The following is a 140,872-nucleotide window of genomic DNA, read 5'->3' as shown; positions in this document are numbered from 1 at the left end:
TTTGAACCTCCACCCGCTTTGCTTGCGCCAGAGACGCCCTCAGCTGGCGTTGAGCCTCATCAAGTCCCACATCGTGGGAACTTGATTTCGCCTTCGCCTTTTTAGTCCTACCAATTACAGATTCCGAAGAATCGTCGGATTCTTGCCTCAGGTAGGCCCGCTTTAGGTACCGACTGGTACTGGCGACCGCCTCGGTCACGGACTCGCAGTCCGACGAGTCGTCCGCCCGACAAAACAAACTAGCCGCAGATGGTGCGCGGCTAGTTTCCGACACAGAAATGTCGTCAGGTTGGCCCTGAAAAGGGCCGTTGGGTTGGCCCTGAGAAGGGCCGTTGGGTTCGCCCTGAGAAGGGCGTTTTGATTGGAAGCGCCCGGAGGCGTCCCGCAAAGGCTTCGATGGCATCGAAGAAAAGTCTTGTTCGTACTCAACCGCAATGAAGGAAAGTGTACGAAAGCACAGCGCTCGTTAGCCGCCGGTCTGCCACTCCGTTACGGTGGTCAGACACGGCGTTGCCCGGGGATCACTACGTGGAAGTCAGCACTGTGGGGGGATCCCCAACCTAACCTAACCTTTTTTTTTTTTTTTTTTTTTTTTTTTTTTTTTGACCCTGGGAAAAATACTTTATGTATCGTCCTCCCGTCGGGGGACGGGAGGGATATGTGGGACTCTCCGGTAGAAGCCGGCATACCCACTAAAAAACCCAGGAGCACACCCGCATCGCCAGTTAGGGGGTCTGGGAGACCGGCTGAACCTTTACTACCAGAACCCCCTCGGCGGAGCCCACCTGTGGTGGCAGGCCATTACAAGCCCCTCCCTAGCATGGGAAAGGGGCATCGGGAACGGTCGTGTGCCAACCGCTCCCGTCCCGCGAGAGGTGAGTAGTGCAATGCAGGTGTAGGCGCCCCCGCGCCTAGCACCCGCTACTCACCCCGGGAGGGAGAAGACGGTTGTATTATCGTCTTCTCCTGCCGACTCTTCTTCGTCGGAGCGCTGGAGCGAGGGCGTCTTCCTCTCGCTCACGCTCCGCCACCTCCTTCTGCGATATTACGCACTCGCAGAAAGAGGCGACCGCCGCCCATGCCTCCTCACTCCCCAGCATAGCGCGAACAATGGAAGGGAGCGAGAGGTCTGCTCCGACCGCCGCAACCAAATTCTGCCGCGGCTCGGACCACGATGGGCACTCTTCCAGAGTATGCCGCACCGTGTCCGCTATTGCACCACAGTGGTGGCACGACGGGCTCTCCTCCCGCCCGATGCGGTGCAGGTATGAGCCAAAGCAGCCATGGCCTGTCATCACCTGCACCAGGCGGAAGGAGAGGAAACCAAACGGCCGCTCGAGCCAAGCCTGGAGGACTGGCCCGATGGCGTCCAGCGTTCGTCTGCCAAAGGCAGCAGCGGCAAGGTCGTCCGCCCAATGGACGACGATGGCCTCCTTGGCCTCCTGCCGCACGGCCTCCCTCACCTCATGAGCCGGGTGCTCTCCGCGCGCCCTCCGCTCTGCCGTCCAATCATAGACTCTGGCGAGCACCCACGCCTCCAGCTCCCACGGAGGTGTGCCCGCCAGTGCGCATGCCGCCGCGAAGCCCACTGTGCGGTAGGCCCGCGCCACCCGCTGAGCGATAGCCCTTTGGGGCACACGAAGGGCGGTGGCATTCTCCCTTCTGTGTAGGGAGTCCGCCCAAATCGGAGCCCCATAAAGGGCCATGCTCCTGAGAATGCCGGCGTACAAACGCCGGCATCGCGCGCTGGGCCCCCCAGATTTGGCATAAGCCACGAGAGGGCATTCGCTGTTCTTAGAAGGCGCTTGGACAGCTCGGCGAAGTGCGGGCCGAAACGCCACCTGCTATCTAGAATGAGGCCCAGATATTTTATCTGGCCCTCTACGGCGACCCTGGTGCCGTCCACATAGATGTGGGCGTCGGGAGGGGGGCGCTGCCTCGGGCCGTGGAAGAACACGGCCTCGGTTTTGTGCAGCGCCACCGTCAGCCCCAGGCGGTGGATCCTGTTGGCAACCAGGGAGCCGCCCGCTGATGCCAGGTTGGCCGCCGTCGTGAAGCCCCCGCGGGCAGTGAGGAGAGTGTCATCCGCGTAACATATGACACTCGTCCCGCGGAGGAGCGTTCCCCGCAGGAGCCAGTCGAAACCAACGTTCCATAGGAGGGGTCCTAACACTGACCCCTGCGGAACGCCGGACTCCACGACGTAGCGCCGAACCTCTCCGTCTCTGTCGACAAGGACGACAGCCCTGTCTGCCAAGTAATCGGCCAGTAGGCTCCGAAGGTATTGAGGCACCCCGTGGAATCGGAGCGCCTCAATGATGGTTGAATGGGGGATGGAGTTGAACGCGTTGGCTATATCAAACGACACAGCCAACAGTCCATCCCCTTCTTCCACGGCCTCCTTGACCTGGCCCTTGAGACGGGTCAGGGCATCTATTGTCGACCGCTGGGCTCGAAAACCGAACTGAGCGTCGGAGAGATCCGGTCCAACGTTGGCAAGATGGCGGTTGAGGCGGGCAGCTATGATCCCCTCGAACATTTTTCCGACCTCATCGAGCAGAACGATGGGCCGGTATGCCGAGGGGAGTCCGCCGGGCGTCCGTCTTTGCGCAGCAGGCACAATTGCCCTTCCTTCCAGGGTTTCGGGAACCTCCCCGTTGCGAGACACGCGCTGAAGAGGTCCCGAAACCGCTCCTCCATTTGGGAGGCGGCAATGGCCACTACCCTAGCGGGGATACCGTCTGGGCCGGGGGCAGTTTTCTTTCCCCGGAGGCGGACTAACGCCGTGTGAAACTCGCCTTCCGCGACAGGAGGGACCTGTACCTCCGCCTCCATATCCCGAGGGGGGTTCATTGCTGGAGGGGTGAAATCGGCGTTCCGGCGCGGGAACAGGGACAGCACCACCTCATCCAGCAATGAAGGCTCAAGGGTCTCGGTCACCGGGGGACCTGAGGGGCGCAGTTTGTTACGCGCCGCCCTGTATGGTCTCCCGAATGGATCGCCGTCTAGTGTCTCCAGCAGCTCGGCTCTCGCTGCGTCTTTGGCGGCGCCGATAGCTGACTTGAGGGCCGCCTTTGCCGCCTTGTACGCTTCGTACAGACGGTCCTCGTTTGCTTCGTCTCGGTGCCGCCGGCGACGACTCCGCGTGAACTGGCGCTTTGCGGCCATGCACGCTGCCCGCAGCTGCGCCAGCTCCTCCGACCACCAATACACGGCACGGTTTGGAGGCGGACGACGAGTCCGAGGCATGCTGGAGTTACACACTTCGGTCAGAGACCCTCTGAGTAGTGACGCCGCGGCGTCAACGTCCAGGTCAAGGACGGCAGGGGGCGAAAGCCAGTCCTGCAGGAACGCGGCCTCTTTGCAGCCTCCCGGTCCAAGCGAGTGAGAGCCCAACGCGGAAACGGGGATCGGCCCGACGATGTGGAGTTCCCCCGTCGGCTCTGGGTGGAGATTTCGAATCGAATATATCTGTGGTCCGACAGAGTCTCCACCATGTCCACCCGCCAGTTCTCCACACGTGCGGCCAGCACTGGGGAGGCAAAGGTAACGTCCACTATGGACCCACCCTGCCGCCGCACGCATGTTTGAACACTCCCCCTGTTCAAGAGGGAGAGACCAGAGGAGGCTGCCCACGCCTCAAGCGCCCGCCCACGAGCGTCGGTGGCAGAGTTGCCCCACGTCTCTGACTTGGCGTTCAAGTCCCCCAGAACGGAAACCTGTCGAGGCGCCATCCTGCCGACTACGGCCGCAAGTCCCTCGAGGAAATCCTCGAAGGCCTGGAGAGGGCGATTTGGGGAGAAGTAGACCCCCACAAGGGCCAGGTCCCCCCACACGGCGGCCACGTATCCCGATCCTCTCTCTAGAAGCGAGAGGGGAGGGGAGTCTGTGGAAGACCGTGCCGCAATCGCGACTAGGCCATCCCTGTCGCCCAGCCAACGGTCGGGAATCCGGTAGGGCTCGGCAACTACCGCTACGTCCACCAACCAATCTGCCATGGTCTGCACCAGCAGGTCCTGGGCCGCTCTGCAGTGGTTGGTGTTGGCCTGTAGGATGAGATGATTGCGCCCCATTATTCAATCATCTCATCTCCCGCGTCAGCGACCGTGACCGGGGTAGCGGTGGCGGTAGCATTGGCAGCGGCAGGACGTTTTGGCGCCTGCATTTTGCCCTTCTTGGTGGGAGGAGTACACTTCCTCCCAGCCATGAAATGGTTCGCTGGGCGACCACTGGCCGCGCACACAGCACAGTGCGGCGTGGTGGCGTCACAGGACGCCGCCAAGTGCCCCGACTTGCCGCAACGGTAGCAGGTGTCTGCCCTCTCCGCGCTGGACGGACACATGTATCGGGTGTGGCCAGTGCCGAAGCACTTGAAGCAGCGCAGAGGTTGCTCCTCAAGTGCTCGGACCACAGCTGAGCTGAACCCGATCAGCAGCCGTCCTTTGGTTCTGTTCAGGACGGCCTTGGCTGCGGTGACTGGGCAGTCCACACGGGTCATGCCCAGGCCGCGGCGGCCAGTCCAGATGGTCCGACCATGCACCGCCTCGACGGAGCAGCCTCCTGCTGCTGCAATGGCCGCAACCACTTCGTTCATGGAAACTGAATCATCGAGATCCACAACCTCCAGTGTCGCGGACTTGACTGGTCTGGCGACCTTTGCCACGTCCGCGATGCCCTCTCGCAGCTTAGCCGCGAAGAGATCCGCGTTTTGCGAACCCGCGGCCCCGGGGAACTCGAATAATCGAGCGCCGGTTTGGGTACGGCGACACTTGATGGGGCCGATGCCCAATTGGATGGGGTCAGCGAACCCACGAGCCCGCGTCAGCACCGACTCGTATGTTTCACCCCTTTCAGCGGCCTCTGGAGTGATGGTCACCGTCACCGCCGCCGACCTGGGAGCCGCTAGTTTCACACCCTTGTTTAAGGGAGCGGCAGGAGCCCTGTTGGCTGCAGGAGCAGCCGGGGTGATTTTCGGGACCGTCTTCTTCTTTTTCCCTCTTTTCACTACCTCCGTCCACGTCTCGGTGGGAGGGGTGGCGGAAGGTTCCCCCGCGTCGTCCTGCTGGCTAAGAGGAGGAGCTGCTTGGACGGTTCCAAGCTCGACTTGTGCATCTGCACATGTGCTGGGCGCAAGTGGAGCTGCCGCCTGGGACTTTTTTCCCTTCCCTTTGCCCTTAGAGGGCTTTGGGGCCTGGGGTTGCCCGCTGGTGGATGGGACCGTTGCCGGTGCCGGCATCGCAACTGGCGCTCTGTCCGCCGCGAGTGGAGGACGGATGCGCTTTTCCGGCAACAGCCGATCCTCTATACCTGCAAAGCAGGCTCTGGTGAAGGCTCTCTCCTCCTGAGTGACCTTGCGGATGATGTCCTCAAGGTCGGAGGAGGAGCCTGTTGCTGCTGAGGTTTTGGGGGCAGGAGCCGTGGCTTCAGCCAGCTTTTTGTGCAGCTGGCTTACCTCAGCCTGCAGGCGATCCACCCGCGCCTGCAGCTGCCGCGACTCGTCCGTGGCCGTGCGCTGCACCAGCTCCGCAATAATGCCGTGCAAGCTGGCTGCACGGCATTTAAGGGCCTTTTGAAAGGTTCCCTTGAGGTTGGAGGACTTGGAGGCCACCTCCAAAATCTCCTCCTTGTCCTCCAGCGCCATTTGCGCTAGCTCGGCCACTGAGTGGTCTGCGTACAGGACGTTGGAGGCCCCGTAGCCGGCCCTGGACCGTGCAGCACCGGTTGCGCGCTCCTTGGCGGCGACCTTTTCTTCTAGGTCCTTTTGAACCTCCACCCGCTTTGCTTGCGCCAGAGACGCCCTCAGTTGGCGTTGAGCCTCATCAAGTCCCACATCGTGGGAACTTGATTTCGCCTTCACCTTTTTATTCCTACCAAGGACTGATTCCGAAGAATCGTCGGATTCTTGCCTCAGGTAGGCCCGCTTTAGGTACCGACTGGTACTGGCGACCGCCTCGGTCACGGACTCGCAGTCCGACGAGTCGTCCGCCCGACAAAACAAACTAGCCGCAGATGGTGCGCGGCTAGTTTCCGACACTGAAAAGTCGTCAGGTTGGCCCTGGAAAGGGCCGTTGGGTTGGCCCTGAGAAGGGCCGTTGGGTTCGCCCTGAGAAGGGCGTTTTGATTGGAAGCGCCCGGAGGCGTCCCGCAAAGGCTTCGATGGCATCGAAGAAAAGTCTTGTTCGTACTCAACCGCAATGAAGGAAAGTGTACGAAAGCACAGCGCTCGTTAGCCGCCGGTCTGCCACTCCGTTACGGTGGTCAGACACGGCGTTGCCCGGGATCACTACGTGGAAGTCAGCACTGTGGGGGATCCCCTCCCCAAACCTAACCTAACCTAACCTAACCTAACCTAACCTAACCTAACCTAACCTTTTTTTTTTTTTTTTTTTTTTTTTTTTTTTTTTGACCCTGGGAAAAATACTTTATGTATCGTCCTCCCGTCGGGGGACGGGAGGGATATGTGGGACTCTCCGGTCGAAGCCGGCATACCCACTAAAAAACCCAGGAGCACACCCGCATCGCCAGTTAGGGGGTCTGGGAGACCGGCTGAACCTTTACTACCAGAACCCCTCGGCGGAGCCCACCTGTGGTGGCAGGCCATTACAAGCCCCTCCCCAGCATGGGAAAGGGGCATCGGGAACGGTCGTGTGCCAACCGCTCCCGTCCCGCGAGAGGTGAGTAGTGCAATGCAGGTGTAGGCGCCCCCGCGCCTAGCACCCGCTACTCACCCCCGGGAGGGAGAAGACGGTTGTATTATCGTCTTCTCCTGCCGACTCTTCTTCGTCGGAGCGCTGGAGCGAGAGCGTCTTCCTCTCGCTCACGTTCCGCCGCCTCCTTCTGCGATATTACGCACTCGCAGAAAGAGGCGACCGCCGCCCATGCCTCCTCACTCCCCAGCATAGCGCGAACAATGGAAGGGAGCGAGAGGTCTGCTCCGACCGCCGCAACCAAATTCTGCCGCGGCTCGGACCACGATGGGCACTCCTCCAGAGTATGCCGCACCGTGTCCGCTGTTGCGCCACAGTGGTGGCACGACGGGCTCTCCTCCCGCCCGATGCGGTGCAGGTATGAGCCAAAGCAGCCATGGCCTGTCATCACCTGCACCAGGCGGAAGGAGAGGAAACCAAACGGCCGCTCGAGCCAAGCCTGGAGGACTGGCCCGATGGCGTCCAGCGTTCGTCTGCCAAAGGCAGCAGCGGCAAGGTCGTCCGCCCAATGGACGACTATGGCCTCCTTGGCCTCCTGCCGCACGGCCTCCCTCACCTCATGAGCCGGGTGCTCTCCGCGCGCCCTCCGCTCTGCCGTCCAATCATAGACTCTGGCGAGCACCCACGCCTCCAGCTCCCACGGAGGTGTGCCCGCCAGTGCGCATGCCGCCGCGAAGCCCACTGTGCGGTAGGCCCGCGCCACCCGCTGAGCGATAGCCCTTTGAGGCACACGAAGGGCGGTGGCATTCTCCCTTCTGTGTAGGGAGTCCGCCCAAATCGGAGCCCCATAAAGGGCCATGCTCCTGAGAATGCCGGCGTACAAACGCCGGCATCGCGCGCTGGGCCCCCCCAGATTTGGCATAAGCCACGAGAGGGCATTCGCTGTTCTTAGAAGGCGCTTGGACAGCTCGGCAAAGTGCGGGCCGAAACGCCACCTGCTATCTAGAATGAGGCCCAGATATTTTATCTGGCCCTCTACGGCGACCCTGGTGCCGTCCACATAGATGTGGGCGTCGGGAGGGGGGCGCTGCCTCGGGCCGTGGAAGAACACGGCCTCGGTTTTGTGCAGCGCCACCGTCAGCCCCAGGCGGTGGATCCTGTTGGCAACCAGGGAGCCGCCCGCTGATGCCAGGTTGGCCGCCGTCGTGAAGCCCCCGCGGGCAGTGAGGAGAGTGTCATCCGCGTAACATATGACACTCGTCCCGCGGAGGAGCGTTCCCCGCAGGAGCCAGTCGAAACCAACGTTCCATAGGAGGGGTCCTAACACTGACCCCTGCGGAACGCCGGACTCCACGACGTAGCGCCGAACCTCTCCGTCTCTGTCGACAAGGACGACAGCCCTGTCTGCCAAGTAATCGGCCAGTAGGCTCCGAAGGTATTGAGGCACCCCGTGGAATCGGAGCGCCTCTATGATGGTTGAATGGGGGATGGAGTTGAACGCGTTGGCTATATCAAACGACACAGCCAACAGTCCATCCCCTTCTTCCACGGCCTCCTTGACCTGGCCCTTGAGACGGGTCAGGGCATCTATTGTCGACCGCTGGGCTCGAAAACCGAACTGAGCGTCGGAGAGATCCGGTCCAACGTTGGCAAGATGGCGGTTGAGGCGGGCAGCTATGATCCCCTCGAACATTTTTCCGACCTCATCGAGCAGAACGATGGGCCGGTATGCCGAGGGGAGTCCGCCGGGCGTCCGTCTTTGCGCAGCAGGCACAATTGCCCTTCCTTCCAGGGTTTCGGGAACCTCCCCGTTGCGAGACACGCGCTGAAGAGGTCCCGAAACCGCTCCTCCATTTGGGAGGCGGCAATGGCCACTACCCTAGCGGGGATACCGTCTGGGCCGGGGGCAGTTTTCTTTCCCCGGAGGCGGACTAACGCTGTGTGAAACTCGCCTTCCGCGACAGGAGGGACCTGTGCCTCCGCCTCCATATCCCGAGGGGGTTCATTGCTGGAGGGGTGAAATCGGCGTTCCGGCGCGGGAACAGGGACAGCACCACCTCATCCAGCAATGAAGGCTCAAGGGTCTCGGTCACCGGGGGACCTGAGGGGCGCAGTTTGTTACGCGCCGCCCTGTATGGTCTCCCGAATGGATCGCCGTCTAGTGTCTCCAGCAGCTCGGCTCTCGCTGCGTCTTTGGCGGCGCCGATAGCTGACTTGAGGGCCGCCTTTGCCGCCTTGTACGCTTCGTACAGACGGTCCTCGTTGGCTTCGTCTCGGTGCCGCCGGCGACGACTCCGCGTGAACTGGCGCTTTGCGGCCATGCACGCTGCCCGCAGCTGCGCCAGCTCCTCCGACCACCAATACACGGCACGGTTTGGAGGCGGACGACGAGTCCGAGGCATGCTGGAGTTACACACTTCGGTCAGAGACCCTCTGAGTAGTGACGCCGCGGCGTCAACGTCCAGGTCAAGGACGGCAGGGGGCGAAAGCCAGTCCTGCAGGAACGCGGCCTCCTTTGCAGCCTCCCGGTCCAAGCGAGTGAGAGCCCAACGCGGAAACGGGGATCGGCCCGACGATGTGGAGTTCCCCCGTCGGCTCTGGGTGGAGATTTCGAATCGAATATATCTGTGGTCCGACAGAGTCTCCACCATGTCCACCCGCCAGTTCTCCACACGTGCGGCCAGCACTGGGGAGGCAAAGGTAACGTCCACTATGGACCCACCCTGCCGCCGCACGCATGTTTGAACACTCCCCCTGTTCAAGAGGGAGAGACCAGAGGAGGCTGCCCACGCCTCAAGCGCCCGCCCACGAGCGTCGGTGGCAGAGTTGCCCCACGTCTCTGACTTGGCGTTCAAGTCCCCCAGAACGGAAACCTGTCGAGGCGCCATCCTGCCGACTACGGCCGCAAGTCCCTCGAGGAAATCTTCGAAGGCCTGGAGAGGGCGATTTGGGGAGAAGTAGACCCCCACAAGGGCCAGGTCCCCCCACACGGCGGCCACGTATCCCGATCCTCTCTCTAGAAGCGAGAGGGGAGGGGAGTCTGTGGAAGACCGTGCCGCAATCGCGACTAGGCCATCCCTGTCGCCCAGCCAACGGTCGGGAATCCGGTAGGGCTCGGCAACTACCGCTACGTCCACCAACCAATCTGCCATGGTCTGCACCAGCAGGTCCTGGGCCGCTCTGCAGTGGTTGGTGTTGGCCTGTAGGATGAGATGATTGCGCCCCATTATTCAATCATCTCATCTCCCGCGTTAGCGACCGTGACCGGGGTAGCGGTGGCGGTAGCGTTGGCAGCGGCAGGACGCTTTGGCGCCTGCATTTTGCCCTTCTTTGTGGGAGGAGTACACTTCCTCCCAGCCATGAAATGGTTCGCTGGGCGACCACTGGCAGCGCACACAGCACAGTGCGGCGTGGTGGCGTCACAGGACGCCGCCAAGTGCCCCGACTTGCCGCAACGGTAGCAGGTGTCTGCCCTCTCCGCGCTGGACGGACACATGTATCGGGTGTGGCCAGTGCCGAAGCACTTGAAGCAGCGCAGAGGTTGCTCCTCAAGTACTTGGACCACAGCTGAGCTGAATCCTATCAGCAGCCGTCCTTTGCTTCGATTCAGGACGGCCTTGGCTGCGGTGACTGGGCAGTCCACACGGGTTGTGCCCAGGCCCCGGCGGCCAGTCCTGATGGGCCGACCATGCACCGCCTCGACGGAGCAGCTACCTGCTGCTGCAATGGCCGCAACCACTTCTTTCGCGGAAACGGAATCGTCGAGATCCACAACCTCCAATGTCGCGGACTTGACTGGTCTGGCGACCTTTGCCACGTCCGCGATGCCCTCTCGCAGCTTAGCCGCGAAGAGGTCCGCATTTTGCGAACCCGCGGCCCCGGGGAACTCGAATAATCGAGCGCCGGTTTGGGTACGGCGACACTTGATGGGGCCGATGCCCAATTGAATGGGGTCAGCGAAGCTACGAGCCCGCGTCAGCACCGACTCGTATGTTTCACCCCTTTCGGCGGCCTCTGGAGTGATGGTCACCGTCACCGCCGCCGACCTGGGAGCCGCTAGTTTCACACCCTTGTTTAAGGGAGCGGCAGGAGCCCTATTGGCTGCAGGAGCAGCCGGGGTGATTTTCGGGACCGTCTTCTTCTTTTTCCCTCTCTTCACCACCTCCGTCCACGTCTCGGTGGGAGGGGTGGCGGAAGGTTCCCCCGCGTCGTCCGGCTGGCTCAGAGGAGCTGCTTGGACGGTTCCAAGCTCGACTTGTGCATCTGCACATGTGCTGGGCGCAAGTGGAGCTGCCGCCTGGGACTTTTTTCCCTTCCCTTTGCCCTTAGAGGGCTTTGGGGCCTGGGGTTGCCCGCTGGTGGAAGGGACCGTTGCCGGTGCCGGCATCGCGACTGGCGCTCTGTCCGCCGCGAGTGGAGGACGGACGCGCTTTTCCGGCAACAGCCGATCCTCTATACCTGCAAGGCAGGCTCTGGTGAAGGCTCTCTCCTCCTGAGTGACCTTGCGGATGATGTCCTCAAGGTCGGAGGAGGAGCCTGTTGCTGCTGAGGTTTTGGGGGCAGGAGCCGTGGCTTCAGCCAGCTTCTTATGCAGCTGGCTTACCTCAGCCTGCAGGCGATCCACCCGCGCCTGCAGCTGCCGCGATTCATCCGTGGCCGTGCGCTGCACCAGTTCCGCAATAATGCCGTGCAAGCTGGCTGCACGGCATTTAAGGGCCTTTTGGAAGGTTCCCTTCAGATTGGAGGACTTGGAGGCCACCTCCAAAATCTCCTCCTTGTCCTCCAGCGCCATTTGCGCTAGCTCGGCCACTGAGTGGTCTGCGTACAGGACGTTGGAGGCCCCGTAGCCGGCCCTGGACCGTGCAGCACCGGTTGCGCGCTCCTTGGCGGCGACCTTTTCTTCTAGGTCCTTTTGAACCTCCACCCGCTTTGCTTGCGCCAGAGACGCCCTCAGCTGGCGTTGAGCCTCATCAAGTCCCACATCGTGGGAACTTGATTTCGCCTTCGCCTTTTTAGTCCTACCAATTACAGATTCCGAAGAATCGTCGGATTCTTGCCTCAGGTAGGCCCGCTTTAGGTACCGACTGGTACTGGCGACCGCCTCGGTCACGGACTCGCAGTCCGACGAGTCGTCCGCCCGACAAAACAAACTAGCCGCAGATGGTGCGCGGCTAGTATCCGACACAGATATGTCGTCAGGTTGGCCCTGAAAAGGGCCGTTGGGTTGGCCCTGAGAAGGGCCGTTGGGTTCGCCCTGAGAAGGGCGTTTTGATTGGAAGCGCCCGGAGGCGTCCCGCAAAGGCTTCGATGGCATCGAAGAAAAGTCTTAATCGTACTCAACCGCAATGAAGGAAAGTGTACGAATGCACAGCGCTCGTTAGCCGCCGGTCTGCCACTCCGTTACGGTGGTCAGACACGGCGTTGCCCGGGGATCACTACGTGGAAGTCAGCACTGTGGGGGATCCCCAAACCTAACCTAACCTAACCTAACCTAACCTAACCTAACCTAACCTAACCGTTTGACAGTTGTCATTATTGACAGATGTCATTGATGACAGAAGTTCTTGGTGACAGATGTTACTTTTGACTGATGTTATTGATGACAGAAGTTCTTGGTGACAGATGTCATTGATGACAGAAGTTCTTGGTGACAGATGTCATTATTGACAGATGTCATTGATGACAGAAGTTCTTGTTGACAGTTGTCATTATTGACAGATGTCATTGATGACAGAAGTTCTTGTTGACAGTTGTCATTGACGACAGTTGTCATTTTTGACAGATGTCATTGACGACAGTTGTCATTGACGACAGTTGTCATTTTTGACAGATGTCATTGATGACAGAAGTTCTTGGTGACAGTTGTCATTGTGGACAGGTGTCACTTTTGACAGATGTCATTGATGACAGAAGTTCTTGTTGACAGTTGTCATTGACGACAGTTGTCATTATTGACAGATGTCATTGATGACAGAAGTTCTTGTTGACAGTTGTCACTTTTGACAGATGTCATTGATGACAGGAGTTCTTGGTGACAGATGTCATTATTGACAGAGGTCGTTGACGACCGTTGTCATTATTGGCAGTTGTCATTGACGACAGTTGTCATTATTGACAGATGTCATTGATGACAGAAGTTCTTGGTGACAGGTGTCACTTTTGACAGATGTCACTGATGACAGAAGTCCTTGTTGACAGTTGTCATTGACGACAGCTGTCATTTTTGACAGATGTCATTGATGACAGAAGTTCTTGGTGACAGATGTCATTATTGACAGATGTCATTGATGACAGAAGTTCTTGTTGACAGATGTCACTGTTGACAGTTATCCCTTAATTTGGCAAGACTAAAAAAATAATTTTAGAAAGTTCGCGTTAATATATTATGTTCATATGCTTTCAAAAGACACGGGAAAAATGAAATAAAAAATCTTACCTGAACAGTTTCCTGAAAACACAACGTTAAGTATACTCAACAAAATGCGGTCATTAACGAATTATAGTCACGTAGATCTGTTGAGTATACTTAACAAATACGACTCATCGGTAAGTTTAAATAAAACATAATTAAGGCATACTAAAATGAATTACTTATTAAAAAAAATATTGACACATATTAATGATGATAAATTAAAGTGACAATTTCTGCCCTTAACAAAACATAGTCTAACCTTACATTTTAGACAAAAAACGGTAGTAAAACCTTTTTTACAGTAAGCGCATCGACCATATTCTGTACCGTGCTCAGGAAAATGGTCGATATTGTCATATTTGAAAAAAAAGTTGTCAAAATATACGATGCACGGCTTCTTCTGTATAGTTTTACATAGTTTCAAAACTGCTTTTGCTCCCCAACCCATACCTTCTTCCTCTGTTGTAAAATTAGACTCTTCAAATGTATCATTACCAGCATATAAAAAAGTCGTATATTATCCCGGACGCTCCAGCCCGAACCAAGTTTTTGAAACCCCATTTCCGTGGCTTGCGGGGATTATACTGACGCTTCTTGCCTGCTATGGTGCCCTTGTACGGAATAACCATTTCATCAATGCTGAATCGGGACTCTTCTTCAATTTTTAGGCAGTTTTGACGAATTTTTTCCATAACTGGCCTTATTTTAAAGTATGGGTCACTATTTGCCTCACTATTATCCACGAAGTGTAGATATCTTCGGATAACTTGATACCGCTTCAGTGGCATTATATCTGCGACTAATGGATAGCGCGTATTGGTACACCAATAATCTAAGTAAGATGGCATAGATACTACACCCATTAAAATTTGTATAGCTAAGAAGCTTCGTAACTCTTCAACAGTTAAATTTATTGACCGGCCTGTCGTCTGCAGTGAATACATATTTGAACTTTGGCATATTGTATCAAAAAGATCTTCGGAAAAGAAATCAGTAAAATAATTCAATGGATTTTTAATATCTGGAAGGGGCTTTCAAATGTATCAGGATCCAAATCGGCACGATGAAGGAAACGTCCAGAAGACCAATTGAACTTGAGTTAAATTTTTTTCTTAGTTACACGACGGGTTTGAGAAGGTACGGTCAAATTGGCTGTGGTATTTCTGCGACGTCGTGCTCTTGTAGTTCGTGTTGGTTGCGGTGTAGAAGCTGAGATTTGTGGAGACTGTTGTGGAGAACCACTTACCTGATTAATGATGAATGACGGAGTAATAGACGGTATGTTTGACATAGGAGACAATGTTGGCAACGAACTAATAGATGGTACGTCATTGAAAGGTTGTTGCTGTTCAGCGTGATTTGTTTCTTCAGGATTAAAATCCACAAGAAGTGAGACAGATTCGTTAGGAATTTGCTCATCATTAGAGGAATCCAAAAGGTTAAGTTCCGCCAGAGAAGATGTAATTGAAGGAGCTTCAGACGACTCTGAGTCGTGACGTTCGTAGTGACTAATCAATTCTGCTTCTTTTTCATTTTCAGAACTCGATTCCCCGCTTATTTCAGAAGGAGCGTTCTCTTCCGGTACTAGGGCCAGAATATGCCTTGATCTTGAATTCTGAAAATAATTTAGATATTTGCAGGCACCCAAGCAACGAAATAACAAAACTAATACCAAAATACATGCAAAAACGTTAGTAGGTAGGTTTTTTTTTAGATAAATTAGTAATAGGTATGCGAATGGCATGAATGATAAAAAATAAAGATATTGCTATTAAAACCAAAAAAAATATGTATATAATTATGTATAAAACCAGCGTTAGGCATATTTACATGAAGCTTATTTCAAAATAACCAAAACCAACTGGATATAACAATATAAATATTTAGGTTTTAAGCAAAACTGAATTTTAGTGTAAAGCAATAAAGTTGATTTTTTAATGTAAAAATAGTGCAATGAAAAGATTGGAGATTGATAAAAAGTTTAATTTTACAAAATACACGCCATCCGTTCTAGCCAAAGCGAAACTTGAATATAATTCCCAAAAACATTCACAGAGAAAGCAAACATAAAACCCTCGTACCATTATAGCAATAAATCTCACCATGCAGATTTGTTGAATATACTCCACATACCCTGATCACACAAAATTACTTACTACCGAACTTTGTTGAGTATACTTAACACTCGTGTTCTCCGACTCGTCGCGATCTTGTTCAGGTGAGAAACATTTAGCAAATAATTTTATCACGTTCATTATACATTATATAAATAGAAATAAGTAACGAACGTATCAATAACAGATCGAAAACCAACAAAAATAAATATTTACCTGTAAAGCTCGCAGAACGCGTTGTCTTGTCGCCATGTTTTCTCGCTAATGTCACAAAAAATTTTGCCAGACAGGCAAACTATTTTTTTCTACCAAATAGAATAATAACTAAGTGTTATTAGAATAAAAAATACAGAAGTACAGAAGAAAATAAGTCTTTCAGATTTTTGTATTTGTTATGTTAACTATACTCAACAAAACCAAATTAAGGGTTATCATTGATGACAGAAGTGTTGGAAAGATTGTTTTTCTGATTTGTAAACACAACCTATATTTATCATAAAGTATAACTGGTCACTATGAAGAAAAAGTTAACTGTCGTCTTTGACAGCCGGTTCTCTTCCTTTGTTTTGCTCTCGTGTCTCTTGTATGAAATTTTCTATGATCGGTTGAAGTATAATTAAATCTGCTGAAATATCCACAGTATTTTTCATTTACCACATTAATTTCTTGTTGACAGTTGTCATTGACGACAGTTGTCATTTTTGACTGATGTCATTGATGACAGAAGTTCTTGTTGACAGTTGTCATTGACGACAGTTGTCATTTTTGACAGATGTCATTGATGACAGATGTCATTGACGACAGATGTCATTGATGACAGATGTCATTGATGACAGATGTCATTGATGACAGATGTCATTGGTGACAGATGTTCTTGTTGACAGATGTCATTGATGACAGATGTCATTGATGACAGATGTCATTGATGACAGATGTCATTGATGACAGATGTCATTGTTGACAGTTGTCATTGATGACAGATGTCATTGATGACAGAAGTTCTTGGTGGCAGATGTCACTGTTGACAGTTGTCATTGATGACAGAAGTTCTTGTTGACAGTTGTCACTTTTAACAGATGTCATAGTGACAGAAGTTCTTGTTGGCAGTTGTCATTGACGACAGTTGTCATTTTTGACAGATGTCATTGATGACAGAAGTCATTATTGACAGATGTCATTATTGACAGATGTCGTTGACGACAGTTGTCATTATTGGCAGTTGTCATTGATGACAGATGTCGTTTTTGACAGATGTCATTGATGACAGAAGTTCTTGGTGACAGATGTCATTGATGACAGAAGTTCTTGGTGACAGATGTCACTGTTGACAGATGTCATTGATGACAGAAGTTCTTGTTGACAGTTGTCATTGACGACAGTTGTCATTTTTGACAGATGTCATTGATGACAGAAGTTCTTGTTGACAGTTGTCATTAATGACAGATGTCATTGATGACAGAAGTTCTTGGTGACAGTTGTCACTTTTGACAGATGTCATTGATGACAGAAGTTCTTGGTGGCAGTTGTCACTTTTGACAGATATCATTGATGACAGTTGTCATTATTGGCAGTTGTCATTGACAACAGTTGTCATTTTTGACAGATGTCATTGACGACAGTTGTCATTAATGACAGATGTCATTGATGACAGAAGTTCTTGGTGACAGGTGTCACTTTTGACAGATGTCACTGATGACAGAAGTTCTTGTTGACAGTTGTCATTGACGACAGTTGTCACTTTTGACGGATGTCATTGATGACAGAAGTTCTTGTTGACAGATATCACTGTTGACAGATGTCATTGATGACAGAATTGTTGGAAAGATTGTTTTTCCGATTTGTAAACACAACCTATATTTATCATAAAGTATAACTGGTCACTATGAAGAAAAAGTTAACTGTCGTCTTTGACAGCTGGCTCTCTTCCTTTGTTTGCTCTCGTGTCTCTCGTATAAAATTTTCTATGATCGGTTGATGTATAATTATATCTGCTGAAATATCTACAGTATTTTTCATTTACCACATTAATTTCTTGTTGACAGTTGTCATTGACGACAGTTGTCATTTTTGACTGATGTCATTGATGACAGAAGTTCTTGGTGACAGATATCACTGTAGACAGTTGTCATTATTGACAGATGTCATTGATGACAGATGTCATTGATGACAGATGTCATTGACGACAGATGTCATTGATGACAGATGTCATTGATGACAGATGTCATTGATGACAGATGTCATTGATGACAGATGTCATTGATGACAGATGTCATTGATGACAGATGTCATTGATGACAGATGTCATTGATGACAGATGTCATTGATGACAGATGTCATTGATGACAGATGTCATTGATGACAGATGTCATTGTTGACAGATGTCATTGATGACAGATGTCATTGTTGACAGTTGTCATTGATGACAGATGTCGTTCTTGACAGATGTCGTTTTTGACAGATGTCATTTTTGACAGATGTCATTGATGACAGATGTCATTGATGACAGATGTCATTGATGACAGATGTCATTGATGACAGAAGGTCTTGTTGACAGAAGTTATTGATGACAGTTTTCATGACGATAGATGTCATTTTTGACAGATGTCATTGATGACAGAAGGTCTTGTTGACAGTTGTCACTTTTAACAGATGTCATTGATGACAGAAGTTCTTGTTGGCAGTTGTCATTGACATTGATGTCATTGATGACAGAAGTTCTTGGTGACAGATGTCATTATTGACAGAAGTTCTTGATGACATATGTCATTATTGACAGATGTCATTGATGACAGTTGTCATAGACGACAGTTGTCATTATTGACAGATGTCATTGATGGCAGATGTCATTGGTGACAGATGTCATTGATAACAGATGTCATTGATGACAGATGTCATTGATGACAGACAAACTCAAAAGAAAATATATTCAGTTATAAAACCAACAAAAGGAACTTAAATTACAGTTAGCATCTGGCTTACAAACTTGTTATGTTTCTCTTTACAAAGTGCTTTGGTTAGTACATCCGCTAACATAACTATAGTTGACAAGTATTTAATTTCAACAATACCTTTAGTTACAATCTCCTTAATAAAATGATGACGTATGTCAATGTGCTTTGTTCTAGAATGAAACATAAAGTTTTTACACAGTTTTATAGCCGACTGATTATCATTATATATCGTGATTTTAGGCTTGGTACCAAATATTTCGAATATGAACTGTCTAATGAAAAGAGCTTCCTTACATGTGTCAGACAACGCCATGTACTCTGCCTCGGTACTAGATAGAGCAACAGTGCGTTGCTTACGACTCTCCCAAGCGACGACAGACTCACCAACAGTAAAAACAAAGCCTGTGTAGGACTTACGGTCTATGTTGTCTGACGCCCAGTCCGCATCAGCATAAGCTGAAATGTTCATGCCTGTTTTAGAAAAAACAAGATTAAAGTTAATTGTACCTTTCAAATATCGTAGGATTCTTTTGGCAGCCTTCCAGTGACTTTCGCCGAAGCAATCGTTGAATTGGCTGAGATAGCCGACTGCATGACTTATATCAGGCCTTGTGCAAACTGCCACATACATTAGCGAACCTATCAAACCTCTGTAGTCGTAGGTTCCTTCTTGTTTAGGTTCCTTGGCAAGTTTCAATCCTGTCTCCATGGGTGTCGCAATAGCATTACAATCCTCCATTCGAAACTTCTTCAATATCTTCTGTATGTAGTTTGATTGATTGAGGTAAATTTTATCATCTTTCCTCATCAATTTCATTCCAATTATAAGCTTAGCTGGCCCAAGATCAGTGATGTCAAACTCATCCTGCAATTCTTTCTTTATATTATCTTTCCCTGGGAAATTCGGGGAGGAAAATATAATCAGATCGTCTACATACAATGCTATGATCATCATCAATCCATTTTCACTCTTAGAGTAAACACAGGGCTCAGAAGTCAAGCGTTTAAACTTCAACTTGTTACATAGAACCTTGGTAATCTTGTCATACCATGATTTGGATGCCTGTTTAAGGCCATAAACAGCCTTATTCAGCTTATATACCATTTCTTCACTCCCTTTGACCTTGAAACATTCTGGCTGCTCCATGTATACTGTTTCTTCCAGGTCTCCATTTAGGAAAGCTGTTTTTACATCCAGGTGTTCAATGTCTAAGTTATACTCTGCCGCCATTGCAAGCAGCATCCTAATTGTTGAGTATCGCACAACCGGTGAAAAGGTATCTTGGTAATCTATCCCATATTTTTGTGTATACCCTTTTGCAACCAAACGAGCTTTAAATTTCAATAGCTCACCATCAGCACCATACTTCTTTTTAAAAATCCATTTGCATTGAACGGGCTTATGGCTTGGGTCACGTTTGGTCAGAGTCCAACATTTATTTTTAATAAATGAGTCATACTCATCAGTCATTGCCCTGCGCCAGCTGTCTGAATCTGGTCCATTCAGCGCCTCGGTTGCAGTCTGAGGTTCATCAGGGTTACTGTCGACCGGTCCCACAAAATTGGCCTTCAGTGGAGACTCAGCTATTGAGTCTTCACCTGGAATATAAGTTTCATCCGAACAATTCTCTGTTTCATCACTTAGATCTTCGCTCTCAGAGTCATTTATTGTGTATGTGCTGACTCTTTGCTCATTCTGTGATAATCTCATGTCATCAGAAACATCAGAACTCACACTGGATGACTCTGATTGCTGAATTTCATCTGAATTCAGATTGTTGAAGTCAACAATTGTATACTGAATTAATTATTATGTTATCGGCTTACTCACGTACTATTTTGACGAGGAACTCGACTAGTTTAGCAGTTAGTAGCAGCGCGACAATCGCCGCGTCGTGTGTCGCGGAATGCTGCTCATGAATATGAGCCTCTAGCATGGCTTGAAACTAGTCGAGTTCCTCGTCAAAATAGTACGTGAGTAAGCCGATAACATAATAATTAATTTAGTATGTCTCACGAAAGTTACAATAAAATCATAATTGTATACTGATCAACATTCTCATCATGTGACATGTTTTTGTTACAGAATTTATTTTCTAAAAATACGACATTACGAGAATTGACACATTTTGTGGGATTATCAGGATCAATTAGTCGGTATCCCTTGGACTCTTCATTGTAACCCACAAATATGTATGGTTTACTTTTAGAATCAAGTTTTCTTCTATTCTTCACAATAGAATATGCAACACAACCAAAAATTCTTAAATGGTTTAGATTTACCTTTTTACTAGTCCATTTCTCTTCAGGGGTTACTCCAGCAACAGCTTTCGTAGGACTTCTGTTCTTTAGGTAAACTGCCGTGTTGACCGCCTCAGCCCAGAATTTCATTCTGAGTCCAGCATCAGCACAATCATCAATGAAACTGAGAAAATATTTAGCACCACCTAGAGATGACTGTTGCATAGGACCACAAAGGTCTGTATGAACCAAACCAAGTACCTCTGTAGCTCTACTACACGACCTTTTGGGAAAAGGAAGTTTACTCTGCTTCCCTTCTACACATGCAACACACTGCTGAAAATTAGAAGTGTTAAAAGAAATGCCATTTGCCATACCTTTTTGAAGTAGTTGCATACTTCTGGAATTCAGGTGGCCGAGACGTCTGTGCCACAACTCCTGGGATGATAAGTCCACTGCTGCTGATGCCATCATAGTACAGCCGCTGTCTGACACAGTATCAAGCTGATACATACCATTGACTTGAGTACCAGTAGCTAAAATTTCATCATTGTCGTAAATAGTAAATGAACTACTATTAAAAGTGACAACATATCCCTTTTTGGTCATAGCACTGACAGACAACAGGTTAGTACTTAAATTAGGTACATAATAAGTATCACTTATTGTCCTTACGCAGTCTTTCAATTTAATCTGCACTTCCCCTAAGCCCGCGGTTGTTAACCTTTCACCGTTTGCTATGCTTACATCTACGGATTTATTACGCTTGCACTACATCACTTTTTCACTATTACACATATGATTTGTCGCTCCAGAGTCTATGTACCACACATCACTATTCACTTTCACCGAGAGAGCCGTCAGAAGGGTCTTTTTGTTCCTCGCTGACTTCTTCACTGGATTTCTCTGGGTCGGTCGGTCATTCTCTTGGTTTTGTACTTTGGCTGGTCCTTTTTTCTTCGGACAGTTCCTTATCATATGTCCCTTGGCACCGCAACCGAAACACTGCTTCTGTGTGATGAGTGCTGTTTCTTCAGTTTTTTCTTCCCGTCTTTGGGTTTCCTGAAGTAATTTTTGTGAGATGATTTCCATAGATAGTTTGGAAGTTGAATGCTCAATCGCCATGATCAGTGGGTCGTAGTCATCTGTGAGCCCACTCAGCATGATGACTGCAACGAATTCGTCGTCCAGTGGCGATTCAATCTCATTGAGTTGATGTGAAATTTCTTTTATTTTGTTCAAGTAGACTTCCATTGAACTATTCTCCGACAGCTTAGTACTGAAGAGGCTACGCAGTAAACCTAGCCTTCTGCTCAGGCCACGTCCCTCGTAGGCTTTTTGCAGTATTTTCCACGCTTCATGTGCACTCTTCGCTGTATGAATATACGGAATAACAGCCGGTGTTACGGAAAGCGCAATGCGCACCAACGCTTTGTCAACTTTTTTCTTGTCGCCATCTTCGCTGGGTTCTGCTTCCACGCAATTCCATAATTCCTCGTGGATAAGCAACATGCGCATTGTAAACTTCCACGTGGAATAGTTTTCTGCACCTTTCAGTTTCTCAATGCCGGTTTGCCCGAACGCAATCGCCGTTGAAGCCATCTTTTCTTGAATGCCGGGACACGTTGCGTTGTGCCGGTAATTATTCCAAGTATGATGAATCTTATCAAAATATGAGTATTTTTCACTTTTCCCAACCACGCTCTGCTACCATGTTGGAAATTAACGTGGTAAATGAAAAATACTGTGGATATTTCAGCAGATATAATTATACTTCAACCGATCATAGAAAATTTCACACTACAGACACGAGAGCAAACAAAGGAAGAGAGCCGGCTGTCAAAGACGACAGTTAACTTTTTCTTCATAGTGACCAGTTATACTTTATAATAAATATAGGTTGTGTTTACAAACCCGAAAAACAATCTTTCCAACAGACAGTTGTCATTGATGACAGAAGTTCTTGGTGACAGGTGTCACTTTTGACAGATGTCACTGATGACAGAAGTCCTTGTTGACAGTTGTCATTGACGACGGTTGTCATTATTGACAGATGTCATTGATGACAGAAGTTCTTGGTAACAGATGTTTTTTTTGACTGATATTATTGATGACAGAAGTTCTTGGTGACAGATGTCACTTTTGACAGATTTCATTGATGACAGAAGTCATTACTGACAGATGTCATTGATGACATATGTCATTATTGACAGATGTCATTGATGACAGAAGTTCTTGGTGACAGTTGTCACTTTTGACAGTTGTTATTGACGACAGTTGTCATTATTGACAGATGTCATTGATGACAGAAGTTCTTGATGACAGATGTCATTGATGACAGAAGTTCTTGGTGACAGATGTCATTGATGACAGAAGTTCTTGTTGACAGTTGTCATTGACGACAGTTGTCATTGTTGACAGATGTCATTGATGACAGATGTCATTGATGACAGATGTCATTGATGACAGATGTCATTGGTGACAGATGTCATTGATGACAGATGTCATTAATGACAGAAGTTCGTGTTGACAGATGTATTTATTGACAGAAGTTTTTGGTGACAGGTGTCACTTTTGACAGATGTCACTGATGACAGAAGTCATTATTGACAGTTGTCATTGATGACAGATGTCATTGATGACAGAAGTTCTTGGTGACAGTTGTCATTATTGACAGTTGTCATTGATGACAGAAGTTCTTGTTGACAGTTGTCACTTTTGACAGATGTCACTGATGACAGAAGTCATTATTGACAGTTGTCATTGACGACAGTTGTCATTATTGACAGATGTCATTGATGACAGAAGTTCTTGGTGACAGATGTCACTTTTAACAGATGTCTTCCTAGTAGTGTTTGTCTGCTTCTCTTAAATTTCTCAAAACCCTAAGTAATTTTGGTAATTAAATGTTAATTGCATAAACTTTTGTAATTAATTACCTTAACTTCTATTATCTTACACTATAGTTATAAAATGTTTAATTGTTTTGAATCAAAATAACTTAGTGCGTTTCACCTGACTTCACCTGTTTATTATTTTATGTTTTGCTTTTTGTGTTTGTGTTCTTTAAATAGATTGTAACAGAGCGGATTTTGCTTGGTTTATGTGTGTAAACGATTGTGCATAGCCTACCCAGTATTTTTAATCTTTAAATTTTTTTCTATTTTTTTATTTTTTTATCAATATGGCAATCCCAATTAAATATTTACTACTTCAGAAATCTGAGCTCATGTATGAAGTTGCTATCCGTGGAGAACTTCCCTCTGATAGCGTTGCTGGATTAAGACGTCAAGTCAATAAATTAACACAGTTATATTCGTCCGATGATATAGTCGATTCGGTTTTTCAGTTTTTAGAGGATATTAAAGGCTCTCAAGAGACGTTGGAGAAGGTCAAGGCTAATCTTGATGCCTTGAAGCTTAACTATGAGGAACCTCTTTTTAATAGAACTAAGGCTATGCTACACCATTTATATTATAGGCTTCAACGAATTGAAAAACCGCAGGTGGCTGATGATTTAGCTAAATTAGGTAAAATAAAGAAGAGTTATGAGGGGTATTATGAAATACTTTTGAGCCTTGATGAGTCAAAGGTCAAAGACCAGAAACAAGCCGCGTCTTCAGTTACTTCTGAGGAAGACTTGACTGATAAATCTAATTTAGCCGGGATGAATATTGCAGTTTCATGTGATCGCGGGCTAATAGGAGAACTTAATAAATTAAAATATGACGGCAAATCTTGTGTCAGATCGTTTATACAAAAGATTGAAGAATTCCGTACTTCTAAGAATATATCCGAAAATAAAATACTAAGTTCTGCTACCGATATTTTCATTGGTGATGCGCTTCACTGGTACCGTAACATCAGGGGCAGTGTCGGTGGTTGGAACGAAGTACTAATTGCGTTGAAGGATGATTTTGATGTTCCCGACTACGATTATCGCATGGCCTCAGAAATACGTCAGCGTACACAGGGCGAGGAAGAGAACATCACAATTTACCTGTCTATAATGCAAGGCATGTTTTCTAGGCTAAGTAAACCTTTAAAGGAAGACCACCACCGCATAGAACCACTAAAATGACCAAAGCAAGTACGAAAGACCTTAAACCACGTTTTTGGGCGCCATTTTTGAAATTTAGGGGCCAACTTTTTACTAAAATGAGCATCTTTATCGCTCTGGAAGTAGCAACGCTTCCAAACGATATCGCCCACATTGAACTCTGCATGCTTTCGACGCAAGTTATAATGCTGTGTGTTCTTTACATGAGCTTCCCACAAAGCAACCTGAACTTTGTCGAATATTGGCGATAATTGGCCCAAGTTTGCAGCATAAGCATCACGTGGTAAAAATATTAGGTCTGTTGGATCTGGATATTCGAGGTAATGAGAACCACAAACGACTAACTCTCTTCCGTGTACCAAGAAGGATGGAGTATACCCAGTGCTTTCATTAACAGAATTATTAATGGCGAATTGGATTTGAGGAAGGTTTGCGTCCCAAGATCTATGATCCCCATCTACGAAACTTGAAACAGCAGTTATTATCGTTTTGTTGTATCTTTCCACTGTATTAATTTGTGGAGTGTACTTCGGAGTAAAATGTATGTTGGGAATTTTGTATTTTTTGAAAAGTTTATCTAAATCTCGGCTAATAAACTGACTTCCATTATCAAGAATAATAGTTTGAGGAATTCCGTGAACGAGAAAGACATCGTCCTCAAGATGTTTAACAATCAAATTCGAGGTAGCTCGACGAAGTGGAAAAAGAAGGCAATATTTAGAAAAGCAGCAAGTCACAACGAAAATAAACTGATTTTGTTTCCGGGAAGAAGGTAACGGACCAACCAAGTCAATTGATAGAACTTGGAAAGGACGAGAAACGTCTTTAGGCCTACCCATTTTTCCAGAGACACCATGGGTAGAATGTTTATGAGCTAGACATGTTTCACAATTTGAAACGAATTGAACTACGCTAGAATACATACCGGGCCAATAAAAACGAAGTGCTAAGCGCTTATATGTCTTAAACACGCCGAAATGACCGGAAATAGGTTCAGAGTGGCACTCAATTAAGATATCTCTTTGTTGTTCTTTAGGAATAACCTTCTTCCAAGCAAACTCAACCGTAAGGTCAACCTTAGTCTTCATGTACCTGTATAATACATTATCCTCTACCTTGTAGTTTGGGAAATTTATTGGATTAGCCTGGCAACCTTGGAAGATCTTCAGGTACCAAGAATCCTGCGTATTGGAAACATCAGCATTTGAAATTGCCTCAACTGGAACACTTCTAGATAGGGCATCCGGAACAACATTATCCTTACCACGGCGGTGTTTTATTTCAAAATTGAAAGAAGAAAGGCGAACTCCCCACCTTGCGAGCCGACCGGTTGGATTAGTGAGAGACATAAACCACTTAAGAATGGTCAGTGTAGACTAAAAAGGTTTTGTCGGTCTCAAGGTAACAGCGCCAGTATTCCAGAGCAGTAAGAACTGCAAGTGCCTCCCGTTCTGTTGTGCTGTAGTTTCTCTCGGGTTTACTTAAAGAACGGCTCATGTACGCAATTGGGTGTTCCACACCATCAATTGTTTGAGCCAACATCGCACCAATACCGAAATTACTGGCATCAGTGTGCACTTCGAAGGGAAGGTTAAAGTCAGGGCAAGCAAGGACAGGTGCTTGAACTAATTTAGTCTTTAATTCTAGGAAAGCCTTGTCAGCCTCAGGGGTCCACTGAAACGCAGGGGCGTTCTTTTTATTAGAAGTTAGCTTATTTAAGGGACCCGCTACGGTACTGAATTGTGGGATAAAACGCCTATACCACGACGCCGTACCCAAAAAACGCTTAACTTCCTTTCTATTGACAGGAGTGGGAAAGTCTAATATGGCTTTGACCTTATCTGGGTCAGTCCTTAAGCCATGAGCATCCACTATGTAGCCAAGATACCGTAGCTGACTTCGGAAAAAGTGACATTTGTCTAGATTGACAGTGAGATTAGCCGATTGTAGTTTTTGGAAAACTTTCTGAAGCAGTTCTACATGTTCCTCAAAAGTTTTGCTTATGATAATTACATCATCTAAGTATGCAAAGACTTTGAGTTCGAATTCAGGCCCGAATAAAAGATCGACAAGTCTCTGTTGCGTAGCAGGAGCATTGGTAAGTCCAAAAGCTGTTACCTTAAACATAAAAGTTCCTCGACCAGGAACATAAAAGGCCGTCTTCTCTCTGTCCTTTTCGTCGATTAATATCTGCCAAAATGCCTTGGACAAATCTATGCTGGAAAGATAACGCGCATCCTTCAGATTATCTAAAATTTCGGACACATATGGAAGCTTATATGCGTCTTTCTTTGTTACGGCGTTCAATTTACGGCTGTCTAAGCAGAAGCGGGGCTTTCCATCCTTCTTGCCCACGACTAATACTGGAGAAGACCATGGACTCTCACAAGGTTCAATAACATCTAGCGCCAACATCTCATCAACCTGTTCAGCAACAATACGTTGCTTTTCTGGTGACATGCGGTAATATCGCTGACGGATAGGTTCAGCATTACCAGTATCTATACGATGTTTAATGACGTTAGTACGACCTAAACCTCTCTCTGTGTACGAAATGTCCTTGAAAAGATCTACCACGCTGTCAGCTAACAGTTTTTGAGAAGGGTTCAAAACGTCATAGCCACATAGGTGCTGAGAAGATGGCGAAGAAATTTCCGAAAGCCCAGGGTCGGTTAAGAATAAGTTTTCTTCCTCTGATAAATACTTAGGGCACAGGTTAAAAGTGTTCCAAAAATCGATTCCTAAAATTAAAACGGTTTCGATCGCTGGAATAACATGTGCCTTAATAATAGAAAACTTGTTTTCGAAGGTCAAGAGTAGAAGAAAATAACCAAGGGATGTTATCCTCTGACCTCCTGCAGCAGTTACAGTTATCCTCTCATCGTTGCATAAAATCAAACCTAGTTTTATCAAAAGTTCATGAGAGTTATTGCCTAGGACCGTGACGGCGGAACCAGAGTCCAACAAACCATATAAAAATGAATCTTTATTGATTCCCACCTTCGCATAAGGCCTAGGATCATTACTCGGCTTGACATTGAAAATTTAAGGGACTTTAGATATAGCCGAAGTTTCGGCTTCAGGAGCCTGAATTTCAGAGACCTTGTGCGACCCCTGCTGGTGAGCACCGTCATACTTATTACGAGCGTAAAAATTACCTTGGCTACTAGTCGTCGACTTACGCTTTGAAGACTGGTAGCTAAATTCTGGAGCCAAAGTATGAGTCGAAACCGAAGGTGGTTCCTTAAAGAATTCTGAACGAACCTTAATGCGCTCATAATTTTTACAAATTACTTTTAAATCTTCGAGTGATTTAATATTAGGACTAGCAGCTATAATATTAGAGTAGGAAGGACGAATATTATGTAGGATAATTTCTAGTTTTTTTGATAATTTCACTTTTGACAAATGTCATTGATGACAGAAGTTCCTGGTGACAGATGTCATTATTGACAGATGTCGTTGACGACAGTTGTCATTATTGGCAGTTTTAATTGACGACAGTTGTCATTTTTGACAGATGTCATTGATGACAGAAGTTCTTGATGACAGATGTCATTGATGACAGATATTCTTTCTGACAGATGTCATTGTTGACAGTTGTCATTGATGACAGAAGTTCTTGTTGACAGATGTCATTGATGACAGAAGTTCTTGGTGACAGATGTCACTGTTGACAGATGTCATTGATGACAGAAGTTCTTGGTGACAGATGTCATTGTTGACAGATGTCGTTGACAGACATTTGTCCTTGTTGACAGTTGTCATAGACGACGGTTGTCATTATTGACAGATGTCATTGATGACAGAAGTTCTTGGTGACAGATGTCACTTTTGACAGATGTCATTGATGACAGAATTTCTTGTTGACAGTTGTCATTGACGACAGTTGTCATTTTTGACAAATGTCATTGATGACAGAAGTTCTTGGTGACAGTTGTCATTGTGGACAGGTGTCACTTTTGACAGATGTCATTGATGACAGAAGTCACTTTTGACAGATGTCACTGATGACAGAAATTCTTGTTAGCAGTTGTCATTTTTGACAGATGTCATTGATGACAGAAGTTCTTGGTGACAGATGTCACTGTTGACAGATGTCATTGATGACAGAAGTTCTTGTGGACAGTTGTCAATGATGACAGATGTCATTGATGACAGAAGTTCTTGTTGACAGATGTCACTGTTGACAGATGTCATTAATGACAGAAGTTGAAAGATGTAATTTTTGACAGATGTCATTGATGACAGAAGTTTTTGGTGACAGATGTCATTGATGACAGATGTCATTAATGACAGAAGTTCTTGTTGACAGTTGTCACTTTTGACATGTCATTGATGACAGAAGTTCTTGTTGGCAGTTGTCATTGACGACAGTTGTCACTTTTGACAGATGTCATTGATGACAGAAGTTCGTGTTGACAGATGTCACTTTTGACAGATGTCATTGATGACAGAAGTTCTTGTTGACAGTTTCATTAATGACAGATGTCATTGATGACAGAAGTTCTTGGTGAAAGTTTTCATTGTAGACAGTTGTCATTATTGACAGATGTCATTGATGACAGAAGTTCTTGTTGACAGTTGTCATTGACGACAGTTGTCATTATTGACAGATGTCATTGATGACAGAAGTTCTTGTTGACAGTTGTCATTGACGACAGTTGTCACTTTTGACAGATGTCATTGATGACAGAAGTTCTTGGTGACAGATGTCACTTTTGACAGATGTCATTGATGACAGAAGTTCTTGTTGACAGTTGTCATTGACGACAGATGTCATTGATGACAGAAGTTCTTGTTGACAGTTTCATTAATGACAGATGTCATTGATGACAGAAGTTCTTGGTGACAGGTGTCACTTTTGACAGATGTCACTGATGACAGAAGTCCTTGTTGACAGTTGTCATTGACGACGGTTGTCATTATTGACAGATGTCATTGATGACAGAAGTTCTTGGTGACAGATGTCACTTTTGACAGATGTCATTGATGACAGAAGTTCTTGGTGACAGATGTCACTTTTGACAGATGTCATTGATGACAGAAGTTCTTGTTGACAGTTGTCACTTTTGACAGATGTCATTGATGACAGAAGTTCTTGATGACAGATGTCACTTTTGGCAGATGTCATTGATGACAGAAGTTCTTGGTGACAGATGTCACTTTTGACAGATGTCATTGACAGAAGTTCTTGTTGACAGTTGTCATTGACGACAGTTGTCATTATTGACAGATGTCATTGATGACAGAAGTTCTTGGTGACAGTTGTCACTTTTGACAGATGTCATTGATGACAGAAGTTTTGGTTGACAGTTGTCACTTTTGACAGATGTCATTGATGACAGAAGTTTTTGTTGACAGTTGTCATTATTGACAGATGTCATTGATGACAGAAGTTCTTGGTGACAGATGTCACTTTTGACAGATGTCATTGATGACAGAAGTTCTTGGTGACAGTTGTCATTGTGGACAGATGTCACTTTTGACAGATGTCATTGATGACAGAAGTCATTATTGACAGTTGTCATTGACGACAGTTGTCATTATTCACAGTTGTTCATTGACGACGGTTGTCATTATTGACAGATGTCATTGATGACAGAAGTTCTTGTTGACAGATGTCACTGTTGACAGATGTCATTGATGACAGAAGTTCTTGGTGACAGATGTCACTTTTGACAGATGTCATTGATGACAGAAGTTCTTGTTGACAGTTGTCAATGACGACAGATGTCATTGATGACAGAAGTTCTTGTTGACAGTTGTCATTGACGACAGTTGTCATTATTGACAGATGTCATTGATGACAGAAGTTCTTGTTGACAGATGTCACTGTTGACAGATGTCATTGATGACAGAAGTTCTTGGTGACAGATGTCATTGTTGACAGATGTCATTGATGACAGAAGTTCTTGTTGACAGATGTCATTGATGACAGAAGTTCTTGGTGACAGATGTCACTGTTGACAGATGTCATTGATGACAGAAGTTCTTGTTGACAGATGTCATTGTTGACAGATGTCATTGATGACAGAAGTTCTTGTTGACAGTTGTCACTTTTGACAGATGTCATTGATGACAGAAGTTCTTGTTGACAGTTGTCATTATTGACAGATGTCATTGATGACAGAAGTTCTTGGTGACAGATGTCACTTTTGACAGATGTCATTGATGACAGAAGTTCTTGTTGACAGTTGTCATTATTGACAGATGTCATTGATGACAGAAGTTCTTGTTGACAGTTGTCACTTTTGACAGATGTCATTGATGACAGAAGTTCTTGTTGACAGTTGTCATTGATGACAGTTGTCATTATTGACAGATGTCATTGATGACAGATGTCATTGACAGAAGTTTTTGGTGACAGGTGTCACTTTTGACAGATGTCACTGATGACAGAAGTCATTATTGACAGTTGTCATTGACGACAGTTGTCATTATTCACAGATGTCATTGATGACAGAAGTTCTTGGTGACAGATATCACTTTTGACAGATGTCATTGATGACAGAAGTTCGTGTTGACAGATGTCACTGTTGACAGATGTCATTGATGACAGAAGTTCTTTTTGACAGTTGTCATTATAGACAGATGTCACTGTTGACAGATGTCATGGATGACAGAAATTCTTGGTGACAGATGTCATTGTTGACAGATGTCATTGATGACAGATGGTCATTGATGACAGAAGTCATTGATGACAGATTGTCAGATTATTGACAGTTGTCATTGACGACAGTTGTCATTATTGGCAGTTGTCATTGACGACAGATTGTCATTATTGACAGATGTCATTGATGACAGAAGTTTTTGGTGACAGATGTCACTTTTGACAGATGTCATTGATGACAGAATTTCTTGGTGACAGTTGTCACTTTTGACAGATGTCATTGATGACAGAAGTTCTTGTTGACAGTTGTCACTTTTGACAGATGTCATTAATGACAGAAGTTCTTGTTTACAGTTGTCATTGACGACAGTTGTCATTATTGACAGATGTCATTGATGACAGAAGTTCTTGATGACAGTTGTCACTTTTGACAGATGTCATTGATGACAGAAGTTCTTGTTGACAGTTGTCATTATTGACAGATGTCATTGATGACAGAAGTTCTTGATGACAGTTGTCACATTTGACAGATGATCATTATTGACAGTTGTCATTGACGACAGTTGTCATTATTCACAGAAGTCATTGACAGATGTCATTGACACAGATGTCACTGATGACAGAAGTTCTTGTTGACAGAAGTTCTTGACGACAGTTGTCATTTTTGACAGATGTCATTGATGACAGAAGTTCTTGGTGACAGTTGTCATTGTTGACAGATGTCATTGATGACAGAAGTTCTTGTTGACAGATGTCATTGATGACAGAAGTTCTTGTTGACAGTTGTCATTGATGACAGATGTCATTGATGACAGATGTCATTGTTGACAGTTGTCATTGATGACAGTTGTCATTATTGTCAGATGTCATTGATGATAGTTGTCATTATTGACAGATGTCATTGATGACAGAAGTTCTTGGTGACAGTTGTCACTTTTGACAGATGTCATTGATGACAGTTGTCATTGATGACAGATGTCATTGATGACAGAAGTCATTGACGACAGTTGTCATTGACGACAGTTGTCATTATTGGCAGTTGTCATTGACGACAGATGTCATTGATGACAGGAGTTCTTGGTCACAGTTATCACATTTGACAGATGTCATTGATGACAGAAGTTCTTGTTGACAATTGATGACAGTTGTCATTGACACCAGTTGTCACTTTTGACAGATGTCATTGATGACAGAAGTTCTTGATGACAGTTGTCACTTTTGACAGATGTCATTGATGACAGAAGTTCTTGTTGACAGTTGTCACTTTTGACAGATGTCATTGATGACAGAAGTTCTTGTTGACAGTTGTCATTGTTGACAGATGTCATTGATGACAGAAGTTCTTGTTGACAGTTTCATTAATGACAGATGTCATTGATGACAGAAGTTCTTGTTGACAGTTTCATTAATGACAGATGTCATTGATGACAGAAGTTCTTGGTGAAAGTTTTCATTGTAGACAGTTGTCATTATTGACAGTTGTCATTGATGACAGTTGTCATTATTGACAGATGTCATTGTTGACAGAAGTTGTCAGATGTCATTATTCACAGATGTCATTGATGACAGAAGTTCTTGGTGACAGATATCACTTTTGACAGATGTCATTGATGACAGAAGTTCGTGTTGACAGATGTATTTATTGACAGAAGTTTTTGGTGACAGATGTCATTGATGACAGATGTCATTAATGACAGAAGTTCTTGTTGACAGTTGTCACTTTTGACATGTCATTGATGACAGAAGTTCTTGTTGGCAGTTGTCACTTTTGACAGATGTCATTGATGACAGCAGTTCTTGTTGACAGTTTTCAATAATGACAGATGTCATTGATGACAGAAGTTCTTGTTGACAGTTGTCATTGACGAAAGTTGTCATTTTTGACAAATGTCATTGATGACAGAAGTTCTTGTTGACAGTTGTCATTATTGACAGATGTCATTGATGACAGAAGTTCTTGTTGACAGTTGTCATTGACGACAGATGTCATTGATTGACAGTTGTCATTGACGACAGTTGTCATTATTGACAGTTGTCATTGACGACAGAAGTGTCATTGTTGACAGATGTCATTAATGACAGAAGTTCTTGTTTACAGTTGTCATTATTGACAGATGTCATTGACGACAGAAGTTCTTGATGACAGTTGTCACTTTTGACAGATGTCATTGATGACAGAAGTTCTTGTTGACAGTTGTCATTGACGACAGTTGTCATTGACGACAGTTGTCATTGACGACAGTTGTCATTGACGACAGTTGTCATTGACGACAGTTGTCATTAACAACAGTTGTCACTTTTGACAGATGTCATTGATGACAGAAGTTCTTGTTGACAGTTGTCATTGACGACAGATGTCACTTTTGACAGATGTCATTGATGACAGAAGTTCTTGGTGACAGATGTCACTTTTGACAGATGTCATTGATGACAGAAGTTCTTGTTGACAGTTGTCATTGACGACAGATGTCATTATTGACAGATGTCATTGATGACAGAAGTTCTTGTTGACAGATGTCATTGTTGACAGATGTCATTGATGTCAGAAGTTCTTGGTGACAAATGTCACTGTTGACAGATGTCAATGATGACAGAAGTTCTTGTTGACAGTTGTCACTGTAGACAGATTTCATTATTGACAGATGTCATTGATGACAGAAGTTCTTGGTGACAGATGTAATTATTGACAGATGTCATTGATGAGAGAAGTCATGTTGACAGATGTTGTCAGATGTCATTGTTGACAGATGTCATTGATGACAGAAGTTCTTGGTGACAGATGTCACTGTTGACAGATGTCATTGATGACAGAAGTTCTCGGTAACAGATGTCATTGATGACAGAAGTTCTTTTTGACAGTTGTCATTGTAGACAGATGTCATTATTGACAGATGTCATTGATGACAGAAGTTCTTGTTGACAGATGTCACTGTTGACAGATGTCATTAATGACAGAAGTTCTTGGTGACAGATGTCATTTTTGACAGATGTCATTGATGACAGAAGTTCTTGTTGACAGATGTCATTGTTGACAGATGTCATTTATTGACAGTTGTCATTGACGACAGTTGTCATTATTGGCAGTTGTCATTGACGACAGTTGTCATTTTTGACAAATGTCATTGATGACAGAAGTTCTTGTTGACAGTTGTCATTGACGACAGCTGTCATTTTTGACAGATGTCATTGATGACAGAAGTTCTTGGTGACAGATGTCATTATTGACAGATGTCATTGATGACAGAAGTTCTTGTTGACAGTTGTCATTGATGACAGAAGTCCTTGTTGACAGTTGCCATTATTGACAGATGTCATTGATGACAGAAGTTCTTGTTGACAGATGTCATTGATGACAGTTGTCATTGATGACAGAAGTTCTTGGTGACAGATGTCACTTTTGACAGATGTCATTGATGACAGAAGTTCTTGGTGACAGATGTCAATGATGACAGAAGTTCTTGTTGACAGTTGTCATTGACGACAGTTGTCAGTTGTCATTGACAGAAGTTCTTGTTGACAGTTTCATTAATGACAGATGTCATTGATGACAGAAGTTCTTGGTGACAGAAGTTCTTGTTGACAGTTGTCACTTTTGACAGATGTCATTGATGACAGAAGTTCTTGGTGACAGTTGTCACTTTTGACAGATGTCATTGATGACAGAAGTTCTTGTTGACAGTTGTCATTGACGACAGTTGTCATTATTGACAGATGTCATTGATGACAGAAGTTCTTGGTGACAGATGTCACTTTTGACAGATGTCATTGATGACAGAAGTTCTTGGTGACAGATGTCATTGTTGACAGATGTCATTGATGACAGAAGTTCTTGTTGACAGTTGTCAATGTTGACAGATGTCATTGATGACAGAAGTTCTTGTTGACAGATGTCATTGTTGACAGTTGTCATTGATGACAGAAGTTCTTGTTGACAGTTGTCACTTTTGACAGTTGTCATTGATGACAGAAGTTCTTGATGACAGTTGTCACTTTTGACAGATGTCATTGATGACAGAAGTTCTTGTTGACAGTTGTCATTTTTGACAGATGTCATTGACGACAGTTGTCATTGACGACAGTTGTCATTATTGACAGATGTCATTGATGACAGAAGTTCTTGTTGACAGTTGTCACTTTTGACAGATGTCATTGATGACAGAAGTTCTTGTTGACAGTTGTCATTATTGACAGATGTCATTGATGACAGAAGTTCTTGTTGACAGTTGTCATTGACGACAGTTGTCATCGTAGACAGTTGTCATTGACGACAGTTGTCATTGACGACAGTTGTCATTGACGACAGTTGTCATTATTGACAGATGTCATTGATGACAGAAGTTCTTGTTGACAGTTGTCATTGACGACAGTTGTCATTTTTGACAGATGTCATTGATGACAGAAGTTCTTGTTGACAGATGTCATTGATGACAGAAGTTCTTGTTGACAGATGTCACTGTTGACAGATGTCATTGATGACAGAAGTTCTTGGTGACAGATGTCATTGTTGACAGATGTCATTGATGACAGAAGTTCTTGGTGACAGATGTCATTTTTGACAGATGTCATTGATGACAGAAGTTCTTGTTGACAGATGTCACTGTTGACAGATGTCATTAATGACAGAAGTTCTTGGTGACAGATGTCATTGGTGACAGATGTCATTAATGACAGAAGTTCTTGGTGACAGTTGTCAATGACGACAGATGTCATTGATGACAGAAGTCCTTGTTGACAGTTGTCATTGACGACGGTTGTCATTATTGACAGATGTCATTGATGACAGAAGTTCTTGGTGACAGATGTTACTTTTGACTGATGTTATTGATGACAGAAGTTCTTGGTGACAGATGTCATTGATGACAGAAGTTCTTGGTGACAGATGTCATTGATGACAGAAGTTCTTGGTGACAGATGTCATTGTTGACAGATGTCACTTTTGACAGATGTCATTGATGACAGTTGTCATTGATGACAGATGTCATTGATGACGACAGTTGTCACTTTTGACACATGTCGTTGATGACAGTTCTTGGTGACAGAAGTTCTTGGTGACAGATGTCATTTTTGACAGATGTCATTGATGACAGAAGTTCTTGGTGACAGGTGTCACTTTTGACAGATGTCACTGATGACAGAAGTCCTTGTTGACAGTTGTCATTGACGACGGTTGTCATTATTGACAGATGTCATTGATGACAGAAGTTCTTGGTGACAGATGTTACTTTTGACTGATGTTATTGATGACAGATGTCACTTTTGACAGATGTCATTGATGACAGAATTTCTTGTTGACAGATGTCATTGATGACAGAAGTTCTTGTTGACAGTTTCATTAATGACAGATGTCATTGATGACAGAAGTTCTTGGTGACAGGTGTCACTTTTGACAGATGTCACTGATGACAGAAGTTCTTGTTGACAGTTGTCATTGATGACAGAAGTTCTTGGTGACAGATGTCATTGATGACAGAAGTCCATGTAAATTTTATTCCAGTGCCGTCGACTCGCCCAGCGAGTTCAATGTTCCAAAATGCATGGTGTATTTTCTGCCTAAAATAATACTGAAGACTAAAGATACCCTAATCTAAAGAATTGCATAGAGGGTGCGACTCTACGGTTCTGGAATTAAATTTACGTGGACCCTCTGGGCGTGTTGGTGGCACTGAATGTGTTAAGTGTCCATGGACGGCGGCTCGTTTACGGCGACGCTACAACTTAAGAGTAAAAAAATATTTATTTTTCTTCACATACGCATATCAAGTTCGAGTTCATCTAGAGGATTTCAAAATGGTATATCATAATAATATCTATAATTTATATATATATGTCGGAGAACAGTTCGTGAACACACTTAAGACGACCGCTGCCAGCCCCTTTTCCATGAATCACTTCAAAATCAATTGGTTTAGTTTTAAGTTCTCACCAAATTGTAAAGATAGTGTGATCGACACATGTTAAGTACGTAAGACAAAAAACAGTTAAGGGCTGCGACCCTGCAAAGAGTGTGGTTTTTTTAGGGACGCTATAGGACCCAGCCGATACGAGGAAGGGTCAGACACACATTCCTTCATTGGACGCGGTTGCGCGATCACGCTCATCTCTTAGGACAATCCTAATTGTAAACTAGTGTAGTATTAACAACTTTTGTAAAAGCTTACTTTACGTTATTGACTGTTATCATTGCGAATACAATATTGTAATAAACATGGACAAACATTGTAGTTCTCATTACTACCGATTATTACCGCGACACCCCGACTCCGTCATCAGAATTGGGATTACCTCGTTCGAGTGGACGCTGTGATCATGGACGCGAGAAAGTGCGAATGTTGTTGGAGCTGCAAAATTCCCCGACGCTAGTACGCGCTTTCAATAGACTTTGGTGAGCTTTCGTGTAACCAAGAAATCGTTGAGCGGTACGAAGATATTTGGTGTGGACCACGAGGGGACGCTGCCGATCGTGACGCCTGTGCTTCGCGCGCATCATGCGCAGCGTTAGCAGCGCCGGTGACGGCGGGTCCTGCGAGCTGTGGAGCCCGTGTTGCGGGTGTGCGCGGCGTGGGACGCTGTAAGAGCCGATGCGGGCCTCGGATGACAGCAAGCCTGGCTTGCTGGTGAAAGACGTGTGGACGTCAGTACCGCCACAGTCCTTGCCGGAGTTCTACAGCATATTGGTCAGTTCCTTTCATTCTGTTATAGCTCTGGAGCCGACTTTATCCTCAAGAGTTCATTGCAAAAGCGTAAATACTAGAGTAAAATTAGTGACATGGCTTTTGTAATTCTTTCACGAGCTCGTCTGGCGCCGGACTCTACAACTAGATGCGTACGGCGCTTGAGCGGAGGAGCCCGAGCGAGTGGTACCCCGGTGGCCCCGGCTGTGTGCGAGCTGCTGCGGCCCCGGCTGCGTGCGAGCTGCTGCGGCCCCGGCTGCGTACGAGCTGCTGCGGCCCCGGCTGCGTACGAGCTGCTGCGGCCCCGGCTGCGTGCGAGCTGCTGCGGCCCCGGCTGCGTACGAGCTGCTGCGGCCCCGGCTGTGTGCGAGCTGCTGCGGCCCCGGCTGTGTGCGAGCTGCTGCGGCACCGGCTGTGTGCGAGCTGCTGCGGCCCCGGCTGTGTGCGAGCTGCTGCGGCCCCGGCTGTGTGCGAGCTGCTGCGGCCCCGGCTGTGTGCGAGCTGCTGCGGCCCCGGCTGTGTACGAGCTGCTGCGGCCCCGGCTGTGTGCGAGCTGCTGCGGCCCCGGCTGTGTGCGAGCTGCTGCGGCCCCGGCTGTGTGCGAGCTGCTGCGGCCCCGGCTGTGTACGAGCTGTCGATGCGGGCCTCAGACGACAGCAAACCTGATGAGCGCCTGCTGGCAGAGGTGGTGGGCGACGACGTGTGGACGTCGGTACCGTCGCAGTTCTCGCTGGAGTTCTACAACACTTTGGTGCGTTCTTTTCTTTGGTGATTCATGCCCCAAGAGTAAATAATACAGTCAAAATGCAAAGCATTGGTGACAAAAGTTTATAGTACCTACTGTACAAATATCAGCTTTGGTTGAAATTGACGATATTGCTTTTAAAATTCTATTTCATGTTCTTCTTGACAAATACTTACGACGTGGTATTCTGATGGGTTACGACATTATATCTCATGCTCAGGTTATCAACATCTTAATTTCGTTTGACAAGCTGTCTTTTAACAAATCATTGTCAGTAAACGCTATATCGTCTCTACCCTTGTTGCAATAGATTTTAACGAATAGGCTGAAGCAAGAAATATCAACCGGTCGTACAAATACGCGAACGATCTGTTACATCTCTCATTTACTATATCGCTGAGTTGCAATACGAGATTGCTTTGAAGATGAAAAATGCATTCATTTACCTCAATCACCTAATTTTATATCAGCAGTAATTGACTATAAATGCTCTCATACTTTTCTTAAATCAAGTGCAGTTTGTCAGAGTTTAGGCTCAGGGTGCTGATATCCGGGGCGAAACTCCACTGCCGCGCCAGATCAGTGCGTGGCGGGACGAGCTCCGGCGCGATCTCATGGCGGAATGGCAGCAACGACTGTCGCAACCGAGGGCTGGGCTCGCTGTCATTGCAGCGATAAGTCCCCTCTTTGAGGAGTGGCTTGAGAGACGCCACGGCGTCCTCACCTACCGCCTGACGCAGGTGCTTACCGGACATGGAAGTTTCGGTAGGTTCCTGTTTCTGATTGGGCGGGAGGAAACGCCCGGGTGTCATCACTGCGAGGACCGTCCGGAGGACACAGTGGAACATACGGTGGCGCTGTGCCCTGCATGGGCTGAGCACCGCCGTGTCCTCAGGGATGTGGTCGGCGACGGCGACCTCTCGCGTCCGGCATTGGTACAAGCCATGGTGCGGAGCGAGGGGGACTGGGATGCCGTCTCCTCCTTCTGCGAAGCAGTCATGCTAGCTAAGGAGGAGGCGGGGCGCGTGAGAGAACGAACCTCCTCACGCCCCAGCCGTCGCGAGAGACACTCCGGGCGTCGGGGATCGCGCGACGATCTCCGGCCACCGTAAGTGCGGGCCTGCGGACGGCGAGCAAGGGTAGTTCGCCGCCCGACCAGAACCAGACCCGTGCGTGCGGCGCGTTACGTTCCGCGCGCGCCTCAAAGAGCCATCAGACCACCACAGATGGGGCCATTAAGTAGTGACTGGCTGTAATGCATGTGTCAGTATGTAGTCGTAGCTCCGGTTTAGCCGAAGAGTGCGCGATGCGCATCCAACAATGTAGTTACTCAATGATTAAGTAGTGACTGGCTGTAATGCATGTGTCAGTATGTAGTCGTAGCTCCGGTTTACGCCGACGATACGCTAGTGTTAGCGCACGGGAGGTCGCACCAGGCGGCGGCCAACTTAATGGCGAGAGCGGTTGCGACAGTTGTTGACAGGATCCGGCAATTGGGACTCGAGGTGGCGCTCCACAAGTCCGAGGCCATGTGCTTTCATGGCCGCGGGAAAGCGCCACCTCCGGGTGGGTCCCAAATAACGGCAGGAGGAGTTTCCATCGGCATCGAGACGACGATGAAGTATCTAGGACTCGTCCTCGACAGTCGATGGAACTTCGTGGAACACTTCCGACGTTTGGCTCCTAAGTTGGAACGGACGGGGACTGCGCTTAAGCAGCTCCTGCCCAACTTCGGGGGTCCAAATACCTCCTGTCGAAGGATATTCGTGTGGTCCATGGCCCTCCACTGCGCCCTTGTGTGGGCACTGAACCTGATGCGGCGGCCAGCTCGGGCGCTGCTCACGTCTCAGAGGGTCATGGCCATCCGGGTGATTCGTGGATATCGCACGATCTCCGGGGAGGCGGCGAACCTCCTTGCCGGATTACCGCCGTGGGATTTGGAGGCGAAGGTGCTCGCGCGCGTCTTCAGTCTGCGCGCCGACGCGTGTCGCCGGGGCGAAACTCCACTGCCGCGCCAGATCAGTGCGTGGCGGGACGAGCTCCGGCGCGATCTCATGGCGGAATGGCAGCAACGACTGTCGCAACCGAGGGCTGGGCTCGCTGTAATCGCAGCGGTAAGTCCCCTCTTTGAGGAGTGGCTTGAGAGGCGCCACGGCGTCCTCACCTACCGCCTAACGCAGGTGCTTACCGGACATGGGAGTTTTGGTAGGTTCCTGTTCCTTATTGGGCGGGAGGAAACGCCCGGGTGTCATCACTGTGAGGACCGCCCGGAGGACACGGTAGAACATACGGTGGCGGTGTGCCCTGCGTGGGCTGAGCACCGCCAAGTCCTCAGGGATGTGGTCGGCGACGGCGACCTCTCGCGCCCGGCACTGGTTCAGGCCATGGTGCGGAGCGAGAGGGACTGGGATGCCGTCTCCTCCTTCTGCGAAGCAGTCATGCTAGCTAAGGAGGAGGCGGGGCGCGTGAGAGAACAAACCTCCTCACGCCCCAGCCGTCGCGAAAGACACTCCGGGCGTAGGGGATCCCGAGACGATCTCCGGCCACCGTAAGTGCGGGCCTGCGGACGGCGAGCAAGGGTAGCTCACCGCCCGAACAGAACCAGACCCGTGCGTGCGGCGCGTCGCGTTCCGCGCGCGCCTCAAAGAGCCATCAGACCACCACAGATGGGGCCCAGCAGGGCTGATGCCTGATCCGGAGCTGCGGACTACCTAGCGGGTTTACCGGGGCTCCGGCTCGAAAAGCAGGAGAAGGAACGGGGTGGTTTTTAGTCAGTAAGAGTCTGACACTCCCTCTCGCCTCGCCCAAGGCGAGAAAAGTCATTGGATGATTTTCCCCCCCAAAAAAAAAAAAAAAAAGCTCCGGTTTAGCCGAAGAGTGCGCGATGCGCATCTAACAATGTAGTTACTCGATAGTTAAGTTGTGACTGGCTGTAATGCATGTGTCAGTATGTAGTCGTAGCTCCGGTTTAGCCGAAGAGTGCGCGATGCGCATCCAACAATGTAGTTACTCGATGATTAAGTAGTGACTGGCTGTAATGCATGTGTCAGTATGTAGTCGTAGCTCCGGTTTAGCCGAAGAGTGCGCGATGCGCATCCAACAATGTAGTTACTCGATGATTAAGTAGTGACTGGCTGTAATGCATGTGTCAGTATGTAGTCGTAGCTCCGGTTTAGCCGAAGAGTGCGCGATGCGCATCCAACAATGTAGTTACTCGATGATTAAGTAGTGACTGGCTGTAATGCATGTGTCAGTATGTAGTCGTAGCTCCGGTTTAGCCGAAGAGTGCGCGATGCGCATCCAACAATGTAGTTACTCGATGATTAAGTAGTGACTGGCTGTAATGCATGTGTCAGTATGTAGTCGTAGCTCCGGTTTAGCCGAAGAGTGCGCGATGCGCATCCAACAATGTAGTTACTCGATGGTTAAGTGAAAAATCGGTGATGCATGTGTTGGTTTGTAGTCGTAGCTCCGGTTTAGCCGAAGAGTGCGCGATGCGCATCCAACAATGTAGTTACTCGATGATTAAGTAGTGACTGGCTGTAATGCATGTGTCAGTATGTAGTCGTAGCTCCGGTTTAGCCGAAGAGTGCGCGATGCGCATCCAACAATGTAGTTACTCGATGATTAAGTAGTGACTGGCTGTAATGCATGTGTCAGTATGTAGTCGTAGCTCCGGTTTAGCCGAAGAGTGCGCGATGCGCATCCAACAATGTAGTTACTCGATGATTAAGTAGTGACTGGCTGTAATGCATGTGTCAGTATGTAGTCGTAGCTCCGGTTTAGCCGAAGAGTGCGCGATGCGCATTTGACAATGTAGTTACAGCTGGTTAAGTGATATCAACATACGGTCGGCCCACTGGTCATGTGGTGCGACACAATTGAGGTTCTCAAACCAGGTCTCATTATCTTTTGTTATATCTTACAGTAAAATTGTTGAGAATAAAATAAAATCCAAATTAGAGCAGTTTCTGCTTAACAAAATAATAATGTCAAGTTTGAATTCAAAATCTTGCTGTTTCAGTCAGGTATGACCGAGACAAATATCTACTGTGGTGAATGTTTCCACTTGCAGATTGAACACCACGCGAGGACGCGTGATAACGTCAGGATGGCCGTGTCGGAGAACAGTTCGTGAACACACTTAAGACGACCGCTGCCAGCCCCTTTTCCATGAATCACTTCAAAATCAATTGGTTTAGTTTTAAGTTCTCACCAAATTGTAAAGATAGTGTGATCGACACATGTTAAGTACGTAAGACAAAAAACAGTTAAGGGCTGCGACCCTGCAAAGAGTGTGGTTTTTTTAGGGACGCTATAGGACCCAGCCGATACGAGGAAGGGTCAGACACACATTCCTTCATTGGACGCGGTTGCGCGATCACGCTCATCTCTTAGGACAATCCTAATTGTAAACTAGTGTAGTATTAACAACTTTTGTAAAAGCTTACTTTACGTTATTGACTGTTATCATTGCGAATACAATATTGTAATAAACATGGACAAACATTGTAGTTCTCATTACTACCGATTATTACCGCGACGACACTCCGACTCCGTCATATATATTATTAAGGATGGGACCGTTGACATATGTCGGGCATGTCATAGTCCTGGTGAATCCATAAGACATATAATTTCTGGTTGTGGTCGTTTGGCTAATGGTGAATATTTGCATAGACATAATCAGGTGGCCAAGATTATCCACCAGCAACTTGCTTTGCACTACCAACTTGTTGAGTTTGAGGTTCCATACTACAAGTATGCGCCCGACCCAGTTCTCGAAAACGGCCATATCACGTTGTACTGGGATCGATCTATCATCACTGACAGGACTATTGTAGCCAACAAACCTGATATAGTGGTGATAGACCGACAAGCGCGCCGCACGATGATAATCGATATCACCATCCCTCATGACGAGAACCTCGTGAAAGCTGAAAAAGATAAACAAATAAAATATCTTGACTTGGCTCACGAGGTTGTCGACACGTGGAATGTGGATTCGGCTATCGTTGTGCCGATAGTCGTGTCGGCCAACGGTTTAATACCCAACAGCCTCGACAACCACCTTAGAAGGCTGGGGTTGGGCGGATGGATCAAGGGCCTGATGCAGAAGGCAGTACTCCTCGAAACGGCACGTATTGTGAGGAGGTTTCTGTCTTTGGAGCCCTAACCACCGGTAGTTTGGACCATGCTCCCGCTACTGGTCGGCTCCTATTTTTATATTTTTAAATGTTATTTTGTTTTTTATTTTTATAAGTAATGTTTAAAAATATAATTTTAGAGTGTTTTAAATAAATATATGGAAATTAAATCTATAATTTAAAAAATAACTAAGAAATATAAGTACTTCTTTATTATCTCTGTGAACGAAACACACGAGACAGATTACGAGATCATTGATATTGATAATTTTGTATGTATGCACTAAAAAGTGATAACAAGTCTAATTAATTCAAACTAAAAATATGAAAATAAAATTAAGAACCTGACTACAAAATTTAAAAATAACAAGTTTATTATTATATTTTACAATATTACTTTTTAAAGTACAAAATATTTATAATATTTAGATTGGTTCTTTAAGCAATTAAACAAATATGTGATTCATCTAAAACATAAAAGAGCTTTATTTGTAAAATATAATAATTATTTTCCAGCAAAACATAACTAAAGAAATGGTTTCTTACCTAAAACATAAAAGAGAATCAACAATATAATGTTCATGCTTCCCTTGCCCTGAATCAACTTAAATTATTTAATTCTTTCTTAAAATATAAAAAACGGAGATAATGTTTGCTGTCATTGTCAAAGTCCGTATCAAAGAGTATAATAAGTATAGGTCAGTATAGATGACAATCTATGATTTCATATTTATTGGAACAATAAGCACATTTACAAAAAATATGTTCGTTGACAGCCGCATTAGTATTGTAATGAACTCTTTGATGGTGACAAAACCATAGAAATATTTAGGTTAACCATGGAAGGGTTAGGACAGTATCCGGAGCCGGGGGTGGCAGGAGTCAGTACAAAATAAAACGATTGAGTTAGTTGTTTCAGTTAGTCTTTATTGGTCGTGTCAAAATTTACACAACGATTGAATAATTTATTTTTATTTTATAAACATTTCTTTATAAAAAAAAGATACAGATGGCCAGCAGCGAGCGGGCGCCAGCGGGCGCCAGCTGCAGCCGCGGGCGCCCGCCGCCGGGCACGGCGCCCGTCACAGACAGTAGCGCCGCGTCTCTCTTTGTACATATAAAAATAGATCCCTTACTTAACACTAGTCTAGGAGGAGAACGCATCAGCTACTCATTTTAAATGCACAGTTTTAAAGTATGATATGAAACTACGATTGGAGCACCATTTCATTAATATATTCCCGCGACCGGGCGCCACGTGTCGCCACAGCCTCGCCGTCCACACTCGCACGTCCTCACGTACCAATATGTGTCCCTATCTAACGCGCCGATACAATTTGTATAAAATGAAGAGCCGGTGGTAGATCCGGTAGTAACCAAACAGTAGCAGGTTCGCTACAGTACAGTACATAGTCGGGCCGCACTGATCGCGTCAGTCGCGGTCTGTGGAACTGTCGAGTATTGGAGAGTCGCCGGCAGCGCGCGGCGTAGTATCTCGGCTCAAACATCGCGGAAAAGGAAGAGAAATATGTATACTTCTTACTATTATAAACATAATATTTACAATATCACCTATCTAGTTCGTATTTATATGCTAATACCTGTGCTAATACTATATACAAGTCTTATACCTCCTTTGTCCACACCTCTTGAGGAAAAAAACAACACACGAATCAGACTATAAATATATACAATTTACATTCATCATATTCACAGACATTCTTTCATATATCGGTTCAACGGACGACTTATTATGGATAAGTTATTATTTCTGGAATGATTACTGAATGATTACATTAATAAATGCAAAATACAAAAAATCTGAACATGAAACTAAAGTGTCCTGTGTAGCAATCGCAAAATCCAACGAGATTGGTTGTAAAACAGTTTCACACGAGTAGGTTAAAAATCACAACCAACTTTTACCCATGAGTGATGTCATTCAACACGAGTCGCATCGAATCTATTCTCGAGCATCCATACTTCGGCAAAAGTGTCACTTACAAGTATCAACTTTAATATTTTACAATAGTCGTAAGTCGGCATTCACACAGCTACAGTCGACAGAAGCGTTCATATCGCAGGCGAGCGTCGCGGAGGCGGGCTAGAGCCCGCGCGCGGGGCCCAGCGCCGGGGCCCAGGACCGCGCGGGGCCCAGGGCCAGGTCCCGGGGCCCCGCAGGAGGCGGCTCGTGGGCCGCGCGCCGCCGTCACACGTCCGTGTGTCGCGGCGCGCCCAGCGCGGGCTCCGTCTCCGCGTCGGACTCTTCGATCTCGCACAGGTTCGCCGACAGCTCGCTGCCCGAGCCGTCGTCGTCGCCGCCCAGCAGGGAGTTCCGCTCCTCTGTAACACAGCCAGCGTGAGCGGGGCGAGGAGGGGGGGAGGGCGCGGAGGCGGGGGCGCTCGTCTATACACTACATACCTAGCATAGTGATAAGGCTAGCCGCATCGGGCTCGCGCAGCGTGCGCGCGCGCAGCTGTTCGGAGTCACTGGCGGCGCGCGCGCAGTAATCGTCGGTGTGTAGTAGATAGGAAGAAGCTGCAAGAACAGAACTTCGTTTTATTTAAACAGGACGACCAGTGTCCACTTCGCCGAGCGAATTATTTAGAGATACATGCATATAATAGGCCTGCAAGAATCGAACTTCCAATACGCTATGCAAGATGAAGTAAATGGGCAGTACCGTCGGTGAGGCGCGGCGCGTCCATGTCGTCGGGCGCCGAGTCGGTGTCGGGGCGCGGGCGGCGCGCGCGGCGGCGGGGCGCGGGGGACGCGGCGGGCGAGGCGGGGGACGCGGCCGACGACGAGTCGGGGCGCTCGGAGCCCGCCACCTCGCTGATGCCGGGCAGCGCGCCCCCGCCGCCGCACCAGTCCGAGCAGTCCCAGTGGTAGCCGCCCAGCAGGTGCGGCTCGGGCGCGGCGCCTACCGCGCCCCCGCCCCCGCCCCCGCCCCCGCCGGCGCCCACGACGCGCCGCACGCAGCCCGGGGATCGCGCGCGTATCCTGCTCTTGCATCCTTTGAGATCTGAAAATTAGTAAAGTCTAAATAACTGATTGATCGGATTCGGTGTTCGGAGCAGTAACGGAATCATAGCGCGATCAAAATTTATAATAAAAATAATATTATTATTTAAAGTTGACAGGGCGCTCGATAGATGGCGGTAAAATCGAGATAGATCGCGCTATGATTCCGTTACCTCAAATTAGTTAGGTTCGGCGGCAATTTGACGTCTGTCGAGTACAAACAAAACTCTTAGCGGGAAAATGTGAAACAATAAAGTGAATGCAGTAATAGTAGTGTTTGTAGTTGTGATATTATATCCCTCCGAAGCCGACCTTCTAAGTTCTGTTCGTACGGTAAACCCTAGTGCCAGTGACAGACATTTCAAAAGTACCTATTTATGGATTAAAGGAAAGAAATGCTCTGACTTTGATTTCAGGGCCTACAAACCTCACTAATATATTATTATTATGCAGATGGATGGAGGCAGTGTATAAACTTGAAGTTTAAAATAAAGTGTGGGAGCCAGTTTCATTGTAACCACTGTAACCATGTTTTGGTCGTTACCAGTGTTGAGGTTGACATAGTGCGAGTGTGCGGATTACCGTTATATATCTTGTTGTCGACGAAGGTGTGGAGGTGCATCTGTTCGGACCAGGGCTTGCGGTCGCCGACGTCGATGTTGAGGTTGCGGCGGTAGTCGGGCGGGATGCCCTCCAGCTCGTCGCCGGCCGAGCCGTAGCTGCGCAGCGTGTCCACGTTGTTGAGCGGGGGCGGCTCCGCGCACGACGCGGGCCGCTCGCGCCGCACCGCCTCCAGGTTGGACAGCTTGGAGCGCGGCGCCAGCTTGTCGCCCCCGCACGCCAGCGGCGCCGCCGGCCGCGCGCGCCGCCGCAGCAGCAGCGGCAGCGCCGCCAGCGCCGCCAGCAGCAGCAGCAGCGCGGCGCCGGCGCCCAGCGGCCAGCGCGCCTGCAGCGCCCAGCGCCACGCGGCGCCCAGCGCGTGCGCCGGGCCCGTGCCCGCGCCGCCCGCCACCACGGCGTCCGAGTACAGCGGGTTGCCGCAGTTCATGCCTGCACACGCCGGGCGTCATTCGAACCATACGCATCGTGCGCGTCATTTGTATTTACGTGCATCTACGTAATTCGAGTCGACAGCCGAGCGCCGGTCTGCCGCGATACGTACCGGTTTTATCGGGAGGACAGAGGCAGCGGAAGGAGCCGGGCTCGTTGACGCAGGTGGCGCCGTTGAGGCAGGGCTCGCCCGCGCACTCGTCCACGTCGTACTGGCAGCGCGGGCCGTAGTACCCGCGGCAGCGACACGACGGGCCCCAGTCGCCCTCCTCGCAGGCCCCGCCGTGCGCGCATACCCCGGCGGCGCACCAGCGGCCCCGCTCGCAGCGCGCGCCGCCCAGCCCGGCCGCGCACAGGCAGCGGTAGCCGCCGCCGGGCTCGGCCGCGCACGAGCCGCCGTGCAGGCACGGCTGCGAGGCGCACGGGTCGCCGTCCAGCTCGCAGCGGCGGCCCGAGAAGCGCGCGTGGCACGTGCAGGCGTAGCCCTCGTCGGGCTCGGCGGCCTCCAGCAGGTCGGCCAGGTCCCGGCAGGTGCCGCCGTTGAGGCAGGGGTAGGAGGCGCACGGCGTGGGCGGCGCTAGCGCGGGGCAGACGGCGCCGACGCGCACGCGCACGCGGCGCACGAGCTGCGCGCGCCCGTCGCTGGAGCTCTCGCCCTCCTCCAGCGGCAGCAGCGCGCCGCCCAGCTTCACGTCCGATATACAGCCGTGGAACCCGTACGTCACCTGGCGTACACATACTTCGAATTATTCAAATACACAAGTCGAAATGGGTACCAATCACGGATAGGTTAGCTGAAATTTTTTTTAATGGGTTCCATGGATGTAGTGCGCCCCTTTAACATTTAAATTTATTTATTCAAAATTCGAATAGCGATTACCGAAATACATCAACCTACAAAGTTTCAACTATGTAAGCCTAACAGTTTCGGAAATAAATGGCTATGACATACGGACGGACAGACAGACAGACAGCCATGACGAATCTATAAGGGTTCCGTGTTTTGCCATTTGGCTACGAAACCCTAAAAATTAAGATATTAATAGGGCGCTTACTCTTGAAATCAATGGCAATTTAAATTCAATGAAAACTCAAAAATTATTTGGAATAGGGGCAACCATTTCTTAAATAGAATTGCATCGGTTGGAGCTTCGTCAGGTTTTAGTGGCGGAATGGCGGGAGAGGCTTCAACGCCCTACCGCTGGCTTCAACGTCATCGAGGCAGTCCGGCCAGTACTCGATGACTGGCTCGGGAGGAGGCACGGTTCCCTGTCGTTTCATGCGACGCAGGTGCTCTCGGGGCATGGATGTTTTGGGAAGTTTCTGTGTCGCATAGGCAGGGAGCCGGACGCTCGGTGCCATCACTGCGTCCATTGTGAGGAGGATACGGCGCAGCATACACTCGTGGAGTGTGTGGCTTGGGACGGGCCGCGTCGTGTCCTCAAATCGGAGGTCCAAAAAATGGTCGGCAGTGCAGAGTCGTGGGATGCAGTGGTGTCCTTCTGCGAAGATGTCATGTCGCAGAAGGAGGCTGCGGAGAGGGAAAGGGAAGTCACAACTTCTGTACCTTCCCGCAGTAGGCGCACCGGGCGTCGAAGGAGAGCAGAAATTGCTCTCTTTCGACCCCCATAAATGGGTCCGGGGACGGTGGACTTGGGGAAGTCCCCGTTATCCCGTTCTAAAGGACCCGAGATGGTGGCGCGTGTTGTGTCCACGCGCGCCTCCGAGATGTAGCACAGAGGAGGTCAACACCTCACTCTTCTGTGCATCTTGAGGTGGGGCCTGGCAAGGCAGGCCGCCACGAGTTCGGGGGCCGAGGAAGAATTTCGTTTCCCGCACCCTCGTACCCACGTGTGAGACGGGACACCGGGGTGGGTTTTAGTCAGTAAGAGTCTGACAGTCCCTTTCGTCCTCCCCTGGCGAGAGGGCTCCATGAGGATTTCCCACCTTGGGGTCAAAAAAAAAAAAAAAAAAAAAGGGGGGCAACCATTTCTTCATTTCTCAGGTGGCGTAAATGTAGAAAGAGGTTTTGTCTAATCACTGCAACTGTCAAATATTGAACGTCCGATGGTATTACACTAGCTAATTCCCTGTTGGACGAAGAACGAGAGCGTCCAGTAAGTGCAACACTGACTTGTTCCGCTGCGAAAGCGTGGGCGTGTCTGGTGAGCTCGGCGCCCAGCAAGAGGCGGTCGGGGCGCACGTCCAGCACGGCGGCCGGCGCCGGCGTCTCGGCCAGCGCGCTGCGCCGGTCCACCGTCAGCCGCATGCTGGCGCCGCGCCGCTCCAGGCGCGCCTCGTGCCACAGCCCGTCCGCCACCGGCACGGCCGCGCGCACCGCCGCCGGCCCCGCGCCCAGCTCCATGCGGAACTGCAGGTAGCCCTCCGCCACCTCCAGCGCCGCGTAGTCCACGCGCCCCGCCGCGTACAGTAGCGTGCCGCGCTCGCGCCGCGTGCGGAACCGCAGCGACAGCGCCAGCTCGTCGTCCGGCAGCCGCGCGCCCTGCAGCGCGCCGCGCTCCAGCCGGTACTGCAGGTAGCCGTCGCCCTGCAGCGCCGCCACGCCGCGGCAGTCCCCGCAGGCGGGCGGCGCGCGGTCGCAGCGCTCGCCGCCGTAGCCGGGCGCGCAGGCGCAGCGCGCCACGAGGCGGTGCGGCGGCGCCACGAGCGCGAACACCTCGGCGGCGGTGGCGCGCGGCGCGGCGCGCAGCTCCACGCGCTCGGCGCAGGCGCCGTGCACGCAGCCCCCGCAGGCGGCGCGCAGCAGCTCCTCCACGACGAGGCGCGCGCTCCTCCAGGCGCTCCAGGTGCGCGTGCAGGCGGCGGCGCAGCGCGTCGGCCGGCAGGAAGGCGGCGGCGGCGCGCACGGCGAAGGCCACGTCGAGGTCCTGCGCCACCTGGCGGCGCGCGCGCCCGGCGTCGTCCGCCGCGTCGCCGGACGGCTGCACGCTCACTATGACGACGTCGCCGGGCTCGCAGTCGGTCGCCTCGGCGACCGCCCGGATGAAGCCTTTGCGATGGCTCAGAATGAAGTCTCGATCGGTCACTTCGCGGAAACGAACGACGATCGCCTGCGCGAGCATCTCGTCCGAAATCAATATGACGGTAACTTTGACGATAGCGTAACCGAGGAATTTCCCATCGTCGACGGTAACGTTGAGTCTATATTCTCCCACGTCGAGCCGGGGCGCCGCCTTCAATGTGCCGTCCGACGGATCGATTTCGAACAGATCTGTCGGAGGATAAGGTGCGCCGTCGACTGGAGCGATTGCGTATGTGAGAGTATCGTAAACGTCTCGATCTGAAGCGTATACTCTTCCAATAATACCACCTGGGAACTCGTCCAAGTAAGAGTTGACGACGACCTCGAGCGGCGTCACCACAGGCGGGTACTGCGATTCTTCTATGACCCTGATGTACACCCACGCGTCAGAATAAAGAGGTGGCGTGCCGTTGTCAAACACGCGGATTTGTAACACATATCTGTCTTTAATGCGGTGATTGAAGCGTGTCGCTGATCGCAAGTATCCATCTTGTTCAAGACGGAAAGCTCCCATTTCGTTGCCGGATTGAAAATCAAAAGTATAAGGAGCCGCATTCGGGGGTGCATCGGCGTCTTCTACGACGAATTTTAAGATCGTGTGTCCCAGCGGCCGGTCTTCCTGCACCACGGCACTGTAGTTGGATTGTGCGAACAGGGGCGGGTTGTCGTTCGCATCGACCACTTCGATGTTGACCAGCGCCGTGGCCTCGAGCGCGGGCAGGCCGTGGTCCCGCGCGTGGACCTCCAGCACGTACGCGGGCGCCGTCTCGCGGTCCAGCGGCGCCGCCAGCGACACGTAGCCCGTGTCGGCGTCGATGGAGAACCGCGCGTCGCGGTCGCCGCGCGCGATGGAGTACGACACGCGCGCGTTGGCGCCCGCGTCGGCGTCGTCGGCCACCACCTGCAGCACGCGCGCGCCCACGGCGGCGTCCTCGCGCACGCGCGCGCCGTACTGCGCCTGCGAGAACTGCGGCGCGTTGTCGTTGCCGTCCGCCACCGTGATGTTGAGCGTGGCCAGGTCGCTGAGCGGGGGCGTGCCGCCGTCCACGGCCTGCACCGTGAGCAGGTAGTGCTGGCGGCGCTCGTAGTCCAGCGGCCGCGCCACGCTGAGCACGCCGGACGCGCGGTCCACGGCGAAGTCGTCGCGGTCGTCGCCGCCCACGAGCGAGTAGTACACGTCCGCGTTGACGCCGGCGTCGCGCGACGTGGCGCGCACGCGCAGCACCTCGGTGCCGGGCGCGTCCAGCTCGGGCACGGTGGCGCGGTACTGGTGGAACTCGAACTCGGGCGGGTTGTCGTTGACGTCGGCCACGGTGAGGCGCAGCGTGGCCGTGGCGGAGCGCGGCGGGCGGCCGGCGTCCTGCGCGCGCACCAGTACGCGGTGCTCGGCCTGCGTCTCGCGGTCCAGCGCCGCGCGCAGCGTCACGATGCCGCTGTCGGCCGCCAGCTCGAATACCTCGCTCGTTTCTTCCACGAAAGAATAGCGCACTAGACGATTTTCACCGAGGTCAGCGTCGGTCGCGTGCACCTGCAATATTATAAAAAATAGCTCAAACGGCGTTCGGATCACCAGCTAGAACGTCACACGTAAGAAAGGTGAGATATAACCTTGGCCACGAGAGTCCCGATGTCGGCGTCCTCCGGCAGCGTGACGCTGTAGGTGGGCGTGGAGAAGCGCGGCGCGTTGTCGTTGACGTCGTCGAGCGCCACGCGCAGCTCGGAGCTGCACTCCCAGTCGGGCCGCTCGCGGTCCTGCGCATGCGCGCGCAGCTGGTACTCGGCGCGCTGCTCGCGGTCCAGGCGCGCCGCCACGCGCACCTCGCCCGACTCCTGCAACACGCGCGGGTCAGGGCCGGCTCGGGCCGACGGGCCGGGTCCGGCTCCGGTCGTATTACTCACCTTGTCGATGAGGAAGTGGTGGGCCGCTTCCCCTGTGAGGTAGTAGCGTAGCCGGGCGTCACTCGGTTCGTCGGCGTCGCCGGTCTCCAAAGTCATCACTCGAGTGCCGTTCGCTGCGTCTTCAGGTAAGCGAGCGTAGTACCGATGACGTAGACAGTACGGTGGATTGTCTGATGGTATACATTGTCAGAATGAGTTTTGAGAAGTTCAATTCGCGCGATGTCAATGATGCAGTACCGGCGCGGAGACTGACCGTTAACGTCGATGACGTCGATGTGCACGCGCGTGTGCGCCGTGAACTTGCCGTCGGTGGCGGCCACGCGCAGGTCGTAGCGCGGCTCCAGCTCGCGGTCCAGGCCGCGCGCCACGTACAGCTCGCCCGACGCGCGCAGCTGGAAGCGGGCGCGCGGGTCGCCGCCGGCCACGAAGAAGGCCAGCGGCGCGCCGGCCGCGTCCGCGTCGTCCACGGCCAGGCGCAGCACCACGGTGCCGGGCGCCGCGTCCTCGCGCACGGCGGCGGCGTGGGCGGGCGCGGCGAAGGCGGGCGGGCAGTCGTTGTAGTCCAGCAGGCGCAGCACCAGCGTGCCGCGCGCCACGCGGCGCGGGGAGCCGGCGTCGGCCGCCAGCAGCGCCAGGCGGTGCTCGGGCCGCGCCTCGCGGTCCAGCGGCGCCAGCGTGCTCACCCAGCCGGTGTACGGGTCCACGGCGAACAGCGCGCCGTCGGCGACGTCGCCGTCCTCGCCCTCGTTGGCGAGCGAGTAACGAACCTCGCCGTTCGTCCCGGCGTCCGGATCGTCCGCCATCACTACAAGGTAAGTACACTTTAGTCGACTCTTGTCTCGACTCGTGTGGATAGCTCGATATGAGTGTGCTTACGTTGCACGATACTGGTGTGTGGAGGAGTGTTCTCTGCGATATGGACGACGTAGGGCTGCGAATGGAACGACGGCGCGTGTTCATTGACGTCGAGCACGTGCAGGCGTGTCTGCACCATGACGGCGGGCGCTGGACTGCCGGACCCCTCCGCGATGATACCTAGACAGATTAAATATAATACCTAAGTTAGTTTAATTTCTTTGTGATATGTGTGTAGTATGTACACAAAGCAACATAGTTTGGTATACAGACGACACATTGACAGAACTATCGTTATACAATATACATGTGTGGGTAATCTATACTAATATTATAAAGCTGAAGAGTTTGTTTGTTTGTTTGAACGCGCTAATCTCCGGAACTACTGGTCTGATCTATGTATACTAACATTATAATGTATACTAATATTATAAAGCTGAAGAGTTTGTTTGTTTGAACGCGCTAATCTCCGGAACTACTGGTCTGATTCGAATAATTCTTTTTGTGTTGGATAGTGCATTTATCGAGGAAGGCTATAGGCTATAAAACATCACGCTATGACCAATAGGAGCCAAGCAGAGCGGCTGAAACCGCGCGGAAGTAGCTAGTTTTATAATAATGTGCATAAAACTAGTTTCATCACGCATACACTTATACTAAATATCATTTATAGGGCGAGTCATAGGATTTTTACGACCTTACTATTTTTTACTAATTCATGTTATATTTCTCTCAGTAGTAGTCACTCAGTTAAGTTTTGCAAAAATACTCTCAGGTGTAAGGTGTGTAAACGCCGCCATCATTCTTTGATACACCCTTTGGGTGTTTTAAAGAAATTGATGTTGGGAAGAGCAGAACGGCTGCTCTAGAGGGAACCTCATCGGTCAATGAGGTAGGCGGGTCCGTACCAGCCGATAATAAACCACTGGGCTCATGTCTTTTGACAGGTGATAAGCAAACGGTGCTTTTAACCACAGCCTTGTTAAAGGCTGAGTCGAGACATGGGAAATACCAGGCGGTTCGGGCGTTACTAAACCAGGGATCACAGGGATCCTTTATATCGGAATTTTTCATTCCATTAAAAAATGTAGTATACGGTTTGGGTGGGGATAAAGGTGCTACGTCGACAGATAAAGTATACGTAGTTGTCAGGATCGATCCAAATATAAATCCAAATTTAAAACTTAGAGTAACTGGCTATGTTTTAAAATCAGTTACTGCGCTTATCCCGGCGGTTAGAGTCACCAGGGTTCAGGGGTTAGACGTGCGCGACAGCGAGTTGGCTGATCCCGAATATTTTAGGCCGAATAACATCGACATGTTATTGGGAGCAGAAGTGTATAGTCAGGTTATTCGGCACGGGTTGAAGAAAAATGTAAGCAGGACACTTTTGGCGCAGAACACTGCTCTGGGATGGATTTTGTCTGGGACGGTTGACGTAGGTACTAATCCTGTATCTAATATTACAGTTATGCATTGTAGGGTCCAAAACCATATATTCAGAAAGTCCTATTTGCCAGGAATGTTGTAACATGCAATAGGTATCTATATATTATGTGTTTTAAGGTAATTTAGAAGCATTTTATCATATTTTGTTATTGGTTTTTACCCGACTGCGCCAGAAGGAGGGTTATGTTTTTCGAGATCAAGATCAAGCGATCTGAGAATATCCAATTTGAGAACAAATTTCCGTGTCTGACGACAGTTATTTTGCAAATGATGATGTAATTTTTCAGTTAGCAGACGTGGAGTATTATGCCCGGTTTACATTATTCCAGTCCAGCGATCCAGTCCAGTACTGGATTGCTTACTGGACTGGATCTGTTACGTCTACATTATTCCAGTTATTTAGAAGCCGTTGAAGTGTGAACACTACAGTGACAATTATTTTAAAGAAGAGATCAGTTTCGAAAATGTTTTAAACGTGCTCAATCACTCTTGCTACAAGAAGTTATTAATGAGGTTGATAAGGAACTAAAAAAAGGGAGGGATTTGGGTGAGAAATTGGATCAGCGAAAGAGATCAAAAAGGAGGGTCAGTAATGCTTTTGCAACAACTGAAGGTAGAAGATCCCAATGAATATAGTCTGGCACTGAGAATGACAGCAGAAAACTTTGAAGAACTGTTATCATTAGTTTCTATTAATATCCAACGTAAGAATACGTTGTTCAGAGATGCTATACCCGCAAAAATAAAATTAGAAGTCACTCTTTCTTTTTTATCTACTAGAGATAGTTACATAAGCCTCAGTCGTATGTTTCGATTGCCAAAACCAACTATTTCAAAAATTATACCAGAAGTCTGTCAAGAAATGAAAAGGTCATTAAAAGACCAAGAAATCTCTGTATATAGAGACAAACTTTATAGTTTCGTCTTCAGATAACTTCTTCACCATTGTTAAATCCTTTTTCTTCGCAAAAAAGTCCGCAAAAACAACCAACACGTGTGTACTTCGTCAGCACTGGAATGGCACTGGATTGGCCGTCTACATTATTCCAGTTGTACTGGATTGATCGCACTGGACCGAAAAGTAGACCGCGAATCCAGTTACTGGACTGGAATGCTTACTGGATTCAGTTCCTTCCAGTGCCGGTTTACATTTTTCCAGTAAGCAATCCAGTACTGGACTGGATCGCTGGACTGGAATAATGTAAACCGGGCATTAATCATGTAAAAAACTTCTGTATAATAAACAATCACGAAGCGTGGTTTCTTCTTTGATAGCTGTCTTACCCCCAGACGCTCTCGACAAAATTGTTTGTTGCAATAGATGTGCTACCAAATTGTTAAAAAATCAGTGCCCATCGAATTCATTTTGGAATAACATGACTGTTTCTCCTGTGCCGCCAGAACTGGACTGTCTCTCTGAGATGGAGGTACGACTCATATCTCGGTAAAGTCATTCATAAAAAAACCGGCCAAGTGCGAGTTGGACTCGCCCATGAAGGGTTCCGTAACAGCAAGTAGATGACATAAATATAAAAATTGTAAAATAACTTGGTTTTACAGCATATATTTTATTCAGTTTTCTCACTCTCTTATTTTAAAAGTTAGAGGGGGGGGGGGACCCTCATTTTTCCACTTTGGAAGCGTCTAACTTTCAAACGATTGATTTTGACAAAAAATGGTTTTAGGAACCTTAATGTCTTTTTTAAAGACCTATCTATAGACACCCATCACGGATATGTTAGCTGAAAAATTTTTTTTTTTTTTAATCAGTTCCATGTGTCGAGTGCCCCCCTTTAATTTTTTAATTTATTGTTTTTTTTTTTATTAAAATTCGAATAGCGGTTACCGAAATACATCATCCTACAAAGTTTCAACTATGTAGGCCCAACAGTGTCGGAAATAAATGGCTGTGACATACGGACGGACAGACAGACAGACATGACGAATCTATAAGGGTTCCGATTTTTGCCATTTGGCTACGGAACCCTAAAAACTGTCCGCTTAAGCGGCCGTTACGGGCAACAAGGTCTTAAAGGACAGACAATCCACTTTGCTCAGCAAGTAGAGGAAGTAATAGCAGATTCCGATAAATGCTGCTTGCAAATTATCAAGCAGTAATTTTTTTGATTTGAAAAAATAAATTAAAGATTATTTTTTATTTGTATAGAAGCGTTATTTCAAAATTGTAAGTGTACATATGTGGGCACTATGTTTGAAACAACCCGCTATTTTATTTTCTTTTCTTTACAAATTGGTTTTATTGTCCCATAGTTTTGATGTCGTATTGTCGTTACATTGTACCTACATATATATACAATAGGTAACTGATCAAATAATGTATCAGAGATATTGTAAAAAAATTTTTTTAAAAAGAGTAACGGTGGAGTTTCTTGCTCGTTCTTCTCCATTCGAAGCAACACTTTGGAACGAGCGCCTAGCTTCACTGACAGACAGACTGACGGACAATTCAATTTGACGTTTCAAAAGTGCCTTATTTAGGATTAATTGAAATAAATGCTTTGACTTTGACTTTGAGCATTGTAACAGAAAATCTTAATCTTAACAGTAGAAGGTTTTCAGTAGATATTGAGAAAATTAAGAGGGCTTTACATTGGCTTATGCGTAATAATAATTTGTATTCTAATGTGCAGATTAATTCAAATATAACAAATGAACAACTGCAGTCAAGAATCAAGGAAGTTATAGTTACTTTACAAAATAAAGCTCGTGTAAGAATCGAGCGACAAATTCATTTAAAACCATTGGGAAATGCAAAATACATCTTCCATGGGTGTTTTCATCAGGGCAGCGAACAATTTGATGAAAGTTCTCGTAATCGTCAATGTACTGCGCCTTCAATAGCCTATTCCTGTATACAAGCGTTGGAAACGTGGGCTTCTTCAGATGTGGATCGCGTTTAATAAAACGGCCAATAGGCCGGAAATACATACTTTAATCAGTGTATGTCACGAATAGTAGTAAAGACTCCATTTTTAAATACAGATGAACTTTTACCATCACTTTCAATAGCTCGTGCAGAATTTACTCTTAATATTTAAGCTGATATTGTTATTAGAGTGGTTAATTCCAGTGTACCATCTAATGTACTCGAAGGATACTTTTCTACTTTATCATCAGGGGTTGAATTCTTTTTTACATGTCACGAAAAAGGAATTATAACATGTCAAACAAATATTGCTGTAGCAATAATGAAATTGGATGATGCGTATTATTTATTTGATTCGCATGGAAGAGGGCCCAGAGGACACGTTGCACGTAGCAGAGGCACTGGGATATTAATGATATTCCCAGACCAAGCACGTTATTTCAACATCTTGTAGTAGTACTCGGTCAAGTAAAGGGACACCGAGAGATGCAGTTTAATATTTCAGCTGTAAATGCATGTTTAAATGAACAACCAGTATACTCAGAAATATCATTGCGAAATGAGCAGGACAATTAGAAAATCTCAATTGCAGAGAACAAGATATCAGTAATATGATGGACGAAGGAAATAATTTCGTTACTACAACTCTTATACCTATTGACATTAATAACCAGACTTGACAGAAGATGTTTCCAATATTAACGCGGAAGAAAGATATATTTCTATATACGAGTTGAAACAGAAAACTGCACCACCTATAAATATTTTCAGAGAACAGAGAGCAGAAGAACTGGCATGGGTAAAGTTGTTCCCAAATGGTCACAATGGACTTCGAGAAGAAAGACCACTTCCTATAACACCACTTGATTACTATCAAACGCGTGTTATGAGCAGCGACAAAAGATTCCAAAATAATGAGTACTTATTTTATGCTCTGTCTGTTGTTGAGTTATGCAAAGCGCAACAAAATGTATCAGTATGCGCGCTTACGCTAAGACGGAACAACAGATATCATACAAAATGTTCATCTGGTAATGCGTAATATTCGCTGTACGTCTGCTTATTGGCACAAATCATACACAGATCTTCTCGCAATGGTGAAAAATTTGGGCAAAATCATTGATTTTTGTGGCGGGTAGAATTTCAGCTAAGAGGAAGTCCACATATTCATATGGTTATATGGTGCGCTGACATGCCGCCGTTTGATACTACAGAAGGAAGCGGTTACTGGAGCAGGTAGTAACCTGCGAGGTACCAGACACAGACGACGATCCTGAACTGCACGATTTAGTTGTCCAATTACAATCACATAGACATACACAAAGTTGCTACAAAAATAACCAAAGTATTTGCAGATTCGACTTTCCCGATATCAGATAAAACTGAAGTCCTAGATGACGACCAAGCAACCAGAAATGGCAAATTGGTTCTTTAACCTTTTGAACGCCAATGGCATGAATAGATGTCATGCGCAAGCGTGCCCTGTGCGCCACCGACATCTATAGATGCCAAGAAACAGATCACAGAAAAAAACAAAATAAACACATTCGATAACATTTTGGAATCCCTAATATTTTCAGGGTTATTTCGTTGAATTTTTATTTTAATTTTAATTTTAATTTTCGTTTCTTGGCGTGGAGGGCACAGCGAAGCGTTTATGCTCTGGCGGTCAAAAGGTTAAGCAAATAACAACAAAACAAAAAGAGAATCACCAATTAAATGTTCATGCTTCCTTGGCTGTACTTTGACCTGAATTAACTTAAATTATTTAATTATTTCTTCATAATATAAAAAACGGAGACAATCTGGGAAGTCAGTCATACTTCGAACACGTTACTTTACATTAGCCACAGATCCAGAGGCGCAATACTATTCCTTGATATTAACTCATATTCCAGAAGAAGAATTGTTAGATGGATTCGACGCAGCTAGAGCGCCTTTTTGGGCTAAAAAAATCAACTGCGTCCACTACAAGTAGATGCGGAAACTATGATGAGATTTGAGTGCTGTTATATCGCTAAATTTGAACCAGGGACAGTTGTTCCAAAAAATATCCGCAAAGTTATTAAACGTAACAATTTCTGACCAATTACTGATTTTTGTTACCGGAGGGGCTGGCACTGGTAAAACATTTACTTTAAAAGTCATGACCGAACAGATTAGAAGGTTAAGTCACACTGAAATCGGAAAAACTGTAACTGTCACTGTTCCAACAGGTGTGTACTGCTCTGTACTGTGAAACTACTTTTGTGGACATACTAAACAATTTACGCGTAGGAGAACTGACAATGGACCAACTTGAAATCCTAGACGGTTGTAGGATCATTGGATGAGATTTTTTTTTGAGGGGGCATACCCCCTCAAAAAAAAAAACGGTTGTAGGATTCCACTTACAGGGTTATTTGCTGATGGAGAAGCCTTGAGAATTTCTCCTACTACAAGACAAGTTGATTCATATAACTTGGCAATGTCTGCTGAGTTAGATAAAAAATCAAAACTGTATGAAGTACATGCTGTGGACATCTCTTTAGAAGCAAAAGCATATGGGCAATGCCCACGCAAAGAATTTGTATCTGGTGATCCAAACAAGACAGACGGGATTCTCAAAACAAGAAAGTGATCGTAAAATTGAAGCAGTCGGGACCCATTCTAAATATGAAGACTTTGTGAGGGCACATACGGTGGGCTTTCTATATATGTTCATAATACATATTATGTATTATAAAGAAACGCAATCGGGTTTTTTAATTAAAATGTATGTTGGTTGTTTATATTTATATGGGTTGTTGGATTTTGTTACTATATACATATCGATACCGCCAAGGACGTATTACGTTGTCATCGGGGATAAAGCACATATGGCATGGTGGGCGGTACAATGTTTTAAGGACATTTAGTAAATATGTCCTTGGTGGGCGGTATGTTCGGAGCAGTAACGGAATCATAGCGCGATCAAAATTTATATAAAAAAATATATTATTATTTAAAGATGTCAGGGCGCTCGTTAGATGGAGTTTAGATCGAGATAGATTGCGCTTTACGCTATGGTTTCGTTACCTCAAATTGGTTAGGTTCGGCGTCAATCTGATGTCCGTTGAATACAAGCAACGCAGGAAAATGTGATAACAATATAAAGTGAGTGAAAGTATCTAGTGGGGTTAAGTTTGTAGTTTTCCAAATTCTTTAGAATTTTATTTATTAAATTAAAATTCAAGATTTTCTTGTTCACAGTGCTCGTTAACAATAAATACTATAAGAAATAAACCTTATCGCGACAAAGGAGTAGAATTGTTAGTGATCAGTGTACCTATGATATGTTCGGGCGCAGTCTCCCGGTCCAGCTGGCCGGCCAGCACCAGGCGCCCCGACTCGTCGATGGCGAACAGGTCCCGCGGCCACAGCGCGGGCGCCAACCGGTAGCGCGGCGCCGGGGCGCCAGGCTCGGGCGCCCGCAGCTCCGCCACCAGCGTGCCGGGCGCCGCGTCCTCGCGCAGGAACAGGTCGGCCGGGGGCGCCAGCACGCGCGGCGCCTCGTCGTTGGGGCCCAGCACGAACACCGACACCGGCGCCTCGCCCGCCAGCCCGCCGCCGTCGCGCGCGCGCACCCACACCTGCACGCTGCGGGACGCTGGAAGGCACACTCTTATTAATTTCAGTTCCACAATGATGAGTACGTGATCGAACAGTCGCGTAGAACAGTGCGACCCACCGAAGGGCGTGGCGTCGCGCGCGAAGGAGAGCGCGCCGGTGTGCGCGTCCACGGCGAAGAGGCCGGCGGTGTCGGCGCGGGCGTCGCCCTCGTACACGGAGTAGTGCAGGCGCGCGTGCTCGCCCGCGTCGGCGTCGCGCGCCGCCAGCGTGAGGAAGGGCAGGCGCGGCGCGCGGTCGCAGCGCACGGCGGCGCGGTACTCGCGCAGCGGGAACTCGGGCGCGTTGTCGTTGACGTCGGCCACGCGCACGCGCACCACGGTGTGGCGCACGAGCCCGCCGCCGTCGCTGGCGGTGACGGGCACCTCCCAGTCGGCGCGCGCCTCGCGGTCGAGCGCCACGCGCGTGCTGAGCGCGCCGCTGCTGGCGTCTATCGCGAACGTCTCTCGCAGCCGAGCCGACGGGATCGAATATGTCACGGTGCCGTATTCTCCGGGATCGTCGTCGTATGCTTTTACCTACGAAAGTAATGACGGCTCGAAGTTTTACACTCATTTGCATTATTATAAAAAAATAAATTGCCAATAGGGTAATTGACACATTTTTTTCAAAGTAGGTATGAGCTCTTTACAGACTTCAATAAAGGAGAAGGTAAACTCTATGTTCGAATTAGTGTTGTAACGAATATTCGCATTCAGTTTCAAATAAACTATAACTACAAACATACAAAAATATTTAGTGTATAATATGCGACAAAGTTTTCATTACAACATACCATAAAATAAGAAAGTTGTAGATGCCTCTCTCATCTAACAAACCATATCATATTCTTATACTTTTATCGGTCTTTACATAAGAACTGACGCTTTTTTTTTTAATTAAAGTTTCTTAGTACTAAGTAGGTATTTTACTACTAAGTATAGTAAATTACCCTTCTTCGAAGTCGAAGTATCAAGTACATTACTATGCTTGGCAGTCGAACAAAGTTATCATGTGTTTGTCTTTTACATACTGTAGTCAAAAGTAGCGGCGGCGGTTGGTTCTCGAGTGCGCGAGCCTCGTGCACGACGTGCGGGAAGTGCGGCGGGCCGCGGTTGGCCGGCGCCAGCGACAGCTTCACGCGCGCGAACGCCGCGTGCGCGCCGTCCGACACCGACACGTTCAGCGAGCGCAGCGCGCCGCCCGCGCCCCCCGCGCCCCCCGCGCCCCCGCCGCCCAGCCGCGCCCCGCCGCCAGCGACACCACGCCGGTGCGCGCGTCCACGGCGAAGGCGCGCTGCGACGCCGCGCCCTCCAGCGCGAAGGTGAGGCGCGCGGCGTCGCGCTCGTCCGGGTCCCAGGCCGCCACGCGCGCCAGCTCCGTGCCGCGCGCCGCCTCGGCCGACACCAGCGCCGGCACCACGCCGCGCTCCACGCTGGGCGGGCTGTCGTTCACGTCGTCCACTGCAAGCACGGCCGCGTCAGTGGGCGCTCGGCGGACTCACCTGGCTGCCGGCCGCGGCTACTCACGGGAGATGAACAGGTGCGCCGTGGTGACGAGCGGCGGGCGGCCGGCGTCCGCGGCCGTGACCAGCAGGTGGTAGTGCGCCCTCGTCTCGCGGTCCAGCGGCGCCGCCACCCGGACCGCGCCCGTCGCGGGGTCGATGGTGAAGGCGCCCTCGGCGGCCGCATCCATTTCGGATAGTGAATATGTCACTTGTCCGTTTTCACCTAGACGAGAAAAGATAGCATCAAATAAAAGAAGACGCGCAGGTGAGTCGAGCTCGCCGGGCGAGCGGCGCTACGTACCAGTGTCGTTGTCGCGCGCGTGCAGCGTGAGTACGAGCTCGCCGCGCGGCGCCGCCTCGGACACGGTGGCGCGGTACACGTCGCGCGGGAACTCGGGCGCGCAGTCGTTGACGTCGAGCACGCGCAGCGTCAGCGCGGCGTCTGCGAAGGCGCCAGTGACGCCGTCCGTGGCGCGCACGACGAGGTCGTGGCTGCGCGCCGCCTCGTAGTCCAGGGCCGCGCGCGCCGTCAGCACGCCTGCAACATGCACGCTATACAACCTGCACGCTATACAACCTGCACGCTATACAACCTGCACGCTATACAACCTGCACGCTATACGACCTGCACGCTATACAACCTGCACGCTATACAACCTGCACGCTATACAACCTGCACGCTATACAACCTGCACGCTATACGACCTGCAGGCAGGCATGCACGCAGCGTTTAGTTAGTGACCACTAGCAACCGAGGCGGCTTACATTCGCTATGTTTTTAACTATGAAAACTCGTCAAAACAAAATATGGCCACCTTTGATAATTTCGTATATTTGTGTGTCTATACTGTAAAGAAGGTGCCATACTCTACTAAACATAATATTCAAACAATAGTCAGATAAAATCGCATTTTAAAAATGATGCGGCCATTTCCAAAAATTTATTTCTAAAAAATATAACAACTTTTAAGTCGCAGTAAATCAAAATAAAACCTTAATACCAAGCTAAAACCTTAAAAATTTGATCGGGTTAGTTTGACCCTATAAGGTAATTTTCACCCAAACTTTTAGACCAATGAAAACCTAAAAAACTCTGTTTTAGAGGCCTATTGGTTATGGGATTTGGATTAAAGTTTATCCAGTGGGTCAAAATAATCCGAACATAGAACGTCCGAGGCGGCGCCTTTTTGACAAAAGCCTAAGAACAGGCTGGATGGACCGAGTTTTGACGAGTTTATCTGCAAGCGATACAAAGCTGATGCACACTACCATGCATTTTATTAACAAACGTGATTAAATAATTAAGGAGTACTCATTAAATTCGTTCTAATGTCTGGTAGCGCATGATACGTGTTTTAAAAATATTTCTGCAGACAGATAAAACAATCTTTCGTTTTCTGTTAAATTGTTTATCCGACTTCCAACGTGTGGGTGTTTAACAATTTTATTTTGCTAAGAATTTGTTGCCGGACCTGAACGAGGCCGACAATATAGTACCACGAGGCGTTGTCGTGAATGACATTGGATAAATGAAAGGAGAGAGATATTTGTTGATATGATTCGATGTTTGGTAGTCTCAAAACTTGCCCTAGAAAGTTGCCAATACATTAGTGACGCCGATTACTTATCATTATCATCAAGGGATCCGTCTGACCTTTAGACGCCCCATCTCATTGAAAAGATAATTTACCACAATAATTGGGTATTTTTACTCAGTCATAAATTATGATGTACACTTTAAATAAAACATTTATTTCCATGTACCATAACTAATCAATACATATAAAAAGACAGTACAAATCGAATGTCTGTACATTAAATATTCAAAAAACACTGATAGAAGGCAGCTAAAGGAGTGTTACAGAAAACAAAAAAAAAACATATTTTGGAATTATTCGAAACTACTCAACGGATTTGAATGCGGTTTTGATTAATTAGGAGCATTGTCAAAACTTTGTTTAGTCAAAATCGGTTAAGGGAAAAAGAAGTTATGACCAATTGAAAATTTACTTCAAGCATTGCTTCAAAACTTTTAAACACTACAACTTAATATCTATTAGTTAATATTTCATAATCGTATATCCTAATATTTCTTAATCTTAAAACTCAGTTGTGTATTGACTACCATGGGGTTCAATAGATCATCGTCGGTCGTTAGTTGCCTATCAATTGGGTAGTTTCCTAGGTCAAAAATAAATTATTTTGACGTTTCAATATAATAAAATATCCCAAAATAATCGTACTTTCATTCATTAATTTGACGATATACTTATTTATTTAATTTTTTTAGCACTAAGAAGGGATTTTTGAAATGTCAAGGGGGGGAAACGGGATAATTTTAGAAAAGTAAGTGTGCTATTTGACGCTAAAAAAATATGACGTCTTAAGTTGCGATCTCCTACAAAATTCATAGAAAACTAGCGGACCCGACAGACGTTGTCCTGTCTACGCGTCTTTAATTTGAAAATTTTAAATCTATATATTAATACGTGATGCAAAAACTTTGGACCGCTTTTTACGAAAATTGCGCGGACGTAGAAGCATAAAATTTGGTACACTTATAGTTTATGTGTAGGAGAAGTGCAGGACGCTAATATTTTTCAAAAATAATGCTTATAAAGTACATTAAATCAATAAATAAAACATTACACACACATGCATAGTATCTGATCGTATTTGACAAAACGTCAAAATCGATAGACATAGCGATGATATTGACGTCTCATATGAATAAAAGAGTTTGTTTGAGTTTGAGTTAAATAAAAATTATCCTTGAACGTATGTTAAGTGGTATTGTAAATTAAATCGTATATGGTTGAATTTCAACCACCAGGCACTAATAGACCACTAGTTTTATTAATAAGCTAAAACATTCTGGACCATTTTGATGAAAATTATTATTCAAATGTTATGACAATATCTAACGTCATTAATATTTGACACTGCGATGGTAGCGCCGTCTGTCGTATCCAATGTAAAACATTCCAAAATCAACAACTACTAATTAATTAAAAAAACATTGTCCAGCGGACAAAATTGTGAATCTAAACCATTCTCAGATCCCCTTGAACACACACAAAAAAATCATCAAAATCGGTCCAGTCGTTTAAGAGAAGTTCAGTGACATACACACGTACAGAAGAATTATATATATAAAGATTAACGTTTTTGACTTTTCGATAAAAGTATTGAATTTGACTAGTTGGAAACTACCGTATTGATTCGGTTATGTTTGTTGGTTTGCTTTGCGGTCGTTTGTTGCGTTGTTAATTTGGAATTGATGGATTGGTTGTTTTGATTTCATTCAATAAATAGTGATGACTGTCGCTCCCCGAAAACTAAGCTTTCCAATAGTAAAATAACTTTTAAATCGGTCCAGAAGTTTCGGGGCCTATTCAAGACAAACAAACAAACGCAAAACCAATCTCTCCTCTTTATTATATTAGTGTAGGTGACGATTCGTATGAGTTAGTATGCCGCATCAAAACGCGAGAATATTATGACGTCTTTAAGTTACACTGGGCAGTGTTAAGGTCTCTACAGCGATGCCATATTGTCTACCGGTGGTACATCGAGGTTTTTAAGTGCTTGTATAAAAATGCCACCATTGGTGGTCAGAACACAGAAGCAGAATTTAAAGCGAGGTGTAAAGCAAGGAGACGTCATATCTCCCATTTACCACTCCATTGAAGTCGCCTTCAAGCATTTGGAATGGAAAGGATCTGGCGTCAACATAAACGACCCAGGCGAATACATCACTCGTTTGCCGACGACGTTGTGATGACATGGTTGGATAGTTGGAAAATCTAAGCACAATGCTCGATGACTTCTGTAGTGTCTCAATAGCTCAGGTCGCTTGCAACCGTCCTATCTCGAAGTCATTGGGGGAGACCTATGTTCAGCTGATATGATGAAGTTAATATTTTTTCCAAAATTCACAGAAAAGTATAGTTTTTGCCATTTTAATATTCACGAATGATTAGCCAGCTGAGCCTGGCCAGACCCGACTGGTCGGAAGTAAACACGGCTCAGTAAACATTTTGTTCGAAGCAGTAACGGAATCATAGCGCGATCAACATTTACAATAACATTATTATTTGTATGTCCTTTCCATTCACCGCACCACAGGGTCCCGGACCTTTGCAAGGCGTACGAGGAGCCGAAGCCAACTGAGCTGAGGAGCAGAGGCCCGTTGAACAATTTGTATCTAAATGTAATGGGACATCAGCCGGCGATTATCCCTGTATGCACTATAGAAGTACACCAAAGGACAATACCCGGTTGGTACAGGACTATTGTGCAATATGGAAGAAAAATGATTGAGTTATGATACATCCTTCCCCCAAGTGAAGTTGAAGGCAACTCCACTCTTGCGAATCTCCACTCAAACCAGCCAATTAAGGCAAGAATGAGGCAGAAGAGACCACTCCGGATAGTCACGGGTACTAACCGGAGTTGAAAAAACATTATTATTCGAGTTGTCCTGGCGCTCGATAGATGGAGTGGGAATCAAGACAGAACGCGCTATGGTTTAGTTAGCTCAATTTAGTTAGGTTCGGCGTCAATCTCACGTCGAATGAGAATTCAAGCAACGCCCCTAGCGGAAAGTGTGTAAACAATATACAGTGGGTGAGAAGTCTAGAATCTAGTGGTGTTTGTGTTTCCTTCAAATCCCTCTGAAGCTTCTGAGTTTTGTTCACATTTTAAAAATTATTGTGAAATGGAAAAACACGTAATAACAGATAAAGTAATGTTTACACCGATTGCATAATTTATTTTACGAACGATTTATTTTTCTGGAAAATATCGTGTCTAAAAGATGCGCGTTGCAATGTATGTATGTGCGGTGTGGCGGTGACGCGTGTAACTACAATGTAGATGAAGCATGTTAATGATGTTTGGTTCAATCATGCAGAAACAGAAACACGTCAATAGTCATCGCGTTGCCTAATGCAGTTACGGCGAAACATGTCGATGGCAAGCTGACGGGGACAGAGTACAGGGCGAGGACATGATGGCGACACCGACTGGAAGCGGACATGCTCTGGTATACTCACATGGACTATTGCCTCTGTCGGGGGCTGCGGATAAAACAAAATGTTAGTAACGCAGTCAGTTCGCCACCACCGCGCACTATTGTAGTTTTCTATTGAGGAGAGGACGATTTCTACTGAGATTACATAAATATGTTTCGCACACGTTTCGACATTCGAGTTCCCCACGAATAGGTCGTTTGAAAGGTTCTAGTAAGGTTTAAGCTTCAAATCTTGCTGCAAAGAGTTCATTTAACCATTAAGAGTATTAAGTGATTAAACTTTGCAAAAGAAACCTTTTTCTGTGACCCACATACCATAATATACAACTCAAACGACGGACTATTCCTCCTCCTATTGTGATGTAATAATATACTCCGATTATAAAGTTTCTTTCCACCTTTTCTTTAAGTAATTGGCTGCGAATAGCTTTTTTTAAGCGCACACTAAGATTTTTTACATACATATTATACTCAAGCATGAATCATTTTTTTGTGGATCACAAAAATAATTGTTCCTTGCGGGAATCGAACCTGCGACAAATTACACGGCAGCCCAGCCATTGTGCCAATCGTGTATTTAAAATCTTTTGAAGGCAAATCCCCGCTAATTTCAGTCACCTGTAGTCCCCATAACAACCAACCATGTACGATCAGTAAGCGAGACGACTACAATAACACATTGAACGACTTTACCGAGCACCTAGTTGTTCAGGGTGGGACGTTCGTTAGTTCTGAGGATTTCGGCCACGGTGAGAGTTGTGGATATAGGCCACAGTTTCATAATTATAATTATGTTTACCCATCGTCAGTATAATTTCCCTTCATGCAAATATTTGTAAACCAGTTAGTAAGATTCCGTGCGTAAAACCAGTAACGATTAGAATAGAAGTCCTCGGCACGTGCAGGGGGGCAATGACCTGTGTCGAAGTGGATCTCGAAGAGGCCGGCGGCGTCCTCGTGCAGCGTGTAGATGAGCTGGCGCCCCAGCGGGGACACGGCCTGCAGCGCGGCGCCCAGCGGCGCCCCGGGCGCCACGTCCTCGCGCGCGGACAGCGCGAAGTGAGCGCGCGGCCAGCTGGGCGCGGCGCCGCCCGCCCACACGCGCACGGCCACGCGCGCCTCGGCGCCGCACGCCGGCACGCCGCCGTCGAAGGCCGCGATGTCGAGCCAGTACAGCTGGCTGTGCGCGTCCAGCGTCTGCTTGAGCGAGATCTGGCCGCTGCGGCGGTCGACGCGGAACAGCTCGCCGTGGCCGCGCTTCATCTCGTAGCGCACCTCGCCGTTGTCGTTGGCGTCCAGGTCCACGGCGCGCACGCGCAGCACGGGCGTGCCGGGCGGCGCGCCGGCCAGCACGGCGGCGGCGTAGGGCCGCTCCACGAACACGGGGCAGTTGTCGTTGACGTCGCTGACGGCCACGTGCAGCCGGGCGCGCGCCACGCGCTGCGCGGGCGGCGCCGAGCGCGCCTCCACCAGCAGCGTGTACAGGTCGCGCAGCTCGCGGTCCAGCGCGCGCCCCGTCGTGCGGACCGCGCCCGACGTGGGGCCCACCTGCGTTTGTGTTCTCGTCAAATTACTATTTTTTTACTAATTCTACCTACTTCCAGGTGGTTACAACCGCTCTGCTCAGCTCCTATTGAACGTAGCTTGATGTTGAATAGCCTATAACCTCTCTCAATAAATGGACTATCCAACACAAAAATATTAATTCAAATCGGTATAGTTGTTAAGGTGCAAATAAGATGAGTCGACTTATTTTTATCATAATGTGATGACCAAGGGATCCTCGATGATTTCGCAATTATAATGAATAATAAATTGATTATTCATAATTGATGCATCATAATTGCGAAATCATCTGCATAATAAATCACGTGCAAAGCATAATCTAGTGGATACGAGGTTAAAAGGTATGTTTTGAGTATACTAGATTTTGATTTCGTTGATTTTTTTTGTGCCGAATTTAAGAAATAATGTGAAAAGTGATATCCAGTGACTTAGGCTGTTTTGGCATGATTGTGCAAACTCACAAATGATGAACGAGACCAACCTCAAATCCGTCAACGGGGTTCAGTATCCGGAACTCAATATGTTCGTTGAGCGCCGCCCCGAGCACGTTGAGCACGGCCACCGTGGTCGGCTTGGTGGAGTTCTCCACGACGGAGCCGTAGTAGTCGGCCTTCTGGAAGGCCAGGCCCGAGTTGTCGGCCTCGGCCACGCGGATGTCGACGCGCGCCGTGGCGGAGTACAGGCCGTCCGACACGCGCACGCGCAGGCGGTGCGCCGCCTGCAGGCCGGCCGCGCGCGCCACGCGCAGCTCGCCCGCGTCCGACAGCGCGAACACGGCGTCCGGGTCGCCCTCGATGACGTCGTACTTGAGGCGCGCGCCGGGCGCCAGGTCGGGGTCGCGCGCCGCCAGCCGCGCCACGGCCACGCCGTCCGACGTGGGCAGCAGCACCGTGGCCGAGTACTCCGCCTGCGAGAACTCGGGCGGGCAGTCGTTCACGTCCGTCACTTCCACCACCACTTTCGCGACGCTACCCGACGGAAGCCGAGGATTACCCATGTCGATGACCTGCGGGCGAGCACGATCATCATACAAACTACTCCTCCGTTACTCTGGTGGACTACGTGGCGTCGAAACCTCGACGTGAATAGTGAAAGCAGACGAAGAAAGAAGCGGCACTGACCCTGACGCTGAACTCGTGCGTGTGCGCGCGCTCGTAGTCGAGGCGCGCCAGCAGGTGCAGCGCGCCCGTGGTGGGGTCGACGCGGAACTGCGCGGCGGCGGCCGGCTGCAGGATCTCGTAGGCGCGCTGGCGGTTGGCGGGCGAGTCGGCGTCGTCCGTGAGCAGCACGAGCGGCGCGGCGGCGTCGGCGGCGGCGGCCACGAGCGCGCCGGGCGCCGCGGCCTCGGACACGCGGCCGCGGTAGTGCGCGCGCCGCAGGCTGGGCGGGAACTCGTTCCGGTCCAGCACGTGCACCGCCACGCGCGCCACGGCACTGCCGCCGCCCTGCACACAGTACGCACGTCAGCGCTCGTATTCCCTCCCTTGAATACGCTCTACACAGCGAACGATAACGCCACGGCCGTATTGCGGCGTGTGCCAGACGTGTGGTACCGGCAATTTGAACAGTTTGCGTACTAAGCAACCCTGATTCACGTTAAAACGCAATTTAATCAGGCGTATCACACAAAACTAACGCAACAATTAATTATTATGCAACGTCACGGATTTTTTTCTCACAAAGGGATAAGTGAGGTGCACTTTTTTTACTATTAAAATACTTTGGCCGACCCGGGAATTGAACCCAACGCACCCCTTGTCCCGCAGTTGCACAGTACTGGACCAACGATGTATTAATTTATTGACACCAAATTTTTGTAAATCGAAATTTATGCCCTCACCATGTTGATCGCTGTCACCGTCAAATTGTAAAAATTCTTGGTCTCATAGTCGAGCGGCGCGGCCGTGGCGAGCAGTCCGGCGGCCGGGTTCAGCCGGAACAGGCCCTCGCCCCCCTCCAGCGAGAACCACGGCGCGCTCGCACTGCGCACCTCCAGCGCCGCCAGCGCCGTGCCGGCCGGCTCGTTCTCGTACACCTCGCACGCCACGTCCGGCGACACGAACCGCGGCGGCGCGTCGTCCGGCTCCACCACCACCACGTGCAGCGGCAGCGTGGCCCAGCGCGCGCCCGGCGGCGGGTTGGCGGCGCGCACGGCCAGCGTGTAGTCGCGCGGGCCCGCCGCCGGCAGCGCCCGCGCCAGCCGCACGTCGCCCAGCGCCGCGTCCACCGCGAACAGGCCGGCCGCGTCGCCGCCCGCCAGCGAGTACACCACGCGCGCCGCGTCGCCCGCGTCGCGGTCGGCGGCGCGCAGCGCGGCCACCAGCGCCCCGGCCGGCGCGCCGCGCGCCAGCCGCGCCTCGGCCAGGCGCCGCCCCCACTCGGGCGCGTGCTCGTCCGCGTCGTGCACGCGCACGGTGACGCGCGCGTAGGCCCGCGAGGCGCGCGGCGCCTGGTCGCGCGCCCACACCGTGAGCTCGTGCACGGCGGCGCTCTCCCTGTCGAGCGGGTGCGCGAGCTCGAGCACGCCGCTGAGCTCGTGCAGGCGGAACAGGCGCGCGGAGGCGGGCGCGCGCGCCGCGTGCACGCCGTACAGCAGGCGGCCGGCGCCGGTGGCGCGCAGGGCTACCAGCGCCTCGCCCACGCGCGTGGTTTCCGAAGTCTCCACGATGTACTCGTCTTGCGTGAACGATACGCCCCCTTCGTTAGCGTCGTTGATGACGGTTATATTGACCTGCAATGCGGCACAGACGGATCAGTCCCGTCGACAGAGCACGGACCCGCGCGACATATGTACGACATGTATACGAGCGCGCAGTTACCGGAGCGTACACGACGTGCGCGCCGTCGGTGACGGACACGTTGAGACAGTACTGCGGCTGGCGCTCCCAGAGCAGACGTCGAGCCAACACTAGACTTCCGTCTTCTCTGCCGATGTAAAATTCTTGTCGCGGGTCACCATCTGCCAATATGAAAATAATGAGTTTTCCTTGTTTAATCATATAATAATAAAACTGTACAACAAATAGTAGGGCGTGTTAAACTAGGCTGAGTTGTCAAAATGTTAATCCAATTCCAAGATAGCTGCTGCTCGAATTTAAATCAAGTACTACTTATGATTAGTTTTCGTCATAAATAGAATTTATTTAGGTATTTTTATTTTCGCTTTTATAGATTTTTTATTATTATATAGGTTTATATAACAAGTGCGTTGCCGGCCATTTAGGGATTATGATAAATAAATGATAAATGATAAATGATAAATGATATTTATTTCTGTAAATAGGTCATAAAATAACACTTTTACACGTCAATATTTCAAATAGCTAGATGAGGCCGGCATTTCCTATCTGACTACTCTGAGAAGAAATGCCGAAACAAACTCAGAGGTCACAGTCTCTTTTAAAGTCCAGACAATGAAATAGAGGATAATGTGAGAGAACCGTGCAAGTTGGTTCTGTAGTGGTCTTTAGAGGAAAGAACCACAACAGTATGAGCGGACCTGTTCAGATGGCCGTACGCATGTGTCAGTTAACAATCAGCTCAGCTAACGGCTGTTGCTGAATGATCCGACGAACAATACCAACCAAAAGAACATTTGGGTAGGTCTCGTAAATGCTCACACTGTCAGAATATAATTAACTAAAAGTGAAATAACTAAGCAAACTCTCACACGGTCCTCAGACTAACAATTTTAAAAATAATATGATAAAAATAAAAAATATCGAATGATATTAATGTATATCATGTCAAATTGTATAAAAATGTAACTTGTGTTACAAACATGTCAACATGACCTGTGTGGACATTATAACGGCTCACTCCCAAGCCTGACTATCATCTAAGTAGTCTTTAATTTTATAAAAAGCTTTACTATACAGTTTTTCTTTAATAACATTTTTAAATTTATTCAGGCTCAAACTTTGAATATCGCTGGGAATTTTATTGTAAAAGCGTATACATTGACATCTGAACGAACCACTTATTTTCTTAAGTCTAGTAGTGGGAACTATATATTTGTTTTTACTTCTAGTGTTTATATTATGTATATCACAATACTTTTTGAATAAATTAATGTTTTTGTGAGCATACACTACATTTTCATAAATGTATTGAGAGGGAACAGTCAATATATTAATTTCTTTAAATAGTTCCCTAAGAGAGTGCCTCGGACTAAGATTATAAATTGATCGAATGGCTCTTTTTTGCAGCACAAAGACAGACTGAATGTCAGCAGCATTTCCCCACAAGAGAATACCATATGACATGATACTATGAAAATAACTAAAGTATACTAATCGCGCTGTATTTACATCGGTCAAATTTCTAATTTTTTTAACGGCATATGCTGCAGAGCTGAGCCTTTTCGATAACTTATCTACGTGTGGAGCCCACTGTAGCTTAGCGTCCAGGGTTATACCTAAAAAGACAGTTGAATCTACAGGGTCCAACTCCTCGCCCTTGATTAGCACGCTGGTTTTTACATGTCTAACATTTGGTGTTGTGAATCTAATGCATTTAGTTTTTGATTCATTAAGTAATAAATTATTGGCACCAAACCAGCGAACTATTTTTGAGAGAGCACTATTTACATGATCACTGACTAATTGTCCACGTTTGAGTTTAAACAATAAAGATGTATCATCAGCAAACAGTACTATCCCATGGTTATCCTTCACAAGGTAAGGTAAATCATTAATATAAATAAGAAAGAGAAACGGGCCGAGAATTGACCCCTGCGGAACACCCATCCTAACAATAGACCCGGAGGAAACTTTTCCGTTAATGTCGACTCTCTGAATCCTATTACTCAAGTATGAGTTAAGAAGATCCAGAGAGCTGCCCCGTATTCCATAATGGGATAGCTTCCTGATCAGTGTTTCATGAGGGACACAATCGAACGCCTTGGATAAGTCACAAAAAATACCCAATGCGTCGGCCGAGTCCTCCCATGCATCATAAATGTGATTAAGAAGTTCAACACCGGCATCAGTTGTTGAACGACCCCTTGTAAAACCAAACTGATTTCCATGTAATAATTTATTTCTATTAAAGAATCTTTGCAACTGATGTAGAATAATTTTTTCAAAAATTTTACTGAATGTAGGTAGTACTGAAATAGGTCTAAAGTTAGTGGGGTCAGAAGTACTACCCGATTTAAATAACGGAGTTATTTTACTATTCTTCATGAGATCAGGAAACACACCACGATCGACACAGTTATTAAAGATTAGAGCTAATACGGGTGCTACAATATCTATTACAGAGCCGGTAATGTACACAGAATTACCCCACAGATCTGCAGTCTTTTTCTTGTTCAAGGTATGGAACGTTTTGACTATATCTGTATAATCTATGTGTTCGAAAGAGAAGCCTAAATTGCAAGCTGCAACATTTTCTTTTAGTAAAGATTCTGCAACTGTGGGAGATGAGTTCAAAGACTTAGTAGTGGACACAGGAACGTCCGAAAAGAAGTTTTCAAATGCAGCTGCGACTTCTGCATCCGATTTAATTACATTATTATCAATTATAAGACTAAATTCACTACTCTTCTCTTTAGACCTCCCTGTTTCACTGTTAATAATACTCCAGGTCGCTTTAATTACATTGTCACTGTTTTTTATTTTAGAGCTCAAGTATAACGATTTTGCAATTGAGCAAACATTTTTAAATAATTTAGAATATTTCTTTACATATTCACTAAATTCAGTTGTATTAATATATGTCCTCTCGTTATAAAGCTCATATAGGCTTTTCCTACTCTTATATATACCAGTAGTTGCCCATTGATTGAAAGACGCATTGCCATGAGCTGGTATGTTTTTAGGTGTGAAGGTGGACTTAAACTCGGTATGGTAAATGTTAAAAAATTCATCACACAAGTTATTAGAATCTTTATTCCTTAATAATAAAGGTATTTTGTCAGTGAGTTTAGATTTGAAAGTTTCAATGCGTCTTTCAGTCTTTGGGTTAACAATAATATGTGGTTTCGACACTTTATTTACTTTATTTGTTATTGAAATTAATTGTCCACAATGATCTGAATCAAGCAATGATATAATTTGTTTATTAGTTGGTACAATATCAGTATAAATATTATCTAGGCAAGTGGCACTAGTAGGAGTTATCCTAGTGGGCTCCAGAAACAGGTTCGTGAGGTTAAATGAGGCAAATAAACTTACAATTTTTGTACTTAAACTAGAATTTTCTAACAAATTTACATTAAAATCGCCACAAGTAATAATGAATTTATTTGAACTACTGAGTCAACACTACATCGATTAGGAATTTAAGGGTTGTTGGGGAATCTATAGGAAATTGGGAAAATTGGGAAGGGGGAATTGGGCCTCCGGTAACCTCACTCACACAACGAAACACAAAGCAAAGGTTTTTTGACGTAGGTTTTCGGTGAGACCGTGGTATCACTCCGGTCAAGCCGGCTCATTCGTGCCGAAGCATGGCTCTCCCACACTTAAATATAGTTAAATGTATTATTTTCACTCATCAAAGGATCATTACCTATTATACTGTAATACAAAGCATCGCCGTCGGGATCCGTGGCTTGCAGCACGGCGAGCAGAAAGCCGGGCGCGTCCAGTTCCGCCACCTGCAGCGGCGGGGGCGCGGCCAGCGTGGGCGCCGCGCCCCCGCCCCGCTCCACGCCGCGAACCACGGCGCGCGCCACGCTGCAGCGGGGGCGCGCCGCCCCGTCGCACGCGCGCAGCGTCACGTCGTACGAGTCGCCGGGCGCCAGCGCCAGGCGCGGCGCCAGCAGCAGGCGCCCCGTGGCGCCCTGCACGCGCAGCAGGCCGCGCGCCGCGCCCCGCGCCCGCGCCCAGTAGCGCACGGTGCCGTTGGCGCCTTCGTCCGCGTCGAAGGCCACCACCTGCGGACGAGCGGAGAGTGAGCGGGGGTCGGGGCGCCGCGTCCGCCATGCGTCGCATGCAAGTCGTGCCTCACCGTGGCGACGTAGTGGCCGACGGGTGCGGGGTCGTCGTAATAGTCCCAGGGCGCGCGCACTCCTGAACCTTCTTCGTCGTCTTCGGCCTCCCACTCGGTGCTGCTTTCGTCGGCGATAGGTACCGCTTCGACACCGTCGGCCTCGTCACCCTGCAAATAATAGCACACATCTGCACGCTACCACGCCACACACATTATGTTAAATCTCGTTCTTCTAAAGAATCTCCGCCGGGGCCGACTTCCGAAAACCAAGTTAATATTTATACAATTTAAGCACTCCACACCACACAGACCTCTAACAGGAGCATGCGTTAATGTATTGCCGAACGCATAACATCGAGTAGCGGCGTACCTGCGGCAGAGCGTCGAGGCGCGGCGCGGGCGGCGCGGGCGGCGCGAGCGGCGCGGGCACGCGGATGTCGTAGAAGCGCTGCGCGAAGGCGGGCGCGTGGTCGTTGACGTCCAGCAGGCGCACGGCGAGGCGCGCCGTGCTGGCCAGCGTGCCGTCCGACGCCTGCACCTCCAGCGCGTGGCTGGCGCCCGCCTCGCGGTCCAGCGTGCGCCCCGTCGTCACGATCTCACCTGCACCGTCGCACGCGTTAATGCCACTACACGAACTTACATAAGTAGTTGGATACTTGACCTTGAAACGGAACTTGAAAAATAAATTACCAACTTCAAAAAGGAGGAGATACTATTATTCGAACTATTGTTATGTCCAGCGATTACTCCGCCCGTCTTTTTTTTATTGGAAAGGTGACACTTTCGTAACAAGAAAAGGCTTAAGAAGAGTAGGAGTACGAACGGGGTGGTTTTTAGTCAGCAAGAGTCTGCCACTCCCTCTAGCCTCATCCTAAAAGGTTGGAGAAGTCATTAAAAAATCCCCCCCCCCCCTCAATTACCAAAAATCAATGAGACGACGTATGCTGTGGTAGATATTATGAGTTGGTAGGTCCTTAGTACAATGAGTATTACTTGTTTTTAGGGTTCCGTAGCCAAATGGCAAAAAACGGAATCCTTATAGATTCGTCATGTCTGTCTGTCCGTCCGTCCGTATGTCACAGCCATTTATTTCGGAAACTGTTGGGCTTACATAGTTGTAACCACTATTCGAATTTTGAATAAAAATTAATAATTTTAAAAATTAAAGGGGTGGCCCTTTACTTGGAACTGATTAAAAAACATTTTTTTAGGGCTAACATATACGTGATGGGTGTCTATTAGTATAAGCGCTGGCAACGTTTTTGAGAGAGCATTTCAAGAAGGCCAGTTTTTAGATATATTATGTCTCTCAGTCTCCCAGACATCATACGGGCTATCTGGCACCTGGTAGTCGTTGCGTTCATCAGTGCGCATCGCATTTGTACCGGTAAAATTTCAATTTTTCAAACCATTTTAAGAAGTTATTTTTTATTATTATTATTTTTATTGAACTTATAGTAACATGAATCTCTTATTGCCAGGCATTTTTCATGTTGTTTAAGGTCTGCCAGGAGCCAATTGTGAATTAAAAAAAAAAAAATTTCAAATCATTTTAGTATGGCTGAAATTTTAGTATGATGTTATTTAAGTAAGAAAAGACCCAAAATTAATTTGCCAAGCAGTTATTCGGTTGTTAACCTTCAGCCAGACCGATCTAAAACTGAAAAATGATGTAGTATCATTTCGCTTGGTCTAGAAATATTTGTCGAACGAATTACAGAGAAAGGGATTAAACAACCGGCCAAGTGCGAGTCGGACTCGCCCATGAAGGGTTCCGTAGCAGCAAGTAGACGACTAAATAAAAAAAGTTATAAAATAACTTGGTTTTACATAGTGTTGTTATGAACGACAAAGTTATATTTGTGGTTTTGGAAAATGTTTTATTTCTTAAAAACTAGTAATGGTATCTCGTTCAAACCAATTTTAGTTGAAACATTTTATTGAAATGTATAGCATATTTTTTTTAATTTCCTCACTCTCTTATTTTGAAAGTTAGAGGGGGGGTACACTCATTTTCCACTTTGGAAGCGTCTAACTTTCAAACGATTGATTTTGACGAAAAATGGCTTTAGGAACCTTAATGTCTTTTTTAAAGACCTATCCATAGACACCCATCACGGATATGTTAGCTGAAAATTTTTTTTTTTAAATCAGTTCCATGTATGGAGTGGCCCCCTTAAATTTTTAAATTTATTAATTTTTATTCAAAATTCGAATAGCGGTTACCGAAACACATCAACCTACAAAGTTTCAACTTTGTAGGCCCAACAGTTTGGGAAATTATCTATAATCGATTTTTTAATCAATTAATTTTTGTATGATGTTATTTAATTAAGTAAGTAAAAACCCAAAATTAATTTACCAAGCAGTAATTCAAACTTCAGTCAGAACGATTGTAAAAAAAAAATATTATTTATTATTTAGCCATTTATTTCCCAAAAGTTGAAACTTTGTAGGTTGATGTGTTTCGATAACCGCTATTCGAATTTTGAATAAAAATTAATAAATTTAAAAATTTAAGGGGGCCACTCCATACATGGAACTGATTTAAAAAAAAAAAATTTTCAGCTTACATATCCGTGATGGGTGTCTATGGATAGGTCTTTAAAAAAGACATTAAGGTTCCTAAAGCCATTTTTCGTCAAAATCAATCGTTTGAAAGTTAGACGCTTCCAAAGTGGAAAAATGAGTGTACCCCCCTCTAACTTTTAAAATAAGAGAGTGAGGAAATTAAAAAAAATATATGCTATACATTTCAATAAAATGTTTCAACTAAAATTGGTTTGAACGAGATACCATTATTAGTTTTTAAGAAATAAAACATTTTCCAAAACCACAAATATAACTTTGTCGTTCATAAAAACACTATGTAAAACCAAGTTATTTTATAACTTTTTTTATTTTGTCGTCTACTTGCTGCTACGGAACCCTTCATGGGCGAGTCCGACTCGCACTTGGCCGGTTGTTTAATCCCTTTCTCTGTAATTCGTTCGACAAATATTTCTAGACCAAGCGAAATGATACTACATCATTTTTCAGTTTTAGATCGGTCTGGCTGAAGGTTAACAACCGAATAACTGCTTGGCAAATTAATTTTGGGTCTTTTCTTACTTAAATAACATCATACTAAAATTTCAGCCATACTAAAATGATTTGAAAAAATTTTTTTTTAATTCAAAATTGGCGCCTGGCAGACCTTAAACAACATGAAAAATGCCTGGCAATAAGAGATTCATGTTACTATAAGTTCAATAAAAATAATAATAATAAAAAATAACTTCTTAAAATGGTTTGAAAAATTGAAATTTTACCGGTACAAATGCGATGCGCACTGATGAACGCAACGACTACCAGGTGCCAGATAGCCCGTATGATGTCTGGGAGACTGAGAGACATAATATATCTAAAAACTGGCCTTCTTGAAATGCTTGTTTTTTCGACGTTGCTAGCTCTCGTACCATATGGATAGGTCTTTAAAAAAGACATTAAGGTTCCTAAAACCACTTTTCGTCAAAATCAATCGTTTGAAAGTTAGACGCTTCCAAAGAGGAAAAATTAGTGTCGTAAAACGGAAAAAATATATGCTGTAGATTTCAATGGAAGCTAACAATGAAAATTGGTTTGAACGAGATATCAATATTAGTATTTAAGAAAAAAATAAATTTTCAAAAACCGCAAATATAACTTTGTCGTTCATACAAATACTATGTAAAACCAAGTTATTTTATAAAATCTACTTGCTGTTACGGAACCCTTCATGGGCGAGTCCGACTCGCACTTGGCCGGTTTTTTTTTTATTTAAATCGGTTCGGTTTACACCCCGGTGTAAATTCATTGAACATACCGACTAATTTAACAACATCCTCCTTTTTGGAAAGTCGGTTAAAAATATAAGTAATGGTATTGCGGGTGTCCACTGGCGGCGCTGATCGTTTACCACTAGTAAATAATAAATGCAATATGGAGTACGCACCGGTATGTTCGTCTATTGAAAATAATCCGTCGGGGTTGCCGGCGACGATGGAGTAGGTGATGTTGGCGGGGCTGGGCGAGGCGTCGGCGTCGCTGGCGCGCACCGCGGCCACGCGCGTGCCGGCGGCGCAGTGCTCGGCCAGCGCGGCCCAGTACGCGGCCTGCTCCGGCCACGGCACCATGTCGTTCACGTCCTCCACCTCGATGTACACCTGCCGACACAGTCAGTCACACAGCGCCGCGTCCGAGGGCGCGGCGTCCGCCTCTGTGTACACTCACCTGTACGCACGAATGTCGCGGCACCAGTCCGTGGTCCTGGGCGCACAGAGTCAGCCAGTAGTGAGGAACGGACTCCCGGTCCAGCGGAGTCAACGTGCGAATGACGCCTGCGTTCAAACATATGAATTAGTACGTGACGAAGCTCGGGTCGCGGTGTAAGCTCGAGAGAGCGGAGCGAGGAGTACCGGCGTCGTCGACGGAGAAGTGCGCCATGCCGGAGCCGGCCACGATGTAGTAGGCGAGGCGCGAGTCGCGGCCGGGCGGGTCGGCGTCGCCGGCGGCCGCCGTGAGCACGACGGCGCCGCGCTCCGCGTCCTCGCGCACGCTGCCCGCCAGCACGGCGTGGTCGCTGAACTGCGGCGCGTGCGCGTTCTCGTCCACGTCCACCACCTGCGCACCACTCGCACGTCACACGTCACGCTCCGCCTACTTAGGGGGCCCGCACACAACAGTCTGCCGCCTACATTGCCAGTAGGCTATAATCGCGTTAGTGAGTTAAGTTAGACTTAAGGCAGCAGGCCGCCCGACAAGAGAAAAGACAGCAGTCCGACTGTTAGTGAGTGGGGGGCCTTTACTGGGGTGACGGGAGACGTCAGCTTACCTCGACGATGACTGTCGCCTCAGACCACAGCGCCGGTTGACCGCCGTCGGTGGCACGCACTGTCACTCCATATACCTATAGGATAACACGGTATATTATCATAGATATCATATATAAAATAGATTGTTTCGTATTAAATTCTAATTGAATTTAGAGACTGACCTGTCTTTCTTCGAAGTCTAACAATTTAGCAGTACGTAAAGTGCCAGAAGTAGCGTCGATGGTGAAAACTACATCCTCAGCAGCTTGGTCGGGCAAGGAGTAAGTCACGGTGCCGCCCGCACCCAGGTCGGGGTCGAACGCTTCCACGACGGCCACCAGCGTGCCCACGGGCACGTCCTCGCGCGCACGCGCCCCGTACGTGGGCAGCGCGAAGCGGGGCGCGTTGTCGTTGACGTCGTCCACTGCGACGCGCACGAGCGCCTCAGCGTGAAGGCCCCCGCCGTCCGTGGCGCGCAGCGACAGCTCGTACAGCGCGCGCCGCTCGCGGTCCAGCGCCGCGCACACGCGCAGCACGCCGGTGTCGCGCTCCACGCAGAATTCGCCGTCGCCCGCGCCGCTCACGCTGTACGTGATGTGCGCAAAGTCGCCGGCGTCGCGGTCGGTGGCGTTCGCGCGGAATATGGCCGTACCGTTTAACGCGTTCTCGGTTACGCGAAAGCTTGCCAGAGTCTTTTCGAAGCGCGGTGTGTTGTCGTTGACGTCCAGAATAGTGACGGGCAATAGACGCGATACGGAATGCTGAGGCGTTCCCAGATCGTACACTGTAATGTTCAGATAATATTCACTCTCCCGTTCGCGATCCAAGTACCCGATGACTTGAAGCTCCCCGGTGTCTGGATCGATACGAAACGCTGAATCAGCGTCGCCTCCGGAAATCCCATATACCAGTAATCCGTTGTAGCCTAAGTCACGGTCACGCGCACGTAGCTTTACTAGAGACGTGCCGAGTGCAACTGATTCATTCACTTTTACTTCAACGGGAAAGTCAAGGAATTCCGGAGCATGAAGGTTCTCTCCGTATCGAGAAGGTGCTAAAGAAAATTCGTCAGAGAGGTCTTGCGGTGCATTGCTGCGTTCGGCTGCCGCCAGCAGCTCGGTGAGGCGACGAGCCACGCCCGTGTCGCGGCACTCCAAAGAGCTTGGCTCTGAGCCAGTGCCTCCGCTGCTCACCAGGTGCAGCGTCAGTGATGTGGCGTCAGCAAAATGTGTGCCGTCTGTTGCCGTGACGTTGAGAAGTCTGGAATCGGCGCGTACGTCGCTCAAGTCACAGGAGAGACTCATAACACCTGTGCCTGCGTCGAGAGCGAAACAATTGTCCTCGTTGCCACCAATGATGCGGTAGGATACTACGTCACCCGCATCAAAGTCAATCGCAGAAAGTGTCACGATTTCGGAGCCGATGACGAGCTTCCGTGGTAGGTAGCCTACACAATCTACGCGCTCGAACTGCGGTCGGTTGTCGTTGACGTCCTCGAGGCGCACTACGAGTCGCATTTCGGCTTGTCTGCGATACGGCACTCCCCAGTCACTGGCTCGTATTCGCAGGGTGTACTCGCGGCGCATACTTTCATAATCTAACAGACGCGTTGTGCGCACAGCGCCCGAAAAGTGATCGACGTCGAATGGTACTGGTTGCAAATTGGCAATGCTGTAGGAAATATATGCGTTATCTCCAGAATCCGCGTCCCGAGCAACAACCCGAGCGACTACGGCGCCGCTAGGACCGTTCTCTTGAACGGTTACCTCGGTCACTTCTCTTTCAAAAATAGGATCGTTGTCGTTCGAGTCGAGTATCGTTATCTTAACTTTGGCTGAAGACTGTTTACGCGTACCGGCGTTTCCTTGATCTATAGCTGACACTGTCAAAGTGTAAAGGGCTTTCTCTTCAGCATCGAGCGATACGGCTGTGTATAATACACCCGTGTCCGGATTTACATAAAATTCTTCGCCTTCGTTACCACCTACAACTTCAATATAAACTCTAGCATTTCTTCCTTCGTCGCGATCGCTTACTTTAAGTCTGATGACGGGTGTGTTCGGGGGCACGGTTTCCGGAATACTCGCCTCATACACCTCTCGGCTGAACACGGGCGCGTTGTCGTTGGCGTCGACCAGCGTCACCGGCAGCGTGAGGTACGAGGCGCGCGGCGGACGGCCCGCGTCCTGCGCGCGCAGCGTCAGGTTGTAGCCGGCGGGCGCGCTCTCGCGGTCCAGCAGCGCGTGTACCAACACGTCGTACTCGCCGGCCTGTGCCGATGGCCGCACGCGGAAGTGTCCGTCGGGGTCTCCGTCTACAATTTCAAGGCTGGCTATGCGCCCGTGTTCTCCAGCGTCTTCGTCGGTCACTTCTATGATTGCATAGATTTCAGCTGTGGAATTTTCTACGAGTTCCGGCATACGTCTTACATGAAGCACTGGTGCATGGAGATTGACGCGTTTTACCCGTACTGAGACCGTGGCGCGGGCGGCTGGGGCTCCCTCGCCTCGTGCTAGCAGCGACGCGCGATCGCGAGCTAGGACAGCAAACGTATGCCGTGTGCTTTCGGTTGCTGATAAGGGTCGAGTGATGGTGATGACGCCAGTGGTCGGATGAATAGCAAAGCGATCTGTAGGTTCCGCTAAGCTATAGTAGATCTCCCCGTTAAGGCCGAGGTCAGCATCCTCGGCGGTAACACGAGCAATGCTAGAGTGTAAAGGGGTGTCTTCTGGCACCACAGCTTCATATTCGGTGGGATAAAACAACGGGCTCAGGTCGTTCTCGTCGGCAATGGACACAACCAGCACAGCGTCGGCTTCGAGCTGACGTCCGTTAACTAGCTGCGCGGTAGCACGCACGTCGAGTCGATATAAGTCGCGGCGCTCGCGATTCAGCACGTCCGCATGGCCGGCGCGCGTTCTTATTGATAGAAAACAAAAGTCACCAACGGTTCGTTCCTCCGCCTTGAAGAATTTGTCCTTGTCCCCGTGGCGGATGCGGAATCGTACGCGAGCGTCTGGCGCCGGCAAGCGCACGCCGAGCGGGTCGGCGGCGGGCGGCTGCAGCGCGTAGGTGCGCGGCGGGCTGTTCTCAGGGATGGAGAGGTTGTAGAGCGCGCTGGAGAAGCGCAGCTCGGCGGGCGGGCCGGGGCCGCCGCTGGCGCGCCACACGAGCCCCCACAGCGCCGCCAGCGCCAGCCACGCGCGCACGCCCCGCACGCCACGCATCCTGCTGCACCATGCGCCGCCTCCCTGCAACCACAACACTTCACCTAACACGTCTGATAGAGAAGAGAACACTCAGAACGAATGACCGTATGCCTAAATTACTTAACGCATAGAGTCAATCGAGCGACAGTGTAACAAGAGGGCACAGTTGAATAATAACGTACATATTTTGAGTATCTGATGTGTCGCCTACAATACATACACTGGTGATGAAGGTATTCCTTGGCTGCACACTGACATTATGGTTTTCTTTGTTCTTTTTTTATTTTTCTATTGAGTACCTTTACATCCCGGAAGATGTGCCGTAACAGGCGCAGGCATATCACCGTGGGGGCGTTTACGGTTTACATACGCTAATTCCCGACTTTGTTATAGGTGCTGAGAGTGGCTACCCAGGTGGCCAACCAGGGTGCTTTTAGTAAGATAAAAGTCCAACACTTCTCAGTCTCTCCCCAAAAAGATGGTGCATAATTTTTGTTTTTTTTTTTTTTGATGTGATTAAATCCTTTCCTTCTCAACCTTAAATCCTTAACCTTTACATGTTGTAATGGCCCCAAGCTACACTGGCCTCCACTTGACTCTATCATAGATGCGTCCTGTAAGAGTTTCTACATTGAAAGGTATAAACATAGATCAAGAAATAGAAAATGTTCCTTCATCATCTGAGAACAGGTTCTAGAATTGTTCCTGGATGCTCACCTCATAAAGTATGTGTGTGCGCGTGAGGCGGGGCGCAGCGCGCGCGCTGCTCGGGTCACGCGACTGCGCACGGTGCCTGGCACATCCCCGGTCGTCTGCAATCAGATACATTACTACATAAGTACTCATGTTTGTATGTTATGGTTGAGACACAGTTTAACAACAGTTTAAAACAGTTAGTTACCAATATGAAAATAAAAATACAAAACGGTTAGTTACTCGTAGTGTACCATTCTACGGTCAATAGTTACTCATTAAAAATTCGCTGACGACCCACCAATGGGTCCATTATGTACTTTAGTCCCGAAATTTTCGGGATCAAGGTATAGTTAGACCCCGGGATTTTTAGTTTCATTCAAATCCAAATTTAGATTCATTCATAGAAACTGATTATTAAAAAAGAAATGATTCTTTATAACTAAAGCTAGTTCCACACGAGGTTACAATTTATTGACAAATCCTCCAACTTCGATTGAGCCACAACGGAACTTTTTCTGCCACGTCATATTTGTGCGAGAAATTGAGAAGCATGCTTTCGGATGACACATTGGCTACTGTACAAAAACTAAAAAGTAACAAATTCGGTTCAGAGGCATCGAAAGTAATTTAATTAAAACAACTGTAACAGTAGGGAGGGACCCATATAAGACGGCAATATTTGAGTCAAAAATAATAATGGGTCCCGATTCTTCGAAACTTAGCAATGCTGTATTAAATATTATTTAGTTTGTTTATTTAATTAGAAGAAGTAAATTTTTGTTTTGTTTTTAAAAATTGATACATAACTAACTAAGTAGTTATTGATAGTGATTTACATCTTAGTTTTAAAATTAGAAATTATTTTGTTTTTTTTTTTATTATTAAAACGTACCCCACACTACGAGATTTTCACCTGTGTCGTGGGTGCGTTTACAAACATACAATGCACGTGACACCCAGACCCGAAACAACAATTTGTGGATCACACAAAGAGAAATCGAACCCGCTACACGTTATATTCCTAGGTTTCCTCACGTTTTACTTTACAGTTTTTCCGTGATGTCTAAATAATCTTAGAAAGTAGATATTACATATAACTCTTAAAAAGTCGCATTGGTACATGCCGTTGGTAGGTTTCTCGCACCGGCTTCTAACTTATCAGTGGGTGAATAAAACCCATCAGTAATTAACTAGTTATAGATTTTTTGCTTTTTATTTTTTGGTATTTCGAAGTCGGTTTTTTACAGAATCGTGGTCAGCTGAACTGAGACCAGCTGAGTGTTTCTCATTAGATACCTTAGATCTTCAAATTTTCACATTATATGAAGCGGCCCACCACGCTAAATATTTCTTGTAAAGGCGGTAACTATGTCGATATCTCTAATAGTTTGGATGAGTTCTTGTGTTTTCATCAGAGTCACCAGTCACCAGGTACTCCATCTTCGATTATCCTAATTTTTATAGTTTTTGTTTTTACGTTTGTTGTGTCGACGTTTGGCCGCTATCTCGCCTGATAGTATTAAGTCATCACTTATCGTACCATAAGCAACCTATTCACTCGGGCTTTGAAGACACCCAGGTTATACCCATCAGGAAACACAGACACCGGCTAACAATTCCACTCCCTAGCAGTTCGCATAAGGAAGCAAGACGCGAAGCGCTTCGTGCGTTTTATAGTTTTCCCTTTACGTGGTCTTTAAACCCTAACTGTCAACTCTCTGGGTTCATGGGAAGCACTAGTTCTATTATGATAATCATGAGTGAGTCAGTCAGTCAGAAATGTAAAATGTTGACTTGAGCATTTGGATATTAAGTGTGAGATTAGATTAAAGCTCACTGAATGAATAACGTAAAACTGGTGAATAGTACAGCGGCAGCGTGGCCCGCACTCGGCACTCCGGACAGTTTCCTACTTCTACTTAATACCTATTATCAACGATCGTGAACTCGATACACTGTAGAGTGACGCAAGCATTACAAAGAAGATTATTCATCGTTGGCCTACTTCAACATACGTGCAGTGATACATTCATACATGTAGTGAACGACTATACATATATAACCCGCATATACATACATGTAGGTATCTTACAAATAAATAAAATAATCTACTGTTATCTTGTCCTTCTTAGATAGCGTTCTCATTCGTTCTGAGTAATGAAAACGGGCGAGGTAGGATATAGGATACTGTTCAGTTTCATAATTTACCTAATAATGTGTTTCCTTTGCTCTAGGCTTTTTAATTTTTGAGAACAGGAAATATTGTACAGTAAGTAATCGAGTGAACAAGTGTAGTAGTTGTTTAGAGGGGGTTGCACTTGTAGTGTCGTAGAGGGGCACTAGCACGTGTCAGACACCGCGCCCCCGCGCCCCCGTGCACCATACCGCGCAGTAAGTCAGCAATGTGTGCGAGTGGGGCGAGCGTCACGGACGAGTGGCGAGCCATGACGTCACCACGTCACCGCGCGCTCCGCTGACTGGCTGAGTCACTCGCTGCCGCATGCCGGCGCCCGCGCCTGTGCCCGCGCCGCGCCGCGCCGCCGAGCAGGTAGCGAGCGCCGCACAGCTGCTCGGTCCTTCCTTTGTTTACACCGTTACGCACTGATGCCACATACTGGCGCCAATTTATGCTTTTAATGCCTTAAGAAGCTAATTACTGAACTGGCAAGGTCAAAGTCTGTACAATAGGTTCAATCGGCGAATAATAATAACAATGTTATACATAATATATTAACAATTTCAATTCTATAAATTGTAAAATTGTACCGATGTAAACTAGAAACTTCTTAGTTCCGATTCTACCTTTAAGTAGGTAATAGTGATGTAGCGTGCTTCGACGGGGTCCTGTATAAAAATTTGATCGGGGGCCCCTTTGTTTCTTTTTTTTTTAGGTTATTCATACCCTAAAAATAAAGATCATCCAATGGCTTGTCCCGCCCTGTCTTCTCAAGCCTCAAAGAGGGAGCTACTGATACAATAACAATGAGCCTATGACTACGATAGTTTACCTGCTGCCAAGTTTTTAACGTATGCTTTACGCGAGAAAAGAAGGAATTGATAATTTGGACAAGTAGATTCGAAATAAATATTGGGAACATTATATTTTTTGCTTACGCACGTTTGAGGCCCCGGTACCCTGGACCTGGGGCCCCGTATTATTGATACGGCAGTTACGTCCCTGATACGTGTACAAATCGAATCAGATATAGTTAGGTAGGTTAGGTTGGGTACGTACTTAGTATTTAAGCGAAGCCTCCGATTACTAAGAGACACTACACTGATGATGTCAGCGCAGCGGCAACGGTCAGTCAACGACCTGACCCTGATTATCGCGTATATTGAAATTTATCGTTTGCCGTAGTGCACGCTAGGTAAGGTGTGGATGTGACTGAGGCATGTCGGAACATAATAATAATATAATAATAATAAAGTTTATTGACATAAAAGTTTTACATAAATATGAATCCCCTGGTCCATAAACTAGTATTAACTGTATCATAGGGACCAGTGTCTTCGCCAGTTTTCATAGTTACACAGTATTATGTCAGAAAACTAAAGATAAGGTTATGTAACAAAATACTTAGGACTAAATTTACAATTAAACATTTTGTGGAGTGCGTGATGGTGTGTGTGTGTGTCTGTCTGTGTCTTGAATTATGTTTCAGTGAAGTTATGCATTAAATACTACTTATTTTTTTTTGAAATTAGGTTTTCGATTTCGTCATAATTGTACTGATTTAGCCAGAGAGTTAATGTGCTTTTAAGTTTGTGAACAGTATATTTTTTACAGTCTTTGTTTGTATTTAAGAATACATTATAGATTCTAGGTGCAATTACGTCAACATGGCGTCCCGCAAAAGCAGTCCTAGCACGCGGTACAGGGCAGCGGTTGATCCGTTTGGTTGTAACCGGTAGGGTAGGTACAACGTTTTTGTGGTATCTTACCAACATCTCAAGTACGAAGAGTTTTCTCACCGATAGTACATTTGCCCTTTCATAGACATTCGCTGTTGGGTGTCTAAAGGGCAAGCGCATAATCACCTTCAGCACCGCTCGTTGCGCCCTCTCCACCATAATAAGATGATTTTTATATGTACCACCCCATGCGCAGATGCAATACCTGACTAGGCACTCGCACAAGGCTCGGTAAGTTTGTATCAGAAGTCTGAAAGATGCCACGCTCCGCAGGTTCTTGAATATGTAGATCATTCTTCTAATCCTGCCAGCCAGCATAGTAGTGTGAGTGTTCCAGTCAAGTCTCTCATCTATTACTATACCTAAATATTTAATAGAGGGGGTTCGTGTTAGTAAGTCGCATGAGCAGTTAGAACGATCAGCAGTTCTATTACATGGATACGTATGTATTTTGACAGTGAAAGTTGGATCCGGATTCATCCGATAAGATTTGCTGAAACATATATACTTGGTTTTGGATGTGTTGAGAGAAAGTAGACTATTTTCCAGCCATATTGTTATTTGAGCTAATCCTTCTTCAACCTCCTGTCGAACTATCTCCCAAGTCTTCCCATGAAAAACCAAAACAGTATCATCCGCGAACATAAGGAGCTCAACGTTGGGCAGAGTTATATTAAACAGGTCATTAATATAAATTAAAAATAAGGTGGGCCCAAGGGTACTGCCTTGCGGGACTCCAAATGTGCAGTGACCAATGTCGCTCTCATAATTTTCCACACGAATGATCTGGGTTCTTTCCGACAGATAGTCACTAAACCAATCCAGTACTATCCCTCGGATGCCCACATTTTGAAGCCTTGCCAGCAGTATTTTCGTCGAAACAGTATCGAAAGCCTTTTGGAGATCCAAAAAGACTCCAACACATCTTTCGCCTTTGTCCATGAGTGCGGTTAGCTTAGACGTCAACTTGAGGACAGCATCTTCAGTGGATTTTCCCTCCCTAAAACCAAACTGATTCCGGCCAAGTAACTTATTTTGCTCTAAATAGGACACCAATCTCTTATTTACAACCTTTTCCACTAATTTAGACAGTGTTGACAGAAGAGAGATGGGTCTATAATTAGTAGGATTGTCCATAGCACCTGATTTATATATAGGACAAACGATGGCCCTTTTGAAAATAGCGGGAAAGGTCCCTGTTTCGAGACTTAAATTACACAGATATGAAAGTGGATAAGCCAGAGAAGTGATATTTTGCTTTAGTATATCTGTAGTAATTTTGTCCCACCCAGGAGAACAGTGTGACCTCATACCAAGCACGAAACTGGTTACTTCTTGAGGGTCTGTCGGAACAAAGGCCATAGAATTCACTGGTGATTTTTTAGTTTCCGCCATTGTTGCCAGATCCCGTTCTGATTTGTTAAACTTACCAAGCATGTGGTTCGCCAGTGTACCTCCAACCGTGGTAAAGTAGGAGTTGACTGCGTTGAGAGAATCAACAGGTGAACTTTTAATATTTAAAAGCTCATGAAGTTTCTCTTTTTTAGTGTTCATATTACACACTTCCTTTACTATTTTCCAAGTTTCCCTAATATCTCCTTTCTCTGCTAATTTTTCCTGGTAGTACTGTCTTTTTAGGTTTTTAATTAATTTATTGCATGCATTTCTGTAGGTTAAGTATCTTTGTTTAATACGTTCATCACTTGGTATTTTTTTGTGGTGAGCATGTAGTCTGTCTCTTTTCCTTATTGATTTTATGACTCCTTTCGATATCCAAGGTTTTAACGGCTTGTATTTTTTTTGTATTAATCTTATTTGTGTATTTTTACTAATAGTTAGCAGTAGTGTATTTGTTACAATTTCGGCGGCCATGTTCGCATCATTAGTACTAAGTAAACTATCCCATGTTACATTTTTCATATCATACCTTATTTGCTCATAGTTAATTATTATTTTGCTATAGTTCATGGCACTTTTATTAATCGAGATGCTTTTGATGACTTATTAGTCTAGTAAATTGTACCTAATAGGTATAAACGTTACAAAAACATTCATCGGTGTAAAAAATCAGTCCACATATAAATTTTTAGCTTTCTACCTAGAATATTGAGGAATACTCCATACATATTTCCAATCCCCATTTTAGGGAATTGAAAGTGACAGAATGGGGTATTTGCCATAATCCCCCCCGCTTAGCAGGCGGTTTGGGGATCGCAGTTAAGTCACTGTTTTGCCGTGAAAAACGGACAAATAAACTGAAACATGCTTTCTCACTTAACTACATATAATACGTTTGTATCAATTAGTTCTTAAACTATCAAATACATTGGTATTTGATCTTGGATTGAATAGAGTTTCTGAACGTGGCAACACTGCGTCAGTCGGGCATTCAGAAAATATTCTTTTTGACAGTTGGGATTGTTTTTAAATTTTTGCAGAACAAGAATACAAATTATTTCTTTTATCATTCGGTGTCAGAAGGGCCCCGCCCTTCTGAGCGTTTTATTGTAAATTATAAAAATACATAATTAAATAATATATAAAACTATGTAATTATGCATATTATATTAACTATATGTGTACACATACACATACACAACCTCAACTACCGTCGTAACTAGTTGAGGTTATGTAGTTATGTGAGGTTATTTTGTTGAAGATATCTGTTTAAAAATTTAGTTGTATGTAAGATTCCAATTTACAAACATAAATATTACTTATATACATACATACATCAAACTATAGTTAAATACATACATAATATATTATATATGTATACATACTTTACATAAGTACACAGTAATTACGAGATAACTAAATAAAGCTTGTAAAAATCAGGATTACATACAGCCAACAACACCTTGGAGCAGAACTCAGGTAAAGTTAAATAAAATGTACGCGATACCTAATATGCCGCGGGCAACAACTTTGAGCTTAGACAAGTAACCGGGCGGGACGCCGCGGCGGGGCGCGGGGAGTGCGGGGGACGCGGGCCCCTGGCAGCTGCGCTCACGCACACTGCCACGCGGTGTTTACCAACAACACAGCCCACGTGTGTGCGTGTAGGCCTCTCTCTCGCACCATACTCAAAACTCATTACTCAATACGATCAATATCCAGTTTCGGTTCAAATGAATGAAGTATGGGAACATATTTTTCTATCCTTCATTTTTATACCTAGTTTGGACTAAGTTGTCTCAACTAGTTAGTTATAGTACAATAAGTAACTACTTATACAGGTGTCCCTGAAATCGACGTCCAACAGGCACCAGATGATCGGCAAGGTTCCAAATGTTATTAGAAAAATATAAAAAAAAATCTAAGTGCTACAGTTTTTAAATTACAGTGACTTATGTGTTATCCACGAAAAAGTACACCCTGTGCCAGTATTTTAACTCTTGTTGCTACAATTTCAGGGACACCCTGTATACTTAGGTTAGGACCTAACTATATACTTACTATAAATAATACGTATAAACTTGTGTTTGACACCCTGAAAGCTGTTCCACAGTCACAAGTCAATTCCACAACCTTGCCTTGATTAACAGGAACGGTGTACAATACTTACCTACATCATTAAAAGCAAGGTCAAAGGTTACAGACATCGATATTTGCACATTTATTTTTGGTTCCGTACCCCAAAGGAAAAGCAGCCCTTATAGTTATAGGATAACTTTGTTGTCCGCTTATCTCTTACTAGTGACCCCTTTCCTCAGGAACACGTGTATAAGCCTACATTTATCTATTTAAGCTGAATCCTGGAGGAGCTTGGGGCTGCGAAATTATTTTTAAGTCCACTGCAATTAAAATATACAGCCGTTATTACGGCAAATTTTGGAAATTCCAACAAAAACCAGGGAATTAAAAGCTTCAGGATAAGTACGTCGCGATTCTCGTGAAATCTGGAAATTTGGTACGAACGCAGCAACGTCTTCGATGTTATAGCACAGGTAAAGGAGCACTCGGTTTAATGGGAGAGCCTTCTGACGATTAGGCCACACCTGCTCGACTGGAGTGATACCACGGCCTCACTAAATAACTACTAGCGTGAAAAAAAGCTTGCGATGTTTGTTGTGCTTAATCCTCAAAAGGCCAGCTTCGTGTGTCCGTGGGCCTGTATTATATCTAATATAATAAATCCCTATAGAAGGGGTGGCAAATAGGGTAGGCAAATCTCGCTAGATCAGGCCAATTCCGATATCTCGCAAGATTGACAGTTTGAATGTTTTTTTTTTTGGCCAATAACCATAATATTTTAATAAACAATAAAAAAAACTTAAGACTCGATCTCGCGACATCGCGTCCATTTTTAGCGAGTATATCTCGGTCGAATAATGGACGAGATCTCGTGTGATTAACGAGATTGCTTCACTAAAGGATTTTTGTTCGATATTAGCAGGACTGGTTGTTTCTTTCATTTCATTTTTGATTGTTAATACTTATATGTACTGGGGGCCTACTCTAAGTCAACGAACGAACGAAAAATGTTCGCAGATTGCATACTACCATTATATTTATTTACGAACTTTCGTGAACAAAAATGGACGAATGAAATGAAGATAAATAAATAGGTTTTGATATGAAATTAAAAATAAAACGTTATTTCAAGTAATTCTATTAGTAAATCAATAAAACCTACGGCCGAAGATTAAACGAAACTTCGGATTCGAGAACCGGAGTAGGCCCCCTGACATAACTGTATTATACGTTAATACGTCAGAGTAGCAAACTACTTCAAATTTATAAAAAATCTAAATTCAGCGTCCAACAGCATCCGCGTAACTTTGGGTTGAGTTCATTTCTTCCAATGTCCGGGCAAAAAATCGTGGAAATAATTGTCTTAGAATTTGATTATTTTTCTTAATTTATTCAAATAGTATGACTATTTGCCAAAACACATACAAACGCAAGATCTCGAAATCCCGTGAGATTTTAATCCTCTAATCGCGCGTCGTGCACTCGTGTCACAAGTTGTGACGAGTGCAGTGTTGTTAGTTGTGACTCACAACACGAGCCGAACTTTCGTGCCGTTTTTACTTATTTTATTATGTAACATAATGTTATCCATTAATTTCATCACAATTTTTACCTAGTCTAATTTCCATTTCGGGGTTACGTTAATCAAAGAACTCGTGTGCTGCGAGTGCCGGGGAAGGCGCTCGGTGGCTCGGAGCGCGGCTCGGACGCTGTCCACGTTTGTTTATTACAAGGCGGCCGATGAACTTAGCATAAATCAACATGTCTCCGGCACGCACACGCACTCACGCGCACCACACACACATTCAAGTGATAAGTTGCATCTTACGCAACTAGGCCGGCGCCGCCGCCGCGCTGTTCCGATCTTGATAGTTTCATACTGTTCGGAAATCTTATTTTAGTTGCAAGCACTAAGTACTAAGCAACTGCAAGTTTGCAGGGGCTTGCTGAGATAGGACAATATAGGTTCTAGTTCTGTTAGGTATTTACTACATTATATTAAAATTGAGTATGTAATGTACTATGTACTAAATTAAAGCGGACAGAATGCCGTAAGTAGATAATAGGTAATGTAAGTAAATGCAGTATTCGTTATTTTAAATCTTATCTAAAGCTGAATTAATATTCTTCGAGTTGAACTAGGGCTGCCAACCATTAGTTTATTTTAAAAATAACATAATATCCTACACGATTTTTGTAACTCAAAGGTTCTTGTAGTCTTGAAATAAAATGACTAATTAGCCGTTGACTTCCCAACAAATAGATACAGGCAGGCGAGTGTGGATGTGAAGTGTCGGGTTGATTAACTATATTGACGTGTAAAGTGTTGTTCCCTTAATTTGAACATTGAAACTGAAGCTGGCCACTTTACAGCGCAGCAGCGGTAACAATGTGAAACATTTGCAAGTCGTGAAGTAATGCTCGCGTTCAGTATGATACGCGACATTCCGTGGAATTAGGTGAGAGGTCAAGTAGTGGGACGCGGCGGCGGCGGCGGCGGCGGCGCGGGGCGACACGCGAGTGCGAGCTGGAACTAGTGCCGGCATCCACCACCCTCGTCGCTTGGGGCGACTCGATCTATCCCATGTCCCATGGCAGTAAGTATCCAATAATAATGTACATGACTGTCAAGACAATCAAATAGCAAATATCCAATCAGGAAACGGCTGATTAGAAGATTTTGCAGTACAAAGAGCGGTACCTGTATTTAATTAAGAAAGCCCTGAGCTTCCCTGCTACCTATAAAAAGCGAGCCCCATATATACAGGTAGAAGGTTAATATATTATGTATATGTGTAGGATTGCCATTGTTTCTGAGTAGTTACGATACATTGCAATCTATTGGATTCCGGCTGTAGTAAATTATGATGACAACGATATATCCTTGTCAAAGTCAAAGTCAAAGTCAAAATCATTTATTTCAAATAGACCAGAAAGGCACTTTTGAACGTCAAAGCAAATATAATAATATTAATAACGTCTGTCTGTCGGTCAGTCCTCTAGTGAAGCTATTTGCTCGTTCCAAAGTGTAGATTCCTATGGAGAAGAACGAGCAAGAAACTCCATAGGTTACTCTTTTTCAATCAGATATACAATACAATTCTTGGTTACATTGTTTCGATTACTTCAACTATGTGAGAACAATGTAAAACTAATATACAGTCGAAGCGATAGAAAAAGAAAATAACCTAGAGGACAATAAAAATTAATGCAGTCCGGAGCTGACCAGTCCCAGTTGACAGCGCCCGTTCACGAACATGACACGTACACCAGCACCGCCCAACTCAACCATGTTGCAGGGAATCGAGCGATCCAATGCCCGTGCCACCGCCAATGAGACCTTTGAGTGAGCATGACAACTCCAAGCTGACATAAATGCATTCTACTAGTCTAATTTGATTTTAGTTAATTACAGGGCTCTCACATTTACAATGATTGTATAAAGTAGAGAACACATCGAAATAACATGGTTATATTACAGAAATTTTTCGTTATCCTGTGGAGCCGGACCAGCTTGCCTCCAAGCATTTTTATCTTCTATGTAATCATTTACTTTGTAGTATGCTTGTCTACATAACGCTTTTTTAATACAAAGTTTAAATTTTGATTCATTCAGATTCTGTATTTCCATTGGAACTTTATTATAACATTTAACACAGAATCCCATAAATGACTTACTTATTTTTGACAATCTAAAAAATGGTTGACTTAATCTATCCTTATGCCTAGTTTGATAGTTGTGTCTGTCAGATACTTTCGCAAACAAATGTAGGTTTTTTCTAACATACATAAGATTTTCATAAATAAATTGACATGGAACGGTCATAATATTGATCTCCTTAAACTTTTCTCTGAGAGATTCGCGACGACCTAGGTTGTAAATAGCTCTGACGGCGCGCTTTTGTAGGATAAAGATAGACTCAACATCAGCAGCCTGTCCCCACAGCAAAATACCATACGACATGATGCTATGGAAGTAACTGAAATATACTAGTCTTGCCGTGTCTATGTCAGTTAGCTGTCTGATCTTCCAGATAGCATAAGCTGCAGAGCTCAATCGTCCCGCTAGCGATGTAATGTGAGGACCCCATTGCAATTTGTCATCTACAGTGATTCCTAGGAAAGTAGTCTCTTTTACAAATTCTAATTTCTGACTATTTAATAATACATCGCATTGGTTAGTCTTAACATTTGGCAAAACAAATCTAATACATTTTGTCTTTTTATCATTTAATACTAGGTTATTTGATGTAAACCAATTTTGAACCTTCATTAGAGCATTATTTACGTCGTCATAATTATTTTTTCGTCTATTTATTTTAAAAACTAATGATGTGTCATCAGCAAATAATACCATCTGAGGTTCATTCTGAAATAAATGGGGCAAGTCGTTTATATATGCCAAAAATAGGAATGGGCCTAGTATTGAACCCTGCGGTACGCCCATAGACATGCTAGCACCCGGTGAGTTTATTTTATTTACTTGTACTTTAAGTTGCCTATCCCGAAGGTACGACTTCAATAGATTTAGCGATATACCCCGAATACCATAATGTTCCAGCTTCAGCAATAGAGTCTCGTGTTCAACGCAGTCAAATGCCTTCGAAAGATCACAAAATATTCCGATAGCATCCTGTGCGTCTTCCCACGAGGCGAACACCCGCTTAATTAGAGCTACTCCAGCGTCAGTTGTACAGCGTCCCTTGGTGAACCCGTATTGTTGATTGTGAAAGATAGAGTTTGTGTTGAAGTGATGCAGCATTTGAGTAAGCATCAGTTTTTCAAACACTTTACTGAGCACTGGTAAGATAGAAACCGGCCTATAGTTATTGGGCTCCGCACTATCACCGGATTTAAACAATGGAACAACTTTACTATGTTTCATTAAGTCTGGGAAGATTCCTTGATCTACACTTTTATTAAAAATTAAAGCCAAGTAAGGTGCTATAGTCTCTATAAAAGACTTACACACCCTAACCGACATTCCCCAGAGATCTTCAGTTGACTTAACTTTAATATCTTTGAACGCTTTTATCACTGTTTGGGGGTTTGTGTGTTGAAATCGAAAATCTATTGAGCATTTCTCGACATTCTTTTTAAGAATATCTATAGATAGTGTTGGAGATGATTTCAAGGCTTCCGTAGTTTTAAGTGGAATATTTTTAAAAAAAAAAAAAAGTTTCGAATTCCTGGGCAACTTTTATATCTGTACAAATGCGTCCATTTTCGGTATTTAAATTAAATTCAGAATTACGTTGTTTATTTCTACCTGTCTCGCTATTAATTATGTTCCAGGTAGTTTTTATTTTGTTATCCGCGGTTCTAATTTTACTGCTAATGTACAGAGATTTAGCATGCTTACAAACCGTTTTAAATATTTTAGAATACCTTGATACATGACTGCGAAAATCCTCACTATTATTAAATTGTCTCATACCATATAACTCAAATAACTTTTCCCTACTTATACGAATACCTGGTGTAGCCCAGTCACAAAATACAAATTTACTTTTAATGTTTTTACGTTTTAAAGGGAATATTTTATCAAATTGTGTTTTAACAATGGACAATAAGTTGGCATAAATCTCACACGGGTATTCACTATCATGTATTTGGTCGCATAATTCATTTTGTAAATTCTGGTTCAACGACTCAATTTTTTTATCTGTAATTTGCCTAAATATAATTTCTCTTTTTGGTACAGTTGTAATAGTATTAAAATTTACTTTTACTGTTAGCCCACTGTGATCTGAAGGTAATTTATTGACAATGTCTTTATTAAAATAATCACAGTTACAAAAAATATTATCGATACACGTCGCCGAAGTGGATGTTACTCGGGTGGGCTCAAGAAAAATATTAGACAAATCAAAACATTTAAAGAGACTTAATAAATTAGTACTATTTGAGCCGTTCTCCAAGAGATCAATATTAAAATCGCCACATACTATGGTACATTTACTATTGGAACACGTTTTCCTCAATACGTCTTCCATTACTGAGCTAAAAGTATTAAGGTTCTGTAAATTAGGAGGTCTATAAACACATACCACAATATGCCTATCCAGCTCAACACAGGACAACTCTATTGTATGCTCTATCGAAAGTGATGCAATGTCATGTCTTTCCTTATATTTTACTGATTTTTTTATTAAAATCATGCTACCACCATGTATCATTATTTGACGGCTAAAATAGTTACCAACACAATAGTTTTTAAAATTTATAGATTCTACTTGATAGCCTTTCAACCAATGTTCCGTTACACAAACAATATCATATTTAAATTTTTCTAAAAACAGTTCAATCTCTAAAGATTTTGATGAGAAACCCTGCATATTTTGACTAAACAATGTCAACAAGTTATTTTGTTTATTCTTATGTACTATTTTGGCTTTAGAGTTTAATATACTGCCAGAAGATACCTTAGCAATGCATGAAACTTGGTTATCTTCTGTTGTCTCAGACATTAGTTTAAACAGTTATCCGGAGTATTACCCACATTTGTCAACAAATTGTGAGTCTCCTTCGTACCATTATATGTACATTTTATCTCTATATTATTAGAATGTCTATATGATATAGATTTGTCACTTAAATTATTAAAAACTACATTAATAATATTTGCTAGCAGACTAGCAAGTAAAACTTTACATTTTCTTGGAATAAACATGTATTCCTTGTTCAAATGAAAACCACTAACAAATTTGTTAGTGTCAAAAAATATTAATTTGTCCTTATGACAACATGTCAACATGGAAATTATTTTATTTAGATAATATATATTTCTATTTTCTGATTCTGACAAAGTGTCAGAATATGGGAAAGCACATATTGTTCTCATTCCCACATCTAAATCTAGTAAGGTGTTGATACCATTCACAATGTCCCGCTTTTTTACCCTTGTACTATCGCCCATCAATAACACAACGGGTTGATTTTTTGTGATACAGTTTTGTTTTATTCTTTGTATCATTTGGCAAAATGTTATATTATCATAACAATAATTAGTTACATTGAGTCAATAGTTCTGGAAGGTCGCTGAAGAGGGTGTAGTCGACCTGTTGTGTTGACGCGGTTGCTGAGATGATAGCACGAAACCGTGCATTGATTCTAATCAGTTAGGTACCTAATATTTTTTGCTTTGTGTTTCCTTGGCGAACCGCTAAAGAATAGAACTCTTTGCCGGAGTCTGTGTTTCCTGCAAAATACAACTTGAGTCCCGAGTGAACAGGTTGCTCATAGGTAGGCGTCCTCCATTGTCCTCCACATTATCGCTTACCACCAGGCGAGATGGTGGCCAAACGCCATCCTATTACTTAAGTAAAAAAACGCGACTGTTGTTTGAAAGTTTTCTGATTAATTAGTTCTTTATGATTAGCACGGAAAGCACATATCTTCATAGATTCATACGATCATAGACGCTGTCACCAGACAGAAGCCAATCAACCAATTGTTTCGTTTAACATTGTCTGAATAGACAAAAGCATACGATATTATTAGGCAAGTGGTCTGTAACGAATAGGCGCATCTCTTCTTACATCCTTGGCACATTTTTCAGGAACTTGCTTAAATTAACTTTTGTTTTTCTAAGATGCATTTTAAATGAAATATAACTATTTTTAACTCAAATAAAATCAGAACAATGTAGATACACTTTTAATAAATAAGAATAACTAACCCAGTTTTTTCTTTTGGTACTTTCAATTTTGGGCCATAAATGTATGAAAACTATTCAGTTTTCATTGTAATATCAATGTATAAAAACCAAAGTAGATAAGACAATGATACATATGGTTACTACTGAAGCTACTTTTTATCAGAGAACACTGGCAAAGCTGTTGGGAACGGCCGGTTTATAAGTTTCAATACATACTGTGGGTGACGAGCCTGTTCGTTTTATTTTATGGTAACTAACTATAAGCCGGTAAACGAGCCGACCGCCGCCCATAGACACCTTAGCGTTATTTCACGTCGATCTGTGAGACCATGGTAGTTATCACTAGTGATTTGTTAGTTACTTATACCATCATTAGGGCCAGTGATTTCTTCCTAAATAAAAATAAAATAAAAAATAAATCGTATTGTCATCAAATTTAATTTAATAATACTAATTAATCATTTAATTTGGTTAGGTTTATTATGTGCGCATAAGATAGTGCATGCTGTGTTTTTCTTTAAGTGATGAGGCGCTTAGACGTAAGTTATTAATTACCGTTCATAATTCTATGCCTTAAGTTTTTAAACTGACATGGTCACTAACACTAACATTAGAACTTAAGACGGGATATTCAGTTACCATGTTTATTTATGTGCATGATCACCAGTTCATCCGTGATCATGGCGCTTGTAATATCGGCGCAGTGCCGAAATATCGGAAACTCATAAACATAAATAAACATGGTAAATATCCCGTCTTAAGTTCTAATTGTATGACTTCCATAATATGCAGAAAACAAGCTACAAAATGGTTGTTGCTTGAGTAACAGTGATCGGGCCGCAGCGATCTCTGATAGACCTAAACCCTCTTTAAGCCTGCGCCCGTCAACCCGCCTGCCAAGGCGCCAACGGACGCGAGTATTGGAAGTGCTCGTACAAAAATGCCCCCATGTCGGTCCGAGTACAGAAGCAGAACGCGAGAGATATTCCTCGGCAGCGAGGTGCAAGGCAAGCAGACGTCATATCCCCAAAGCTCTTAGTCTTTGTTCAGTTCACTGATCTGTGCACAATGCTCGTTGACCTCAATACTCAATTCTTTAACGCTCTCTCTCGGTAGACCTCTGGCCGATATCAGTTGGGAGCTCTAACTATCCTCGAAATTGTCGAGGAATACGTATACGGAGGACAGGACAAGTGATCCAGCTGGGTAGGTCCGATTCATAAAGGAGCCGTCAACCGTCTAATCCAGCTTGGTTGGACAGCGTTCGGGAAACTACGCAGCATCTTCTCGTCCAACATACCTTAGTGCCTCGAGACGAAAGTCTATAGTTAGTTTAGTATAGGTAATCAGTGTGTGCTATTGGTAAGTGATCTATGGAACCGAGACGTGGTTTTACACTATTGGTCTTATAAGGAGGCTCAAGGTCACTCAGCGCTTGAGTTTCTTTACGAGATCGAATTAAAAATGAGGAGATCCGCAAACGAACAAAAGTCGCCACATAGCCCAACGTATTATCAAACTGAAGTGGTAGTGGGTAGGGCACATAGCTCGGGGAACCGACGTCTGCCGATAAGGCGAGGGTCTCGAGTGGAAGCTACGTACTGGCAAGTGCAGTGCGTGATGTCCACCTAGAAGGCAGACAACATGAGTAAGGTAGCCGGGAGCCACTAGATGCAGGTCGCGTCCAACTGCCCTAGCTGGAAATAATTGGAAAAGGCCTAGTTACGTTCAGCAGTGGACGTAGCTGTTACATTAATGTCTACATTTTCAGACAATGGTTCGATTACATATAAACGGTAACAGCTGTGAGCACGCTTGCAATGATACGTAACGGTGTAATAATGTAACCACCGCAACGCCCGCGTCACCATCGGCGCCGGCGGCGTGCACCACCTTACTTAGGTACCCAGTAGGCAGGTTTATTTCTCTGTGTGTAACAAGTGCCGACAAACTCATGTCCAGAAGTTGTACCAGTAGTTATCTATCTAGTTACAAGTAGGTAGGTCACTTCATGTTTAGGTGTACGTTTTGGTCGAAACTGTTTTTACTTCTTTGGTTACAGGTACAACACAACTTATTACAAAAAAAAATATGAACAAATGTTTCTTTAGAGGCCGAGGCTACTACTTCACGGATAGTTTATTTTTCGATGATTCTAAATAAGTAGCCAAATTACCTACATTTCTAACTTACAGCAATAGTCTATTTATCATGTTCGAAATACCTACATAACTAATCAATTAAATCAAAATCAATCACTTTAATGCATACATAGTGTACAGTGTGGACTACAATTTTATACAGCAATATGTTCCAACTAACTAATTAATTAATACTTATTGTACTACTTACATAATAGGTATTTCGCTTCAAACCCCTTATCAATTCCTGAATCCCGACAATTCTTAAATTCCTACTCCCAACGCACTTATAACGCCTCTGTTCTCCATGGACAGCGGCGATTGTTTACCATCACATCAGGTGATCCGTCTGCTCGTTTACCGGTTACAATAAAGTAGTTATTAAAAAGTATCACATTTTATTAATTGATTTCACGACATTACATAGGTTATGATAATAATATTAAGATGATTTTTTTTAATATGTAGGTTTGTAGATACCAGGTATTAGGTACCTATTTCTTTGATGGTGGCCACACACTAGGTTTTGCATGACGATTTTGCCCTTACATAACTATAATATAAAACTGCTTCTAGACATCTAAGTAAGTCATCGGGCCTTTTTACCCGACTGCCAAGGAAGGGTTATGTTTTTTCAGTTTTCGCATTATGAACTATAAATAACTAGTTAGTACCTATGGGTAATGAGTTACCTACCTAGGTAGTAAAAATGATTTTGGATTTAGGTACTTTCACATTATTCCTGATATAGGTAGGTATTTCTTTTAACCGACGGCTCTTGCCAGCAGCTTCGCTTGGGATAAAATAAAAATTGTATTCCAGACGACATCAATATTTGTATATCCTAGTTATCAAATTTCATCCAAATCCGTCCGGTAGTTTTTGCGAGGATGTAATGTACCAAAGGTTTGATATTAAGAAACTTCAAACTCAGATTAATTGCCATTGAGGACAAATCATACTTAGATTTTTACGTAGCTTATTACACCTACAGTGACGTAATAAATAACCATACTGTAGAGAACGGTTATGGTTCCGGAAGTCGTGGTGGCTCGGAGGTTTAAGACGCTTCTCATCCATGCACCCTCACAGAGTTCGAATCAATGGCAAGTACCAATGTGACATTTTCAGAATTACATGAAATAACTAGTTACCTACTTTCTATGTAAACACCACTGACCAACGGTGAAGGGAAACATCGTGAGGAAACCTGGGATTATAATTTCTAATCATAAGTCTGAAATCGTCAACCCACATTTCTTTTTCTTTTTTTTTTCTTTTTTTCTTAAAAAAACGTTGCAACTAGGATTTTCTCCTGTGTCGTGGGTGCGTTTAAAAACAAACAAGTTCACATACACATCACACATTGAGCAAGCGTGGTGAGTAGTTCTCAAACCTTCTCCGTGCGAGAAGAGGCCTTTGGTCAGTAGTGGCCACTTACAGGCTGTTGATGTGATGGTTCCTTATACATTAACGTCATTTACTCATTGAACGTACCTAACCACCTGCTTTAGAGGTGCGGATTGTGTTGTGGAACATAATGTTCTATGGCCGAATTTAACAACCTACCTACCTCAATTCAAGAACGGTTGTTTTTAATAACCTATCTAGGTTCTGTTTTGCTTACTAGAGATGGAATTTTGACGTAAGGTCCTTATAAAATGTGTCAAAAGTATATTTTATTGCTAGCTAGTTACTCCGGCGCAGTTTCACCCGCTCTGCTCAGCTCCTATTGATCGTAGCGTGATGTTTTATAGCCTATAACCTTCCTCGAGAAAGGAGTATTCAACACAAAAATAACTTTTCAAATTGAACCAGTATTTCCGGAGAGGAGAGCTTTCAAACAACCTCTTCAGCTTTATAATAAAATTACAATAGTAATAAGTATAAGATGAACTAATCTAATAAAATAATACAGATAGGTAGAAAGGTTACTCTAGAGTAACCGAAATTTTGTCACGTATTTATACTTACACATACCTATACATATACATACATGAAATTAACTACTATGAATTTAAGTAAATACCATAGCTATGGCTATGCATAGCCGTATCGACCTGATCTGGATATAAAATAGGTACCTATTTGGAATTCCGACATAGCATAGGATTTAACAAGGAACCAATTAATTAGGTAATAGGAACTTCGTCACTGTCTATACATTCTAAGTTGGGCTATTCTGTTGGAGGCTGCAAGTGAAGCAGGCTTAGGAGTCGTGCCGTGATGTTGGTAGCGTGTTCTGATTGAGTAGGTAGGGCATGCTACTCTATATAACGATAGAAGATTACTAAACGGGATTTCTTCTGTCAGTTGTATGCAGCCACCTATCCATAGTTTGAAGAATGAATATTTTGTTTGTGTATTGGTTCTCTGTTCTATTAATTTATTATTCGCGTGCTTTTCGCGGGCATAGTTGGTACCAGCAGCATCGGGGCATCTCAGGTAATTCAGACAAACTTTGAAACAATGCTGAACTCTCAGCCTTACACGAGTACACGAGTGGTTCATCGCTCGCGCAAGGAGTGCTCGTTACGACACATCCGCTTTGCTCCGCAGGTGTGTGTCTACTGGCCGAGTGTCTGGACCTGGACTGGGGCTGCCTGCTGGGACTATTTGGTGGGGATTTGGGGAACCCTTGTCATTCTCGATTTTATTAAATTATCTTTATTTAAGTAGCTACTTAATCTTGGTCTTAATACTCAACGAGTTCTTTTTTAGCTAGATATGTAAAATCTACTAGGTAACTACCACTGATATGAATACGTGAAAAGTGCATATTGTTTATTTAGCTATTACCCTACATGCCTGCACCCTGTGGGCATGTGTTCGAGACGATGCTTAGCTATGTAACAGGCAATTAATTAGTATGGGTGTGTTTGTTCCTAATTACTTAAAGTATTTTAGATGCCCCCAAGAATTGACACTTACTACTGAGTGCCCTAAGTGCTTTCTGAGATGAGAAACATTTAGTTGCATAGGTGTTAGTTGAATAATTGTGATTTTAATTTAGTATTAATTCAATATTGTTCCAGGCGCAGAAGTACCTACTTGGCACTGTTTTAAATTCTCTATGGACACTCTGTCTGACCTCTAAATATTTGTTATTCTTTATAGAAATCGGTATTCAGAGTGTTTACGTTTAAAGCCTACTGCTCACCTTAAAGTTTTTTATGAGAATTCCAGTGTGCGCTGAATGTACGCACAAAACGCACACCCGGGCCGGTGTGTCGGGACTCGTTTAGAAAGCACTGTGCGGCTTACACAGACACTGTTAGCACTCCAAGTACCGGCCTCGCACACGAGGTGAACCGGTTGCACTTCAAATACACTGCACTTTGGGCCAAACCAGGTGGCTCACAGCACTCAGATCACCACATTAACACTAATTTGTTTCAAGTTTCACAAGTATATCCGTGGTCGAAGCGCGGCGAGCGTCGTGCGACTGCGAGTAGAGGTGTGCGGGGAGGAGGCACAGAACGGGCGACACGCGCACAACGCCGCACAGCCGTTGGCAGACTGGCCGGACTGCATCGGCGAGCAGTTGGAGAGACCGGTTGGCGGCCGGAGCCGGGCGCGCGGGGCGCCGCCCGCTCCCCGCGCCAGGCAGGCGCTCGCTCTCTCCGCACGCAGCTTGCCCTATAAACTTGCTTTCTGCCTGCTCTCATATTGTGTGTAGGCTGGTTGACTGGTTTCTCATGCAGTTTTGTGAAAGGCAAATTATTCACATCGTTGAGGCTGCATTTCGATAACTACCTACCTACACACAACATAACACTGGTAGGTAGGTAGTACTGAATACTTACTCAATTCTTTATTGCGGGTCCGTATAAACTGCATAGTAAGTGCTGTTAGCTAAGACGGTGTTGTGCAGTCATCCGAGCATAGGTAAGTATATCTTAACAACAAGGAATTTGAATAAAATCTTACTTAGATACCTATTTGTCCAGAATAGTGGCGAATTCATGTCAACAAGGAATCATTTATATAAACTTGTAAAGCCACCAAGCCAGCAAACACAAGTTGTCCCAAACCTCAATGACAATAGGTTCCTTCCTTTAATAAGATTAAGAAAATTATGTCATTTTGAACAAACTGAACCAATATTTTGTCTCAGAAATGTCAATAGCGGCCACATTTGTAGGTACACTAAGGTTGCCAGATCCAGACTGATCATTTCCTGGACATTTCTAGGGCCACAAACGGAATCTAAGTTTTGGTGCCCTATCCAATATTAAACTGTAAAAGTGCGAATTAAGTAGGTACCTAGAACTCAACTCATGCAGACTTGCGAGCACATTACAACGTTTAGTTGGACTTTTGCAGCCATAGTATTGTGTTTTTGTGAAAAAATCTAGTATTTTTCCATTCCGGGACAGCCAAGTAAAATTAGTGGACACGGGACAGCACACAATATTCCGAGACAATCCTGGAAATCCCGGCCATCTGGCAACCCTAAAGTACACTAAGTTGCAATAAACTAAAAATAAACAAATAAAAATAAAATAAATAACCTTTATTATAATAAAGAATGACGTGGCTAAACATTTAATTTTCATTTTATAATTGAATGTTTCTGACTGTTTATTTAATTTTATGAAAATAGTAGAATGCAGAAATTAAGAAACTAAATTAGGTGCGTGATGCCACAAGTGGTAAGTAACTACTGTACGTAGTGGAAGTAAAATAAAAATAGCTCATTATTGCAGATTTAGAAATCTGTCTGTAGTACAATACAGACAAGTACAAGGTGTAAGTTGCTCCCTTAACTAGATTGACTCTTATTGACTAAAAACCGGCCAAGTGCGAGTCGGACTCGCCCATGAAGGATTCCGTAGCAGCAAGTTGATGACATAATATAAAAGTTGTAAAATAACTTGGTTTTACATAGTGTTTGTATGAACGACAAAGTTAAATTTGCTTTTTTACCCGACTGCGCCAGAGGGACGGTTATTTGAATATGTATTATGTCTTAAAATCTAATAATGATATCTCGTTCAAACCAATTTTTGTTGAAAGTTTCCATTGAAATCTACAACATATTTTTTTAGTTATCTCACTCTCTTATTTTAAAAGTTTTTACACTTATGTAGACACTATTTTTTCCACTTTAGGAGCGTCTATCTTTCAAAGAATTGATTTTGATGAAATATGGTTTAGGAACCTTAACTTACCTTGTCTTTTTTAAAAACCTATCCTTAGACATCCATCACAGATAGGTTAGCTGAAAAAAAAAATGTTTTTTTTTAATTAGTTCCATTTTAAACGGAGCGCCCCTTTTAATTTTTAAATTTATTTGTTTATTCAAATAGCGGTTACCGGAATACATCAACCTACAAAGTTTCAACTATGTAAGCCCAACACATTCGGAAATAAATGACTGTGACATACGGACGGACAGACAGACAGTCATGACGAATCTATAAGGGTTTGGTTTTTTGCCAGTTGGCTACGGAACCCTATAAGACTACAACCCAAAAACCCCGTTCGTACTCCTGCTTTGAGCCGGAACCCCGGTAACCCTAAAGTTGTGCCCAGTTCCGGGTCGGGCATCAGCCCTACTGGACCCCATAAACTAACCCGCGACTTAACAACGGGGAATAGTACTCCACTTCTTTCTGGATTCAGATTATACTAAAAACTTGTGTAAATTGCAATACCTTTACGCGTGGAAAATTAAATAATTGTTGGTTTTATGCACAAACAGACTTTGGTTCTTGTCCTAGTGGTACGCAGGATAGGAATCTGGTAGAAAGGCTGCGAACAGGGAAATCACAATTGCTGTATTGTACCTAAATCTAAATGGTAAATTTTTTTGCTAAGCTTCTAGATTTCGTGTAGTGTGGCGGCGGCTGAGTAAAAATGATGGCCGCCCGTATTTCAGTTACTGTTGTCTCTGGTTTATATTTCAACTAGCTTTTGCCCGCGACTTCGTCCGCGTGGTTGTGTTAGTGGTTGGTTTTCAAAATGCTGCCGTATGTCATGTAAAATCTGAATTACTTGAGAATATGTTACTGTTAGCATTTTTAAAGATATCATGTATTCCATAGCCTATGTTGTTCCTCAGGGTCTATTCTATCTCTGTACCAAATTTCATCAAAATCGGTTCACTGGTTTAGGCGTGAAAGCGTAACAGACAGACAGACAGACAGACAGACAGAGTTACTTTCACATTTATAATATTAGTAAGGACTAGTAAGGACTAGTAAGGATAAGGATAGGGACTAGTAAGGATTTGCGTTACTTTTTGATTTGCTATATTTAATAGTTTTACATTAATGGTGTTGTCTTTTCCTTGCTTGGTTTCCTTCTATTTTGCCTTAATAGGCATGATGACGGGGTATAAAAATAAAAGATCTAGTCCGTTACTTAGGTAATAAAATTAAAAAACAAAATCCAGACCTTCATCATCTTCAAAATTATCTGACTGGTGTTAGCACCTGTCACCTGACGTATTCTTGATAATAGAGTACACAAATGAGTAAATATGAATCGGTGGCACTTAATTTTAGTACGCGATACACTAACAGCTGTGCATGTGTGTGTGTGTGTGTGTCGCAGGCGCGGTGCACGCTGCACCTAATTACTTGTTGTGAGCTTTATTTTGGAATCGGAAGAGCGTTAGTTTAATTCGGCGCGGCCATTGACTCCTCATATTCGGAGCGGTGCATTCGTCGGATCCGCTGAGCCGCTGTCCGAGTGTAGTATCGTCATAAAATAAAAAATACTTATATGTATAAAACTATACGCTTGCCACAGCACTACTCGCTTCATAATACAGGATTACAGTTTCTGAAACATGTCAAGGGTAAGAGAACCACCCAAAATTTGAATGTTTTAATGTGGAATTGAGTTTACATTACAGGTTTATTTGTTATACCTCCTTATGCTTTATCAATTCAACCAACCTTCTTGATTTGTGGACAATATGTATGTATAAGGGAGAAACTACCAAGTCGTAGCGACATAGCGATCAAACAAACAAATTGGTCGTCACGACTGATCGTCTCTGCTTCTCCCTTTACGCTTGTGCTCTCATACCATTCTCTGTAGTTATAATCTCCTCTAGAGTGATATATGTATAGGCTTCTAACCAGAGCTTACGATATGGTACTTTATACTTGAACGGTGCAACCCACTAGCTTGGCAGGTGGAATAATATTTAAATATAGTGAATTGTAGACAAGCTGCTGGGCCCCGGTTAGATGGCCTAGTAGTGTACGGGGCTCGACCCTTAGCCCTGTCGTGGCGGCGATCATGTGCGACTGATCAGATCCTGTGCCACCCTCGCATCAGATAGCGGCGGATGCGGTAGATTGTCGTCGCGGTGATTTCCTCGGGGGCCGCCGCCGCCGCGCCCCGCACCGCGCGTCTGCTGGCTGGCACAAGTTGCTGTAGTTATTACTTAATTGTACCGATTGTTTTATTATAATCCTCTAATGGTGATGCAACGCTGTTATTATTCTTTTCCCGAATTCAAATTCCAAAGCAGCAGGACATTATTTTAGCTAATTATTGATGCTAACTAGTCTGAAAGCTGAACAGTTGTGGCAGTACTAGAGGCTGAATGTAGTCTGGAGTCTGTCGCCTATATTGTTAACCTTGGTTGTGTAATGATGAACTCATCAACTAGGAGCATGGTGAGACGCGGTGTGGTGGCGCAGCGAGTGTGCGTCACGTCTCGACACCAATCAAACTATTACTAACAATTAACTAATGTCGCCTACTCCCGGTGACGCTCGATGCTCGGGGCCCGAGACATATACGTATTTACACTAGATAACTCAGCTGATTTTGTAAATATTTGAAACTTTGTGCTACAGATCTATTTTAGCCATCTGATTGGTTGGTTTAATGGAGCTGGCCAATCAGGGCACCGAATGCTATGAACGTGTCGAAGGTGTGAAACGCGTTCTAGGCCCTATCAGGGTAAGGCGGGAGAAGTCATTGGATGATTTTACTTCCCCCAAATTAAAAACAAAAAAATGGCCATATCAGAGTCAAGTCCTTGAATTAAGTGAAATCTTTAATAAAAACTAGTAGAACTTGGCTAGTTCGTATGTAATTGAGTTTAGATTGGCCCGTGGGCGCATCCAGGCAGGCCTCTTGGCACCAGACTCTCTCTACTTACCTACTTTGTGCTTTTAGTTGGAATGCTGTGCCCTTAGAACCTGCGACTGCGACACGATTTAAGGATCTATTTATTCAGTTATTTATTTACAACAACGTGCTCAGTAAATGCGGTGTATTCCAAAAGGACACGTTTATGGCTACACAATACACAGGTACATGGCTCGTAATCGTAATGCAAGTAATTTATTGGTTTAGAAATCATTTCACGTATAGCGGCAGCGTGCAGCGAGCGCGCGTGTCGTGTCCTGCGTGTCCTGCGTGTCCCGCGTGGCGTACTGTCCCCGACCTCCTATTGCGGCGTGTAAGTGGTTGTTATTGTCGCTGCTGGCTGCTGACTGCTGTTTGTCAAACATAGTTGTATCGCTAAATGTTATTTCTTTATATGCTTCATACGCAGCTAGCGTACCTACTGCCATATCTATAGGCCTCATTGGAAAGGACGTTTGGCCTGTTAGTAACACTCGTTGTGGGTATCCGTGTAAGTTGTGTTGCCTGTGTTCCGCCATCCGAGAGTAGACCATCACACGATCAATGGTATTATTAACATTTAAGACATTGCACCATAACATCGTTGCAAACTATGCGATTTCTATAAATAAATGACGTAATGACGTTTCTCAATGGAGTCCTAGGACAAGCGGCCGCGGGCCACAAGGCCACAAGGTCAAGTGGGACACGTGTACTATTTATATTTAAGCGCAGCCCCCGCGCCCCGCGCCCCCGCCGCCGGCTGAATATTTTAATGACGCCGCGGTGCCCAGCACCCTCCCCTACACGAACTACATACAACATCCGCGCTGCGCTCTTGAACTTGAAAAAACAACTCGCTAACGGCAATTTCTTACCTCCGTTGTATTTGGCAGACTTCGGCTGTCACTGAAACACGGCGATCATCATCAAGACCATATTTTCCTATAAACTGTGGAGTTGTGACTGATTATATTGATCATGAAAACCCTGACACGAGATTTACCTCATTCACGTACTTGCTTGTATTGCTTGCTTGTACCGAGCCGGGAATCGAAACAGAGATAATATTATTCTGTGACCGAACCTGCAGAGCCAGTCCGCCTATTGGTTGTGGGTGGGAGTCGGGCTTGGCATTTGGCTTCATGCACTTCCGTCACTCAATACTGGCATCTTGTTGAAAGACTCAACTTTCCGGCTTGCCGCTTGTGTGCGTCTCTGTGCATCTTGTGTTTCTGCATCGCTGTCAACCGTTACCGTGGTTACCGGTCACCCAATTCCCCCTTCCTAATCCCCGATTCCCCAACAATCCTTAAATTCCCAACCCCCAAAAGGCCGGCAAGGCACTTGTAACGCCTCTGGTGTTTCAAGTGTCCATGGGCGGCGGAGATTGCTTACCATCAGGTGATACGTCTGCGCGTGTTCCATAAAAAAGAGACCTGACGGTATGTCCATTATGCAGTTGAGTTGGGAAAGTGTTTGGTGTGGGACGCCACCTGCGTACACACCCTGGCACCTTCTCGTCTTCTAGTAACGGTGAGTTGTGCTGGGTCGCGTGCTGCTGCTGCCGGCCTTCTGGACGACGTGGACGAGTTTATTGAAGCTTTGTAAATACTTAGTCAATATTTTTTAGGTTTCATAAAAAAAACAAAAAAAATTTTGTTTTTAGCTTTTTTAGTTTGGTTGTAAATATTAAACTTTGTACTTTGTACATTATTCTACCTACACTTTCTGATCTGGGGGCACGGTAGTGCCCCCCAAGACGAGCCAAGCGAAGCGCATGGGCACTACCTACCTTTTCTCGAAGCGCTTCGTCGTATTTTTGAACCTTCATAACTTGAGTTTAGGTTATACCAGATAAACAAAATTTTCAGGATATAATGTCAGTGGTAGACTTAATAAACCTCTAAAGTTTCAATTGCATAGCTCTTATACTTTAGATTTTATTGATATCTAAAATACCCCGATTTCGTCACTCACTCACTCACTCACTCACTGATGATCAACAAAATTCTTAAGGTACTTCCTGAAGTCCTAGAAAACTGAAATTTGGTATGTAAGCTAGTATTAGTACCCAAACAACAAAAAAATCCTAAAACTTGGAACTTTTACCCCCAACCCCTTAAACTAGGGGGTGAAAGTTTGTTCGAGACTTCCGCAACTTTTGACGCTAGAGGTCTGAATGCGGCCGCGGAGGGGTAAAAATCTGAAATAGGGAAACTTAATTCGCTATTTCCTGCTTGAGATCTGAAAATTATACACAAGTACATAGAACACAAACTTTTCATCAAATCAAAACATTATCCTACCCATAAGTACTTAGATATGAATAATATTACTACACTTCACTTCGGTAAGTGTTTATTAATCAACCTATACTTTTGAACATAAGCATCGTAAGTATAGTATGCGCCCACGCCCGCCGCCTGCCCCCTCGTCCCCGCGCAGTAGCTAAAAATAATAGGCCCGTCAGCGAGCGCGGCACCCGAACGCGGGCAGACGCGCGAGGGCAGACGTCGTTGACGGTTGTCTCGTTGAATGAAAAGTTTTCGGAATATTTCGGTGATTTAAAAGTTTGCTATCGCGGAGAAAAAACCATTCGCCTAATATTTAATTGTTAGTAGTTTAGTAGGTAAAGGTTTAGATACTAGTGTTTTAATTTTCATTGATAAAAAGTATTAGGATTACGTTTCCAATTTTCTTATAAATTTAGTAGTTTAGTAGGTGAATTTGTCGCTCATTTTATCTTTCTATCATAAGCAACCTACAAAAAGAAATGAAATCCCACAAAAACATTTCATGTTAAATGTTGCCAAGACGAGACCATATAGCTCGCACTGTCAAAAAGTAATCAGATCCCATGTAGAGCCAAGTTTCTAACCCTGTACTTTTGAACTGGCGAGTTGGCCGCACAGAAAGAGTTTAGAAGATTGAATAGATTTTTAAGCTCAAGCCCATATGACGAATAGCAAAAAGTCCGTGCGGCCGACTCGCCAGTTCAAAAGTATAGGGTTAGAAACTTGGCTCTACACGGGATCTGATTACTTTTTGACAGTGCGAGCTATATGGTCTCGTCTTGGCAACATTTAACATGAAATGTTTTTGTGGGTTTTCCTTACACTTTCTGTGTCCATGTCATTCACAAACTGCTTACTATGTCTTTTCAATTGACTGATCCAGGAGTGGAACTGCAAAAGTGGAATCTTTTGTTTATAATGGTAACACTTGCCAGTTGTGGTCCCGTTTGTGCGACACACGGACGTGTGTTTTATATCAAAGGATATTTACAATTGTTTGTTTTTCCATTTTACAAATGTCGGTTAGTGGTGACTAGTTGAAGGTGATTACTATAACAGCAGTGGGTACGGAGGGGCGCGGCAAGGTCGCCGCGCGGGAGTTCACACCTCGATCAGCTTGTAATGCCGGTACATCCTGTCCCAGCCTCGCAGCACGCCGCGCCGGAGCTCGCTGTCACAACGAGTGAACGAGACCCTCTCCGGTGTGGCCAATATACTTTATAACGATGTAGTCACTGAGCTCCGCGCCCACCGTCTACTGCTCGCAGTCTCGCAGTGTGGCAGGCGGAACTGAGGCGCCAGCGGCCGGCGACGAGTGGCGCTGTCACGCGGCCGCGCCGGTTCAAGGTCACGGTTTGTTGATGCTTGCCAACTCGAAGCATTTGTTATACACACGTTTTGTACAGTCGAGCTACAACTTACTGTTACTTAATGAAGCAGTGCGTACTTGTACGTGGCCCAAAGATTTCATTGATATAAATGTCTTATACTACCTAATAATACATATATTGTCCAGGAATAGGAGGCTGAAATTCTGAAATCCCACAAGTTACAGCTAATGACAATAATTTTCGCAAACACACGTACTGCAACTCAGACAAAAATGAGATTGTTAGACGTGACAGTTCCGAAGCAATGTTCAGAAGGAGTACACGCACAGCCTCGTGGCGGCAATGGACCTAGTACATTGGTATTCTGCTCTGTAAGTTGTCACATTTCAAAGCGCTTGTATATGTTTAATGTTGACGCTTTCTCTATCTTTACAGTCTTCTCCTTCTCCATCATACATCGTCAGGTCGGACATCATCGAAATAATATCATCATCACGCGGAGGAAGTCGTGAGCAACAGCTAATCTACAACTAACTGACTGGCCGAAACTACATGTCGTAGAGAGCTGAAATTTGACATGTTTGTTTGTTGGGGGTGTAGGGTAGCACTTTGAGAGAATTTTTAGAAGACCGCGAGCTATCCTTGTTCGCTGTCCGCACTTCCGCAGACCTGCACAGGGGGTAGAAGTAGTGAAATATTTACAAAAAAAAAATATTATTTATTGATGCCTACGTCATAACATCGACCTTTTTTTTGAGGGGGAAAATCATCCAATGACTTCTCCCGCCTTGGGCGAGGCGAGACGGAGTGTCAGACTCTTACTTACTAAAAACCATCCCGTTCCTTCTCCTGCTTTTCGAGCCGGAGCCCCGGTAAACCCGCTAGGTAGTCCGCAGATAACATCGACCTGCATGCCAAATTTCAGCCCGATCCATCTAGTGGTTTAGGCTGTGCGTTGAATGACCACTATGTCATTCAGTCACCTTTGGGATATATCAACTGTATAACTGTATATTTGGATTTGTTGTCCCTCTGTTAGGGTGGACCTGGTGTTTGTTTTATTAAATAAATATGGTCTTGATGAATTCCATTTTGGATGAAGTTCAATTTGTGAAAATTCTCAATAAAAATTAGGATGAAGTTTGGAATTGTGAAATTGTAGTACCTAGATATAATGACGAGTAATACGGCAAATTGACAATAGGCTTAAATGCTTAATTTCCATTCGGCACTTTGGGTCACTTAATGTAACTGGTGCAAATTGTGTTATGTTCCTAAACCTCAACCTACCCAGTAGACATATAGACAATGCAATGAGTAATTTCTTAACATATTTTTAAGTCTTCTCGCATGTTGTGTTTAATTGCCTTGTGTCAAAGGCGCATACTTCAAGTTTCAACCCACGCGGTACCGCTACACTACCGCGCACCGCCGCGCGTCGGTCGGTCAGTCAGCGGCGGCGGCGGCGCGGTGCGGTCGGAACTGTGTGATTTACATGTCAAAGCTCGCTTCACCTCGCCGTTAATGTAATTATGTTAAGAAACGACGTGTACGTGGTAGCTTTTAAATTGAAACTTGCCTTTATACCTATGTCTGAGATACATTCTATGTCACCTTACAGGCTACAGACACCACCACCAGGTAATTAGTGTTGATGTATCATGACTTCATGAGTCATTAATAACTTACAGAAGTATAACAAAGTCTGGTATGAAAAACAAATATTCGTCTCCGGTCTCTCTGTATCTCATTTATCCGGCCAAATAAAAAGTAAGTAGGAGCAGAATATAGGTAATACTTAATTATGTACCTCTGTCATATAGGTAATTTATCTATCTGTATTTATTTTCGTAAGTTAGTAAGTAGGTACAGTGGAGGACATATCCTTAAAACGATCAAGTGATAATTTTAAAATTTTATTGTTTGAACCATGCAGAAACATTAAGCCATATCCCATAAAAGTCTCACCTAATAGTAACACGATAACGTCGCTGCTTAGAGACGCAACACGTGTAATCTCTTAGTCAGTAGTGCGTTTGATGTTGTACGGCATCCTGGGCCGACACCACCCCGTTTCATTCGTCAATTCAAGGTCAAGGGGCGGGGCTAGAAAGCGGATCTCATCAAGTGCAAGCAAACAACACTAAGTTATAGTGGTGGTCAGGCGCATGTGACCACCACTGTACATCTTCTGTATTCATAATAATAAAAAATACATAGATATAAGTAAGTACGGTACAGGTTCCGCAGACTACATTATCGCGAGGTAGCGAGCGGCGCGGCGCGGCGCGGCGCCCACCGTCCTATCAGTTATATTCAACTGTTACCTAGGAACATGTATCCACGACTTATTATATTATCAGTAGAATGACAAACATAATAAGTTTACTTATAGGACACGCGCACGCGCATAGTTCTATATACTTATAGTTTATACACAATGCAGAATATTATTGTAATACTTGGTCCTATATTATGTGGTAACGTAACAGACTAGGTCATCGATGACATTGTTGTGTCGATGCAAGATAGCATCGAGCTGGAGCTAGCTAGACCACTTGGTTAGGGTAAGTTTTTTTACTTAATTTCTGATGAAATTTCACAAGTTCTCTATTCTCTCACAAGAACTCTCATTTGGTCGCTGCAATAAGTTCACAAATAAAATGGTCGACGCACTCAGCAAGAATTTCGTTGATTGCACATCAACAATATGAATGAATCACGTAGCCACGGCCACTACTATTTTTATTATTTTCAGTTTCATATGAACTGTAAATTGTAATGTGGCGATGAATTTAAAGTAAGTAGCGGTGAGTGTATTGAATGATTCACGATATCCGGCAAGTGGGCGGGTTCAGCACACACAGCGCACATCTGTACGTAGCGCGTTACGTACTACTACTGTACAGTAGGGCTGCTAGTAGCAACATTTGGAAGAAGCAGCACTTCGCGTTAATTCAATATATTACATCGTTTTTGGCCATCTAGAACTCACCAGATGAATCGCATCAACTTTATCTCACTAAGTAAGTAATATTTCGCGCTGATATATTCTGCGAGAGGTACTGACCGATCGAGCAAGTGAATTCAATCTGCACACTATAGAGAGTAGCTGGGCTGTACTGTCGCTGCGAGTACCACACTATGACGATGAAGTCATTATTACCCACTGAGCGCAGTGTGGCGTCGTGTGGCAGCGGTGATACATCCCACCCATGTTGTCCCACTTGGTGCTGGCACCACACCACCGAGCATTGTATCGCTCGACAAACATCGCCTGTTTACTCTGTGCAAGTGACTGGATAGCAAATAGGAACAAGAAGTAGTTCAGGTGAGTGACACGCCACGCCCCGCGCACTGCTGTGGTTAGCGCTTGTCCAAACATCGTAATAGCTTATCAAGCGCCCCGTATTTGAACTCAGATATCGTAAAAATGTTTATTTCAGATAAGGACTTCCTTAATCTACCAGCCCGTTTATAGAACTTGTCGATTAATTGATAAGATTTTCAGAAAATACACAGTGGTTATGTTGACTAATGGCGCAGTGACTGACCGACAAAATGACAAACTATTTATATATGTATGTACACGTATAGGTACAGGGCACAGGGGGATTTATTTACTTAGCTTTCCTAAATGGGGCATGAGGTTTGTTTATTCTATAAATTCTACTGCAAATGTGCGGAATTAAAATTGATATGCCAAGAATGAGGTACTCATCACATCACCTGTGAACACATGGCTGTGTGGTGGAGGACCTCATTTCGTCAAGTGTCGTTTTCAACTCTTTCAGTGTTGACTCTAACTCTTAAAAGTTATTGGAAACAAAAAACAAAAGTGTTTCCTGAAGTCCGCACACTTTTCACACGCAGTTCCATGTGAAGGGGTGAAGCTATCGCCAGACACCATCAGCTACCACAGAGGTTATACTTGAGATTATTGCCGTTTGGTGACAGTGGCACCGGAGTGTTCTGAAATCTGTGCGTAGATAGTACTCAGTAGTGACACACATCATGTAAAACACACGTGCGGTGTAGCGGCGGCGGGCGGCGGGCGCGGGCGACGACCCGCGGCGCTCGGCCGGTCTCTAATTCGACGGCGGCGGCGCTTTGAGCTGCAACAGTTATGAATGACACCGCTCGTAAATAACACGCTTTATGACGTCATTGTATGCTTTGATCTTGATGGATCACTACACAGCGGCGCTCCCCGTCGTACCGCCGCGATGCCGTTGTATGGGTTTAAATCAATCATGAATCTGTGACGTAGTCGCGCATTCATTTACTGATTTGTTTATATCCTTACATACATAGAATAGAGTATGGCGTGCTGGCAGCCAGCGCTGTACAAGTACCTGCTTCAGCTGTTGTTTGAGCTGGAAGTAAACTGTAGTCTACGGCGTCAACCTTGAAATATTACAAACGTTTCAGCACTAGTTGTAAGTTTACAGAAATTTAATTTAAATAAATAATATCTAGCATAGAATCATTGTGGAAGTCCTGACGTAGCCTGCTTAGAGGATATTAAAACAATATTAGTTTAAGGAGCAGTTTGCGTGCTAGCAATCACACTGACGGACCACACCGCCTCATACCGCGCGGTGTGCTGTGAAACTTACTGCCATGTCCATTGTTGTAGTTGGTAATTTATTTTGCTTCTAAAATTAATCCATTTGATAAAATATCGGCTCCTAATCAACAGAAATCTGTTTATTTAACTGATAAAATGAAGATACGACACACGGTACATATCTACTTCAAATTACTTATGTGAGTTCGATATCTGCACGGAACAATTCTGTCTGTGATCCAGTTTTTGTTCTGCGTTTGAGTGTCATACTCTTCAGTCATGAGTAATTCATGTTTGTAGATGCACGTATAGTGGGCAGCACCACTATAGAATATTATAAATGAGCTTAGTCCCTAAAGTTTGTGCAGCGACTTCCTAGGTAGCTGTTCTAAAAGTTGTGTTGAACAATCGCGCGTCGTGAAACTGTTCGATTCCTGTTGCTGCTTGCAACTTCTTTGGTTGAAAGTAGTCGAGGTCTAAAAGCCAAAAGATTTGAAGCGATGCCGTGACGTGATGTACTCGTACAAATCTCCAGTAAAGTTGACAGTTCCGTTCTCGTTATAAGTTGCTCGCAGCAAGGTCCGAGCGACAATGAGCATACTTAGCCGACGTCACGTTCCGAGGACACGTTGTCCCCGACCCTCCCAGTAACATCTGCTCCGACATGGCAACACTCGACAGTATAGTGTGGTGTGGCTCGCTGTGGTTGTGGTACTTGCTATTCAATCTTGTTCCGTTGTGCAAATGTTAATTACGATCTTTCTCCACTTTGACAAGGATCTACGATAATTTACTAGTACAATCAAAATATTAATATTCTTTGACCATGTATGTTTTGTCTGGCAAGTCAGAGGTTAACTACTATTCTTCTGTGCTTATTAGAATTGCACGGAACATTGTAGTGCGACTCCATGTTACGTCCCATAGCACTACTAATCCAATGCACACGTTGACGCTGTACCCACACTGCATGAGGTTTATCTTCATGGAGTCTGCTGGAGCAAGCAGCTGGTGAGTGTCCGTGGTGCGTAGCAGTCGATGTGTGTTTGTTTGTATACACGACGCGTGTATTTACAGCCGGTGGGCCGGGGGCTATTTGTGGCAGGCGGACACTACTGCTCGACAGTCGGCCACGGAACAAGCACGGAGGGGCATGTGCAATCATCACAATTGAATTAATAATACGGATGTTGATAATGTAAGAAGATATTTTAATCATTTTATATTCTATGGGTATATAGACGTTTTAGTGGTTAAGAAAATTGAGGTTGACTTGTTTGCTTCAATAAATAAAGGTTTTAATCTCGCGAGTGAAATCAAATCCATATTATATATTATCGACATGACGGCCTTTACGTGGTCCCCTGACAGTGGAGATGTATCCGACGAGCGACCAGGGAAGCATACAATAGTGATGTAATGAGATCTGTGCCTGAAGCCGTCGGGTCGGCGACCGATTACACGCACACTTGTGCGACTTCTCCAGCCTCGCGACGAGTGGCCGAGGACGGTCGCAGTGGCCACTACTTGCCGTACATAACAATATGTTATGTACGTACGTATAGTACACTTGTGACCGACCCTTGCTGTACAAGTTTACTGTGACTGTAGCTGCGTCGAATATTGAATGTTCTACACTTGGGATTGGGACTATGATAATGATATTCAATCAGTATCGCGGCAGACTTAGATATATTGTTTTCTAAGGTCCTAAAGGATCGTTTTGTTATCTGTGACGTCACATGTATTCCGTGCCTCATTTTGAGATGTCTTTGATAGCGTTTAACGACCAGTTTTAAAAACCTATGTATTTGATAACTTCTGTAGTCGGTTACCAAACCCACTGACGTAATTTCTGTGTACGAACCGAACTTAAATGAAGTAAGATAGCTAGAAAACATATTATGCTTTTTGATTTCTTCATTGCCCACATTGGCTATTTGTGTAGATTACATGTCCTGTTACTTGAAGGCATGCTCCATGGTTCCAATCAACGAATCGTAGTTTGTACTTTTAAGCTATGTGAAATTTAATAGAAGATCACACGAGATTGTACTTGTAAGTACCACGTGAAGTTGGTTCATCAATCTCGTCGATATTGGCTGAAGATTTCCTGCTCGATGCGTTCACTTCATACAGTTTTTAGTAACGCTCAATATTGCTGGCATGTGTGTCAATGTCGCGGCAAGTATGGTAATATTCCCAAACTTTGCCAATAAACGGGAGCGCTGTGGTGCGGGGAGAGGGGCGAGAGAGAGAGGGAGAGCGGGGGGCTTTCACTCTGGTGCCGTCAGAGTGATGCTGTATCAGTATACAGCATTTACAGCAAGGAGCAGCTGATATTAACTGCAAGGGTTCCGAGTCCTACTGGACTCGGCAAATATCATCGTTGTTACCGTTCGACCTACCGAAGCTCCCATGTCCAGTAAGTATTGACCTACCGCCTGTCCTACGTATCTCCACGACGCCGTGGCGCCTCTCAAGCCACCCCACGAAGAGGGGACTTACCGCTGCAATGACAGCGAGCCCAGCGACTGCAACACACATCGGAAATATTTTATACTCTCTACAACTGTAGTAAACTCTAGTTAATCTGGTTTATGAGGATATGCACGATGCATCTATACGAATGTGATCAGTTAGTTATGCTCGGGCTCAGGTCGGCGTTCATACACACATACACACACAGAACTCGTTGCCCCTTGCATTCATTAACTCTTCTTCACTTTAAGTATGTACAACAATAGAATACGGAGTTGAGTGGTTCCTGATTCAAGGTTATCTCTATAGCATCTAAGTAGTTGTATTAGGAAGTTGGCAAAAATTAAAAGCGAAATAAATCATCAAGTAATGACGATATGTGTGCATAAAGTACAATCGACGTTTATAATAACAATATTAGCGCGAATAAGATAATGGCGGGAATAATGTGCGGCTCGTCCCGCCGCGGCCGCGGGGGAGTGCGGTAAAAGCAAAGTTAGTCGACAGCACGCCACCTCGAGTGGCGACACAGAAGGATCACTCGCCTCCTCCACTGTGGGCAGACATTGTGTGTGTCTAGGTCAGTGCCGGAGACCTGTACTGCTGGCATAACTGTCTTTATTGGTTTTACGATTTTGCAATAATACTAGCGGACCCGACAGACGTTGTTCTGTCTACACGTCTTTAATTTGAAAATTTTAAACTTTTTTTAATAAGCTAAAACATTCTGGACCTTTTTGATGGAAATTGTTATTCAAATGTTATGACAATATCTAACGTCATTAATATTTGACACTGCGATGGTAGCGCCGTCTGTCGGATCCAATGTAAAACATTCCAAAATCAACAACTACTAATAAATTAAAAACTAATTAAAAAAACATTGTCCAGCGGACAAAATTGTGAATCTAAACCATTCTCAGATCCCCTTGAACACACACAAAAAAGTTCATCAAAATCGGTCCACTCGTTTAAGAGAAGTTCAGTGACATACACACTTACAGAAGAATTATATATATAAAGATACTCAGTTCCATCACTTTCACAAGGCAATTACTTAAAAATCTAGAAATGTAGTTAGACATTGTATGGTTCAGAGGTAGCCAGTGAGTTGACAAAAACCAGTGATTCAAAATAAGTTAAGTTTATTGGTAAAAGTTACAATAATAATGTGGAATTACCGCTTAGGTAGCTGTTGGTAACTGAATATTGTAATTATTTAATAAATAAAGTAAGTTTAGGAAAGTAAGTTGCGGCGTAAGCCATTTGCGTGTACCCTGTACGTGAACCGTACATGCTTCCAAGGGAACAGTGGGATGAGCATCCATTACAATGTAAATAATAAAAGATAGATGCAAAGTAAATAAAGTTAAAACATAAACAATGTCCTCTATCAGTAACATTATCCATCTTCAGTATTTTTAGGTACATTACAAGTAAGTGTGGGAGAGCCATGCTTCGGCACGAATGGGCCGGCTTGACCGGAGTGATACCACGGCCTCACAGAAAACCGACGTGAAACAACGCTTGCTTTGTGTTTCGTTGTGTGAGTGAGGTTACCGGAGGCCCAATTCCCCCTTCCCAATCTTCCCCATCCCCATTCCCGAACAACAACCCTTAAATTCCTAACTCCCAAAAAGCCGGTAACGCACTTGTAAAGCCTCTGGTGTTTCAAGTGTCCATGGGCGGCGGCGATTGCTTACCATCAGGTAATACGTCTGCTCGATTACCGGCATGTTTCATAAAAAGAAAAAAAAACTTCACTTCTGTGAATTATTTCAGACTAATAGTAACTTTGACAGTGTTCAGTGGAAGCATGTAGTGTCCAGTGCGTCACGGCTAGTCAGGGGCTCGGAGTGGTGTGGTGGGGTCGCGGCCATTTGTCAGCGCGTGCCGCGCCGGGCGCCGGCAGACAAACGAGCCTAATTAGTGGCCCGCTACCGCTGACACCGCTGACAACGCGCTCTCCAGTAATACATGTCTTGCTCACAGCTGCCTCTGTTTTGACAACTCCTGTACATGATAGTTGGGGAGCACACATGTATCCAGAGACACACACATTCTATTATATTGTCTCTTTGTACAATTCTACTTGGTATGAGTCTGCGAACAATGCGATGCAAAGTCACATCGAGGCTTATCAGGCCACAGAATCCTGTAGTATATAAATATCATAATAGTAATAGTAGCACAGGGACAGTAATAATAAAATCTCCCGATCGATCACGATGGCCAGTCTGTCTAACTAGACTAGCCCACTACGCAGGAGATATTATAGTACCTACACAAATGGGTGCGCAAATATAGATGTACTCCCTGTTCCCTCACTCTCTGAACCAGATGGGACGGCAGATCGAAACGCGGATAGAGGTCAGACGCAGTAGCAACGGTTTTACGTGCTGCCCGAGGCACGGGGGCGACACAGATGACAGAAACAGAGACGGCAACGATTGGTTGACTACTGAGCTGCCAGTAATTAGACAAGATATGGTTTCGTTAAAAACATGCAATTTAATACGATAATAGCTTCTGTATCTGCATCAATTCAATCTACTTCTGGACTTTGCACAGACTACCCAAGTCGCTATAAGTAAAAGTACAGTTTAATTTATGTTTATACAAAAACAATAGACATGACTTCAGCCGATCGCGTTGATTGGCTGGCCAGGCACAAATAAATCATAATCAGCTAAATAGGTAACAAAACAGATCGAGCCCGACAGTGTCGCCGTGCCGCGGGGCGACGCTAAGTATGTGCACGCTGGACGATGACTAATTGCTGGGAGCCGCAGTCTAGTGACAAAGTGGACCATCACAGTCGTTGTGTGCCCTGCTGCGCCACAATCCAATGACAGAGCTCCTCGTGGCGCCTCGCGCCGCCAATTGTCAATAGATCGGCCGTTCAATGATTTCTAATTATAGTTTATTGGTGCAAGCTGATACAAAGTATTTCTTAGTGGGGACGTCATGATGTGCCGTGTGACCGTGGATGCTATCGCAAAAATTCTTCTCCGATTAAAATTGACTAAAATCTGTTGTATTGAACTGTTTGTGTATGGGAATGCAGCGTACCCGAAAAGTAGCACAATGTTCTGTTAACTAGCGAATGTCGAAATGATGAGCTCATTTGGACATTCGTTTGTTTCCCGATGTTAATGACACATTCTGTGAATTGTTTAACAGAGGTGACGCCATTACTGCGGGCCAGAGTAGCGGACGCGACAGTGTGCCCTACTCCTACACTGGCCACACCAATGAAATGAATGACGATGTCATGATCACGAATGACATGCAGCACGGCCCGATGTCCGCATAGCGACGTATCACTGTACCGACAAGCGACGCACAGTTCATTGTATGGATTAGAGATGGGTTGTAACAGGTTAAACACTATATCTGTTATAACTGTTACTGTTACATAAAAATAACAGATCCAAATATCTGTTACTAAATAACAGCCTGTTATTATTGTACGGACGATAAAACGTCTTCTTTATCTAGTACTCTTTAAAACCGAAAATCGTATATAACTACTACAAATTTGAATAAATAAATAAAATAAAATCGTAAAACTCAAATTTTTTAAACACAAATTCCGTTAAATCAAAGAATTAGTTACAATATAAATAGATACGATCAAAATTTCACTTTTTTTAAGTTTTCAATTCTTTATTACTTTCGCGTTGCGTGTTGGTTGGCTGGTCTAAAACAATTTAATATGTCTATATTAAATTGCAATTATTTTGAAAACACAAAATTTTCAAATAAAAAAAAATAATTATAAATCGTAATTATTTTGAAACAACAAAATTTTCTCTATGGCAGTTTTAACTGAAATTGCCATAGAGAAAATAAAATAAATTATACGTATTTTTTAAAATGGTCACTGGTCAGGCCTTATAACACTTGACAGGTAATGCAACTAAATATAGAAGTCACTTTTTCCTTACTATTTGTTCTTGCAAGACCACCGACTATATTTTAGGACTAATAAATACTAGGTGCTTCTCTTTTTAGCGTCGTTTAATCGCTTTAGTAAGAGTGAGAAGTAAACATGTTCCGAAATAAATAATAGGTGTGTCTCTTTTCGCAAAGGTCATTCATTAATGAGGAAAAGAGAGAGACTGAATACGCATGTACAACAAAGTAACAGCCGTACGTAGTAACCTATGGTATTGGTAACAACTAACAGTCGGTTTGTGTAAGGACTGTTACAATGAATAATAGTAATAGCCGTGGTAACAGGATTTGAGGATCTGTTATTAAATTAACAGATAAAATATGTTGGCAGTAACAGTTGTTGTTAGTTATTTGTAGATATCTGTTACTTTTATCGGTTACGATAAATATGCCTCACTCCTAGTATGGATGGAGTCGGATGAAGTTTGCGGAGTTTGTTGGCAAGCGCCGGCGTAGAAACCGCCTGCTGTCACGGTATACTTTGTCATCGTTACGAGGAGCCTGATTTATTTCTCCTCAAACTCTAGCTCACTAAATGTATTCGGAATATCACTCGCCTAGTGTCGCCTACATACTTAAATCGAGTTTCACGTTGGCAGCCAGCGGACCAGTCCGTTTCCTGTCTGCTAGTTCCACTCAGCTTTCGTTCATCAAACTAATTGAAACTGCTACTTTAGCGGTGTACTTTGGTATAGGTAGTTCTGCTGCAGTAGCGTAGCGTGCCTTGGCGGGGCCCCGAATAAAAAGTTTTTGGTCCCATTTTCCTTTTTTTTTAGGGGGTAAAATCATTAATCAATTGTGCTCAAAATATTTTAATTCGTAAGGCATAGGTTCAGTTGCCTGACAGCCAGGTGCGGCCTTTGTTGCGCAATGCTGCTTGATGAATATGAGCCTCCGGCGTGGCTTGAAACTAGTTGAATTCTTTGTAAAACAGTGAAATAATTAATTTAGATTATGATATCTTGAAGGTTGTATCGGAGTAACCGGCAACTACAGAATTCTTACTTAGTCAGAGCAAATAAACTGCTGAACCTCACGTTGTGCAGATAAAGCACGTTTTGTTACCACACATTACTAAAATAGTCACACTATACCTATATTTATAACTCTACGAATTTGACTACGAACGAGGAGAGAGGGAAGAACAGCCTGCGCTGTGCTTCAGATCGTGTAAAATAACTGTCCAAATTAATTGAAAATATTTAGAAGAAAATGAAGAGGCACATCCCCGACTCCAGCTATAGTCAGTCAGTATATCGCGTCGTGTGTAGCGGTCTGTACCCCGCGGATAGTGTGTGACACATTAACAGGAGGGCTATTGTAACAGTGGTGCAGATGTATGTCTGTCTGTCTGTAACATCATAGCACCCGAAAGGATGGATCGATTTTGACGTGGGTTTGGTGAACAAGTGGTTGTGCGTTCTTCAGATGATCGCCTACATGTTGTTGCATTCTTGTAGTGCATGGTATGTTTCAGAAAATGTTCCAGACTTTGATAACGTTTATTGTTTCTTGCTAGATCCTGCATCGCCGGTTCGTACATCTTTGATCTCGTTTGTAATGTATGAGAGTTTTGATTTATGTTCTTCACAGAGGAATCCGTGTCTGGTTTGCATCTGATGCTAGTTATGTAAAAGTATACATTATCCCACGGAATAATAAATTCGCGTGCGTGGGCACCTACAAAATACGAATAAATTACATTTTAATTAATTAAAGTGTTCAACATTTCCTTATCATACATTTCGGGAACTATCTAAAGTCTCCACACCGTACTCGTTTCATACATTTTATGTTGGGTCCTAAAATACCATTTAAAGAATCTGTACTTGTGATGCAATCCGCCACGGTGACATTACGCGCTACCAGGCGATCCGTCAATGTGTGGCGCACCACCGGGCGACGTGACGCCAGGCGACACTCGGCTAACATCGCACATCAGTACGATAAGGCGGTAACTCTGTTTATGAAAGACTTTAAGATTCTGTTGTTTCCGCAGACTGATCTACTTATGAATTAACATTTTATTCTGTTATATTACTTGACCCTCATCATCACTGGAGATTTTCCCTGTTACCCAGGAGTCCTTTCTTGAAGGGTGTTTTCGTATACCATAGTCTCCAAGCTTGTCATGATTGCCACAGCTTGTGATTTGCAGTTGGACCACCGATAGATGTCGCTGTTGCCTCGGTGGCGATACTGATGTTGTAGCATAATCTATAATATAAAAATAAGTCGGGTTTTCCTTCCTGACGCTATAACTCCAGAACGCACGAAGCGATTTCCACGGTTTTGCATTCGTTGGAAAGGTCTCGGGCTCCGTGAGGTTTATAGCACAGAAAATTTAAGGAAAAAAATTAAGAGAAAAGCAGGAAAACAGGGACAATCATTGGTGGCGAAACGGAGTTCGCCGGGTTTGCTAGTGAACTCTGAATACAATGTAAATGCTGTGCAGAGTCCTCGAGTCCTCGGCGTGATGTGATTACGTGGCGCCTGCGTCGCGGTGCGGTGCTGCATACATTAGCAGACAGAACGACTTACTACCTAGTTACTTCGTGTAAGTATTTAACAGAGGCATACAAGTTCTATAACTACAGCTCTCACATGGTATACTGAATACTGTATTTGAAGAGATACAGGAATCTGTAAAGCTATAAAAAGTGCTCTCTACAGATAAAGAAGCCAGCGAACACGGTCCATTGTGAGTAGGAAGCAACAATACGTAATGCTGGGGCAACAAGTGCATGTCGTCGGTACAGTTCAATTATTTGTCGAGTTACGTACAATGTACAATGCGTCCTCAAGTAAATAATTGAAGCAGCGCGCGGTACCGTCGAGCATCGCAGTGCGCCGGCGCGGCGCCGCGGTCTATTGCGGGACACTCTCATACAATCTGCTGGTTTGTATGTATGGACCTTGTTGTATGTTCTACTCATCCAGTTCGTTTAGTTGTTGAACTGTGTGTTTTATTATCTCTGTCCACATTATAAGTTATACAATCTCTCCAACAGCGTCTATTCTCTGATTTGGTCGGTCGGTCGGTAAACTGAAAACTACCTACTGAACGGCTTCTTATACAGTTTTCGCAGTGGATAGAGTGACTACTGAAGAACCTGTTCGGGCTATAGACCTGCTCAGGATTGAGACGAGCACGTGGGTTCAGTGAGTAAAAGATTTCTTCAGTAGTATGTTTGTAACTATGTAGTAGTGGGACACCTATGACTGGGTACAAGCTGAGTATGGTACGAGCATTGAGCGTGAAATGCGTAACGTACGTTGGTTCGATATCAGTATCGAATGGCAGACAATGGCGGGGCGCGGCGTCTTTATTTTAAATTAACAAAGTTCTGATAAGTCCGTGGAGCATGAGGACACCGGCACTCCCTGTTTGTGGTACTTACTAATAAAAGTTAAGGAAGCCATAATGGCGTTCTGTTATTTAAACTTAATTTACAAAGAGAACACTCCAAGCCGTCGTTATCAGGAAACATGGCAATCGACAGCCATGTAGTCGCTGGGATTTTGGAAAATATTTTAATGGAATAATAACAAGAGGAGCACGTCTGTGGTTCATCACGGTTCTAGTAAATAGACACGGTCTGTTTTATACGGAAAGCCTTTGCTCGGCGGAAATTTTCGGTTTCTTAGTATTCTAAGTTTAGTTTTTTTATGCATCTGTGTTTAATGTGTCGCAGAGACACAATAGTTAGTACTAGCACACGCATGCGCTAGTACACGAGTGTCCGCCGGGCGCGGCGCCACCGCTCCGGCTACTCGAGTTACTTCAATGAAAAACACCTTCAATCAATTGCTGGGATGGCACTGTAATTTATGCTTTGTTTTATTTCCATTAATTGAGACTTTTGATTACTTAAACTATTCCTTAGTAACGATTTTGTATCGAAATCAATTGCTAGGGACTGAGTAAAGTTATCATTAAATGACTCTTAGTGCGGCGATAAGATTAACTGTAAAGCATTGACTGCACGGATAAATGGTAACGACTGAATTTATTTACCGATCTCAGTCCAAATCATCGATATACGTAGAAATTCTATAAAATTCTACAATCTGGCAAAGATTTTGGATTTTGATCATTTATAAATGTCTGGTATAATTATTTCATTGTTGTTGTTGTTTTACAGTGAGTAATGAATATTGGTAAGAGCAGCCATAGTAACCCTGACCAGTGAGTGCGAGTTAATGAAGTGTCCACCCCTGCAACATGACACTAGTGGCGGATGTAATGAATACCGCTGTGTTAATATCACGGCGTTCCTTCTTGAACTAAATTAAACTATTGTTGCATTACATCTTGTTAGCATTCTCATACTTTTGTACTTTTTTATAAAATATGTATGGTCTATGGTCTATCGTAACTATAGTCTGTCAATTGGTGTAATCACTTGATGGGAGCCGATTCCGCGTGGTATACTGGCACTTCCGAGTGGGTGTGGTATACTACTGGCACAGTGTACCACCCACCCAGTGACACCATTTTATACTATCTTTATCATCTTCAGCGCGAAGACTTCAACTGTTGAACAAAGATTTTCACCTTAAGTGGATCTTCTTAACATTGTAACGTACGTTGTATGGATGGAGTTTGGTCAGTCGCAATATGGTGTTCATTTTATGGAACTGCTTCAAGTGTCCTTGAATGCGATTTTATTCAATTTTAATTTTAAAACTCCTCTCTATAGTGTAGTTCAAAAGCTGTAATTTTACACATTTGTGGCACAGTATGTCGCACATTATTTGATACGCCGGTGGCACAATCCAATGTTACATTTGTTTCGCCGAGCACGCGATGTCGCCGTGGTCTATAAAGTGCGTTATCTTAGTATAAACATTGGTCGGATATAGCCATACAGCGGGCGCCCGCTCCATCATTCCTGGAATGCATTCCGAGCTGAATGATTTACATGACGCCATGACGGTTTGTTATGTTTTCGTTCGGAACTTCCGCTGTCAGCGAACTGCTCTGCCGTGTCTACATTCTTATTATATCACAGTTCATTACTATTTCGGACACACGATACACAGCTCGTGGTCAAACTTACTAAACTTTGTAGAGCATCCGCCAGTAATAGTAATACATCGAATGCGTATAATTTTGGAATAATTATGTGCAATGAAATTGTTTGTTGGTAATGTGCCATATTCGTAACTTTGTACGAGGTAAGAGAGCAGTTGCTCCAGTGTCGGCCCCACCGGCCGCAGTACACCATAATAGCAACCAGTTAATGGACAATTAGTGCCGAGCTAACAGGCGCTTGATGTCGCTGACAGCTGTGGGACGTTGATTCTAAACTTATACTTACCGGAGGTATTACGAGTGTAGTGATTTAAAGCTTCATTGAAACTTTAAAACAGAGCCAGACGACTGTCTCTTCTCTACCTGTACTCGAATTAATGGGCAATCTGATTCAAATTTAAAATGGGCAGCAGTGTGATTGTTTTTTGTAATAGTAATTGGTAGTGGATTACCAAAATAATCTCAATTGTTGTCATTTGTCACAAAATAGATCAAGTTTAGATCCGAAGATATTTAGCTGTGATGTTACAGGCAGTCTCTCCACATGTGTGTCGGTAACTATCGCTACCCTTTATCTAATCCAAGCAATTTCGTCTTTATTGATGAGAGATCAGCCCCCAATAAACTGTTTCATGCTATAATCGTATAATCTGTATTAATAATAATCCGGCAACAAGGTTGGAGCTATAACCGGATTAAACCACTTCGATCGCGGGATCTGCGTAATTAAGTTTGAGTAAAACTAAATCACAATAAAACCTTCATCGACCTCTCATATCGTACACCTCGCAGTGTATCGTGTACAGAGTATTGTATACCCTGTGAACTATATATATAAGTATTATATATAAAGCACATACGGCCGTTATCACCGTCCTCTCTTAAATTCTAAGGAACCCCTAAGCTAAGATAGGTGCCACTTCACGACATGTTTGTTTTCATCTACCTTTAAGTAAGAAACACCTAGCAGACAAGTAAGGGGTGAAAACGGCCATTAATCAATATACATTTATATGTAAGGTTAAGCACAGCGTAGCGTCTGCCATTGGCGGTTGGGACACAAGTACTTGTATGTAAAGCAGATAATTACAGTATATGTCGGCGCTGGCGCAGTACTTGGCCACTTCACACGAAGCTATTAGGGTTTGTTCGGGCACTATTTGTACCGCTCCACACATTCGTGAGTATCGTGAGCTAATATTGTATTCTAAGAATGTATATACTGACGCGGTGCGGTGAAAGCACCGACTCCGTGCGCCCAATGTGCGTCGAGTTGCCGAGTTGGAAAAATATCAATTTGTACCTAATAGTGACTAAATCAAAGTGTTATGCGATAAATAGAAATATTACTGGTACCTGAAAAATATATGAACACGTATGATATCTAGTAGATAGCACAAATGCGTAACAGTTCTGTATATTTTAGTGTTGATGAACGTAATTACACTGAAATAAAAAATGTGTCCATTCTGTTAAAATTGATCGTCATTTCAACATGTTCATCAAAGTTCTCAATAACAGCCTGTTGATTAAATAATCATACGTAGTTCTGGAAGTGCAGCAACCAAAGTTGTTAAAGTTAATTAATCTATTTAACGAATAAAGCTTATCGCATTATATTTTATAGGTACCTAGTTACCTTATACCTACCTATCGATGTGAAGCACCATACTGTACGACACCACACACAGTCAATTCATGTAACAATACAATTAGGATAGTACTAGGCACGGGCACTGGTGCACGGGTGGACGGGTGCTGGCGCGGGCGACTCCCATGCCATGGAGGGTCATTGAACTGCAGTGTCCTCCTCCCGACCTCCATGGAGCAGTTAACGAAACTGTTCGTGGCATTCATAGTTGATAGCATTAACGAGTTTTTAATCTGATTTAGTTAGCAGACCGCAAGCCGTCACTGTAGTACTCGCGTGCAAATTGTTTCACATCTCGTTACGTTACACTTTAATGCTGCGTAAATGGAACACAGATAGTGGCGACATCTACTCCTAAATCGTCATTGTCTACCTACCTAAATAATGCACTATGGCTCAATCAGTATGGGGTAACGAAGACAATTTAATTTACAAGTTGTGACATTGTCTCCAATTTTGGTCAATAACAGTCGTACCTGAGTTACGTATCAGCGAATGTTATTATGGAGACTTAAGTAGGCAGGTAACATACATACATACCCCTGTAGCTACATGTATAGGGCGGCTGTGTATTGTGTGTGTTGCGCTTCAGTTGTACAACTGGCGGGACGAGTCTGATTGAATTACGTCATGGTTAATACAGGCCCGTGATTGATCGCTGCTAATTAATTCGAGGTCTGCCGGCTCTTGAGGATGTTCCGGCTACATATAAGACAAAATAACAAGGTCAGAGTGTCACGTCGGTTTTCTGTGTTGTGCTGGAGCGCGTCTCTCTCGTACGTGAGATTTAATGAATATACAAGCTAGCTAATGTGTAAACAAACTCTACCGATGTCAGAAGTACAAAGTCCAGCGCGTTCTAGATTGTGGGGAACATGAAATACTTTTAGCAAAACCAATTAGGTGGCTTCAATTGTGGCAACAATAGCCACATATTAGGAGCTATTGTCTGGAGGCGACTTATTGTTATTTGTGGTGATACTCCGGCGCGGGGAGTGTCGGCCGTGCGTACGTCACGAATCCCTGATTAATTGAACGTAATGCTGCTAACTCCGACATGAGCGCGGCGGCTCACCGCACCTAATTATCGACATTCAATTAACTTTTGCGTAATCCAATCAGCTGATTAAATCACGTGATTTCATTAGCTATGCCGATCGGCTCGCCAGATGGGGAAAAGGTGCGCGAACCTCGGAGTGAAACTGCGAGAGTTCTATGGCATCAATTTCGATTTCTATGGGATTTTATTTCATGTTCAGGTTATGTATATGTTTGAACGAAAAAGAAGTTGTATTTGGTCATATATTCTTGGTTAAGAAATAATATCGGTCTGGATTTCTATTCGACATTGTTATACATAGTCTTTATGTTAGGAGAGGTTTATAAATAGTTTCAATGGCTCGGGGCTCTCGGAAGTGAGAGAGGCGAGTGCCGACGCAAGCCTTGGGGTAACCTTGACTTATATTGCAGTACAGCAGACTGAGAGACGTACACAGTAAACACCAAATATAGTGGCGATTGTATTGCCATCATACACCGGCACAATTGTAACTTCTGTCCGCATTATTAATAAGAATTTGTGGAAAATGTAATAAACAAATAAACTTTGTTACATTTGTAAATAGTTACTTGAGTTATAGTTACAAATTGTAATGATAAGATTTCAATGAATTGTTGCGCTTATAAAAACAACGAGGGTATCAAAACACGTCGCGCGGCGGCGGCGGGCGCCGGGCACTAGTTATGTTGAACTGACAATTACCGCGATTAGCAATCCTGAGTTTTACATTCAAAGCCGGCCCAACTATGTCCAATTACGAATTTATCTCGTTCTGTTTGCGACGTCCTTAGGCGCGGCGGTATACGGTCGGTTTTTGCAGAGATTAGCGGCAGGAGACGGGTGGCAGCTGGATGGTGGCGGCAGCAGCAGTATTTGTTTTTGCAGGGCCGGCCGCGAACAAAGGTCCGTGCTAATGAACAGCCGGCCGCGACGCCCGAGCGCTATTTACGACGCCCTCAATAGGCGGCCCCATTCACTGTTGTCTACAACCTAAGTGTTGCTTTTAAAGAGGCTGCATTCTCTTCCATTTATCAAAGCCACTGTCGAAGGGTTCATGAAAATTAGCTGAGTTTAACGCTTTGTGTGTAAACTTGGGACTGACTCCAACGTGCCATTCAATTGTAAACTTTCACGAAATATCAGCTAACGTTTAAGTTTTTTCAGTGATTTGAATAATGTCTTTTTTTTTAGAAAAACGTTGCTCCACGCTAGGATTTTCTCCTCTATCGTGGGTGCGAACCAAACCCGAACAACAAATTGTGGATCACACAAAGAGTTACCCCGTGCGGGAATCGAACCCGCTACCCGTTGGACGGCAGCCAGTTGGCCAGTCACCGCGCCAACCGTGCAGTCAAAATTATTGTAATTCGATGTCACATTTCGATACGAGTCCATGATGTCGGTGTTCCGGTCTGCTTTATGTGGACATATTGTAATATCTCTATGTTCTAAGTATGAAGTATGCCTAGTTGACAACTCCCCAGTAAGTAGTAAATAGGCAAGCATCTGTCCGGCCGGGCGCGGCGCCACAACATCGGCGCTCGTTAGCTACCGTCACAGATAATAGAGTAATACTTCTCACATGTATGGTGGTATTTCAGAGGTGCTACACTATGCATACGAGTATATTGTGAATCGTGATGTAACTTTACTAAGTATGTGACTTAAGATAGAATAGTAAGTCGTATAACTCAGTTACTAACTAAAATAAAAGCTCGGCGCTGCTATAATCCGCATCGTTTGTAAGCACTTTACATGCCATACATAGCAAAATGTAGTTGGAACTGTTACAAGAATTTATTTTTGCTTTTCAAGCGTGGAGCGTGGCCCACACAGTACGCTAGTGAAATATGAATGACACGTACACGCAAAACATAACATTTATTCGGAGGCGGCACGAAAAATCCAATTTAGATGTGGAAAGCTGGCTTATAGTAATGGCACAGGCAGTACCGTCACGCATCGTGTTTGAATCAGGCGGCGGCGGCGGCGCGCTGGCCGGCCGACGGGTTAATTGAAGATGTAACGGGCCCGTGCTATGAATAATTCACGCGCGCGCCGAGCGCTGGCGGAGCGCCAGACGCGTTTAAGGGTTGAGAGCGACCGCGGCGCCGCCCTGCGCGCGATGTGGGGCAGGCGGGCAGGCTGCAATGTGGGGCAGCGGCGGACCGAGGGACTGCCACGCTCGTACTGTGTCACGGGGAGCAGCCATTCCTTGACGATGTTCTGTATTTACGGCCATTTGATCTATTTGCATTTTACACGATATCATAGTCTTATAAATTTGTGGCCAACATTTAAATTAACATAAATACATTATTTAACCTTGAGTTTAAGTTAATAGTGTGGGAGAGCCATGCTTCGGCACGAAGGGGCCGGCTCGACCGGAGTGATACCACGGCCTCACCAAAAACCGAACTTGTAACGCCTCTGGTGTTTCAAGTGTCCATGGGCGGTGGCGACTGCTTACCATCAGGTAATACGCTTACCATCAGGAGTGACGTCACGGACGCCGGTAACAGCTGACTTGTTTATGTCACCTCGTATCGAATAAAATAAAACAACAGTGCTACATAGATACATTTATTCGCAAAGTGTTTAACAATAGCTAAATCATAACATATATTGTGGATAGCAGCAGTGTTCCATTATAATTAAAATTACAACAAATCTTAGACTGTTCTCGGTGTCGCAGTGCAAAAACTACCCTAATCAAAAAAAAAAAAATTGTGAATTTTAGTGGTAAATAAACTCCATCCTAAATACCTAGATATGGCTAAGTGCGGGGGATGTGGGCAGTTTATTGCTGCATCAGCGAGCATTCGGTGTAGCAAGTGCGCGGGCTGCTACCACCGCGCCTGTGTGGGTGTTCCGCCGACGGCGACCCCTTCTCCTACATGGTTGTGTCCCGGTTGCAAGGCGACACTACCCAGGACGGACAATTCAGCAACACCGGTTAAAGGTGCGGCAGCGGATTACTCCGACTCACATAGTCTGCCCATCGTCGCTCCCTCCGCTGGTCTGGATCTGGCGCAGGAAATTCGGGCATTCAGGGAAGAATTAAGCGGACTCAGGTCGGATATACGCCAGCTGCGGCAGGAGAATGCCGAGTTCCGGGCTGCCAACGAAGGCTACAATGGGCGGATGGGAGCGGTGGAGGGCAGGCTAGACAACATCGAGCAGCGGTTTGAGTCAACGGATGCTGCTTCTTACGACCGCCTCGAGCAGACGATCGTTGATTTGAAGCTTCAGTTAAACGACCGGGATCAGGACCTGTTACTGAACGACGTCATCGTGTCGGGCATTCCGGAGTCGAAGGCCGAGAACCCGGCTCACATAATTAAAACCGTGTCACTGAAGCTCGGTATCGACCTCGACGATAGGGACATTGTGAACGTCGAGCGACTGGGTAAGGTACGCCGTAATATAACCATCAGTTCATCCCAGAGTGACATAGCGGAGCACCCGCGGCCGCGCGCAATCGCGGTGCGCTTATCTCGCCGTGTGGTGCGAGATCAACTACTTCGCGCGGCACGCGTGCGCCGCGGTCTTACCACTGCGGACCTCAACTTACACGGACAGCCGAAGAGGGTGTTTGTGAATGAGCACCTTACTCGCTCTAACGCGAGGTTGTTTCATCTGGCTCGTGAGGCTGGGCAGCGCTCGCGCTACAAGTACGTGTGGACAAGAGAGGGACGCATCTACGCGCGGAAGGAGGACGGGGTCTCGGCTGTGCGCATTCGCTCTGACGCCGATATTAATAAAATTTTTGGGGACGGTCAGGTTTGATTTTTGTGGGTATAAATAAATTTTTCTTTGGTGTTTATCATTTACTTTTTTTGTTGTATACCCTGATTCTTGTTTACAATTTGGAACTTGTCTCAATGTTACAATTGTTTTGTTTTTATGTCTTTTTATGTTTTAACTTAGGGATCGCGGCGATGTATGTATGGTTTGAGGTTGGTACTCCTTGCAGTGACGGGAGGCCTTATGGTTTTCAGGATTGCGCGACTTTGTTTATTGTCAATACACATATATCACGACACAACATTTATGTATTGTACGTTCATTTATACATTTATTCAAACCTTATAGGTAATGGCTTTATTATAATATTAATCATATTTATATATAATTACAAAGATCACAGAGAATTACTATTACACTATACTACTATTAATTACTATTGCATTTATACATTTTTAGTTACATTCTCATTTTAATATGACCTCGAAACAATTTAAAGTTGGTTTTCTTAACGCCGGGTCGCTGGGTACAAACCATGACGAGTTTATAGCCGCCGTGGAGCGTCATGATGTTGACATTATGGCCGTGAATGAGACTTGGCTCAGGGCGGGGGAGGAGGGGCGCGCGCCTTCGGTTCCCGGCTACCGTCTGCGGCATGTCCCGCGTCCGCTGAGCGTGCGCGGTGGCCGCGGCGGCGGCGTCGGATTTTATATTAAACGCGGAATGAATGTGCGGGCGCATTCCCACCCTACCGACCCTGCACACGAATCGGTCGAACAGATGTGGCTCGTGCTCAGTATAAACGGTACTAAGCTTGCCATTGGTACAGCCTATCGACCACCGTGGTTGGATGTCGACACGTTTCTCGACTCGTTGACTGTGTCTATTAATTCAATGCCTTTCTGCGACTACACTGTGTTGCTGGGTGATTTTAATATAAATTGTGTGGGTGCCTCGCCGCGTGACTGCAAATTTAATAAACTGCGTACATTTTTAACCCACTTTAACCTTAATCAGTTAGTAACATCCCCTACACACTTCTCGACCAACAACTCGAGTCTTATAGACTTGGTGTGTACGGACGCAAGAGTTGCCGACGTCAAAGTATACCCAATAGAAGCGCTCGGTGCTCATGCATTCATAACTTCTACGTTCCGTATAAAAAGGGAAAAAGTTCTGCCTCGGGTGATAACATATAGGGGATTAAAAAACATTAACTTGGAAAAATTCAAGGACGCCCTAGATACGATCGACTGGCGTGGCGTGGTTTCTTCCGATGACGTGGATTGCATGGTGTACTGCTTAACTAATGAATTGTTATGTTTGTTTGACACGTTTGCACCTCGTAGGAGCGTTAGAATAAAGGATAGATCCTATCCGTGGATCACTGACAACATTAAGCTTATGATGAAACTCCGAGACAAAGCCTATAAGGAATTCCGCAACAATAACACATTAGTCCACAAAAAGCAGTATTACATCGACCTAAAGACATTAGTTAATAAATCAATTTATTTTGAAAAAGTAGCTTACTTTAAATGTAATATTAATAACAATATCTCGCATCCAAAATTGCTTTGGAAGAATTTAAAGTCTACCTTGCTTCCCCAAAAATGTTACACAGAGCTACCTACACATCTTAGAGACCCAGACAGAATAAATAATCACTTTTTAAACGTACCCGGAGATACAACTACTTCCTTGTCAGCTTACACTTACTACGAATTTCATAGGTTTTCCGATAGCGTTTTCACTCTCAAAACAACCGATGCGTCTAAAATCTTAAAAGTAATAACCAGCCTAAAATCAAATGCCGAAGGTAGTGATCAGATAGCACTGAATATGTTTATTTTGACGATACCACAAACCCTGAATGCCTTGACGCGTATTATAAATACGTCTATCGTTACTGCTAATTTTCCAGACGCCTGGAAGTTAGCAAAAGTGCGTCCTCTACCAAAAGTAAACAATCCCGGTGATTTTAAGGATTTGAGACCAATAAGTATTTTACCCTTGATGTCCAAGGTCTTGGAAAGGGTGGTGGGTGAGCAGATGTCCAAATACATCGAGGACAGCGGCGTTCTGCCGGATGTACAGTCTGGTTTTCGGAGGGGGCGTAGTACGGCAACAGCATTGTTGGATGTCACCGATAATATACTGGCCGCACAGGATGAGGGTATGTGCACTATACTAGTCCTATTGGACTTTTCCAGGGCATTTGACTCAATTAATTTATCCCTTTTAATTTCTAAAATGGCGTACTACGGATTTGACATACCAACAATAAAATGGTTCGATAGTTATCTCAAGAACCGTACTCAACTAGTTGAGATTCACGATACCGATGGCTCTGTCTTGGCTTCAGAAGTAAAACCTGTGACGAAGGGGGTGCCCCAGGGATCTATATTAGGGCCTACCCTATTCTTATTATATTGTGCTGACATCGTCAAGGTAATAAAAAAGTGCAAGTATCATATTTACGCAGACGACATTCAAATTTACTTGTCCTTTAGGCCTGAGGAGTACGCGAGCGCCGTGAATCGTATAAATGAAGACCTCGACAGGATAGTGGACTGGTCAAGCGGTAACTGCCTCATCTTGAATCCGTCTAAAACTAAATATTTGCTATTCGGAACAAAAACCCAACTTTACAGGACTCCGTCTAGCAGTGCCAACGTTCTCCTGAGAGGCCAAATCATTGAGCGTGTAAGTGAGGCGCGGAATTTGGGACTACTGATGGATGAGGGTCTTAGGTTCGAGTCCCACATCTCTAATTGTGTTAGGAACTGTTTCTATCGCTTGAAGGTACTTTATGGAATGCGGCCGTATCTGAGTGAGGAGTTGCGTGTGCAGCTGGTTGAGTCATTGGTGTTGTCCAGACTAAACTACGCGGACGTGGTCATTGGGCCTAGACTGTTATCACGGACTGAGCGACTGATACAGAGGGTTCAAAATGCTTGCGCACGTTTCTGTTTTAAAATTCCACCAAGAACTCACATCACACCTTATTTAAATAAAAACAAACTATTAAAGATGAAGTCGCGACGTAAGCACCACCTGGCATGTCTTCTCTTTGGTGTAATTAAATATAAGTGTCCGGCGTACCTCTACTCGAAGCTGTCGTGGGTGAATGCTCATCGGCAGCGGGAGGGTAGACGGTGTGCGCAGCAGCTGGCCATACCGCAACACAGATCGGCTGCTTTTCGAGGTAGTTTCCGGTATGCGGCGTCCAAGTGTTGGAACAACATACCTCCGCCAATTAGGAATCTGCAAACCACTTTTAGTTTTAAAAGAAAGCTCAAAGAGTTTATATTCAACTCTCAAATCGAGAGTGAAACAATAAATATTGACATATCTTTTATTTAAATTGACATTTATTTTATTTTATTCTATTTATTATTTTTTTATAGATTCACATTTTATAATTTTAATTTGACATTTGCATTACTATTTAAAATTCAATAACTAGTAATGGTATGCATGTATGTAGCAGCAATATTGGGACAAAATGAGGATCTCATTACTTACCTTTTGAATCCCTTGTTGGTTGCAGTGGCGGCTGGTGTGTCGTCCTGTGTCACGCCAATACTTCCTACTTCCTGCACTCACTCCTTCACGCACTATTGTCTACACACCTACATAGCCTGGATTATTATTAAATTAATTATTGTTCTCTCTGGGGTGATGCCGACAATGCGTCTACATTTACATTTACATTGTCTTGCTGCGGGGCTACCCCGCGACCACCCGCCTACCCACAATATTATTTTTATTTTTCTTCCCTGACTTGTCGTAGAAACACGATAATCTATAACTTATTTATGTAATTAAAATATGTATGTGTATGATTGTTTATTCTAATATTTGCCTTTTTATTATTTTATTTAATTTATTTTATTGTGTTACCCTGTGTCGCCATATTTTATGTTGTCTCCGTCCGTGGGTCACTGCAAAGGGTGCCAACTGAAAACCAGTGCTGGGTACTTCGGTGCCCAGCTCATACTGAGGTGGCAACCCTTTTGGCTTGGGCACGTTGCCACCTTGTTTTTTGTTTTAGTTGTTTTTAGATTTACTTTTATGTTATTTTTTTGTTATTTTTTATGTTATTTTTATTCTTTTTTTTTTTAATTTCTCATATTGTGTAGTACTTTTCTTTTTTTTTTCCTGTGGTTTTTTTTTTTAGATAAGAATAATTTGTGAATGTTTTTATTACTTTTATACCTA

The 140,872-nt window shown here is 45.1% G+C and overlaps 3 protein-coding genes across 4 annotated transcripts; 1 reads left to right on the top strand and 2 right to left on the bottom strand.

The window, feature by feature from the left end:
* Positions 1–4,064: 4,064 nt before the first annotated feature.
* Positions 4,065–12,101, bottom strand: LOC126912585 (uncharacterized). 2 transcript variants are annotated; one of them, XM_050705276.1, is made up of 2 exons: positions 10,456–12,101; positions 4,065–4,654 (listed from the first exon to the last, which is right to left on the bottom strand). In XM_050705276.1, exons 1-2 carry the CDS (start codon positions 11,959–11,961, stop codon positions 4,073–4,075), a joined length of 2,088 nt encoding a protein of 695 aa, XP_050561233.1. In that variant the 5' UTR covers positions 11,962–12,101; the 3' UTR covers positions 4,065–4,072. The 2 variants fall into 2 exon arrangements, with proteins under 2 accessions (XP_050561233.1, XP_050561232.1); XM_050705275.1 differs by having other exon boundaries at positions 4,065–5,307; positions 11,106–12,101.
* A 25,190-nt stretch (positions 12,102–37,291) lies between these two features.
* LOC126912583 (keratin-associated protein 9-3-like) lies at positions 37,292–42,963 on the top strand. The gene is made up of 2 exons (XM_050705271.1): positions 37,292–38,460; positions 42,530–42,963. Exons 1-2 carry the CDS (start codon positions 37,858–37,860, stop codon positions 42,590–42,592), a joined length of 666 nt encoding a protein of 221 aa, XP_050561228.1. The 5' UTR covers positions 37,292–37,857; the 3' UTR covers positions 42,593–42,963.
* A 1,544-nt stretch (positions 42,964–44,507) lies between these two features.
* On the bottom strand, positions 44,508–105,956 carry LOC118263745 (fat-like cadherin-related tumor suppressor homolog). The gene is given in 33 exon segments (XM_035575909.2): positions 44,508–45,944; positions 46,024–46,140; positions 46,286–46,627; positions 47,209–47,676; positions 47,789–48,401; positions 49,811–50,462; positions 50,464–52,247; positions 52,328–52,549; positions 52,619–52,788; positions 52,872–53,423; positions 53,495–53,653; positions 61,117–61,437; positions 61,519–61,975; positions 62,470–62,664; positions 62,667–62,899; positions 62,966–63,166; positions 63,245–63,481; positions 68,001–68,024; positions 68,896–69,526; positions 70,026–70,550; positions 70,666–70,989; positions 71,385–72,275; positions 72,364–72,503; positions 76,061–76,427; positions 76,502–76,651; positions 76,854–77,083; positions 80,457–80,667; positions 80,735–80,841; positions 80,920–81,124; positions 81,336–81,410; positions 81,498–84,566; positions 85,242–85,336; positions 105,574–105,956. Coding segments are annotated over 31 exon segments (13,782 nt in total). The 5' UTR covers positions 84,543–84,566; positions 85,242–85,336; positions 105,574–105,956; the 3' UTR covers positions 44,508–45,810.
* Between the last annotated feature and the right edge of the window lie 34,916 nt (positions 105,957–140,872).

Source organism: Spodoptera frugiperda, chromosome 27 (genome assembly GCF_023101765.2).
Source record: "Spodoptera frugiperda isolate SF20-4 chromosome 27, AGI-APGP_CSIRO_Sfru_2.0, whole genome shotgun sequence".
NCBI classification, from domain to species: Eukaryota; Metazoa; Arthropoda; class Insecta; order Lepidoptera; family Noctuidae; genus Spodoptera; species Spodoptera frugiperda.
This window is presented reverse-complemented; position numbering and strand designations above follow the sequence as displayed.

What these genes read in the sequence shown, in the direction of transcription:
- LOC126912585 (XM_050705275.1), bottom strand. Translation starts at nt 11,961, where the DNA reads ATGCCATCGAAGCCTTTGCGGGACGCCTCCGGGCGCTTCCAATCAAAA. An exon ending in CACCAGAGCCTGCCTTGCAG is followed by an intron (nt 5,308 to 11,105) that starts GTATAGAGGATC and finishes CCTGCTTTGCAG; the next exon opens with GTATAGAGGATCGGCTGTTG.
- LOC126912583 (XM_050705271.1), top strand. Translation starts at nt 37,858, where the DNA reads ATGCGTACGGCGCTTGAGCGGAGGAGCCCGAGCGAGTGGTACCCCGGT. An exon ending in TGGAGTTCTACAACACTTTG is followed by an intron (nt 38,461 to 42,529) that starts GTGCGTTCTTTT and finishes TTCCACTTGCAG; the next exon opens with ATTGAACACCACGCGAGGAC.